At 40.2% G+C, this 126,644-nt stretch overlaps 2 protein-coding genes across 2 annotated transcripts; one reads left to right on the forward strand and one right to left on the reverse strand.

The window, feature by feature from the left end:
* Positions 1 to 61,774: 61,774 nt before the first annotated feature.
* hmbox1b (homeobox containing 1 b) lies at positions 61,775 to 79,012 on the forward strand (the record flags this gene model as incomplete). The annotated part of the gene is made up of 9 exons (XM_083898972.1): positions 61,775 to 62,454; positions 67,278 to 67,363; positions 70,063 to 70,173; positions 74,256 to 74,409; positions 74,696 to 74,778; positions 76,435 to 76,530; positions 76,997 to 77,091; positions 78,329 to 78,412; positions 78,563 to 79,012. 9 exons carry the CDS (start codon positions 61,775 to 61,777, stop codon positions 78,704 to 78,706), a joined length of 1,533 nt encoding a protein of 510 aa, XP_083755098.1. The 3' UTR covers positions 78,707 to 79,012.
* Positions 79,013 to 84,227: 5,215 nt separating this feature from the next.
* On the reverse strand, positions 84,228 to 115,761 carry LOC310935281 (kinesin-like protein KIF13B). The gene is made up of 36 exons (XM_083899141.1): positions 115,705 to 115,761; positions 114,785 to 114,877; positions 113,840 to 114,020; positions 113,081 to 113,168; positions 112,784 to 112,918; positions 111,999 to 112,111; positions 111,803 to 111,908; positions 111,087 to 111,299; positions 110,889 to 110,999; positions 110,086 to 110,220; positions 109,402 to 109,532; positions 108,761 to 108,847; positions 108,415 to 108,605; positions 107,799 to 107,994; positions 107,560 to 107,722; positions 107,287 to 107,433; positions 105,539 to 105,688; positions 103,744 to 103,878; positions 102,773 to 102,946; positions 102,537 to 102,694; positions 102,024 to 102,156; positions 101,772 to 101,918; positions 101,646 to 101,675; positions 101,422 to 101,521; positions 100,355 to 100,481; positions 100,094 to 100,149; positions 99,884 to 100,002; positions 99,573 to 99,749; positions 99,366 to 99,458; positions 97,252 to 97,404; positions 96,755 to 96,832; positions 94,535 to 94,640; positions 94,131 to 94,249; positions 89,038 to 89,103; positions 86,072 to 87,371; positions 84,228 to 85,545 (listed from the first exon to the last, which is right to left on the reverse strand). Exons 1-36 carry the CDS (start codon positions 115,733 to 115,735, stop codon positions 85,271 to 85,273), a joined length of 5,817 nt encoding a protein of 1,938 aa, XP_083755267.1. The 5' UTR covers positions 115,736 to 115,761; the 3' UTR covers positions 84,228 to 85,270.
* Positions 115,762 to 126,644: the final 10,883 nt, after the last annotated feature.

Genomic DNA, 126,644 nt, shown 5'->3' on the forward strand with positions numbered 1-126,644 from the left:
AAGACATTCCCTTCTATACCACATTTCCCTGCTCAGATTAAACATCCCAGGATCAGTCTGATTTCAACAACAATCTGTCTGTTTTCAAGTTCAACCACATTTTGTCCAAAACAAATCCCGTGAGGAATCTGATATGAATTGATCCAGTTTTCAAAACCCGTATATTTTAAACTTTAGTGCATACCTCTTGTATATAAACAAATGTCTGTTACATTACAAAATTACTGTCAAATGAGATGACACAATGTCGATTAAGGCAATCGCCGCTGAACACACAAATCTGTTACCCAGTAAAGCAGTGACATTCCTGTGCTGCACATACGAAGTGATACTTTTTATGTCTAGACACACAAAAACAACATCAAAATGTTGCTAGTAAAGCAAGAAAATGGCTCCAAAAACAGAGTTTGACTGAAAACACCCTTGAAAAGCTTCAGAAGTGAAGTTTACTGCGTTCAGCAGTTTAATGGGATTAAAGCAGGGCAATTTGATGAATTTGATTTGATGAATCAATTCAAATTAATGGTTTGGGACAATTTGATTTTTAAGAAATTCAATTTCCCTCCCCTAGTTCGGTGAGCTCAGGATTCTGTCTCTGCTTTTTGCGGATGATGTCGTCCTGTTTGCATCATCGGGCCGTGATTTCCAGCTCTCACTGGAGCGGTTCGCATCTGGGTGTGATGCGGCTGAGATGAGAAACAGCACCTCCAAATCTGAGACAATGGTCTTAAACTTGGAGGAGTTTAAGTATCTCAGGGTCTTGTTCACGAGCGACCGAAAAATGGAGCGAGAGATCGACAGACGGATTGGTGCGGCGTCTGCAGTAATGCGGACTCTGCTTCGGTCTGTCTTGGTGAAGAAGAAGCTGAGCCAAAAGGCGAAGCTCTCAATTTACCGGTCGATCTACGCTCCTATCCTCACCTATGGTCACGAGCTGCGGGTAGTGACCGAAAGAACAATATCGTGGATACAAGCGGCCGAAATGGGTTTCCTCCGCAGGGTGTCTGGGCTCTCCCTTAGAGATCGGGTGAGAAGCTTGGTCATCCGGGAGAGGCTCAGAGTAGAACCACTGCTCCTCCGACTTGAGAGAAGCCAGATGAGGTGGCTCAGGTACCTGGTAAGGATGCCTCCTGGATGCCTCCCTGGTGAGGTGTTCTGGGCACATCCCACTGGGAGGAGACCCCCAGGGAAGACCCAGGACTCGCTGGAGAGACTCTGTCTCTCGGTTGGCCTGGGAACGCCTCGGGATTCCCCCGGAAGAGCTGGACTAAGTAGCCGGGGAGAGGGAAGTCTGGGCCTCTCTGCTCAAGCTACTACCCCCTCGACGCGACCTCGGATAAGAGGTAGAAGATGGATGGATGGATAGTTCTGATTGGTACAGCATCAGGGTGTCCTGAAGGCGTCGACTCGTGACTGAGGATGTGGCCAACACCTACGACTTAAATCAAATGTGCTATCTTACTTGTGGAGGAAGAGAAGTCCTCCCAGACATTTAACAGTACAAGTCCTCTGCTTCTCCTCCCAGTTTTTTTTCTAGTCTAAATTAGGGATAGCATGATACCACTTTTGATACCATGATTTCAAGACATTTATTCTCCAATTGTGTAAAAAAATATTATTCTCCCATAAAGAAGAAACAAACAGCCCACAGCATGACTCAACATTTCTATGGGAATTTACAATTCCATCTCTACAATATCCATTCCAGCGATTTTGACTAGCATCGGGCCGATACCCATAGGGTGTATTTTCATCAGCTCATCCCCAGTTTCTGGGGAAATTCATTTCTGAGAAATACCTCAGCAATATTTGTGGTCACATGACTTTTGTTTTCCCATTTATTGTGCATTTGAAAGCTGCCTTTGTGAACGTACACTGAGCCAGACACTGCGTTGTCATATGATTTGGACCAATAAAGTTGCGATAGTCTTACTGTAGCTGAAATGCACAATGACGTAACCGCTAAGGATGACGGGCAAAAAAAGTGCTGGAGTTTGGCACGCTGCATCCTAAAACTACAATTTGTTGTGCTACACAGACGATGCTTTAAGTTTTTATGGTCGTCCCTCTCTCTCTCCGGGAACTGGGCAAGAACACTCTGCTGTGAGAACATAGCCCTTGGCAAGTCACCACCGCACTGCCTGAAACAAAGATACCGGTGCCAAGGCAAATGGAGTGACTTCATCGTGTGTCATCTCACTGAAGGACAAGTGGGCTCATGGAGGGCCCTGAGAGGGTTCACGGGGTGCAGAACTGAGCTGGAGCGAACGGAATTAGATTTACTAAAGGGGCTTTCTGGCTCCAGAATGCCTGTCTGTGTGTGTAAAAGAGACAAAGAGATATTTTTTTTATTCAGCACATATTGTTGTGCTACATCTTGACCCTTTAACCTATTGTTCCTGTGTGTTGTTGTAAGAACATTCATTCACACAGTTTTTTGCTGAACTAACTTAACTGAACATGATACAGCGGTGCCAAAATTACAAAAGAAGATAGGAAGTAAGGTAGAAAACAAGTAGGTGGGGACCACAGAGTGTATAGAGTCCATGTTATGTGGAGTATGTAAGCATGTGTGTGTGTGTGTGTGTGTGTGTGTGTGTGTGTGTGTGTGTGTGTGTGTGTGTGTGTGTGTGTGTGTGTGTGTGTGTGTGTGTGTGTGTGTGTGTGTGTGTGTGTGTGTGTGTGTGTGTGTCTGAGGGTTGTCTCCAGCTCTGGAGGCGGTCAGAGCTAAACTCAGGGCATGTGGAGCCCTTGTTGCTCCCTGTGGAGAGGTGTATGCCAGTGAAGAAGGGAACCAGGGCCTCTGCAGCAGCTGCTGCACACACACAAACGCACACACTTACACAACATTTACATCTCTCTCACTGCCTCGTCTCTATATCTCTGCATCTGTCACACACACGTTCTGCCCCGTCTCCTCTGTTCATTTTCTACAGTCTGAGATAAGCTGAGGTAAAAGAAAACAGGGGTTGTGTTGTGTGGCACGATGAATTAACTCTCAGAAACAAGAAAACAGAACACACTGTCAGTGATGTACTGCGTACAAAAACAACATGAAAGAACAAAGTGAAGTGAACTGATATAAAGAGAGTGGCACTGAGGTGCAAAGGCAGGTTTAAACATGAGCTCTTCACAGATGATCTGCATTGATGTGATTTTGACACACTGGCCTCACACACACACACACACACATAATTTAATGGAAAAGGTGAGTTGTAAAACTTCGACTGTAATCTTTAATTTCTATGAAAGCAACTTTCACTTGACTATATATGGTGGTTAAGCCCCCTCACAGTGCAAAACGTGTGCAAACAATTCAATAAATTAGTTACAGAACTCAGTTAGACTTTAACCAAACAATGTCACCTTGTCTTAAAATGTTTTGTAGGGTTAGTTTTCACTTTATCTCTTTTCTTCATTATGGAAACCAGAGTTCCGATTAAAAAAAACACCATTAAGTGACTGATGAAGTGATAACAAAGTGTTACAAGTCTTGTGTAATTATTCTCTAACAGCACTCCATTTCCTTTTATTATTTGCCACCAAACATCAGTTACAGACTACGCCTCGTTTTTTTCTTTCTTTCTTTTTTTTAAACAATTGTCAAGGGTTAAGAATTTTACACTTTAAAAGCCCAAAAAAATGAATCATCAAGGTTAAGCGCACATGACGGGTTAAAACAAATGTGATCATGACAGTTAATGGCAGTAATCTATAATGTCTATTGCAGTGATGTCATGTCATGATCATGTTACTTGTTCCAAGCAAACCTGGTCTTATTTCTCTCCTCATCTGAAGACTTTTTAGACGAAGAAGAGGTATTTGAACGTAAATCCAGGCTTCTGCCACTTCACACCGTGTTACAGCTTGTGTTTACTGTTGCATTCAAGTGGAATTTGTGAATTTGGAGTCACGACATACCAATGATGTACAGGACATATTGAACTCTGAGTTTGGACTTTACAGTAAACATGGTCTCAATGGCCCCCTTTACACCTGGCATTAAAATGTGTTTTCTGTGACTGGATTGCAATCGGATAGCACCCGACCACTTGTAAGTACAGGTGTAAATACACCCCCCAGACGCAATGAGGGTGAATAGTTATCCCATCTGCCAAAACACCTCAGGAGGTGGTCGGAGAGATACTGTGACCACATTGAACTCCACCTACAACAACAGCGGAAATAAGTAATCGAGCTTCTCTGAACACAACTAATGAGGAAGTGTTGACAAAACTGCACAGTTTCCTCTGCGGTTTTTCGCTTGTCGAAAACGACTTCTTCCTCTGCTTCAAAAAGCAAAGGTGTCCGTGCAATAGCACGACTTTGTGTGCAGCTTACGTAAGTATTTTTGCTGATATGGCTGCACACAAGATGTGACGCTGTACTCTGCTGCTGGAGGAGGGGGGAGATGACAGTGGTAAGGCAGGGATGACCATGATTGGATAGCAGTTAGATCTTGATGTGGACACTGGACATGCATGTAAATATCAGGTGTAAATGCATATGGTGAAGCGCTATCTGATGTTATCCAATCACAGAAAACGCATTCTAATGCCAGGTATAAAGGGGACCATGAAAATGAATAGAAACCATATGAATGGAGCATGTTCTGCCCTGTGTCAGTTGGGATTATCTCCAGCAACCCACATTCTCTATGTGGAGGATGAACCAGTCGACAGTGAATAAATGTTAGCATGTAGCATATTGACAAATTCTAGCATTTTCAATGGGTCCACAAATGCAACATGAGGACCCACTACTAAAAGCCAACAAAAGCCAACAAAACAGAGTGTGACGTCACTCTCTGCTCAATGTTATGATATATTATATATTATACATATAAAGTTCATATTTGTTTTATGTGACCTTTTGTAAGACTAAATGTGGCATATTGGGCCTTTAATTATTAAAGGCATCTCATATGATGAAAATACTTTCACAGTCAGGTCAGAGTCGCGATCATCTTACTGCTCTGCAGAGACAATGAGTTGCTCAAGGACACTGAAGCCGAGCAGATGCCTCTGTGGGGACAGCTGCCAACAGCCAGCCTGGCCTTCTGTTGGAGGAGCAGCTGAAGGATGCGATCAGAGTTCATGGCTCCGTTTCATGACACGTTACGCACAACAAGAATGGTAAAAAATAATCAGGCTGGAATCCAGCCTCATTACTTTAATACACTGCAGGGACTGAATACTGATGAAAGGGGACATGGGGAATTTATTGAGTTATTCTTCATTTTCAGGGATTATTTCAATTTTAACCTTTTATCTACTCTGCATAAAAAGCCAGCTACGGTGGGTGGGTGTGTTTGCATGCATTTTTGTGTAGGAGTTTGAGTGTGTGTGTGTGTGTGTGTGTATGACTAACCGTGTGTGTCGGTTCAGGTGTTGAATGTCTGAGTGAGTACCAGCAGAGCGTAATGGAGACATGGTGGGAAAGCAGCAGCTTTGACAACAGTGGGCTCCATGATAAATGTCTCCTTTGACAAATGGACCCTAGAAATAATCCTATGTGCACTACTACTTTCATGCACACACACACACACACACACACACACACACACACACACACACACACACACACACACACACACACACACACACACACACACACACACACACACACACACACACACACACACACACACACACACACACACACACACACACACACAGTTGGCTTTACAACAGTGGACAGAGTGCAGCACGGCATGTGTGTGCAGAGAGAGAATAGAATAGGGTGGAATCCAGGTCCAGCCCTCAGGATGTGTTTTTTGCTATCTATTGTTTTACTGTCATTTCCTGTTAGAATATACTTTGGGCCATCTTAAGTTGGTAATGAACACCCTGAACTCGGTGTGAGTGGGTCTCAAGGGAGCCAAAATGTCCCCTTTTGGAGGACATTATGTAATATAGATGCATAAAGAAATGCAGGTAATATGATTTTTGGTAGGAAGTATCCTGAAACAAAGGAGAAAGTTGCAAAATGAGAATTTGACATGTGCCACCTTTGTGTTATAAATTTCACATAAAAACTACCTATACTAACTATAACTAAAAACACACAAAAACCCGTCACAGTTAGTCAAATTATCTTCAAAGATGATAACTTTCCCCATTGTCGCCATGCATATAGGACATTTACCAAGATCATAAGCATAACATGACACTTGATGTGAGTGAAATCCTTCAATAAACTTCAAATCAGAAAACACAGAAACTATTGGAATGCTCTGTCACTTGCCTTCTAGATGAAAGGTAAGGTATAAAGGTTATTTCATGCGTCAAATAGATTCTTTCTTTAAACAGAAATGGGTGGAGCCTTATCTCCTAACCAACTACAAAAACATGACTAATATCACTAAAATAAATTGACTAAAAATATCTTACTAACAAGTACAAGATTTGTTTTGTGTGTTAATCATTCATTAAAAGGAAGCACATATTTCTATGCTTCAGAAAGAAACAATAACAAAGATGTGGCGACGGTGGGTCTTTCCTCTTTTCTACACCGGATGACACATCAAAGATGCCAACCTTTAAGAATAAACAAACTGTACTGAAACAATAATGGCGCCCCCTTTCTCCTCCTGACAGCTCGTCCACTTCACACAACATCTGACTCCTCTGTGGGCACCGAGCCTCGACAACCAAAAACAAATTTGACATCAAACAGAAAAGTGATACAGTAAAACAAGGGAAGAAAAAAGGGGGCCTACAGGTGTCGGTGTGTGTGTTAGTGTGTGTGTTAGTGTGTGTGTGTGTGATGGAGCACGCAAGGGAAACGCTGGATGAAAATGTGCGGGCATGTGCAGGTGTGTGTGTATTTCCCTCAGCCCGTCCATGCAGACATGAACGCATGAGAGGGTATGTTTGTCTCCAGCAGGCATGTAGATGCATATAGCACTTATGGGAGCGAGGGGCTGTTTTTCCCCTCATGTGAGAAAACAACTTGTTATTATTATTATGGCTCAAATGGTGGGTAGAGCTTTTTGGCACCAGAAAGCGGGGCGACAGAGAGGAACAGTAATGCTCAAAAAATGATAATAAGTGGAAAGTTGTCTAGTTCCCTTTCGCCAATGCTGACTTTATTAGCTGTCCATAAATGTCCATAAATATTTATAAACAGTGTAAAATTACTATAAAAGCAGACAAGGGGGAAAATAACTACACGCCCTGAAACTGATGGAGGCCCAGTCTGGATCTGGCATTACTTTCAGAGTCATTAAAAAGGAGGGGGAAATTATTAGTGACAAGCTTATGGAATTACATCATGCTTTAGGTCAATGGGCCTCCCCCCCCCCTAAATTCATAATAGTAGGACCAGAGGTTTCACCACTGATATCTGGAGCTTGGGGACTGGTGTTCACCTAAGCTCTGATATACAGTAAATAAAGTTAAACTGACATTAGAATTAGCGCTTTCATGGAAAATTGAGCATAGTTTCTAATTGGGCAGTGTCATTTGATATTATTCAGAATAATACCAGTATCAGGTATTACAATATACAAAGTTGTGACATCAGTGAAATGTTGATTTAACACCAAGACACAAGAATGGCTTGAAAACAAATGAGCCCACAGAAATCCAGAGTTGCTGGGCTGCTGCTGACTCATTTGATTTGTTTTACTTCAGCAACTACGAGCAAACGGTTTTCAGTCACAAAATAACACTTTTGCCCTTACTGTTTGAGGGAGCAGTGGATCATCAGCCTTAAACCCTATTTGGACGGGATTAGTTTGACATGGAGAGGTGGGGTGAAGTAATTATTCCCAAGAGCTTCTCAGTGATGTTAGTCCCCTCTGAATGCGCCATGTCAGTAATCATTATTGCACAGTGTCAGTAAAGATTACGGTGACTTTTACCTTAGGTAAAAATATTCAGAAAAATTACCCCAGGTAATACTAATCCCATGTGAATAGACCAGCAGTAAATAGGTGCGTAAATAATCTGTCATATCCTTATTACAAGTAGATTTTATCGCAGATTTTCAAACCTGGTGGTGGTGGTGCTTGAAGAAGCATTCTCTTTCCCACTACGCGGTTGGACAAGTCTGGCAAAGTCTGGTGTTTTTCAACCATTTTGAAACAAAAGACTGTTTGCTACTCTTCCCTTCCTCTCTTAACTTCTCCATCATCATTACTTCAAAAACCAGCAAGCCGGAATAATGAAAGGAACCCCCCCCCCCCCCGAAAACTTAGCACTAAACAGATCAAAAGTCCACTGCTGCAATTGAAATCATAAAATCATCCGCTCAATGTAAAAGTTAAAAGTATTGCCCTAATAATTGCTGCTGCCAGCAATCGGCAACTAAACATTGTTCAGGTTTTTTTTTTATTTTATTATATCGCCAAGAATCTTATTATCGCAAATTTCCCTGGAATGTTGTGAATTTTAAGCTTATATTGTTTTGCCCTATTGTTACAACCAGAATGAAATGAGGATAGTAGGAGTGGACTGATCCTCTCCAGACATCCTGACAAAGTCATTTAGAATAAAGCTTACAGTGCACCATTGCCTGCAGTGGGTTACCAAAATCATGTTTGTGCTTTTCACATGTGGGCTGTAGATGCATATTTCCGGTGGAGCTGTGCGATGCATTATTTCCACATTAAGTACACGGACACACTGTGACATCCAGATGAATCAATTCCAGCAGCTCTGGAATGAAATTGTGAACCTGATCTCTGAATGCACAAACATCTGCCAGGACTGTTGATGTTTTCCACATTGTACAGCTGCAGTTTCCGTGCTAATAGCAAACAATCTACATACATAGGTACCTTTGACAGGTTTTTTTTTTTTTAAGCGAATGGGGTTGTAATGACTTCTCACGCGTTCTCACCCGATTTATCATGTCTGTACCTCCACACACTCATTCCAGAATGATAAAAGACAGCACCTGGTACACAGAGGAGGTTTCCAGCACATCTTCTGGCATGAGGTAACGCATCCTCTCTCTGCATGGTATCAATGCAACTCTATACTCGTACATACAACGGCGTTTTAAAGAAATCTAACCACATGTACGTGCCAAAAAAAACACCAATAAAACTCTGGTTTTATTGGTCATGCGTCTCAAAATCAGTTTCCTGGCAGTCACCAGCCTCAAATCCAGCCAACCCTCTCCTCCCTCTGCTATTTCACATACTCTAACGTTTGTGTCCAACTGTGGATGCACGGATGGTGTCAATTAGCTGCTTACGTCCTTACATCTGATTTCTGATTTGATTGTGTATTATATCTACCCAAAATCAGTGTGCTTGTTTCATCACAGATGAGATCTAAGATATAGCAGCACAAATAAGTGGAAATTGCACTTTTTTGATGATTCCCCTGAAGTGTGACCACAGTTAACGTCGATTCAATATAGGATTTTCTGTGGCCGATACCACTTTTTAGAAATTAGGGGAACCAATGGGTGATAATTGATGCCGATTTTATGGGCAAATATATTTAGCCAATTGTTTTAAAATACTAAACTATTGAAAAGTATAACTATGCTCCTCAGCTTCTCCGGTTCTCCTGCTGCTGCCGCTGCCAGGTTCCAGGGACACCAACGGTGTAGTTTCTGGCTTTTTCAGCCATTTGCGAATGCCCATTCTGAATGAAAATATAGCTGGTAGCTTGTGCTTGAAAATCTGTGAGCTTTTTTTTTTTCTTGCGACAGGAAGACGCATTGACAACATAAAGTAAGACGTGAGATGGTTTCAAGGATAACTGGAAACTCGGAATTTGAATTTGCACAACTGTTCATTTGGGTCAGTGGAGTTTTTTCTGAGTTTTGGGTTGTTTTGAACACATCATAGGCTGAAAACAATATTTAAAAAATGAAAATACTACGTTTGATGCCCCCTCACGCCCCCTCTTGACACCTAACCCTTGAATGAAAAAATAAATAAATAAATAAAAACATCCCCTCATTTGGTTTTTTGACAAATCGCACCATGGTGACATTTACGGTTTGTACATGTTGAAGAGCCTAATTATCCCTCATGGTGTACATGTGTGCGAGCACCTGCTTGTAATACACTCATGTTAGTCATTTAAGCAGGTGTTTCCTTTTCAGAATATTGCACAACATTGTGTGATGAATATATTCAAGGAATGTCTCTTTAATCTCATTTCAGCTGCAAAGCTGCTGCTGCCAGAAGACATGTACGGGAATGCACATTGTTTTATATATATATATATATATTTCTCATCTTATTGTGAACAAAGACAAGTTTTAATCACATTACAGAACAAATAATGTTATTATGTTGGGTTGTTTACATGACAAATTCAGTACTTTTTTTTTCAGCTGATTCTCTTTGCAATTTAGAAAAACTGCACTGTGCCAAGGCAAAAACACTTACTGCCGCCATTTACTGCCATTTGCGATACAACAATGACGTTTCTGAGTATTTTCTACTACTTGGGGTTGTGATGGTCTGTATTTATATAGCGCTTTTCTAGTCTAGATGACCACTCAAAGCTGCTTTCCACTACAGTTTTGCCATTTACCCATTCACACACACTCTCTCATACAGCACATTTTCTATTGCACATCTTTAATACCCATTCACATGCTAACAGAGCAGCAATGTCAGATCAGAACACATCAGCATGTTGACTAGCGAGCGGGGAATCAAACCAACAAACTTCGAGTTAAAGGAGACTTGCTCTACCACTAGCTTGTGATATTATGATATAAATACACAAATTTCTCCACCTGCTGCACCTTGATGGCTATCAATTTGACTTCTTTAATTTATGTGAGGAAAACCCTGCACATAAGGAAAAACCCCAAAAAAACACTTCAATATTTTGCTTTTCAAAAACAAGGTGCGTACTGAACTGGGATTTCTGTTAAACCCCTACGAGATGCCATACCTCTGTGTCAGCATTGTGTCACTTGACACCCTCTTCAAAACTGGAAGTATCCTTTCACACTCGAAGCACCAGATGAAAATTCACATAAATCAGGAGGACTCCTCCTCTCAGGAATAACAATATATATCCTGAAGGCCATGAAACTTGAGAGCCATCCATCAAAACTGTTGTGATGACATTTGGTGGGGAAAAATAATCAAATGTCAACCACATAGAAAAGGTATGAAAACCTAATTGTTGTTGTGATGTTTCCGTCTGGAACAAAATGTTGGACCAACCATCCAACGAACACTGCTGTATCTGAAGCCATCCCAGTCCTGTGGCTATACAAAGATAAAATTATCAAATACCAAACAGTGCAATTCGAAGTCCTAACACTGTTTTTATAATTCAGGTTTAAGCTGACATTAATTTGAGACTACATTTGCATAATCTCCAGAGTAAACAAGCTTGATTGAATTTCTTACACACTCACCCAAGTCTTCGATTCAGCCTTCAGTAACAGAACAGGTCTAGCATTGTAACATAACCAGTAACTTTACTACTTGAAAATGAATCAGAGGCCCCAGTTTAATCTTCCAGCAGCTCATCCTCCGGCCCCGACAGACAAGTGTTGACTACAGGCCTCTCATGAGCTCTGGTCAAAGTCTTTCTCTCCTCCAAGCAGGCCATTGTTGTGAGGGCTGATAAATATTTACTCTTCCCAGCTTGGCAGGGAAATGAGTGGGAGGGGAGAGGGACCCATTGTGACAGAGGGATCAGAGATGCTGACAAGCCAGCAGGGTCTTTCCTTCCCCACTGGCACCTAAAACCCCAATACACTGTTAGGTCTGTTACTGGGACAGATCCACTGCCAGTCATGGTTAGAGCTGGGATGTTTCTGTGAGTGGGTTTGTAATGGAGATGGACAAACAGTACATTTCCACGCACAGTTTGCTCCTATGTTATTAGACTGCTACTGTCCTTGTCCCACTAAACAAGCACTAGTGAGGGAATTTATTTATTGTTTACAGTGTATCCGCCTCTGCTCTGCTTTCAGCTTGTTGGTATGAGGCAGTTTCCATATTAGTGCGCAGCTAGTTGTTAGCTTTTTCTGAGTCTTCTGGTGCGTTAGATTTGTAGTCAGGATGGATTGTCAGCAAAATACCAGCTTAGTTATGTACTGGTATTGCTATGATGGCGAGTCCTACATAAATGTTTTTTCCAAATTCTCAACTGGAAGGTAGAGAACTTAGGAGTGAGGAGTTCCGATGTAAATGGAACGCAGCGTTCCTAGAATGCACTACCTTAAAAATATCACAAACAAAAAATAACTGACTGTATTTCGCCATATTTTGGCGCTATTGTCTTGGTCTTTTGTGTGCTGACTGATGTCTTCAATTATCCCAGGGTGTTAGCAGGGGTGGGAACTGTGGTGCATGCCTCCTCATGGTCCATCTTTGAGAAATTCAATTTGATACAAATTAATTCAGACTAATGTGTATCTTAAGTCCAGGTTTAGTCAGACTAACACACACATTAGTTTGTTTTAAAGTCATGTAAATGTACTGACTGATTGGCAAAGAGAGAGAGTCAGGAAGGTGACCACAGAGAGATTCACAGGCCCAGACCAAAAAAAAACTTTTGACAAGGAGAGTGGAGAGGGTCCCCATCTGACCACCAGCAGAAGCCACAATACAATAGAGCAAAGAGGACCCACAATGCCAGACAATACAGAGAGAAAGAAAGAGGCACTGTTGTTATGAATACACACTTCCCTTCAGGCTTCATGTCTCCTCTCACCCACTCTCTGACAAAAGAAACCCAATAGTCTTTTTTCTCTTTTGTCTGAACTAAACAGGGATTTGCCGGCGAAAACCAAAGTCAAGCGGTCTTCATCAAAGTAACAAGAGTTGTTTAGTTACAGTTCTTTACAAAAATAACTCATCACAAATAATTGCTGTTGCCTATTGAGCAAGAAAGGACATAACAGTAATGGTGCATTACATTTATTGTCTACATTTTCACCAGCACTTCTTCGCACTTATGCCAGTTGTTTCAGGGTTTTTGTGTGCACAAAATACCATGAAGAGCGCTGTTTTCGACTGGTATTGTTCACCATGAACTAACTTCTTTATTGGCACATCGTGAACTTGGGGGTGAAATCACTCCCAGTTCCAATCTTCGAGTCCTGATATTAACAGAACACAAAGTCTTCAATCTGGTATGGGGAACATTTTCGATAATGGCCCTAGCAAGTTACTGAACACATATAGCACTAAAAATTTCATTTAAAAATAGGGTTCGTGATTTGTTTCCAAATACTTTTTATTTGTTGAAATCCTCTTCACGCCCTAATAGCCAACAATAAATAAAGCCTTGACCATACTGTAATAAACATCAATCACTGAATGACAGGCTGGTCTAACTCTCTGTCAGTTACCATCCTGCCCCACCTGCATGCAACATTCCTGTGCACTCGGAGCACATGAATGGAGTCTTCACACAAAGTCAAAGAGGCATATGCCACTGAAGCAGAGGTGATTCTAACTAATTCCAATTCTAACCAGAAGTTAGCGAGCAAATAACAAGAAATGGCAGAAAAAGTGCAGCCAACACCACTCCAACCAGAGTGGGTGGGATAGATTGGTTCTAAGTAGCCTGCTACTTTTTCCAGATTGTGGCTTTAAATATGATGTCAGATGAACGTAATGATGCTGCTGGTTTACCAGATTTGGTTTAGCTGGTTTAGACAGTGGAATCAAGCCTTCAATCCTGATTACAGGACCAGCATATGTCTGATTGAAATAGGATAATCCCAAACATGAGCCCTTCCTTTTGTTGATTTTACATGTGCGGAACCCTCTTACTGAACGCATGCAGGAGTTTTGCAAATTCACCAGTTTAATCAAATGCACGTCCGACACCGCTGCGCTGCACTTCCACTAAAACCTCCCTATTTCCTCAATGTCATCAACATGGCAGAGAAAGTATAAGAATAATGTTATTTAAATCACTGAGTGGTTGTCACTGGGAATGTATCTTCCATGCATGTCTTCCCAAAGACGGTCATTTTGAAACAAAACCTCAGGCACTACGACAAAATAACAGGGACTCATATTTGCACTGATGTGAAGCAGTGTGTCCGTGCCTTTTCTTCGTCTATCATTTCCTCTCCTGTCCCCTGTTATAAGATTGCTTTCCTGTTTGAGAGAGGATTGGAAATGAGCAGAGGGTCAGTGAGTTTAAAGCAAACATCTTCTCAGACTGGGGCTGAATTTTACATGAGACCGGTCAAACTACAAAGTGTGGATCTGTCACGGTCTAAGTCAGACATGCAACTAGAATTTACACTCTTGGTGACCTATGGTATTTGAGTGTCCACCAAAAGGACATTCGAAGAACATTAATATCTAGTGTGTAATAATTAGTGACATCTAATGGTGAGATTGCAGATTGCAACACAAGTAGGATGCCACCACTTACCCCTCACTTTACCATAAGCCTAAGGAGAATTATAGTGGCCTTCACGTACCCGAAAGTATGTCATTCTACTTAATTTCTGTAATAAGCTTATGCTTCAAGATGATAAACACAAAGTCTGGCTAGTTTGTTCCTTTTGGCTGCTGAACAAACTTTCATAAAACAAGACAATCTGTAAAAGCACATGTAAAAGGCTTATTCTCAGGCTATTTTTATTTTCAAGTAATTATACACTAAAAAACTTTTCAGTGCTATAGTCAATGGGCCCTTTGTAAGGCAGCCATTTTGACGTGTTTTAGCAGGGAGAACACACGTGCTACACAAGCACATTAACATAGTCTGGTTTAATAAATTATTATTTACACCTGTGATTTTCCTACTGTGACCACTCACATGCTGTGTTTCCTTCATGATAAGTTTGGATTAGTACAGTTTGGAATGGTAAGGGCGATGGCCACATCAGCCACCTTGGTACCGCAAGGGAAGGGTGACAAACATAGAATGGTTGGGGCTGGTTATTTTGGTGCGATTCCTCATGGAAACACAAAACAATTTGTACCATACTGTACCAACCTGAACCGTCCAACTCAATGGAAACATGGCTAAAATGGCCGCTATACAAAGGCTCCATTTGTGACAATGAGCACTCCAAAATCATACACACCTTAATCCATAAGGAGAATACTAAAACAGTTTAGATTTTTTTTTAAACTTGAAAAATTATGTCAAAAATGATTCAACTTGGAATATGTGGCTTTCATTTTCAGACCACGTACAAACTTGACTTGCAACGTGCCAATATTGAATAAAACAGGTTTACCATTTTCACCATGTATCACCTGCAGGATTCATCCTCTAGAGATGAGGAAAGGTATGAGAAGCCTTCAAGGAAATCCATTCAATAGTTGTTGAGGATAAGCTTTAATTCTGATCATGTACTGACAAGCGCCAACATTATAAAACCAAATGAAACCCTGATGTTAAAGGAACAATGGAAAGAACAGCAGTGGTATTCAGTGGAGGGATGTTGAGTTGGGAGAGGCCATGACACCTCTGTTACTGCGCCTTCACCCTGAGCACTGACACCACGTCTCAGAGAGACGAGCTTCACATTAACGATGCATTCGAAATTTGAATTATGCGTCATCTTTGCGCATAATAACCAACTGCAACAACACTGCTGGACACATTCAATAACACAACGAGCATCTGTGATGAGGACAGATGATTGAATGAGCTTCATTAAACTTCCACTGATCATACTCAGTATGTTTTTCCACCCATAACATCATAAGAGTCAAGCCAGATGGCTCATGTCTTGCATTTTTTTCATTTTATTATACAACATCCAGGAAATGCTATGATATGCTTGTAGTCCAGTAATTTGGGTTTGGTCCTTTTCCTTATTGCAATTACAGAACTGAGCTTTCTGAAGATGATTTCAGCCACATTCGATGCCTTGTGCCTGATAAGGCACAAATATGAAGCCATAATTTGTGGATTCAAACTGGCTAATAGTCTCATTATTGGCTGCTATACTCACCCAACCCCAATGGTAGTAAAGTACTTAAAATCAATTTAGCAAATCAAGACTGACATGTTTAAAAACATCTGTTATTGATAACCAACCAAGGCTCCAATGACAGATTTCAAAATGTTTCATCATTCCCAGTTTTTTTACACAGCACATTTATTATCCCTTGATATTACTATGATGTTTTATTAAACAGGGCAAATTTATTCATTAACCATGGATATGTTTCAAGCGTAATCATAAACCTTGGCTGCAGAGCCGCCTCAAACTCAGCTCATGCACTGAAGTAATTTCATGGCACCTGCGCCATTTATAAGAGCGGGGTCACATCAAAAAAAAAATACAACAGATTATTAAAATCAACAAATCATAAAATTTAATGAAGGCATCGTCCCGAACCATCACAGCTGAGGCTTCTAATGATGCAAAAAAAAAAAAAAAATATGTGACTGTCTGCCAACTGCCAACATGAGGTTATCTGACATGAAACGACTGCCAGAGGCATCTGGAGGCAGACGTACTGTAGCATAGATAAACATCACAAACCGCTCATGAGGCTAATAAAGTGGGGTGGATAACCTGAGGCAATGGATGATGATGCACCAGTCATTTACAGCTCTCCACCATCAAAGTAAAAAGCATGTGTGTGTGTGTGTGTGTGTTGGAAAGGGAGGCACAATGAGCTGGCCGCCAGGCTCCTCAGCCTAAATGTACACTCAACCCAGTAATCAAGGGTTCCCATGCAGGAGACAGTCAACACAGCTGCGGAGAACAGAGAGGGCGGATCAATCGCTGGTAACTGGCAGATCTGTTTGAGTCAGCAAGTTAAGAATCATTAGGGTAAATCACGAGAAGTTTTTTAACTTTCCCTCAAACCACCTTCCACTGTGGTTTTTCATTCAGTCGCCTGGTTGCATATATCTGGCCAGTCCATTGTCCAGTGATTAGATCAATCCATCTAAGACTGATTCAAGGAGGAGTTGCTCTACAACAAGGGCTGCAACTAACAATTATTTTAATAATGAACTGCTCTGTCAATTGTTTTATTTTTTTGATGTTTGCTCCATAAAATGTCAGAAAATGTTGAAAAATGTTGATTGGCGTCGAGAACAGGATGTTCTCAAATGTCTTGTTTTGTCCACAAACCGCAATGATTCAGTTTTAATGATTTCTTTGTTATTCAAAAGACACAAACCAGAAAATATTCCTACTTGAGAAGCTGAAAAAAAAAATCACAGAGTTTGCTGGAATTATTAAAAAAAGACAAATTAATCACTGCAGCCCTAAATACAACCTAAATGTATATATGCTGATCTATGTATTTTCTTTGATTCAATTGATTTGTTGGTTATTCATTGATAGAGTAAACCAATCTATTTTTTGGTTTGTGTTCAAAACAGGTTGACATTTTACACCATTTTTTGCATTTTATCGATGACAATGGCAACTGAAAAAATCAAGAAAATAACCCACGGCTGAATCAGTGACGAAAGTTTGTTCGACACTGATCATTACTATTCTCTTCATTAGAATGGGTTCATTAAAAAGATTTGTTCAACAAATCATTAAGTACTTCCTGCAAGACTGGAGCGCGGACTCTGACAGTCACTGTACGTTGAACCTCACCAGAGTAGGTACAAAACACCAGATACCAGGTACTATTCCTAATGGAAAAGCAAAAAAAACTAGAGTAGAATCGAGTAGTGCTTGAACTGTGTAATGGTAAAAGCACCTTTAAAAGATGATAAAAAAATTTATTTGAACCACAATAAAAGTAGGAGTTACCAATCCCGTCCAACGCTGTACTATATATAAATTGTGGCCATGTTTTTACAGAACAAACTTACTGCAAGTGCTCCCTCTGTCCACATTTGTCTTTCTTTGCCAGATGATGTGCTGCAAAAGCCTCTTGTAACATCTTAGTTTGGGGTTTGTTTTGAGCACAGAACTGTACTTTTATGACCCTCAGCTGTACTCTCTTTCTCTCTCTCTCTACTGTTTAACGACTGTTGCATAAGTAAATCATCATAAATCACAGATTTTGCTCAGCAGTGGCCTATAATGAGTCAGTTCTCACATGAGGGAAAAGTGAACTGCTTGAGAATTGTAAGTACACACACTGTTGAAACCATTTTGTGCCTGTGTGAATACAGTATGACGTTTTTTCAACTTGCACAAAAAGAAAATCAGATATCGAATTTCAAAAATAATCTTTACGAGGTGAAATGTTGACATGTGGATGAAAGATAAATGTAAATGGGTCAAATCGCATGGCTTAAAATGTCACTCCAGTTTAGGGATTTCACTGGAGAAATAGCGGAAATTGTGGACAAGAGGACGTAGAGAGGAAAAGACAACATTCCTCCAAGATTTTTAAATGTTACTGTGATAAAAATAGGATGTTAAATCACACATTTTGACACTCTTTTGTGTTGTTCTTACCCTTCGATAGTACCACCCACTGCTTATTGCTGCTGGGAATTTACTCCTAATATTTGCATAACATTAAAGGTGCAAATGTGCATTTCCTTTGATGAAATTTGTGAAATGTTGGTTAAAATTTGCTTGAAAGTAAATTAAGTTAATTAATAGTGCTGCTTTCCTCTGCCTGATATCAGTATAATTTGCTGATCACGTTTATTTTTAGCTCTTTTACCAACTACCTTAAATTACTTCCCTCATGTGACCACTGCCAAACTCATTGACTGTAATTTTGGTCAGCTTAATTATGACCACAATTTGCTAAATGAGGAGAACAGATGCAGAGGAAGATGACTCAAGTTCAGGTCATGCAAAGGAAAAAAAAAGTGACACATGGTCACCAAAAAAGCAAATCATTAAAGAATATGATTATTTGCAAATTTATTACATAATGCACCTTTAATGTCAAACTTGCTGTAAACTCCCTCTTCTTTGGCAAGGTAACTTTTGCCCAAGTTCCCCTCATTCATTTGAACAGCGCCGCCTCGAAGTAGTAAGTAACACCCAGCGAGAGAAACTGGCCAGGACTGTTAACGTAAGAGCCTCTTAATTTGTTGATAAAACAATGATATTTGCCCTGGTGCATTGATTATTGTGTTTTAAACAAGGAAAGACAACAGTATATCACCAAATTAATGTTTTGACCCACCTGTACTTGTGATAAAGAAGGTCACTGTCTACCTCTCTCTTGAAAGAGTTTTTTTCACAAGCCATGAAATCTACTGACAAGAGTCCGAGTTGCTGTAGAGGCAGCAGACGTTTGGCTGGGCAGCAGCGAAAGCTCCAGAACCAATACCAGACACTGTCCATGTTACAAAGCAGACACATACACGTACACACACATGTACACACAGACACACACACACTGATCAAACACAATGGAAACTGGAGCCAGGCACGCACACATTACGCAGTCCAATCTTTAACCATGTGTGTACACTCGCAAATCTATTCACAGTCATGTTGCCAACACTAAACTCTAACAACTAAAAAAGCCATTTTATGCATAGGCGCATGCAGACACACACACAGGCACAAGAGTTTGTTTTTCCTACATCTTTAAGTAATAATTCAGGGTCTTTAAGTGTGGTTGTTTGAGGGACTGGCAAATAGTCAGAAGCCACTTTATCCCATCATTAGACAGCTTTCTCTAATTGGGAACTGAAGTCTGTAATCTGCTCATTCGACCGCACCAAAGTCCATAGAGGAAAATCAGTGTTTCTAACTCCCATGAAGACAAGAGGTACTACTCAACTGTTTCCCCATTTGGTAAGTTTGTGTCACTTGGGTAAATTTTAAAAGATGGGTTTCAAACATTAAAGTCATAAAACAACATCGATGTGCTGAGTGAGTGAGTGATTCACAAAGGCAAGATTGAACATATTCTTTAAGGTCCCATATTATACCCTATTTCTCCAAGTTAAACTAGTTCCCTGGTGTCCTATTGAACATGTCTGTGACATGCTTGAGTCAAAATACCATAAAAATGAAGCACCACATTAGTTCAATCACTCTGCCAAAACAGCCCCATTCAGAACTCTCTGCTTAGTAGTATCTCTTTAAAAGAAAAACAAGTTTAAAACGAAACTTAATGGACAGGAAATGACATCAGCCACAGAGGCTAATGGGAGCTAACAGCAGTTAGCATTTGGAAAAGTGATCATTTGCAGGCAAAAGCAGGTACATTGCCGTCATATAACATGTATCCACTGGACAGATAAATCCTCTGAGGCTGGAAGTTTGTGTAGGACTCTGTGTTGCACTGTGGAGCCAAGAATAGAACTTTTCACAGACATGGTTTTTGGATACTGCCCTCACCAGCACTCTCGCATGCTGACCTGAAGCATTTCAGCAGGTCAGGGCACAACAAAACAAAGAGGTATTTGTTTGTGTTGGTGATACTGGTTGGTGAATTTCTGAAATAAGATATACATAAACTCAACACAAAGCTATGGGGCAACACAATCTAGTACAGATATAATTTTTATTTCTCCTAATTTAAGAATATTCAAACATAATGGGATGCAGCTCAAAATACAAACCATCCAACACAAGAAAATAGTGTCCATCCAACACAAGAAAAATTCAGTTTTTTAAAAAGTGACGAGGTCTAAATCACTTCCTTATAGAAACTACTACTTCCCACAATATAGATTCATCCTAAAAGGTCTGTGAGGGTTGTGGGGGTGCAGAGCAATGAGTTGATACGCTCAGTGCACTGACCCAGTTGTAGCGAGATGAAGAACAAACATCCTCACCCTTTTTACCAGAGGCTTGTCTGGACTCGCCACAGACAGACACGGGTGAAAGGAAGGAGAACCAACAATGAATGCTTTACTCTTTTATAGTTACAGATGTATTTTTATTCTTTGTTCGGCTGCTTTCGATTAAGACACAGATTTAGGGGAAAGTGACTTTTTCCACTCTGATGTTAGTTCATTCAATGCCAAGTCTGGGCAGGTTGTGTTGTTGAGAGAGAAAAAAAAAAGTCAAGGGAACACAAAAAATTCAAAACAGTGTGGGTTGGCCTTAATTTAAAACAAATCAGGTGCTCTGTTCGAGCCTTTGGTTACAGCTTTGTCCATGACTCACAAAAGCCAGGAAGACAGTTTCTATTACAACTGTTGAGTCACTAGTTCACTCATACAACAACTAGATAAAGATAGAGTCTAGGGCTGCAACAATTAAGCATTACTCGATTATTAATTTATTACTAAATAAAAAAAAATATTAAAACAAGCTAAGAAATCACTAAAACTGAACACTGTCATGTTTGGAAAACAACATTTTGTGATTATCAAAATAATAGTTTGCTGCAGCTGCAATAACATGTCACAGTAACTGTTGTGGGTTCAGTGGGCAGGTTGGTTCAGTGATGACACCTGACGTCACCACCATGCACAATAAGGCCGCTGTCAAATAATCTCTGAAGCTGAGACATCAGATGTTTCTGTTTCACACTCTAATCTGCACTTTATGATTTAATCATGCTCAAATTTCACAGTTTTCTTACTTTGAGAGTAGTTGAGTCATAATAGCATAGAGCATTGTCTCTCTCTTGTTGCACCGACAAGCAGGTTCATGCAGAAGATGATTACGGAGCTTTTTATTTTATGTCTACGTGTGCGATTTTGGTCATCTACACTGCAGATGCCTGTCATCAGGGAAAACGAGCTGTGGTCATGCAACGACATGCCAGGGAAACCCAGCTCAGCTGATATTATTTGTAGTGGACTCAGGTTCGGTGTCAGATACAAAACAGAAAGGCCAGGATTGTTCTTTATTGGACCAGAGCTTCGCTGTAGCTCATAGTCAGAGGCAAAGCAGAAGCTGTGCAGCCGCTGCATTTTCTCACCGGGGAGTTCACGTTTTCTCTTCAGGTACCAAAGTTGGGCACCATTTAACATGAAGAAGTATTCAGCAGTACCAATGTAATTCCTCAATAGTATCATAAAATATAAGGTTCAGTACCAAACCCTAGTCCTTAGGCACCACCTCTTATTCAGTGGGTTCATTCTGATTTAGCAGAGGCAAATGTTGTATCCCTTTTACTTTATTGTGTCAATATGCTAACATTTGCTAATAAGCATTAAACAAAGTGCAGCCGAGGCTGATGGGAACGTTGCTTTCCGATCATAAATATTTTGGACAAGACGATGGCATAAGATCAAAGTGATGTGATTGCCATAGTGTGGCTACACATCCCCTTGCATACTGATGATTAAAATGTGTTAATGTGTTGACAACATTAAGGAAAAAAGAGGCGACATGTCTTTGGTGGCATGTGGGCAAATGTATGAAGGTGGTAAAAACAACAAAATACTGCTCTGCTTTGCTCGGTCTGATCTGATATTTGTCTTACCTGTAGGACGACAATGGACCATGCTCTGCATCTATTCATGCGTTCACACTTGAAGTCTTCAAAGAAACAAGTCAATCTGTGGAATGAATAGGGGGTCACAATTAGGACCATGGTTATCCTATACAAGTGTATGTGCATCTGTACATCTAACATCTGTACATCTGTACTTTTCAGACTAATAAAGTACTAAAAGGCACAGTATGCAGCGTGTATTTTGGCGTTATAAATCAATATTCCCGTAACAACTTCTCAGATGAACGTAAATAAAGTCATCTTCTTTGTCAGTGACCTGATTTATAATCTGTGACTGTCCTTTTCTTGGTGACTCCTGGCGAGCTCCGTCAGCTGCAGTTTATATGGAGATGCTGAAGGGCAGGGCTGTGGCTAAAATGCCACTGTTTGAAATTCTCAGTAAGTCATATATAGATCCCTCTTTTATTACATAATACATAATTACAATTTTCATTATCAGGCAATTTCACTCATCTGTGACACATGTGTTTTTATTTAGGGATGTTATCAACTCACAAACATGGACACACCTAGGATTTTATATCATATGGTTTTAATATTTGCATCTTCTCTATTTCCTATATTTATCTGTCTCGCACTCTGAATACCAATGTATGTTTTTAAATGTTTCAGCAATTCTCCATAGTATCAAACGCATTCAAATCCTAAAATGACCCCCTGGATTATAAGGATTTTGTCTCTATGAGTCTCTGTGTGACTCTGTCTCCAGTTAGATTATTTTATTTTGGACATATTATTTCCCTCAATGTCATTGACCTTTTGCAGCTCAATCATGATTAAAAAAAAAAGAAATACTAATCATCAGGTCAAAGGTTCAGAAAGAGAAAGTGGACTCTAGCAAAAATACAGTTACACTGAAATTCTCCCCAAGCCAAGAGGCTCATTTCAAAGCACTTGTGCAGGGGTCTTAGAAAAGCCCAGCAATTTTCTAAAACATAACATTTCTTAAGTGGCAGGTCAGACTACTGTATAAACTCTCCTTTCTGTTCAAGCCTATATTAAATCAGTCACAGCTAATCTAGAGTTCTGAGGAAAGAGCCAGAGGCATTGAGATAGAAGTGTGTTTATAGAGAATTCAAAGATTTCCTTCTTCAGAAAAAGAAAATTGGAAAATGATTGCTGAAAACATGTGAAAAGATGGTGAACTCAATTGTGCCGATATAGCACTTAATATGGTTTTTCAGGCAGGTCATAAATAATGGCTAGCGGACAATAGGGCCACCTGACATAATTATCTGGTATCTCAGACTCCTGGTCTCCTATTTGCTTAGAATTTGGTTCTGGTAGTTCAAACATGTATGACCGTATAGTAGCAGTCATAGCATCCACTTATCAGTTCATAGTTGTCACTGACACAAAGGGCATAGTTTCGTTGCCTTTAACACAAAAGCCACAATTCTGAGCACAAAATACTGCTAAACCGAACTATAGATATATATAAATAGAACTTTTTGGATTATTCCAATCAAGTTTACACAATTCTCTTTGTCTTTCTCAGTATTAAGAAAGTAAACAGGTTGTGAGGTTGTGTCCCCCGGCGACACTCTTGCACTTCCCACAGGAAGTGATTATTTTATTTCACTGCATTAGTAAAGCCACACGGCGAAAACAAGATGGAGTACGACTGAAAACACGAGGTGTGTCCACAAAAAGGTTAAAAAGTGAAAATGTTCAACAGTTCATTGTGATAAAAAGCTTATTGATGCCGCTGAATACACACAAATGCACACAAAAATTCCTGATAGTGTTGCTTGACAGAGCCCATTTTCAGATGAAAAGTAGAATATACAACTAATGTTTATGTCTGTGAAAAAAAACTTTCAATCCAAGAACCAGGAAAAAATGTTCTTCAGTTTTATTCTTTTAGCTGGAAAAGTCTTCCATCAGTGTCAGAGACAAGAGAATATGATATTTTTTAATGTGACATCTAGTCACTCACTTGTAAATCTTTGCATTTGGTTTGCATGAAAATTGAAGTTGAAGTTTATTTAAATGATTGATTAATAAACTATTAGATTATTTAACAAGCTGGGGCTGCCAAGAGTCAGTTAATAAGGTCTGAGAAAGTCATTTAATGATGTAGATTACACAAACTGACAGAATGTCACCGAGTCACACATACTCAAGGTTGTAGGTGATGATTTGACGGTTAATAAGAGAAGATAAGAAGGTTTGACTGGTGAAAAGACTGGGAGACTGTATCGTTCGGCCTGTGGCGGCAGTCCAGGAAATAACAGGTAGCCTAATGAGAAGGTTATGCTATGTCCTTGAACTTAATGCCTTGCAGAAACAAGAGGCCATTCAATCCTAACATATGGTCCAGATCACCAATTACCAAGGTGTGCGTCGATAGGGAGAAGATGAAGAGAGTGGTAGCTGCAGAGGGAGTTCAAATGTAGACAGATGAGGAGAGGAGGAACTTTTAGCCAACTTAGAGGAACAACCTCAGGTCAGAAGGACTTCAATGCACCAGCACAATGGCTCAATGTTGCTCCCAAGCCTCCGTTTCACAAACAGTCAAAGTGTCACAATTAAATGAAACAATTTAACAGAATACAAGTGCTACAGAGATTTGCCTTGGGTGGAATGTTTGCCCCTTATCCTCACAATCTATAGTGCTTGGCAAAGAACACGTTAGCATGAAACGCAAACTTACACTGAAATGATATAGTTTAATAGTGTAAGATTGGGAAAAAACAAGTTCAACGACAACCGAATATTCACCTGTCAGCTGCTACTTCATTAACCTCTTCTTCACGGTTGCCCCCGGTACCGGAAACTTAACCATTTTTATCTTCACAAAACACAATTAAAACACCGACGGATCAAACCAGCAGGAGCGAAAAATAAACGCTACAGCGCACACATTGAAAAGCGGCACCAGAGCGTTAGTGTGATTATGTAAACAAAAAAACGACTTTCCAGCATGCTTTGGGAACAAATCCCGGTCTGATTGATCATTCCAGAGCGACATTAGATCGTTCTGATTAGAGAAGGGCGAATGTCCACACAAATGCGTCATATGCATTTATATCCTTTTGACTCGCTAATGAAGTGATTCTGATGCATTTGGAGACTGGGGTCTGATTCTACCGGTTTAGAGGTTTAAAATGAGCTGTCAATCACCCTAATTGACCAAGGTAAACCAGAGCTATGGTGCTGCGTAACTGAAGACGCTGCAGAGTCACAGAGTTGTTATTACGCACCGCACAGGGAGCGAGTTTTCATACTTTTTTTTTTTTTTTTTCAAAAAAAGGTCTTAGGGTTTTAATAATTTGGTACCTAAAATCTCAAATGGCACAGATGGTGCCAAACTGTTCAAAGAGAGAACGCATCTCTTTACTAAAACCTCTGTAATTTCACTCTGCTTCATTTCAGCAGCATCAGACTTTGCACAGCTCATGTCCACGTTGTTACATGACCTCCATGTGTTTTTAAGCTCCTAATGCATATTTTAAAGGTGATATTTGCTTTAAAATACAATATTTTTTAGGCGAGAGAAAAAAAATCCTTGTTATGCTGTGTTCCATGTACATTTACTCTGACAGAGTGGCATCTACAGTGAAACTTACACCTCTGGTCTATTTTGATACCAAGATAATCCACATAGATTTACTCTATTTAGTTTGGGCATGTCATTTTCGAGCAAGGACTCCAAAAGTTTGAAGAAGTGGTTAAAGACAACGGTTTGGTGTTTTTCTTTTAAAAGGGTTTGTATGTGGCAAAATAACAAATAAGAGGAAGGGATATATGGGGTGGATCTCAGAGATAATACATTTGAAAAAGGAAGAATAATATTTGTTTACAAGTTTAACAGCAATCTCGAGGTGATTTTCAGGATTGAGATATTTACTCAAACCACGTAAAAATGTGACAATAATGTATTGTAGAGGAAAAACAAAAGCATTCACGCTCATTTAGTGCCAGCAAGACCGAGACTGAGTCTAATTATTTGGCATACAATGATATGGTTAGACATGCATGCATGCATCGATTAATTCAATGGTTCAAATGACTGCATGATTTTCCAAACTAGTCAGTCAAATTCTGGAGAGGCAAGTAAAGGAATCTCCTTTCAAATGCCAAACTTCTTCCACAGGACAGAATCAAGTCCCTGGTTTTCACGAACAAACTACTCCCCAAATTCCTATCTTTCCACAATTCTGTAAAATGCTTTGAGCCTGTGAAGACACAAACAATCTGTTGATTCAGTGGCAGAATCCTTCTCCCTAAGCCGCTATTTGCTTTAGCGGCGATGACTCAAGGGGAGGAATTTGAGCAATGCCGGTGTAACACAGACTCATTTCCTCTGAGTGAGAGCCATCTCCAGACAGAGAAGGCATCCCTGAAGTCTGGTTTATTCCTAAGCCTCTGGCTCCACGTTAGCAAGTGTCCAGACATGTTATACACTGATGTCTCTGAGATGGGGCACTCTGTCGGCTCGTATGCATCCACTCACATACGCAGCCAGGCTAACCGTTCATTCTGTCGACAGACGGCTCATAACCAGTAGAAAGACATGTTATGACATGAAGCGTTCATAAACGGAAACACTTTGCATCAGTCATAAATTGTTTTTTTCCCAGTGACCTCATCAGACTCAACAAGGATGAAAGCCCTTCACTCATCGCTTATTTGTTTCGACTGAATAATACGTGGAAGCCAATCATTATCTATCAATCTTATATTCATCAGAAACCAACTCTCTTTGAGCTCCAAGTCACTCCTCTTATTATTTTCAGTTGTGCTTAAAAGAAAAAGACCATCTATAGAATTCCGTGAGCCTTACCGTGTCTTTCTGTACAAATAGAAATCTTTTCAAAAAAGTGAGGGATCAAAGACGCCTCCTGACTGTGCCACTTTCATGTAGCAAATGAAAAGTGGGAAAGGCAGGTTTGCAGTGGGATCTACACAGACTCGAGCAGCCTTGACAAAACTTGTTCAATAAGGGATCAATGCCAGGAAGTGTGGAGCTTTGGTTTTACCTCATATTTTCCAGTGGTGGGTCAATGATATGTCATGAATTTACATGCTAAGTGTAGTTTATAGAGAACTGAAGGACGCCCCTGTTTCTCAAGCACTCCAATGTCAAGGGAAAGACAAATGAAACAGACTGTGCAAGCAGATTAGTAATCTCTGTGCTCCCTGGATGTCGGCCAAGAAGTCTGTGCCCTTTCTCCATTTGTGACTCTTTTTTTTTTCAGATCTTCCATTTGATGCCAGATATGTTAAGTACACAGAAGCTCAATGAAGGGCAAGCCGATATTTAAAAGCCAAAAAAAAAACAAAGCCAATATCAGATGACATAGGGTTATCAACATGTGAGATCTCCAGTGATGAAAGCATTGGTGTACGGAGTAGGAGTCTGGAGAGGCAACAACAAGACCAACACAGGGTATGGTAATGTGGACTAAATAAATGAAATGATCGTGTGATGTAGGGGCCGGGGTTAAAAGGGATGAATGAACTCAAACAGTAACGTCAGCCCTCAAGAGTAAATTGGATGACAGACTCCTCCTCCTTTCATGGAATACTACACAAATGAATGATGTGGTGGTGTTCATCCACTCACATATGCACCTGTGCTGTGTGTTGTGTGGGGGAATAACTCTGCAGGAAACTGCTGCAAGTATATTTATGCTCATAGAGCAATTGGTAGAAGTAAAGATCACAAGACAGTTGGTTTGTTAAAAACTGGGCTATAGATCAGCTCGATAAGTCACCGACTTTAGCCACAAGGAAATGTGTCATCCAGTATTATCAATAAATTAATTATTAACATGCAGTTATTTGCCAAGTCAACACTAAATGACACATCAATTTCCAGATAGCGGTACAAGCCTCAGAATTTGCAAACACACATGTGAATTCCTGGACATTGTGCCCTTACACCTTGAGAGAATCAGTCATGGAGATCTGTCTTTTGTTTATATTTCAGTTTTCTTCCAGAGAAATGACAAATGGGCATTAGAGCAGGCCAGAGCACACAAGACGGGCGGCCTTGCAGCTGTTTCTGTGTGCCTTACTATCGTCAGTGTTTGTGTTCCCAGGAGAGGTGGACAAAGCGCTTCCAGGTCGCCCGCTAACCTGCCTTCTCATTACCAAAGGTCACCCCGCTGGAACACAATGCTGACCCCTCATGCCAAAGGTTACTTGGAGAAGAAGCACAGTGGAGAGGGAGGGAGGGATTAGGAGGGAAGAGAGGAGGGGAAGATGAGCAAGAGTTAAGATGACAAACAATCCTCCATATTAGGACTACTACTACTTCCAAGATCTAAAAACAACTAGACTCTTGAGGCAATTATTTCAGCCACAACAAGGAAATTATTAGATTCAAAATATGCAAATGAGACCCCTTTTAAGGCTCTAACGCAAGCTTTATTTCTATCACTCCCTCCTGTGTCCAGGTTAAGTGTTTAGCATTTGGCACAGGCTGGGGTGAATGCCTATAGATGGCATGACTCTTAGATCACAGCAAAGCTCATTAGCTCCGGCCCGCTGTTGCATTCACTCAAACCAGACCAAAGACTTGATCGGGTGGAAATTCAAAGAGTGCAGGAGGAGGGAGGGGGTGGAAGAACAGATATGTTTCCTTGGATAAGCCCGAGCCTAAAAATGACTTCCTGTATTTAGCCTGAAAAACAAAACAGAAAGGCGAGGCTGCGGACAATGGTGCAAAAGCAAGTACTATTCAAGAGGACGCCATGTAATCCATCATTATGGTTACATACAGTCGACACGAGGACGATGGGGTCGGGTGAATTGTCGGGGTTTACAACATCTGGATCTTATAATACATGCCTCTGGAGTTTCTGACAGTCTTCCTCTCGACTGAGCACCCCTCCCCCCTCGGGCCATCGATGCTGCTTCCTCCGCCCTCTTGTTTGCATCTTCCTCCCTCCCATTCCTTCCTCGTCCATACTTTACCCCTGTCCTTCAGGGTCATGTGAAAATTCCCAATTACCAGAAACACGAGAACTGCTAACAAATGTAGTCGGAATATGGAAAATGCAGACACTCGCACAGAAGGCCATGCGAAATGTGACTGAATGCGTCAGCAGGTCGTAAAAGCCAAGATCAATGTCATTATGAAAGTTTCACGTGGAGGACTTTCCGGACTGGGTAGCGACCGGCGACTGGAGTAGGAGGAGGAGGGTGCTGCCAGCATTATGTTCCGCCCAAAAGAGAGTACTTTTAACCCAACAAAACAAGCAAGGTCTCCCAGCTGCCTTCCATCAGCAGCTATAATAGACAAAGGAAAAGAAAGACAGGGCGAAAGAAAAGAGGTTTGTAACACCTGCAGCAGGGTGCCAGCAAACATTCCGCTTTCCTCCAGCCTCGTGATGCACTCTATAAATCCTTGTGATTAGCTACAGTAGCGGGCCCAAGTGCCACTTAAATCAAACCCACAGGGGAAGTTGCTGTGACCTCCAAGCTTAGAAAATGTAATTTAGACCCAAGTCATTTATGCAAAAACAGAGCTGGTTCTGTTTCTCTCATAATAGGGGATGTGACGGGACAGCAGGTTTCCACGCATTTTCGAAGGATTTGTGCAAAAGAAGGAGAATAAACTGTTGATTATTAGAGCTATGAAATTTCAATACAATTAAGTATTGTGGGAAAGAGGTCAACTGATTAATTGTAAGGTGGCCAATTTGCACTCCATTTTATGCTTTACTTCCGTCAGTCCAAAACGTTATCTCCGTCCATACCCTACATAAACTCCTTGCATCTTTTGCGTTTTGCGTCTTGTGGGGCAGTGATGAGTGCCAAGTAGCAGCCATAGATATGAATACAAGCAAATTTCGTACCAATGACCACTGAATGCAAGTCATCCCATTAATGGGGAATATTACTTGTAGTGTTGCCAATGATGGACATTGATGACAAGTGGCATTTTCAATATTTTCATTTGTCCAGAACCTTTGCCAGATACCCACTGCAATTAAACATGCCGTCTTCCACATTGGAAGTATGTAAATATACTTGAAAGGTATTTAATATTGTCATGAATACTGTTATTACAATTTTTCTTGGAATATATTTTTTCAGTTCTGATTTTATCCTTGGGGAATGGAAGGAGGAGGCCATCTGCTGATAACTCAGCTTTTCCAGCTTTTAAAGAGTTCAAGCTATCATTATTCTATCTCTTAAAAATCCCTTATCTGTCAAGCTCTATTGTGGGAGTACACAGATGTGTACACAGGAACAAAGCCAATGTTTTCATAAAGATCATGAGAAAACCGCCTTAGTGGTGTCTGCTTTTGCTCTGAAATCATAATCTGTGATAATCATTTTCACATTTTCACAAGTATCCCCCACTGGACAGTGTACCCTAAAAGTGGCAGCGAAGATGGGAATGGGAATTTACACTATAAGGCAGGCTGAGAGAACGTCACTTAAATAAATAGCCATTTGCATGACGTGCTGGGATAATAACAACATTAACCTGAACCACATTTACTCACTAAAATAGGAGGAGAGTGAACCCAGGCACAAAAACCTCCACAAATCACAATTAACTCCACTAAATGAAGCAGCAGGCCTGACACAAACACAGTCAACACAGGTCTATAAACCTGCTGCGCTTACGGTAACACAAGGGATGGCACAGCTCAGGTCAAAGCTGCCAGAGTATTGTTGACAGCTGATAGAGACCAGACCCAAGCCTACTGTGGAGCTTGGAAGAAAGCATGCAGTATTTCTACGTATAATCTGTCAGTATGACAACATTCCAGCATCATAAACGAAGCATTATATTTAAACCTCCTATATAATTTGCATTAACATTTTTGTAACCTTTTCCCTTGTAATTATAGACTTAAGAATACATATAAACAGAAATAGAGATTTGCCGATACGATATCAGTATTGGTGTGATACTTCACAGAGCCAAAATATTACAAATAAGTTTATCAATGTAAGTTAAACAGTTTGCAGGGTTCTTTGTCTATAGATACAATAAGTTGCTTGGTGTAAATATTGAAATAAAGAAGCGAGAAGAAAAACTGAGGATTTGCTTCAATTAAATGTGATGTTATATCAACAGAAATTTACCACGAGTTTACTACATTTATTATGAGAAATGGAAACACTGATCTCATATATAGTTATCTTTCGCTTCAATCATCAATCATAGATGCCATAGCGATTTAAAATACTATGATTTTCAAGTAACTTTTGAACTACAACAATACAGACAGGGTGTCAAAAAGTTAAATGTCTGGAGTAAATTACAAATATATGAATACGTCCCCCTGCAAGACGCAGGAAAGAAATACAAACGAATATCAGTACTTGTGAAATACAAGTATTTGTACAGGGTTTGGCAAATAATCCAAAAAGTGACATTTCTATTATTAGTCTGACCAGTAATTCTCATTGAAACTAGGGCTTCAACAAATTTTTACTCTCAATGAATTTGTGGATTTTTTTGAAGTGTAAACTAACTTAAACATCCTCAAATATTTTCTTTTCTCCAGAAACCAAAAAAAAGACAGACAAGAGCAAAGTAACCACCAAATATTCACATTTAAGAGGATGAAAAATCTGGGGATTTGTTTTCATCCAACATTCAACAACCAATGATCATGATTGTTGGCAATCAAATTAGCTATCAATTAATCGATGATCGCTAATTATTGTATGTTTTGGTGAAACAAGACAGCGATCAATGCACATACCCATTTCTCATATGACCATATAATAAGCTAAGTGCAGCCTCTACAATGCTTTATAATCCTCTCTTATATTAAGGATAATTTATTGATATATTCACTATTAGAAAGAAAAGGGACCAATCACTGGACCTTCATCTCAAACACACAAAAACATCACTGCAGAAGAGAAGGTATGCATTTAAACACAACAACTGCACAACCGCAACGAGAGGCACCAAGGACAGCTACACAAGTGTGCATACATTCACACACAAACACACACACACGCAGTCTGTAGTCTGTAGTCGACCACTGCAAAGTCAAATGCTCTGGAGTTGGCCTTGACAGCTGAGGACATCCTGTGAGAGGACTCATGCCTGTGCTGGCAGCCAGGGACGATCAAGAGTGGAGTACTTCAGGATGACGCAAGACTTGGACATCCTTGCCAAGAGTTGTGTGCATATATCTGCACATGTATGGACTGATGTGATGCTTTAAGAGGGAGGGAGCGATCTAGCTCCAAGCCCCCATGTCCATATAGGCCTTGGTATCTACAGATGTAAGGAAAACAACTGACTGGAGATGGTGGATGATAGCCTCACGGAGTTGGATTCACTTCAAACTGCAAATGTGCAACTGTTCTATGTATTATAAACATTGAACACCACTCTATTTTAAGGGATTACTTTGGATATAAACATGTTTTTTAATGTTCTCTGAATCCAAAGGGCACAGAAAAAATGCATAACCACGAAAATACAAAATTATACTTGTGATACATTTTTTTCTGGCAGATCTTTTTGTGTAAACACTCCAGCACAGAGGAAATTAGACTTTTTATTCATCCAATAATGGCAGAGAATTGGAAAAAACAGTATTTTCTGGGGATTTGTAGTGAAAATGCCTAATGCCAAATGTTAACATTTCTGTAAAAGAGAGTGTTGATAAAACTGGTGTGGTAATACAGTAACACATCATAACAAGAGTCCTTCTGCTTCAAATCCAAACATTGGCCTCAATATTCTCAGCAACATTCCCTGGCATTAATGAAGTCTCCCATATAATTTATAAAATCTGTAAATCCATATGCGGGCTCCTAATACAGTGCATTTTTTTGACTGATTGTTTTTGTCTTATATCAAAGTAATTGCAGATGGAATTTTATGGAATTAGATTTGTGTCAATATTTTCAAACAACACTTTTCACGAATCAAGCTACACTTTTTTAGAAGCAAAAAAATGATTCAATCATTCAAAAATATATTACTTTAATGTTTGAAAATACATTTGTTATTTGCGCTCTCTGATTTGTTCTTTCCTCTGTGGTTTTTGATTTGTGGGCAGGCCTTAGGAAACTGTCTGCTGATTGGCTACTGAGTTTTGAGTGACAGCTCAATGACTTACGAGATTAAATGTATAAACTAAGAAAATAAAGTCTATTACAGCAACTTTCAAAAACTTCCAAGGGCATAACATTTTTTATATTGCAAATTCACAAACTTTCAAGGATTTCAAGGACCCGTGGGAACCCTGGTGTGTGCACACACCATGGATGAAATTCTGTGGGAAACACTGTAATATAATCGAGGCTTAAGCTCATAATCCACTATAGATCTAAATGTAAAACAGGCAATAGGAGGATACATTTTATGGAGGCTGAAGCTCAGGCCTGTGTTTTTAAAGTAGCTCTAAACATCTAGCCTCTATACAATCATGCAGTGTGGACCACAGAGACCATATAGCAGGGACTGAGGGGTTGCCAACAACTCGAGTAAGTAAGTGCTACTAGAAACGGCAGACTGAAGCCAGCGCACCACAGCCGCACGGTCCAACACTGGCCACAGTCACAGTCAGGCGCTCAAAAACTCTACTCACAGAGCTGGAGCATCTACCAGGAAACCAAAACTAAGTACACTTCAGAGAAACTGTCCTAGAAACAGAGAGCTTTAAAGTGCTGTTATGGGTCTCTCTTCAATCTACACCCGCATAACGCTCCACAGGACGCCGCCAAGTAAATGCAAGCCAAATGTAGCTGTAGTCCATTTCTGTCGACATGTATGGGTGTGTAGATGTATGACTGTGTGTGTGTATGTATGAATGTATGTACCACATGTGAGCTGTTTGCATGCAGGTGTGTGTGCATATAACTTTATCAAAGAGGCACGCAGCCGAGCGAGCATGTTCTTTCCCGGCTGGAATCCACATGACAAAAGGGGAAAGTCATTGGCTGACAAAGAAGAAAAATCTGGTTCCTCGGTAGGAGGCTAAAATGTGAAAACATAAAACAAAAACAGAAATGAATCTTTATGTTAGCAACAGTTAACACGATGAAATTTTGATTTACAGCAAAGGTGGGGTGCATGCTGCTCCCTTAATGCGGAAGAGAAGGGGGGGGGAAAGAGTGCAATTCAAGATAATATGAAAATATAAAGGTTGACTAGAGGGAAAGAAAAGAAAGATATGAAGGATGAAGATTAAAACGGGGGAGGGAGGCGTTTTCACCAAAGCTGTGTTTCAGTTCATATTTATTTGCGTATCCATAAGGAATATTTCCAAAATAACCAGCCCCAACTGCAATCAGTGTTTCTTCAACAACAACCAAATCATACAAAGCTTGACATTTTCTCAAGAAAAAATCAAGCAGGTCTTGAACCATAACGAACCGTACCATGATGGAAACGCAGCACAAGTGGTACAGTTTGGTACAGTCTGGTTCAGTTTGGTAAGTAATCAGCACAGTAGCCTATTTCCTTAAATCAGAGGTCCCAAAGTTGCGGCCCTCCAATCAGTTTCATACTGCCACCACTTAATATCCATCTATTTTGAAGTTCTGTGAGATGATGTCACAAATATCGTTATTGTGACAATATCATTTTAAACTTATATCGCCTGTCTCTACTGTACAGTCTCTGTCTTGTTTTTTGTAGTTAACTTGATCGGCCCCCAACTGACCCAACAAGATTCTCAGTGGCTCCATTTGAGTTTGAAACCCCTGTCCTAAAGGGAGGAGCTAGACACACTGCAGGTGATTGGTCAACAGAGAATCGTCACTTCTGTGCAACAGTACAGAAAAAACAGCAACTGTTCTCTCAAACAAAGCTTGTTTTCTCCCTGTGGAAAACAGCCACATGACAAAGAAGAGAGAACACAAAATGTTGGATGTCCTCCAATGTTACTCTCCATTTTGTCACAGTCTTCTTCTTTGTCAAATTTATTGGCAGGTTACACCGTGTCATGCTGGTATCATGTCACGCTATTTTTCGTAAATGACGCAGCTCTTACCCTCACACACCCGGCAGTGCAAACACAAGCCAGATCAGGGTTTATCATTGCAAAATGTATGACTGGGTGCATGGTGAATCGCCAGTCATCAACAAGTGAAACAGAAAATATTAACTGGGCTTTTGTCAATTCTCTCTCACGCCATCTGTACATTTCTGTCCACCTCTGCACTCTGACCCCAACACCAAGCCCTCCAGGGTCAGCAAATGTCTTGGACCTGGGCCAAGATTGCTCTCTTTCTCCATCCCTGCCTTCCTCCGCTACTCCCTGGGAGTACCTCCCCACCAGCACAAACCCTCCCTGGTTTGTGTCAGTCTAATGAACAGCCTCCTGGCTGCTGTACGGCCAGAGAGCAGATGGAACTCTGAGCTGATTTACAGCACACAGCACATGGAGAGAGAAGATGAAGGAGGGAAGAGGGCAGTAATGTTGCAAGGGGGGGGGGGGGGGGGGGGGGGGTAAAAAAAACTCTAAAAATGTTCTGCTGGCCGGTAAACCCAAAATATGCCTCACATTTGCACATTTTTCCCATTTATCTCTTATTGAATTAAGGCCTCAGACTCCTGGACGCCTTTAGGGAGAAAATAGCAGAGGACGAAGAGTAGGACAAAGTGCGAGAGAGAGAGACAAAAAGCACTTAATCTGTGAGGATGATGGGTCATATACAGTGTAATGTTGGTATAATGGTTGCAGGGGTGTTGGGAGCACAGCCTGTTGTGAAGATGCAGTCCACTGAGGCAACCCATTGGATCATCATGCCACATACTACTTCCTATAGTTTCAGCTTCTTATGTGATTATTAGTTTTGGTCTCTTTTCAATTATGTGACAATAAACTAAGGCCCCGTCCCAATACCTCCCCCTTAAAATTTCCACTTGCCCTCAAACGCCACTACATGCAAATTAGCGTAGTGAACGTAACGAACGAACTAACCTACGTCACATGTTGACAATTCTACCGATGGAGCGTGCTACTATTTTCATTCAGGAAAAATGCAGCGGATCCAGCTGTCGTGTTGCCTGTTGCGTTGGCTATGTTTGTTGTTCTCCGTCCTCATTAACGCTGTATCACGAATGTGATTGAAATCCAGGGTATTCGTGTTCAAGTGAACGCTGTTACACAAATCCAAAACAAAAACTGACAAAAACTTCCCAGATGTAGCAGAGCTAGCTAGCGGCTATTTGCAGAGTGCTTCGAGAGAGTATGCCCCTCATGTAGAGCTACATGATGGGCGAACATTCTAGTTTGCTAGCTGCTTTCATAAATCGTCAGTTATTTTCATTGACATTAGTGTTCAAAGCTCAACGGTCCTGTAGATGTATATCAAACCAACATATTCCAACACATTTAGACATTGTAATGTGCTTATTTGCGACTTTTTGCCGATAATATCAGGAGTGCTTGAGCCGATAACCATCAATATATATGTATACATTTTTCCTTGTCATTTAGTCTCTACTGTAGTGAAACTACTCATATTTTCATTGAGCAAAATGAATAAATGTTTTTCATTTATTTATTTATTTTTAATCTTTGTAGAGGGTGCATCTTTTTGACATTTTATGGACCAAACAATCAACTGAAGATCAGTTGATATAGGTGATTGAACTGAAACTTAATCCGGGTAAACAAATTAGACAAGACAAATCTTGACAATGATCATAACTTATTAATCAATAAGGGCTGGATATCTCGACTGATTATCTGACTCAATTTGATTCTGATTCACAATCTTCTGATTAGATTCAGTTTAATTTCCGTTTTAACTTCCGTTTGATACTTTTTCAGAAATTTCTGTTTCCATATAAATTTTGCTTGGTTATTCAAGAGATTTTCAGAAAAACTATACTGCAAATGTACACCTGAAACTCTAACCTGGTGGATAATTGAAAATATTAATTTTTACATTAAAAATAGACCCAATGTAGTTACATAAATTGACTTTTCATTAAATATGACCACACACTGCAACTCTACAGTACAGTTGAAGGTGGTAATAAATATTACTTGAACCTGAAAAATATACAGCCTGGAAGTGCATCACACCTTTCAAAGTCATTTCAAGAAAGTTGTCCAGCAGAGGGCGCTATGAGCACAGCTTGACCTGAATCCATGCCCTCTTCGCTCATCAGAAGACGACAACAGTGATGTCATGTTGTTTCACTGTGACAGTGGACAAACTGAAGTGTCCTCTTGAGCGAACAATCACCAAGGGGAGCATGTGGAAATGGATCTGGTTCTACACTCAGCTGTTAACTTGGATGTTAGCATCAGTCCCACATGATTTGTGCAGAGGATACTGAAAACACCAACTATCAAAAGATCCAAGGACTTCATGAATCCATTGTTTTTCTACTGGAGATCACAGACATTTTCATTTGTTGCCTAATGGTCAAATCTTGCACATTAATTCTTGGAGATGTGACCAAGAAAAGCCATAAAGAAAGAAAGTGAAGCAGACCGAGTTCATGGCAAACCACAGGTCTACTGTACAAATGTTACTGGCAGTGGTAAAATAACCAGGAGGACGGAAAAACCTGTTTGCACTGTAGGGGTTAGTATAAGCCAGGTATCCAACTGTGATCATTAATGTCCAGTTTTCCATCCACGCTGCCTCTCATTCTCAGGTATTATAGGTCTCTACAGTGTCCACTAGTTGCCAAATTGAACAGGGGAGGGGGGGTCAAAGCAGAGGGTTTGACTCATAATGCAGACATTGTGTGAGGAGACGGGGTAAAAGAACAAACATTCATAGAGTAGAATGGGAAGTGACCTTTTATTTTATTTTATTTTTTTAGAATAGAAAGACTTGCAAGAAAAATATAAAGTTTTCCAAAATACCACTTCATCATGGCAGTTGGCCCAGTAAACTGAAAGGCTGCACTTTATTATTTTTATGTCCTTCGACATTTATCAGAGAATAAACCATTGTTATTCTCTGCTTGTCCATCTTGCTCTACAAGGCTTTAATATCAGTGAAAGTATAGAGTGGGTGGGGCCAGCTCAGTCAGGAGAATGTCAGAAATGATTAATGAGTGCATTGTAATCCAGTGTGAAGCAGTTTTGAACTTGTCCCGACCATCAGCTAAGAGAAGGTCAATGGTGTTAAAGTGCCTTCTAGCCTACAGTAAATTCCACCCTGTAATGGGATTACACAAAGCTTGGATGTACACAGTATTTCTCACCAGAATTCAAAGCGTCTGTCCACATTCTCGAGGTAAATTACACTAAAAGCTCATAAATGTGTTGTAAAAAGCCATTAAACAACACTCTTTCAGTGTGGACCACAAAAGAAAGAAAGGAGTATGGAGGCCGTGAACTCAGCAGATTATAGACAGGTTATTTTTCTGCTTCCTGCCCAAAGACAACAGATTAAAATTAGCTTGTAATTGACCATTTGTCATTTTCATGAATTTCATCACTCTGGTGCAACCACAGAGCTACAATAGTCCCTGTGTCAACTAAACAAGCAAATACATTTAAAACATGGGCTGTTGAACGGATAATCATTATTCGTGTCAGTCATTTGTTCTGTTTTTGATTCTTCGTGTCCCAATGAAAAAATTAAATACATACATGTAAAAAAAAGCTAGTCGTATGGAACAATACCACTTTTTCTTGTCTGATACCGACATCACAGACATATTGAATCGTCTTATCCCCACATATAATAGTTTTTGATGGCGTATGGTAATGTTCTATTGCATTTTAAATCTATTATACAGTGAGAATTAAACTGAACCTTGTTAAAAAAAAAAAAGTTGCATCCCAAATCAAAACACAATTGTTCAGCCCTAGCTTTCACTAGACCAAAAACCTACTAACACCCACTATCATCTGGCCTTTACTCCCGGGTCGAATGACTCTGCAGTGCAGACTTTTAATGGGTTCCCGCTTCATGTACTGTAAATGTGATACCCAGATGAAAGCTGTAATTTCACTAGTCGAGGAGTGGAGTGTACTTTCCCAGTGTTTCCCGCGTCAGATATGCACCATTCAAGCAGCGACCAACTGTTAAGTTGCTGCTAAGTTTCAAAGAGGGACTGAAGTCAAAGATACAACCACTACTAAACCATACATACAAGCATCTATGCATTACCAAACAAACAGTAGAGGACATACTGGAAAAGACAATGAAAAGAAAAGCAGCAATATGATTGTATAAAGCTGAAAGGCAGAATTAACAAATAGTGCACCATCACTGTGACTGTTCAGTGAGCAACTAAGGAAAACTCCAACCACTAACAAGCAGCAATCAGAATCCTTATTTATTTCACTTACAACTCCACAATGAGAAAACAGTTTCCTACCATACTTGCACAAGCAGATAGAGAGATGATCAGACATGGTAAGATAATGACGCTGATCCGACTATGCCAGCCAGGGTTAACTTAACTTTTAATGAAGAAAGTAAAACCTGTCAAAACTTGATTTTTGTCAGGGTTCAGAGAAGTGAGAGTAAATTCTATGCGACAGTCTTTCTTGTTTTTTTGCAGGGCATCCTGCAACATCTGAACTGTGCCAACTGGACGAGAACAGAGCTCTTAAGGTGATTGATTTGCACGGTGTTTTCCAGTTTGTCCAACAGGAAATTACTTTCCTCATAAAGAGAACGAAACCTGGTTAAATAAATGTCCTGAACTTGGTCATTTTTGGGGAGGAGATTTGTGCTACGTAATGCAACTGCAGACAAAGTCTGCTGGAAATCAGAGGTTAGGTGTTGAAGAGTCCTTGAGACTCAGTGGCAAGTTACATATTCCATATGTCCAGTGTTACTCAACGCTGGCTCACAGAGGTTCCTGTGGGAGCGACCCTTTTAACTGTTCCACACTAATGGGCTGAAAAAGAGCAAGACTTCAGGTTACCTTCGCTACATCCTCTCTGTGCTGTGAGAAACAGGAAGGTGGTGGGAGTCAAGGCAAGAGGTAGACATGGAAGGAGGAGACAGGAGAGCAGAACAGAGCTGCTGGAGACGGTCAACAGAAACCTCTGTTCCTCCGTTACCTGACTATGAATAATACAACAAAGGGGTTATGCACATGCAACGTCTTTTGCATTATCAAATACAATATTATCAAAAGAGACACGCATCAATCATCAGACACCAGGTTTGATTCCAGGTTTTGAGTCCCGCTCATCACTGCATAGTATTTAATACAATACAGACTAAGATGTTTATATTCACAATTAAATTCACACCTTATGATCATAATATCAGCCCTTTATGTTGCCTCAACAAGCTTCTGCTCACTTTTGCATAAAGGCCTCAGTGAGAGGAGCATAAGTTTGGCCCCCGGGGTAACCAAGCCCCTGACAGAGAGGCATATGAGCCAAATGTGATTCGACAAGGCCCAGAGCTCCAGGGTCACACCGCAGCACGGAACATGTGTCCCTGGGAGGGAAAGGCCTTTCTGCTCCTTCAACATTCTCCGGTTTGTGCAACAAATCCTAATGAGGCTGTTCTCTGAGGGGGGATCCAGGCAGTCTGTCTGTGAGGATTTGTCTGCGGAGCTAAACAACCAAGGAAAGATGCAGTGAAGCGACCTGCTCGCTCACACTCACTGTACTGCATGCAGGAACCAAGACTAATGAGGTGAGTGAGGCCAAACTGTATTCTGCAGGCCAGTGCGAGGTGAGGATTTAAAATGTGCTCAGGCAAAGAAGCGAGACACAAAATATGAAGCAGCAAATTGCAGATATGCGAGCGATGTACCATGACAAAATACTGTACATATTTGGTTAAGCTGCTGGCAGTGTAGACTCAATCCCTGCTGTACGGTCGTACTGTAGAGTGAACAGTCTCAGTGTTGGAATTTATGTTCAGTTCATGTATCCATTGGACTTTAAAGCTCTGACAACAGTTGTTTGGAAGTGCCTGCACACCAGGCACATTTCTGTGCAATTTATTTGCACATTAATTATATCTTTCAAACCTGCATACAATCAATGAGGCCTTTACATCACAGCCTCGGATTCTTGCTTAAATTTCTATTCCATTGAGGACACATTCGCCAATCAGAATGCATGTTACTAGACAACGTGAAATTAAAGATACTCAAATTAGCAAAACAGTACCTTTCGTGAAAGCATAAAATAGTCTGAAATACATCATAAAATCGGAACGATGCAGGCTTGTGACCCAAAAAAGATCAAGGCGAGCAATAGCGTTATTTCAGACACTCATCACGGCATAGCCGGCAAAGTACTGTCCGAGGAAGCGGGAAAGAGGAAATGACGGCCTGTCTGACCGAGTGAGGGGCCACACACGAGTAAACGTCGAAGTAGCAAGACCTGAAGAACACAAAAGCATGCAAAATGAACACCCTGGACATGTTTTCACTGGCACTGACAATGGATGGATGGATGGACGTTAATGGTGGTATTGTAAAAATGTATACTCCAAAACTGTAGGGGGAGCTCTGTAGAGAAAAAGGCAAACAAAGTTCCGCTTTAAAGTGGTAAAGTTAAAGCTCTTGATCCAAGAAAAGTTTATTTTCTCGTTCAGAGTTGGCTGTATTCAAAGATGTATTTTCTTTTTATTGAGTGAAATGAGAAAGCACCTGCTCATCATCACACAATGTGAACTCCATCGTTTTCTTCCCATGATGCAATTTACTTTCTCCTATTTTGTTCACTTATTCATGTCAAGTTTGATATGAATATGGAGGGTACGTCAACATTCGCCTACAAATAATTGCCAATTTCAAGCCGTTTATTTGTGTCAAAGATAATCTAGTACCAGGATCGTTCAAGAAATGATCAAACAGGACTCAGGAACACAAATCATCCTTGAAAAATATATGAGACATAAATGTCAAAGCCAAATATGAAAAAAGTTTCCATGTGTAGTTGATATTCCTGCAAATTCAGTACAGATCAATGAGAGTTAGTGACAGGAGACAGCAGGACAGAAAGGGGTCGTTGTTCAAAGACATTCCCGTGTTTCTGATCTGTCTAGTTTGGGTCAGTCCACCTGAACCACATTATTTCATTTTCCTTTTTCTGTGCCTCTTCCTTTTTGCTTCAGAAGACAGTAAAGGTAATGCTTTGTAGCAAAGCTCACTTTAAATGTCAGATCACCGCATGTTACTTTGATAAACTCTGACAACTCTATTGACCACAGTTTTTTTCCAGAGGGGTGCAGAATAAAATAGTGGCACTAATATGCAACACCTGTTCCCGTTTGGCATCCGTCACTATATCAAATATACAAACAATGACAGCTGTGGTGATGTGGCCAGGCTCTGGGCTGGGGCGATGCAAAGGACAGAGGCGGGGGTTGTTTCGGGGGTGGAGAGACCCTCTCTGGGTCAGATAGCTGAGAGCAGAGTGCAGTAGCCAGAGCCTGTAATATTTCACATATGCCTTCTGAGGTGCAGCAGGCGCTATCGATTACTTTAATCTTAAGCCGGGGAACCATAAGGAAAAGGGCCTATAGGGCGGCCTGCTTTCAATTACGAGGCCCATAAAGACGTTGAGATAGGAGCTGATGTGATGGATGGTCGCTGAGTTGCCATGATAGGGTCCATGCTTGTGTCTGCTGAAACTCAGGTTTGCTTGTCAGGATCATCATCATCATACAGAGCTTTTAAATCTATGAATGTTATCAAAAAAAAGGGAAAGTGGCTCTTCACAGCAGAGTGGTATTCTCTCTGATAAAATCAACAACCAAAAACTGTGACACTGAAAAACTGAACTATCCCTTCAACACTGTCATGTATTTAGGACAACGCTGATTGAAAACATGGCTACCAACAAAAAAATGTTTTTGCCACATAATAAAAGGCTCACCAAGTACAATCTATAAAGTCTACACTTTGCAAAGAGTAGGTTTTACCACTTAAAACCGCCAACTAAAGTTCTTACACAGCTCACTCTCTCCAAGGATGGGCATTTCAGGCAAAAAAATTACCCAACGATTATTCATGGTCACCAACAGCCTGCCACTCATCGTGAACCTGTTAACAGAGCTACGAAACACTGCTGTTGTGGTGACATCATGCTGTGTTTTATTACTTTGACCTGTCTGTGCTGTAAAATCAAAGGTTTAATAGTGTATGAAAATGTGAACCTACATTGTGGCTCCATACATCCTGATGCACTCAATCCCAGCTCTGCCAGCTCAAAGAATTAAACATTTAACGTTTATGGATGGATGGAAGGAAGACTCAAAAATGGTGCTCAATAACGGGACAAAACCTGAAACCACCGAACACTAACACTTAAAGAGGCATAATGGCAACCTAGCGTAGCAGAGGTGGACACACTTCATTCAGTAAATCAACGTAGCGGCAGCTGTGGCCTTCATAAAAGGGGGAGGAGGCTGGGAAAATAAGCTCGACTCTGGTTGGACAAGAGAGTGATGAAAGCTTGTCAGCCAATGGCAACATCTGAACGTTGCTGGTGTTTGACCAGACCGGCAGTCGATACGCCAATTTTTATCATATTTGCAATACTTTCAACTAAACTGTAAAGATTTGCATCTGGATCAGCAAATAACATTACGAGACATCCATATACACTCGTTTACACCTGATAAAGGTGGTTTAGGGATGTAGTTGCACTTTGCATGGAAACAAGTGATAGCATGCCTCATGCTGGTTCTTAGCGCCAGGGCCGTGCACAGTACATTTAGCTCCGACTGTGTGTCACGCTTCAAAAAACCTGAACTATCACTTTTGGAGGTAAACAGGAACAAGAAAAGACAAGAACAAGAACAAGGGGGGACCTGTGGCTCTTCATCTGATGAAAGGATTAATTCTGGAGGGGTAAAAAAGAAAAAAAAAGGGTGTGGCAACTGAAGCCTGCATTACTGAACTTCACCTCAATTATTTCCACGAAATTGCACAGCATGCATGTGTGAGTCCGTGAGTCACAACAGATTTTAAGAAGTCCTCTGGGGGCACAGGAACAAAAACATCAACTCATACGCCAATTTGTCTGTTAGTCATTCTTGTGTTTGTCTTCTCTATCTCCCGGGATTCAAGACAAGCCCACAAAGCAAAGGACACTTGAAGTACAAGATCAGCTCATTCTCTCTTCCTTCTGGATTTACCGTTTCTGGCAAACTCCCGTTGCTGATCCTTCACTTGCTGACTGGGGGATTTAATTCAAGACGGGGCACGCTGCAATGAATCTGAACTGCAATAACATAAAAAATTTACTTAGGTTTTATTCCTCGCGCCATTAAATTTCAGCGTGCTGGTCATTACACTGACTGGATGTATTTTACCGTAACATTAATGACCTATATTTTATGTGCTCTGAACATCAAAGTTAAGTAAGCATCTAAAAGTATGGTTTACATGTTGTTATACGTCACAATGAATTCTTCATTTAATCTTACATGGGGTGATGAATATGTGACTGTATTATATATAAGGTCGTCACAGTTGCATTAATAAACTGAGGAAATCATATTTATTTATAGTGACAGTTAACAACCTCCATATATGTCATTCATCGTTTTAAATCAATGCTTCACTACATCTTTGGGCAAATTCATTATTTCGCTAATGGTCTGAAATAAATTGAACCTTGCATTATTTTAACTATATAATAACTCATATATAAATACTGTAAAAACAGAGTGAAAAGTTGTTCAAACTTTCTTGTTGCAAGTGAACTATCAGACTAACTTTTTATCATCTTCACAATAGAACCAATCTGGGTCCAACTTTTTTGAATGTTTGCTTGCGTTTAAAAATATATATATTATTATTATTATTATTATTTCTCTGATTTCAGCCTATTTTATGAATACAATATTTTGAGACTATTTTGAGAATACAATAAAACTCAGCGTTCTCAGCAGAGGCTGAACTGTTAGTTTAGAAATGTTAGGGCTTCATAAACAAGGTAATGGTGCAGATACACACCAAAAACAGCGTTAACTGGAACTTCCAGTCTATGGGAGCTTTAATCTAATTTGACTGCAGCAGTGACTGAAGTATATGTGAGGAAGAGGAGGATAATGAGAGAGCAAATTATCTGACTGGGAATAAATCTGCCTCGAGTGAAAAGTCTGTAGTTGACATTGCTCGCAGTCTTTGTTCGGCCTAATTACACCACTGTATTTTAACATTGACAATAATGGTGCTACTTCAAGAGCTCAATAGTTTTCACAGATGGTACTTGGTATAACATGTTTAAGACCCACTGCTATACACCATAACAGCTGAAGCTGATGCAACACCCTTGCTGTTCTGCCTACCTAACCTTTTCCAGTATGAACAAAAGATATATAAGAGTTAAAAACCATCAAGAGTTACAACTAACTGTTTAATGCCAGTTCAATAAGTCTATTCTATCTTTGTTATTGTTGGTTATTTGTGATATTGTCTTAATTGACACACACTTGACAGATGAATGATTCAAAGCTTTAAAAACACTGGAGGTGTACCTTAGAGCAATGTGTTGGTCAACAGATAAAGACAGTTAAATTACTATTTAATACATTTTTTTTTTGTTTGTTTGTTTTTTAAATACAACAAAATGTGTAGAATAATATTCGGCATGAACACTGATCTGGTAACAGTTTTCTTTAGCAGTAAATCTGCTTACAGAGTCAGGCCAGAACAAAAACTTTGAAATCTGAGTCCTGGATTGGATTTCATCCCTATTGAAAGAAAAATATTTATCTGAGACTGATCTAAATCCAAGTTTCTGACAAGCCAGAGAGTGAAAGGCTTTGTCTCCACAGAGCTCGGAGGACATCCCCCTCTCTCTTTCTCCCGCAGTGGCTCTGGACCTGTCAGCACCAAAAAGACACAAATCCATCCTGAGTCGCAATTTGAAGTCTCTACAAAGACAGACAGAGATTAGGCACACTGGTGCCAGGGTGCATGAGATCCACCAGTGTCTCAACATCAAAGAGCACCGAGCAACAGTTTGAATTATAGACAACAAATGTGCAGTCATGCCTTCAGTGGCAACCAAGTCCCGGGCCGATTAACCTCGGTGCCACCCCGAGGAGACATGGAGCAGAGGATCCAGCTCGTAGCAGGGAATGATGGATTACAGCACCAACAACTGCACATCAACAACCGGAACAAAGGTCACACAGGTCCTGCAGCCAGTTGTCATCTCAATACTTCAACTGCAATTCCAGCAAAGGTTACACTAGTTTAAATATCTGCCAGTCTATTCTATCGATTAAAAGTTCAAATTCAAATGTAAATTATTATTATTATTATTATTATTATTGTTTTTAAGTATACAAAAAATGTTCCACTGTGATATTAAATCAAATCGTCAACCTGATAATCAAATCAAATCCAATGAAGGCCAATGAAGGTGCACACCTGTAGGAGGAATTAGTGGGTTCACATCTTATTTTTTAAACTTCTCATCTATGAAGTTGAGTAGATCAATATCTAATGTCCTGCGAGTACAAATGCAGATAGGTCATGCGGGGCTCAAGAAAGCAACCACAAATCTTTTGAGCGCGACTTCATTTTCTCTTTGGGCGCTGGTGCATCTAACATATTGTATGTCTGCACCTTGGACTGTCATCTTCCCTAATGTCTATCTGCAAAGCCTGTGTTTTCCATCCACATTTTCCCAAAGTCTTTGCCTCCGATTGCCTCAAATCCAAACATTATTGTACCCTGCTCCCTGTATGTGTACAGCAGTCATGAGAACAGTGACAAATGAGAAGCAAAAGATGGTAATTCAAGATGGAGAGAAATAGGCCCATAGCGGTGGTGTAGTCTAAGGGTGCAGTCCTTCTTAATTGAAACCTAGTTTGTTTGCTCAGAAAGTCCAGTTCATTTGGGGAGGTGTGAATGCACAACCGAACTCTGATGCGCATCAAAGAAGCAAACTCGTCTCCTTCAGTTAGTCTTGATGTAGCGCTGCCTCAGGCGAGGGGAATACGTTATTCAAATGGTTTGGTCTGAGTCTGGCGGACCTTTAGGTGTGAAAACGACCTAAATGACAAAAGAGACAGGATTTCCGTATACCTACCAAAAAATGCACATCGGTATGAATCTACATAGTTTTTTGCAAACAAAAAGGTAAGGACTTTGGTCATAGAAAACGAGTTTAACATTATTTTTGTAGGTGTTTGCACTGGTTGTCTGGCAACCCATGCCACATGGAGTATGTGCATCTTTTAAATGTGACTAGGGTAGAGTGGGCTGGGATAGACAAGGTTGACTGTGGTACTTAACTAGCACTGCATGCTAAATTACAAGTTCGGTAGATCCAGGCACAGTGTAAACATCATCTCCCTGCATGTTGATAAGGAAACAGAATTAAATGAATTTGTTTTCTTTATCATTTTGAAAAAGTTTTCTGTAAACACGGCATTAAAGCTCACATAGAGTGGTCCTGTTGCACATATATGTTAGTTATGGAGATCTACTTGCATACATTAACTTGTTATTATTGTCAAAACAAGGTAATCAAGCAGATACACACAAAAAAACAGCGTTGATTGGAACTTCCGGTCTAGGTCCGCTTTAAGGATATGTATTCATCCACACTGAACCTTCCCACACTGCTTCTCCAAAACTGGAGAAGATGACACCGAGCATGCACATACGCCATGTGTGCTGTGTACAAACCTTTTTCTAAATAAAATGTATCAAAATATATACACATTACAATGTATTCCATCACAGAAACGAGAGACAGAGTTAACTAAGCCAGGGCGACTGAGGAAAGAAAATAAAATAAATCATAATGTGAACAGACCAAAAACAAGAGGAGGAAGATGACAATAGCGAATGTGAGGGCAAGAGAGTGGTGGGATTATGAGACCATCATTTTCCGAAAGTAACATATTGGTCGTCTACACAAAAACGCAAAGGTGCCATTTTGATTTTCCATTTTGAGTGTTTCAGTGCTCCCACGACACTGTTTATGTGTGGATAAAACACCTCACGATAAAAAGTGTTTCCACCAAGTAGAATAGTTTGGTTTGATACAGTATGGTATGCATCTTTTAGCGTTTCCATCAGAAATAGTAGCAAAGTAACCATCCCCAAACATTCTATTCTTTGGCAGCTGATAAATGTCCCTTCCTCTTTTTTTATAGTTGTCTTTCTCAACAGCCGCAGTCCATTCTCTTACAAATCTTGACGCCTTGTCGAGAAAAACAGCAACAAATTGAGGAGAAAAAAAAGAGCTGCTGGATGACCTACATTGTTCACTGTTGTGTTGTGCTCGATGTCGTCGTTCATTGCGGATGCAGAATCACAGCACATACCCTGCCTACCAAGTAAAGGTACTGTAACGCAAGCCTGAAACAGAGCTTTACCATTCCAAACTGTACTGTACTGTACTGTACTGTACCAAACTGAACTGCACACAACAACACAACATTGTGTTTTTGTGTGTCCTTTGGGGGCACCAGTGCAACCAATGCAAAAAAAAAAAAAGCCCTGTTATAATTTATCACCTTTTTCCATCCAACACAAAAATTTAATTTCATATACTGTTCTTGCATTACCTCACTTTCCTTTGCCACTTAGTGCTCGGGGAACATTTCCCTCAGCTTAACACCAGCAGTTCCAATCAGAGAGGAGTACAGCATATTATCAGCAGATGGACAAAAGACAATTCAGATCAGGGTTATGGCGCAGATGACACATGGGTTTCATTCTGAAGCAGTCGAAATGAATGGACTGATGTCGTCAGCAGAAGGCAATACAGCATTAAAAAAAAACAAAGAAACAATAGATGTTGACATGGAAAATAGAATTTCTGTTAGCTGTTGCTTTCTTCCGAGAGGCTGCATGCTACTGAAGGAAGCTATTGTTTTAGACTGACCGAGGCCACCAGAGCGTCCTAAAAACTTTAAACATCACGAAAACACTGGGTTTCTGTTACTTAAATACTTTGTGTTGCATGGTGACACAAAGATAGCATAGAGACTGATATAGAAACAAAATGACCAGCTAACAAAAGGACAGCTCTATGGGAAAGCTTGTCCAGCTGGAGATGGGCCAAAAAATGAGATGGCAGGCAGCTGTTGAAGCCAGCTGTGTGGAGCCAGTTGTTCATAAGAGCAGGGAGGCCAGGATGGAGGGATTCAGAGACATATGGGATGGAAGGAGGAGGGCACAGATATAACAAGCAGATAAAAATGGTAAGGGGTTGACAAGGAGGGGAAGAAAAATAGAAAAATGTGTGTTAAAAGCAAATGTAAGTGTTCGCTGGGACACAATCAAGGCAGTGGATTTTAGAGTGCAACACATTTATCAGTCTAAATCAGCAGGCCAGACTTGGCTTCGGTCTACGGTGCAGAAAGTGGACAAATGACTGCTCTGTTAAAAAATGGCTCCACTTCCTCACTGCTGCATTTAAAAACAACAACAAATCACACAGCAGATCAATTTTACATTAATAACTGAACCATTTCCTTGAAAAGAATTTGAATAATTGCGTTGCTGAAATGGTATGTTGTACAAGCCATTTGGTATCTAAGCAATAACACTCTCATGGCTAAAAGACCAATATAGTTTGTTGATTTATTTGATAACACGCTTTTTTTTCCCTTTTAAGTCTGTTTAAGTATCTCACTGAGTATTCACTGTGCTAATTGCTGTGTGAAAGCACTCCAGTGGCCCATTAGTGATCAGGGCTTTAATGCTGCTGGTGCATGGCAGCATCATAATTAGGCACATCACCATCCTTGCTTCCTTTCTTTGCTGTAATCACAGTCTAAAAACTAGAGAAAGCACTTCTCCACTAAGGCCGCTCAGTTTCCAACATACACAATTTTATAAATTCTGCCTACATTCCCGGAACATTTCATCAAAATCTTTTTGAGTGTCAAAACAGACAGCGATAAAATGCAACCCTGCAAGAGATTTAAAGATGTAGTTAAAACATTTAACTTTTACATTTAAACCATTGTCAAATGAGCACACTAGTGATTAAGTCTATGAACTACACACAAATCACTCTGTTCACTCTCTTCTCAGTAGTGACGGGAAAATATTTGTGGTGAATTTCGATTAACGTGATAATCCTGAATGGAGAAAAACATGAATATTTCATGTGAATGACTTAAAAACTCTCCAACATACAGTCCTTGTGATTTATTTATTTAATGTGCCACAATAAGAAGCTGCATCTTTCATCATGACTTATGATTTTAGGGAAATTACTTTTCCCTAAAAAATATACATCCTATATGCAATGTTTCAGTACTTAGGGTTTCAAATAGGAAATATACGGCAGCTCAGTGGTAGAGCATGTAGCCTTTTAGTTGGAAGGTTGTGGATTTGATTCCCAGCTCTATATAAATAAAGATAGTTTTTCAGTCATCACAATACTATAGTGAGCCGCAATCATTTTGGTCAGAATAACCGTGGTTGGAAAACTATATAACGTCTTATGATTATTTCTCAGTAAAGCCGTGTTCAGATTTCGTGTTGCCCGGCAACATAACTGCACTGCACTTTGTTTTATGCCAAGATAGACAGAAGCAACAGCAACATAATATTAGTAAAGTGGAATAAACACAAATAGGCTGGAGTTTGACTGAAAACACAAATAAAGTTTCAAAATTTAACTTCACTGCTCAAAACACCCAGTTTAACCAAATAAACGCAACCAGAATCAAACAAACGCTCAGTCAGGTCTGATAGTTTTGCTAAGCAGAGCCTGTTTTCAAATAAAGGACACCGCATACAACAAATGTTACATCATTTCTGTTCATAAGGACCAAACAGAGGCAGAATAATAACATCAACAACAACAATCACCAAACGGTACATACTGCAGCTTTAAATTCACGGCTAATGTTCATAGTACAAAAACACAAAGTCCAAAATAGGGCTGCAATGATTAATTGAATTATTATTATTATTATTATTAATTAAACTATTTTGATGCTCTGGTTTCTTTGTTTGCTCCATTTTACAAAGAAATTTAATAATTTTGGTTTGTTGACAAAACAAGGTATTTGAGAAGATCATCATTTTAACATTTGGGAAACGATAAATTGAGAAAATAGTCACAAGATTAATAGATTATGAAAATAATCATGAGTTGCAGCTCTGGTCCAAAATAGATCTAAGAATATCAGCATTAAAAAGCTAAATGTCCAGTAATCCTGTCCAATATCCAGTGTACTACTGTCACAGGGAGAATAAGACATCCAGCATGACATCTTAACAGGGCATCTCACAGGAAAGCCTATAAACGTGCAGATGACCACAAAGCCTATGTTGGGGCAGCTAAAGAGTGCCCCCTGGTGGCCTCAACTGAAAGAGACATGCAACTTCAAGATGATTCAGACAGAGTCAGAGGCAAAGCCCAGCAGCAGCTATACAAAACAAATACATGCAACTGTTTGTCACTACTAATTTGTCATAACCGCACATTCATCTAACCCTGCTGCTTCCAGCACATGGCTAAAACTGGTAAGTGTGTAATTTGTCTGTGTGTGTTGCTCCAACTCTTGTACACTTCTTTTAGAAACTGATGTGGGAAGCATCCTTTGTGGTCATGGGTGTGTGTTTCTCTGTGTGTCGCATATTAACTTGAGACATGGGTGGATGTGACTGTGGGAAATGTTTGTTCTGGATACTCACTGTAAATTCTTGAGATGAGTTCCAGACGACGATGTGTTTCCAGACAATGATGATGAAGACACCTGTCGGCCTCCGAGAAGTGCTGATAAGAAAGAAACATTGAGAAATAATGTTAAGCAGAGTATCCAATAACAGGCTTCAATTCTCTCATGAAAGTGTGGATGAACAGAGACTTGTTGACAAGTTATTTGTTTTATCCGAGGCCTACATTAAAGAAACAGAACACGATTTGTGGACTTGGCTTGTGGAGTTTCAGAATAAAACAAACACAAAGAGATTTCCACTTGTTTTTAAATAAACAGATTCCTAAAACTGAAGGAATATTGTTGCACTGGCATCTTTATTGAGGAAGCTGCAAGAGAGTTAAAAAAAAAAAAAAAATTCAACCATCGTTAATATTAACAATTCCATGTAAGAGAAAAATTGTGACCCACATATTTAAGCTGTGTTTTCATTTCATTTTACAACGTATTCCTAAAGACTTTTTTTTACCTCGAGACCTTCTGGTCACGTTCATATGATGTTGAGAAGCTATAAGCAGAGGATTAAGTTTGCTAATGCTCCTGAGAGAAACATGTAAACAACAAAGTATCAACACAAAGTCCAAACACATGGCTGGGGAATTTAAGTGCTACTTCTTTCCATGAATACTATATTGCTCCATTTCTGTAAAACCTCTTAATCTACTTTGACTGACATTGCAGTATTTTAATATGCCGTTTGCAGTGACAGAATGTGTAAACGATCAATCAATTCATATCACAAAACTGACTTCATTACTGGCAATGAGGTATACTTGGAAGCTATGAACAAATATTAGGCACTACTGTTAGTGTTAAATCTCTTAGATTCAAGAGTGTTTGGAGACAAACTGGACAATTTGTATGGAGACTGGATTAACTGATGAGAATAAGGTGAGGTAATGAAAATATAATTACAAAAATGATTGAGGGGGAATCATAGTCGAGATTTTCTTTTAGAGACTGGGAGGACCAAAACACATTAATAATTAAACGCTATGGGTTTGATTAAGCTAATATTATTATTTTATTAGTTCTTTAATACTTTTTATTTCTATTTACTGCTTGCAATTTATGGACAAGATGGTGAACTCTTGAACTGTATATAAAACTGGGTCACAAAATAAGTTTGCTGAAATTGTTTAAGCCTTTAACTTAAGATGTATTCAATAAATATTGTAATTAATCACATATACATGTTTATCTATTGGTAGTGGCTGATTTACCAAATCAGAATTATAAAACATGGCAGTGATAGTAGGCACAAATGTTATGTTATGTTATATTATGAACCAATTTGATCTGCTGTCGTGATTTACATTGTGAATTGGGACGCAATGGTTTGTCATGTTTAAAAAGTGGGTCCCCATATAAAAAGGATGGATAACACTGGTGTATGCCGATGAGATGTCTTTATATAAATTTAACTGCAAACAGATATTTACAGTAATAAACACTGAAGTGAATTATTAGCTGGTAAGTGTTGTACAGATCACTGCTTCAGTATTAGTGATTTATCAGAGACTCCCTGATGGACACAGCTCCCACTGCCACAAACACTTTTTTTCTTTCTTTTAAATCCAGGTACATAACATTTATTTTCTCAATTGTGTTTTATATCTAATGCTGCCACGATCATATTTTGTTTCTTTTTTTATCTAACTTTTTGTTATATTTCTCTCTTTTTATGATTCTGTGTCTGTTATTTTGGTGTTCACATACATTGAATTGCCCTTGTATGTGTATGAAATGTGCTATACAAATAAATACATAAAACTGCCTTTAAACATCAATATGTAAAAACACATCAATCAAAAATTATCAAATTAAACAAAATACAATTAAAAACAATGGGTGTAATTAATATAAAAATGTAGAAGTATGAGAACAACAACAACAACATCACAATACAATAGAACAAAGGTTACTCTATAATTAAACAATGGTAGCAATACATTTAAGTCATATTAACAGGGGTAAGTTTAAAAAAAATCCCAGCATACATTAATTGGTGTCCTGCTGAAGTTTGCCTTACAATAGTTGTGACAACCTAACAACACAAAACGGACAAACACTCATTAATTGTACACGTTGTATTTACTCGCACGAAGCTAAATAACGGAGTTGTGTCAGTTTGAAGGAAAAACGCCTGAAGCACAAACAGCGAAAGATGGCGTTATCGTTCCTGCTTCGGCCTTATGTCACATCACAGCTGACCCTATCAATACACGAGCTCCGGGAGGATGTGTGAAGCCGCACAGCGTCTGCGAGACGACGCTGCTTTCTGGCCGCAGGCGCTGAAAACAAACTGCTGAGATTTTTAGCTTCCATTTTCCGCTTTTTTAAAAAAAAAACACAAACCGAGGCTGCTGTTTGCTCTCGCTCGGCTAGCTAAGTTCACGTTAGCTGCTGCACTGGCGTACGCTGCCGCTGTTAGCCAGCAGCTAACCTCCCTGACCAAAACAGCTGGCTAAACAACAGCACTCGCTCACTTTGTTTCTATGTTGTCCTTTTGTTTGTTTGTTTGTTTGTTTTTTTACAAACAAGCTGCTGCACACATACACACATGAGCGACACACTATACCGGCGTGAAGGCAATAGCACACAGTGAACACTTACTGGGTTAAAGAGAAGTCTCCCTGCTCTTCTACTATAGTTTCTGGCTGCTGCTGGTACATTCACTACACAAGCATCACACCATGTTGAGTGGGCAGCTGCGCACTGACGACGTGTTTGCACTCCACAGTACGCACGCACACACGCGCGCGCACACACACACGCGCGCGCACACACACAAACACACAAACACACTGAGAATCTAGTCTGGTCAAAAAAAAGTCCCATTTTTACAAAAAAAACAACAGTTCAGTAGAGGTGGGCGATGTGATCTTAAAATGATATTGATGATATTCCATCATGATATCACAATAATAATTATTTCGTCATTACATTTTCTCTGATTTTCGAATATAATATCACAGTAAATCTATTAATTAATAGCAAAAACATTACAGAAATAAGTAATTATATCTTGATATTAAGTGGCTGGCTGCATGAAATTGAGGGTCCACAAGTTTAAGACCTCTAATTTAGAATGCACAATATAATAAAGGTTAGAGTAATTTTTTTTTTTTTTATTAAATGTAATATATGCAATAACAGTTAATAACAAATAATACCGCACACACAATGAATGAGTTTATAATAAGAGTAGAGTAGCAAACCAAAGGAAGTCGTATAATCTATGTCTACATATATTTTGTTGAACTGCAACTTTTTCGATTAATTTGTCCATTATTGCTATTTTGCTTATTAGATTAGCGGTTTGAGTCATAAAATGGTGGAGAAATATGGATTAGTGTTTCCCAAATGGAAAGGGAACAAACAAAGCAGCAACTATTCACAATTAATAGGATGAACAAAACAAAAAAATACACTCAAACTCATTACTTTATCAAAATACTGTAGTTGGAGTTTAATAATTGATTAGTAATCAATTATTACTTTGCCGCCCTAATGTTCTGTCCTTAAATGAGTTAAATGTAAGTTAATGTATGGTAAAATTCAATACTGAGAAATGCTGACACATATATAAAGCCTTGTGTACCACGGGCTGCAGTGTTTTCAGAATGTTTACCAATTATTCCTTGAAATCTATCAGATTTGAATGAACTAGGATGTAGGCATGAATTCCCTTGTTAATAACATGGTTTTTTTCTTGTCTGTATAGAGTTACTGTGTTCACCATGAAACAGTGTACTACAAACTCACATTCTGTGACCTATATCTGTTTTGCATCAGGCTGTGAACGCGTGTAACTCAAATATAGGTCCACTATAAAATGTATTCACACTCCACAGAGACAGCACTCTATAATGCTGCGTATGTGTATGTGTGTGTATCCAGTCATCATAGTTTACTGTGTAACACTCTGTATTCCTGTGAGAATCCACAGCCTCAAGGCCCAAAGAAGAAAATAAAGAGATAATATATCACACTGCAGCAACAATGTTTGCATTGATGAAGCCGTATAAAAGCTTTGGATGCAGCTCAAGTTCAATGAATAGACAATGACGTTAATTTTAAATGTATTATCTCCCTGCAGGCCAACAAGACGAAGAAATTACAAAAACTCCTTTATTTGCAGTATTCCTTATTATTTTTTTTCTCTGCTTCTTAATAAATTATTACTCTTGCAAACCTATACCCACAACCAGGGGGAGAAATATAAACCACCAACTTTTCATATAATATTGGTAGCAATTTAAGCATCCAGTGCGGATCTAGATATTATTATTATTATTATTATAAATATGCAATCATTTCTTCACAATAATTGTTTTGAATTGAAAGCACAGCCCTAACATTAGCATTTATCACTGTGAGCAATGGAAAAAAGGTGTAAACACTTGTTTGTTTACTGTGTCTAAAGGCCTTTGAATATAAATATATAACTGTGCTGCTGTCCTACACACTCATTACACTGACTTATGCTGATTTAACTGTCAAAATCCATATTAAATGTATGTAATGAATGAGTCCAGACAGGACAGACAAACACGAGATCACAAGCATGTCGAGTCCAAATCCTGGATGAATTGTCAGGGACGATAGTCGTCACATGGGGGCAGTGTGACTGCTACTGCTGTACAGTGAATTGCACAGATTCTGCATAGCAGCATTCACACGTCATCTACAGAAGTGTGTGGTGCTCCATTCTAAGTGGACGCTATAGTGCATCTCGGGTGGCAGACTGTAAATATGGCATCATTAGCACCTTTTTTGAGCACTGTGAGTCCACAATGCATTATGCATGACTGTGAGGTCGCAGACGCCTGCTTTAACAGCATTAATATTAATCAGATTCTGCTGTGCAGTACCAATGCTTTTTTTTGCTTTTTTTTTAAACAGGTCTCACCACTGACAGTCTGTTGTTCAAAAGCTCTTTGTCTGTAGTTATAGGAGAGCAGAGCATTTGTCCCTTACTTTTGTCCTGCTTTTCTCAGCATCAGGGGCGGCCCAAGCGGGCCCGAGGCTGAATTTGATTCAGGGCTCCCCTCTCACCACCTAGGAGTCGACTATTACTGGTAGAAATTCATTCATTAAGTACAATCACATGGCCTTGTTTTAATTTGCACTTTCATATTCAAAGGGAAACACTAAGTGTGGTGATACTGGACACAAATTTTAAAAAAAGTATGATGAACACTATTCAGAAATATAAATGTACCTAAAGATATCTTGAACTATTCTTCTTCTTTTTAATATTAGTATGCTTATGCCTCAGGCCGGCTCTGCCCTGCATCACCTTTGACATTTCTCAGAAAAACATTTATTTAATTCAGATTTACCTGGCCCAAAATAAGCCTTTTAGCTCAATTAGTATAAATATTGTGTTTAAAAATAACAGACAGTTTAGAGACAAAATGGGCAACAGCAAGTCTCTGGTGTAATAATATTTACAGCACCTTTGCAGAGGCAAAGCAGGTGTGCGCTGAAATGAAGCAAAAACAGCACAGCATAACAAGTATTAATGGTGAACTTACATGGGCTGTGGTTTTCAGTTGTTGTGCATGCTAAACAAGACACATGCACCCATTTATGCTCCAGAATAAAGCCTTCTCTAAGCTCTCCTTGTGGCTGTGCGTCATCTTTCACACAGCTGAGCTCATAGCCTGGTCCAGCAAAACTGAGAAGAAAAAAAATCACAAATGTATTGGTGACTTATGTCCCTACCCTTCATTCCGTGGGTAAATGAATTGATTTAGTTTCAGGTTTAATTAATTAAATGACAAAATAGTGATAATAATAATAATGAGCTTTACTAAGAATGTTCACATATACCTATATGATGATACATATTCATTATTCATTATTCATTATCTCCCTAAAAAGAGCTGAGAATGATAGACTTAGTTCTGTGAAACTTTGTTTTCACTCAACACAACAACAAGCAAAACAAACAGAATTTGGATTGAACAGTTAATGACATTGTGGTTACTGATGTATGTGTCTTACATCATAGACAGTCCTGTTCCTTGTCATAGCTCAGGGGTTCTCAAAGTTTTGATACCTGAAGGCCAATTTAGGAACCCAACATTGGACTGAGGGTCGCCAAAGGGAAAAAACCAGAAAGAAATCCCATTTGTAATAATTTTAATGACCAGATTGCCGTTCTACAGTTTAGCGTTAAGTAATATAAGTGTTACCATAATGTAATTTAAGCATGAATATAATAACGCTTTATAATTTACAGGGTAATTACCCAGTAATTTGGCCATTGTTCTTACCTTCCAATTACAGGTTTATACCAAGTAACACATTTCGGTTACCATATATTTACTGGGTAAATAGCTAGTAATTAGGGGCTGTAGCTATCTGCTTATTACCAGTTTATAACCCAATAATAAACTAAAATTCACCATATAGAAACCAGGTAAATACCCGGTATTTTTGTTTACACTTATTGGTCTGTACCCAGTAATGTCCAATAAACATTTAACAAGCTTAGTAGCTCCTGAATTAAAACTATCAACTGTAATTCATTGCGGGCCACCAGAAATGTTTCTGCGGACCGCCATTGGCCCCCGGGCCGCACTTTGAGAACCAATGTCATAGCTGAATGACTTTACTTTTTTATTTGCGTGTATGAGTGTATTTATGTACATTCACTGTAGTTTCGTGTGCCTCTTATTGACAACAGAGAAAAAAAAAGAAAACTTGCAGCGATGAGAACGCCAGGGCTGCAGCGGCAGGACCAGCGGCAGGACCAGCGGCAGAGGCAGCGGCGGCAGCAGCAGCTGTATCATGGAGAGGAGCAGTCAGCCCACGGCGCTGTGGCCACATTAAAAACTGCATCGCCTTTTGAGACAACTGTAGCTCTGAGAGCCGTCGGCTCATCCTCGCACTGCTCTGTGGGACTTGTAGTTGTCGGCGTGTAGAGCGCCGCCGCGTGGAGGAGGCCGTTGTGGGAGTGAAACTACAGTTCCCTCAGAGCTACTCGGAGGTGTTAGTTGTCAATATGGCTGTTGTCAGACAGACAAAGCGGAGAGGCAAATAATTCGCCTCTGATTAGAAAACCTTGGTGAAGGGTCGGACAGGACAGCGTTCCTCCAATTGCCTCGCTGTTCGGCTGCAGCAGAAGACACAGCGACTCTTTGCTCGAGTTGCAAAGTTAAATGGTTGAGCGGACGATTTGAACCGAGGTAAGTTCTGTACTTAGCACTCTCCCGCGCCGAAAGTGATGTTATTAATATCAAACGCTCGCTAGCCAGCGACGACGGCTAACGACAGCTACTATCAAGCGTCGGAACGGCTAGCATGTTATGCTAATCACCCAACGCTAACCATAATAGCCCGTGTGAAGTTAATAGCCGTCCTGTCTGTGACACCAACGGATTGTTGTCAGTGTAAAGTCAGCAGCAGCGGTGCTGAGGCAGATGAGGATACTGTTCCATGTTCGAGGAGGGATGTTAAGTGGCTGCTTTGACAATACACTGGGCATTGTCCGTCTGCCACAGTGACGCTAACATTAGCTTCGCGGGCAAAGGGCGTGATAGGTTGGCATCACCAGCAGCGCTTCGCCCGCAGCGCGGACGCGTTTTGTGGTGCTCTCTGTCTGCAGGCCCTGCAGTCAGCAGTACAACACAGACACATGGAACACATTTACCAAGCATCACGGTCAATTTTAGGACCAAGGGAATACAGTCAAATCTGGTGTAAGGTGATAGCCCAGAGTTGGAAGATGAAGAATGCAAGGTATACTTTATTACGCAGTACTTGTAACAGCAGTTTCGCTTATGACACCAACAGTGTCTGCAAACTACTCTGAACAATTCTTTCAGCAGTGAAGCTAAGAACTGTACCGTTGTTGGCATGTATCAAATAACATGTACTATGACAAAAGCACAAAGTAAGTACAGCAATAAAGCATGCTGGTAAACTCCGCCCACATTCTCCCTGATGTGTGCGTGCATGCTGTGTTTCATCTTTTTTTGCCTGCATGGAGAACAATCCAACTCTGCAGGTGAATGTATTCCTCTGAGGTCTTTGAACACGTTTGGACTATTTTGAAGTCGCAATCAAACATGCTGAGGATTTGCTTCCTTTGCTATTGTTTTTATTTATATAGAAAACGAAGGATTTAAACCCCTCTTCATCTTGGTTCCACCACTGTCCAGCCTGTGTTATTATCAGTCTATAACATGTCTTTATGTCAGAGGTTAACCCCTCAACTCCCGCTTTGTGTTTCAACCAGTTAAACAACCCCAAGTGAATAGTTAACTTGGTAAATAGCGAAACTAGGTGGGTAATGATTTATTTGCTGCATAGTTTAGCAGCTAACACATAATCTACATAGTCTACATACTGGACAATGCACAATGTTATTAGGCATTGTGATAAAAAGCATATTCAATAAGTTGGTTGCGCTTGATTTACCTTATCGGGATGATTGTGCTAGGGAAAAGTCATGTATGTTTTGCGTTAGTGACTAACATGGTTGAGTCTGCACCTCTGCAGTTATTCCAGGATTTAATAATTAAAGCTGATTCCTATCTAGAGCTTGTTGTTCACTTTTATGTTAATGTTATTTATAAAAATGTATCCTTTGTGGCATGTGTTTGAAAATATTCTAACTCTAACATTAGTAACACGAGTTAATTACTAAATATCTGAAAGCATATTAAGGTAGATTACAGACAGAAGGCCCCGCCCTTTTACTTTCAGAAAATTCTCAAAACAATACTAAATATCTTTCTTTGAACAATATTGCAAGAATTGCACACAATTGACAATAACGTAATATATGAAAACAATTCCATTGACATGCTTGGTGCATTTGCAGTGTGTTCAAGTCAGTAATGCGAACCAAGAGATGCAGTGATGTGTGGCTGATCTCTATCTCTGGCATGCGACACAAAGCTTTGTGGTCTTAACTGGGCTTGATAATCATTTACAGCTACGGTAGTGTTCCATAAGAATTTGTAATGACAGCTTAAGAGACAAGTTAATGTTCACCTTTGTTACAAAGTAAACTTGTGGTATGAAAGTGATGTATTTCAGTGCTGACCTAAAGTGACTTTTCTCTGTAACTGTCTGAAATATGGGTAATTGTCCATCTTTTGAAGGCAGGCGATACAGATCTGTAAAGGCTGATGCACCACATTCATATTGCTTTCCTTTAAAATAACCTTAAAACAGTTTATACACACAACTCTTTTTTTGGTTCCACCTGTCCTTCGCACAGTTTTGAACACAAATGTATAAGGAATGCGGATGACCCTTTCAATCCATTTATCATATCAGCATAGGTCGGGCAGGCACAGACGATGGAAAATCTGCCGCAGTCTGATTCCAGTTGCATTGATTTTGAGCACAGCAAATTGCTTATGAAAAACATACAGCGTGGGTGGTGTGCTGAGCCGGGGATGTATTGTAGCTCTTAAAGAACAGCAGTCAGAATGTTAAGATAGCATCAGCTGTCAAGGTGACTCTGGCACTCTGCGTGTGTTGCCTGCTGGTTCCCAAAAATAGCAGATTTTTATATCCTGCCCCTCCCTCCCTTTTTCTTTCACACTTCTATCTCTTGCTCTTGTCTTCCTTTTCTTATCTGCTGCCTCTTTATTTTCCTTCTTGCAGTTTTTCCTCCTTTCCCGCCCGTCTCCTTCGACTTCACCCCTCAAACTCTCCTCCACTGCTTCTCTCTGCCTCACTCTTCCTCTCCTATCATTCTCATTTTCTCCCCCTCTGCAACTGTTCCTTCTCTCTCTTTCCTACTTAATCCCCTCATTTCCTCTTTGACTCCGCCATCCCTTCATCTGTCTAATTTCTGCCCGACTTTCCTCTTTGCTCCTCCTTTTCTCCATCCCTCTTTCTTCTCCTGTTTTCCTCTCCAGATCCTGAACATCAACTTCCTTTCCACAACTTCTGCCTGCATTTCCTGTTTCCTTTATCCTCCTCTTATTCATCCTCTGTCTCACAACCTGTCTGTCTTGTGTCTCATCCAGCAGCAGGATGTCTGAGTTTAGCGAGGAGCCGCGCTTCACTATCGAGCAGATAGATCTGCTGCAGCGGCTGCGTCGCTCCGGCATGACCAAGCAGGAGATCCTGCATGCACTTGACACTCTGGACCGGCTGGACCGGGAGCATGGCGACAAGTTTGGCCGCCGCACCTCTTCTTCCTCCTCCTCCTCCTCCTCTTTTGGAGTAGGCGGAGCAAGCAGCTGCACCAACAACTCTGCCTCTAATGCAAATACAGCAGCATTCAACAATAACAACACAGCCTCGGCAACCACCACCTCTTCCACAACATGCAACGGCAACAACAATGCCATCAACAGCGTCGAGGGGAGTGCTGGCGATCACTCGGCAGCCGCCGCCACATCCACAACCTCCAAAATCTCCACCGCCACGCAGACGCAGTACGGTAGCGGCGGAGGACTCTCGCCATCTCCTAGCAACAGCTACGACACCTCCCCGCCTCCAGGGCCGCCACCACCCTCTGCAATCCTGCCATCGCCAGTCAGCTTGGTGGCGCTGTCACAGAACGGGCGTGATAGCTTAGCTGCCACGCCCAACGGGAAGCTTTCTCCTCCACGATATCCAGTGAACAGTGCGGCTGCAGCTCGGGCTTTTGGCTTTGAAGCCACAGAAGAAGACCTGGATATAGATGACAAGGTGGAGGAACTGATGAGGTCAGTAGTGTCAAGAAAACACTAGCTTGTTGAACATAGTAGCACATGAGACTGTGTCATCTGTCATTTTGGTTACCTAGTAGTATCATTGCAGCTACATTCCTACATCTCTGCAATGCTACATTTGTTGTCCTTTGTTGTCCCCAAATGCTATAAAGTACACATCAGTTTTCAGGTTCCTTGTAAAAGCATCATTGACAGCTACACTCCTCTCCAAAAGATATATGGTTATTTGGAAGAGCATGAAAGTTGCAGTGGAGTCGGTGAGTCTTCTTTGTTGGCAGTAATGCCCACATTGTGGAGACAAGAAAGCACTGTTTCTGTCAAGCTTAATTAAATAGTGCCAACTGGAAGTTCCACTGCACCTCCATTGTGTGCTGCTGCTGTTGGAACACAGACATTTATAAAGAAAACCGACATTCAAAGTTCATTCTTGAATTTGGAACCAGCCTTTCCACAAAGTATTTCACTTCTGCAGCTTTTGATTATGACATGAACTTCATGAGTGGATGGGGTTTTCCCATCTGTTGTGGAATTGTTGATGGTGATTCAGTTTTATTTTTCTTGGCCCATTTTTATCAATGTTGGCTTAAAAGTAGGATCAGAGTTCACAGTTGATCTTAAAAACAGCAGTTGAGAAAACAGTCTGAGCATAGACTTTAGCAGCTGATCTGAAGCCTTCAAGTTAAAAATAAACATGTTAAATGTAAAAAAAAAGCTCAAGACTCAAGCTTAAGATGTTGCAGGTTGGATTACTTATAATTGCATTTAACTTAATTTTAGTGATTGCAGATTACGTTCAATTTGTGGCTTTGCCATCAGTTTTATTATTCATTAACACATTTTCACTGGTGGTGGTAAGCTACGTCTGTAGCCACAGCTGCACTGGAGCAGACTGACGGAAGCGTGGCTGCCAATGTGTGCGCCAAACGACCCCTCTGACCAACACCATGATCGTTCATACACATATAGAGACGAACAACCATTCAACCCTCACTCTCACGCCTATAGTCAATTTAGAGTGTCCAATTTACCTAATCCCCATAATCCACATATTACATGGTTTTTTTTAACTTTACATACAAACAGTTACTATGCTAAAATGAAATGGTCATTGGCGCATTGCCTTCCATTATTGTTTGTTGATGCCACTAATGCTAATGCAGCTGAGTGGAGTTTGAGAATTGATGTCACCTTGGGGAGGGAGGTTACCTTTAAGGGTTGCAGTGTTGTTAAATTTTGATTATCCCTGTGGCATTTCAGTAAAACAGTGGTTTGAGAGAGAGAGTGTATTCGCTGGATAGCAAAAGCCGGATTTTTTCCAGGTGTGGAACGAATGTTGTTTGACTAACTCTTTGTTGTCTTCACGCATAACACACTCTTGGAAATGGGAACAGTTCAAGCTAATCAGTCACAGTTTTTATGGGCTCCATGTAACACTGATATGCAGCTGTATTTTATTTATGTGATTGGGACAATGAAGTTTAACATAGTTCCAAGACAGAGCATGAAACTGATGTACTGTGCAGAGTTTAAAGCTATTGCTAATTTGCAACTCCAGTCCCTTGCTGGGCTTTTACTGTAAAGGTAAAATACATTATGAAAACTGCAAATACTCGACAGTGCGACATCATAAAATACATATATCACAGCACACATACATAGTTTTAGCTAAAATGGGGTCAGGAATTGGAGCTACAGAGAAACTCATCAGAGCTGGTCCTCGAAGGCCTCTCTCCATTCTTTCCACACATTTACATGCCCAGAGTTCTGTTCATTCTAGAATGAAGGTCTATGTCAGTTTATCTTTTCAAAGCATGCACACTTTAATCCTACATTCATTTGAATATATTGTATTACCTGGAGCGTGTACAGCTGAAGTCCACATAGGCATCTGTGCGTAGAGAACATTTACATTACAAAGACCACAGCAGACCTCGGATCACTGGCAGAGACAGAAGCCTTTGCATTTGCAGTCCGCTGCATCACACCTTCACTATTGAGTTTTTAGTCACGGCGAGCCTTGATGATTTGTCTTTTTTGATTATTTTCTCTGTGGATCAAGAGTTTCTTTTAAACATATCAAATGGTGAAGGATGCCCATTTAATTCTTCCTAACGCCTCAAATGAACAAGGCAAAACCCCAGAGATATTCATAATTATTAACAAATTAGCTGCGCAATTAAGAAAAGCAGCGGGTTCTCACACTTCACTCACACTCCGACCCTTATTCATACCATGCCTTCTACACCCTACCCACGCCCACACCATTTGTTTAGTTTGTATGGAGGTTCAGTGACATGAAGTGTCACAGCCAAACCTTCCAAACAGCGAGTCACAGACACTTATGTTCATCTAAGATTGGACACATGGTCATTTGATTGTAAGGTGCAGTAAAAGCAAAACAGCTCATTAAGATCTGAGTTAAAAGCTAAAATATTTTTCTTTTTTATATATATTAAATGTGAGCATGTTTTTTTTTTTAGGAATCAATCAGTCCTGCCACTGTTTTTGTGGCATCCTAATGGAGGGTGCCTCAGGTGTCACAGAGTGGGAGTGGACAGGTACCACTGAAGAAACAGCCTGAGTCTAACTTGTAAAACAGTTCCTAATTAACTCTGTTGTTGATTGACTAATTGATTCATCAGAAATCATTATAGTTGGACTTAATGCAGATTGAGTGTTTATTGCAGTTTAATAGTTAGAAGTGTTTTTTTTTGGAACTGTGCAGAAATTTAAAGGTGCACAGTTGGAGAAAATAAAGAAAAGCTGACTGGGATTCCACTTGTTTAGCTGCTCAGCAGCACCACATGACAGCTGAGATTAGCACATTTGTCTCGGAACAGCGTGTACTACATAAAGATGTACATCCTGTAATGGAGTATCAAAATAACAGACGGCCATAAAGGCGTTGAGATTGTTGAGATTACGTGTTCAGCCAGGAAAGATGTGGATGCATAAAAAGCGAGGTGTCGTGTGGGAAACATTTGTAAAAGCCTCCGGGGCGCAGGATGACATTTCCTAAGAGGAGAGGAAGAAACAGCGTTTCAGTTGAAGGAAAGATTCCATGAAATTACATACAGCAACATCCAGTGACATTTACTGTACAGTAACTACCGATGTTTGAGATCATGTTGGTAGTTACAGCTCATTACTCTGATAGCTCCAGAGTTCACACTCCATTGGTCCACATGTTATTCACCTCCTCTCTCCTCTGTAGCACTTAAAACATTTGTCCTCCTCTCCAGCTGCTGTGGGCTCCTGCTGCCTTCCAGCTGCCCAGTCAGAATATGAATTGATATTTAGAGCTCAGGCGCAATCCTCAGCGCTGCACTAGCCGTCCTGCTGCTCGTTCACGCTGCCTCTGCATTAAATTACATGTCCTCTTTAGACAGCACAGGAAGTTAAGAAGCATTCAAAAGCCCTCACCGCCTCCGCCTTCAGGACTCTCCAGCGTCTTCACTCGGCAGGGCTGCGGGGGTGTGACATGAAGTTTCAGCTTGTCAACAATCCCACTGTGCCAGTCCTGACTTTTCTCACTTTTAAGTGCACATTTTAGTCTCTGCAGGGATTTGGCCTTTGAGTTGGCACCACCCCCGCCCCCCACCCCCTTCTCCTCGACCCTCGCCATCTCCCTCCTCCACTTACCACTCTGTACAGCAGCTTGTGCTACATTGATTTGCTGGTGTCGATACAAGCAGCGTTTTTGAGCTCTAATTTTAGCTGCACCGCAAGAGGCTGGCGTGGAGGATATTGATGCTGGATGTCAAGAGTCGTGACGCATTTTCATTTCAGAAATATGGAGCTCTCAGGACTTTGATGCGTTCTCCATTTTGAGTGTGCAAGTCTGGGACACTGACTAGTTCAAAGGATGCTGTGACTGCTGGTTTGAGCAGCAGTGCTGTTAAAGTTGTGTGGAACTGCCTTTGCTCCTACTGACAAAAAAGAACTTTTAGTAAGGATAAGACATGTGCTCACAATCTGTATCAGGATGAGGAGTCAAGCCAAGATGTTTCACAAGCTTTTGGTGTGTGTGTGCGTGCGTGCGTGTGTTTGTGCGCTGTATGCGTGTGCAATTGTGTATGTACACTATGTATAGGGGAGGGGATTGGGCTTAAAGCCAGAAAGCAGGGTTGGGTACACTGTGACTGCACATGTTCACTCACCACTCTCCAATCCTGCAAGTCTCTGCATGTTTTCCTTCTTCCGCACCGAGGGCTGATAGTGGGAGTGTGTCCGCCCCATACATTTGGAAAATATAGATTCCCTAATTGTGACACAGTTAATTTGAAATCACAGAGCCTTTGCCTTTGTGTCTCTCTGAAATGCTACGTTAATTATTAGGGAGCCATAAAAACAAAGGACACCACAGCGATAATGCTGTCAGATTATAACTGAGTCTGGGTTTAATAGTTCTCCCATAAATAGGTACAACACAACACACATTTGATTATCTGACATGAAAAAAGGCATCAGTCATTGTAGCGTCAACAAAGGAGCTCAGCTAAGTCAGATGTAAAACGTCAACAGCAATAGAGCAGCGGCAGCATTTACCATTAATGATGATGATACAGCAGCTTGCACCATAATTAAACATGTAAATCCCCTTAAACAAAGGAGAAACAAAGACATTCTTTCCAGTCCTCAAGACATTTTTATCTCTGATGTACATCTTATTGATATCCGTCTGTCATTTAGGTTTTACCGCACTGCACTAAATGAGTTCTTTGTATGCCTGCCCCCGTAAAACTGAACACATTCACTCAAGCTGTTAGCTGCTGTCTGTTTGTGAAAAGGCTTTGCTGTGTTTTGTGTGTTTGCAGGAGGGACAGCAGCATGGTGAAGGAGGAGATCAAAGCGTTCCTGGGGAACAGGAGGATCTCTCAGGCAGTAGTGGCACAAGTTACCGGTGAGTAGCAGGCATACTGTCGACACACTCTTTTCTGTTGCCTTCCATGTGCACTGATGTGAAATATCTTATTTTCAAACTTTGTCATTGTACATAGAGCAAAGAGCAAAGCAGATATCAACAGGCTATTACGTTTTATGAAAACTAGACTTAAGCCCAATTTATACTCCTGCGTAAAGTGCTCTGCGTAGGTTACGCAGAGACTCTGCGTCGAAACAGAGCCTGTCGAAGAGACTCTGCGTCGTCTCCGACTGCACGAAATATTTTGTAGTGTCCGTCAAGGGACAACGGAGACGGCAAGAGCTGCGATTGGTCCTCAGGACAGGCCGAGCGAAGCTGCTCTGTGCCGGCTCACAGTGCGCACCGAGCGTCCACAGACGCGGAGCTCATCCCCGCCGACAACGTCGCTGCCAAACTATAAATACGTCATATCTTAATACACAAACCACATGTTTAGACTCTAAATGGCCAATTTATCGCCTCAAATTATCTTAAAACTGCGTTCCGTGACACAGAAATGTGAGAAACGGCCACTGTTTCAACAACAACAGTCTTTCTCTCTCTTTCTCTCTCAACGCCATTGCTCACTGTAGCCAGAAGCACAACAACCTTGCGCAGCGACCCCTACTGATCGGGCGGGAAATTGCAGCACGTATCCGTCGTCTCCGTGGTGACGCAGTCGGATAACGCATATGCAGTCGGAGAAGTATAATGTGGCCTTTAGGCCATATCTACACGGAAACAGAAGTTTACCTATTTTAAAACATTTTCTGTAAATACGGCATTGGTAAAAAAAAGTCTTCATGCATATAAAACCCCCACGACTCTGAACGCTGTATATGTCAGGGTTTTTTTCTAGAAAAAAGAAGAGTATGAGGGCAACACTGATGACGAGGGAGCAAAGGGACAGTCACAGGTTACAGGCCGTGAGTCTTGTCATAAGTCACATCATCCTGTTAATAAGGATATGAAACCTTGCGCATTGCGTCGGGCTGCCCCGACTAAGGATTTTCTTGGTCCACCAGTGGTCGTCATGAGGCCATTCGTCAACTACTCGTCAGCACGTTCAAGATTTGAATGTAAATGTTAAAATATTGATTTTGCGAGGCAACAAAAAAGTTTGTGTTCCATGCCTGAGAAAGGATGTTATAAGGGTGCTTTCACACCTACAGCATTTGGTGCGCACCAAACGTGTTTGGTCCCTTGGCTCGGTTTGTTTGCGTTTGTGTGAATGTCATCTCGGTACTTTGGTGCACACCAAATCAACCGGTCCGAGACCTGCCTGAAGGGGCAACATTTTGGCAAATTCTCTGACACTCATTCTCACGTGTACAGACCCTGACAATGACCCGACACTAAACTAACTGTCGTGTAGTGGACAAAGTGAAGAGTGACCAATTGAAGGGCAGAGCAGCACAGCTTGGATCTGTGGTCTGGTTTTAATGTTCTCTGCTCCAGGGATGAATGAAAAGAAAAATATGGCTAAACTACTGTAGAACCAGATGGTGACATTAACCTCCAATAATCAGCTGACAGTTACGAGACATGCAATTTTTTTTTATTATTTCTGTGTAGAAATCTGATGTTTACAATCAAGGATTCATTAATTCATCTTCTACTGCTTTATCCTCCACATGGGGGTCACAGGGTTGCTGGTGCCAATCCCAGCTGACATAGGGCAAAAGGCGTGGTACACCCTGGACAGCTCACCAGTCTATTGCAGGGCAACAACCATCCACTCTCACACTCAGTCACATTAAAACCTAGGTCAATATAGTGTCCAGTTTGACTAATCCCCAAATCTGCATGTTTTTGGACTGTGGGAGGAAACTGAAGAACCCAGAGGAAACCCACAGGGAGAAGAGTGTAGTGAGAGAAAATGTAAGTGTAATTACTCACATATTCTTATAACCAGATCAATATTAACAGCCATAACTTGGGATAAGACAGAAACTAGACGGCCTTCAAGGTTCCCTCCCTAGATACCAAGGCGCCAGGCATCTGGACTGGATACACTATCTCAAGTTTTACTCGATATATGTATCAGACCTGGCACGCTGCTCGCCAGAATCTGCAATGATGCCTGACTGTTCAGATGTCAGGCATTGTCTCAGTTCTCCTCAAATCTGAGCTGTCTACAATAAAATATTTCAGCTTGAGTCATCACTGACTCCAGAGGTTCCTCATTGGTCATCCCGTAAACAAGTGCTTTTTTCTAGAAAAACCCCTGACATAATAACTCTCATGTCATGGGGGTTTCATGTATTTGAAGTTTTAACCACAGGCGCATGACAAATGAGACAACTTATAACAAAAGGAATGTTGTGCAACCCAATTATGCATCAACAGGTGCATCACTGATGAGCCTTTGATATTTTTTTACATTGTGAATAAAATGATCTGAATACATTTTCCAAGATTACTAAAAACTAGTTCAAGTAATGTTTCAGCATTGTAAGTTGTAAGCACAAACAAGTGTAGGTGCTCGCCTGCCCGGCAAAGACGTCTTTGGCTGCAGCTTATGTGACAGACAAGTGATGGGAGTAGAAATAAAGTTGGAGCTAAGGAGAGGGCAAACACTTTTCTCCTCCAGTGTTCCACCACTCTGTCTCTCTTGACTTTCTCTAAGGGTTGTCCAGAGACTGTGCCAGGACTTTATGCAAAACACTGTTGTAATTCAATGTCTGGCTGCTTTCCAGGCATCAGCCAGAGCAGGATCTCCCATTGGCTGCTGCAGCATGGCTCCGACCTGAGTGAGCAGAAGAAGAGGGCCTTCTACCGCTGGTACACACTGGAGAAAACAACACCAGGTACCTTTTGATCACTCAGTCAGGATGTTTACATGACATGAGAAAAAAATCTTTGTCAGACTGAATCACATTGTCTGGGTGTTGGTGTCAAATTACTATTGTGTGTTGAAGTTTGACCAGACCTGAGTTGGCCTAGGTGCTCTGCACATGTTCCACAGTTACCATCCCACAGATTTGATCCGGTAATAATGGAAGAAGTCAATACGCAGAATAATAAGTCAGCAGGAACAAAAACATATCAAAATCCAGAGCAGTGCATTTATTTATGCTCCGTCAGATTAAAGAATTAAATATTTTTAAGTTAAAGGATAGTAGAAAGACAGAAAATTACACTTGACATGCTACCAACTAGCTCCGAGCTAAAGTTTTTTGTCTTTGATGCAATAGGTTAACTGGAAAACATCGAACACTGTTAAGATGAAAGGGGGTATAACACCACCTTGCAAAGTGGAGACAGGCACACACTTCATTCATTCAATAAATTGATTCCCTATTGTTCTTGTACACTGGGACAAAGACAGTACTTCAGGTTAACTGTGGATGGAAAAAACTGCATGTGGAAATGTTGTATCAACCTATATCCAGGCAGCAGATGGTGGTTATAAAGCAAACTGAAGGTGTTTTTTCATTTGAACAGCCTAAACAAAGCCTTATCCCTTCACCAAACCAATAACCATAGTTAATGCCTAACGTTCATCTAACCACAATTCAAATCTTAGCCTTCTAATCCAATCCAACTTTATTTATAAAGCACTTTAAAGACAACAACAGCTGAAACAAAGTGTTGTACATCAGAGATAGCCTTAAATTTAACCAGTTCTTCACAAATGAGGTTCTGCTTCATTAGGACCAGGTTTTGGTCTACTGGTCCCGACAAGGTCAGTGTTTATCCTCGAAAAGGATTTAGAGGTAACGAATACAAGAATATAAACACACCCGATATACAGTTCATCAAGTTACGGCACAAGATGAAGGTGTGAATCTGTGAGGCAAAACATTACCAGCACCGTCAGTGTCATCACCAAGGTCATAAAAGAGACTCGTTTTTATGGAGTCAGTGTGAGGTAGCAGGGAAACAGCTCCATAGGAACAAAGCACAGCAGGAAAACACTCTGCTTCACAGCAGTTTTCCCTGAGACTGTTAATGATGTAAGTAGAAATAGTTAGCATCCTGTGGTATATACAATGTATACAATGGCCTATTTCCATGCGATATCTTATACGTCAGCACATCTACAGTTGTGTAATAAAGTGGAGGCTGATGGGGACAAAGGAGGGCGAGACTGTAACAACTGCAGTCTGTAGAAGCTGACTGAAGCTGTTTTCAGACAAGAACTCCAGATAATGCTCTGATAATTGGGTCTGGACATTGTGCGGAGTTTGACGTTTACATATGATGAACGCAGCGGGAGATTGTCTGAGTCAGACACGTTCACAATAGTAAGAGAATCCCCAGGCGAGGCGGTGAAGTCTGGCTCGATCACGTACGAAGCAAAACACCTGCGCATTCACTAACTGTAAAATGATCCAGGGTTTCTCATGCTCTGTTTTTACGTGAGCTCACTTGGACATGATACAGAAATGTGACTAGGCAGCTGGTAGAAGCATTTCTGAAAAAAATGTCTGTTGCAACTTTTTCAGCATTTTCCATCATGGTAAAGATCAGTTTGGAATGGTTAAGCCCTGGGTCAGGCTTGTGTATTGACTGAGTACCAGTTACTTGGTAGTTGGGGTGTTGGCTGTGCCTGATGGCTGTGTCGGCGAGATACGTAGCATGGTTGCTGGCATCTTCTTCTTTGTCATAAAGTGCTATTTAAAATTGCCTCGACCTCCATGGGATATTGTACACTGGTCGCAAGGGAGTGACGTTTTTCTGTTGTGGCTGGAGCCGGTTGAGCTCCACCCTGACCTTGCTGTAGTTAACTCTGGTATCCCAAGGAAAGGGTGCCAAAATAATATCATTTGGGGCTGTTTAATTTGGTACTTTTCCTAATGGAAATGCAAAAACATACTTACTGTACTGTATCAAACTGAACTGTTCAACTTGATGGAAAAAAGGCTATAGAGCTCCTCTGAACTCTCTCCTTAGAATATCTGCACTTCAGTACTTGCCTGAAAGCAGCTTTGCAGTGCCGTTGTGCTATTGGTGGTGTAAGAGATACCATCAGCGTTGAACTCCAGCATGAGGACATGAGAGGATGTAGTGTAATGGCAAGAGAGCAGCACCCTGGGAAATCAACCATTTATCAAAAACATGAGAATTGCTTTTAACAAATGGTTTCAGGACTGCTGCATGAAGGTGAACACATTTTATCAAACACGAGTCAAGACTGGAAATGGACTCTCGACATCTGTGCTTATGAGATTTCTTTGTCCAAACGTATGCATTACCTATCAGTATATTGGATTTTTTTTTCAGTTTCACGGTTGTCACTGTATAGTTACTGCACTTTGCTTCTGCAGGGCAGAATAATCCTGCTTGCTATAAACTGTAGACGAGCTGTTTAATGTTGAAACAATCAGACTATAAGGCAAAATCTGAGCAACAAATAAAACGCTTTCAGGGACATAATCCAATATTTCTATTTATTTGAAAAATTGGTTTCTGGTACTAATGAGGGGTACTACATCACAAGCAGTATTATGTAGATTTAAAAGAAGAAGAAATTAGAACTCAGTTTTTAGTCTTGCCGATCCAACACATTTTGAGGAGACTGTTTAGACAAAAGACTGTGGAACAGTGAAGATGACAGTTATAATTCATCAGCACAAGTGACTCTGCTCCAAAAAATTATCCCTTCTCTAATACAAAACTAGCATTAGAAGGTGGGGCAGAGTACAAAAGACTGTGGATGAAAAGATCATAGATAGATGTAAGCTTTAACACTTACTTGAAACATGCATTTGCTTTCCTTTTCCTCAGAGTCGCTGATGTGTCATATTAAACACCCTTGATTGTAGATATCGAGCGGACGCTGCTCTCTGCAGTGTTTTGGACACAGAATAATCCAGTTCCTTTGTGCTGGAAATTGATTTGCAGTTTTTCCCCAAAAACTCTGTCTTGGTTGGCAGGAGAAGACATAGTGAAAGTAAGGCTTAGAGGAGATCAATATCAACATGGATGCTGTTGATTTTCTATCATCATTACACTGTGCAGTCAGTTTTAACACCGCAAAGTTTAAGCCAAAAAACCCTCTGTGTTCAACTTAAACTCAATCCTCAGAGAGACATATGCTAATTTCCCGTTTTAGTGACATAAAGACATTATTTCAACAAGAAAGTGCGCTGTAAATGGCAACATTAAAAACAACAGGCTTCTTCTTGGCTTTGAATCCTGACTGTGCACAAACGTTTGAGTGTGTATACGTAGAAAATGCTGTATCAACCTATAGGCAGGGAGCAGACATCCCACGCCTTGTCCTCTGCGGCATGTTCCTCAGTGGAACCCTGCCAACACCGTCAGCACTGGAAACTGCTTTATGCTATTTATGGCCAGACCGAGCCCGGCTCAGCCCAGCCTGGCTCAGCTCAGCCCAGCCCTGCGCACACACACACACGTCTCTGCGCACGTCTCTGTCGCTGCTGCAGAGGATAGACATGCCCCATTCAAGCCAGTCCCGATAACCTGGACTATTGCAGGGTGACCCATTTAGGCAAAATGTCCGTGTGTGTGTGTGGTAAGGTCATATTAAAGCGGGTGATTTATCCAAGCTTTTAGCCTTTATGTTGCCAGTTTTACGAGATGGAGTGCAAATCAAGCCTTTTGTGCAGTTGTCCTCACCGCTGTGGTCATGATTTGAGATGAGGCAGCACAGTCTTTGTCAGCACTACTCACTCCAGATTATAATCAGAATATATTGTGAGATTTGCATAAAGCGACGTGTGCTCTCGCACAAATTTTCATGAGGGATGGGCTTCGCTGACTGTTATCTGTTGGGCTCTGATCTGTCTAAACAACCAATACATAGATTCTACTAAAAAACGCACCTGCAGTGACGGTCCCTTACTGAGGCTGTGGCTCCACTCAGATGCACCGTCTTCCATTGTGTCTCACCAGTGACTCTGCTGTGTCCTTCCTCCAGGTGCCACCCTCAACATGCGGCCGGCTCCGTTGCCCCTTGAGGAGATGGAGTGGAGACAAACCCCTCCCCCCCTCACCACCACCCCTGGTACCTTCCGGCTGCGTCGTGGTAGTCGCTTCACTTGGAGGAAAGAGTGTCTGGCTGTGATGGAGAGGTGAGCAGAGGAAGGAAGGAAGGAAGGAAGCAAAAACAATAGATTAAAAATGATAAATGAAGGGAGTTTGTTTCATAACCTGCGTCTTATTTCCATGTGGATTTGAGGAAACATTGCGGCCTGTTCTGGAAAATGACACGACAAAAACAACTCTTGTCATACACTCTGTTTATTGGCTGAGTTGTACTTCACACAATCAGCGACAACACCGCAGTAACTCCAGTTTGTTGACTTTGCCCTTGTAGGAAAATGAATTTAATCAGTGTGGCTCTTCTTCTATTTATAGCTACTTCAACGACAACCAGTACCCAGACGAGGCCAAGCGGGAGGAGATTGCAAACGCCTGCAATGCTGTGATTCAGAAACCAGGTAAATCACACACGTGTTTAAAAACTACTAAACACAGTAAACCTGTTACATCTGACAAGTTGTTTGTGGCTCAGAAACATAAGGAAATACTAACAAAACATCTGCTTTAGGTCTGCTAGTAATCTTGCACTGTGCACTGATAAACAGTATAATTGCATATATACATATTATTAAGTATCAGTGCAATTACATATTATCATTAACGGTATTATAGAGCAATATTATATTCATTTTAAAGGCTGAGATAGAATGAGAAATTACATCATGCTCTTTAACACAAATTCCAACTCCGTTATCAATTACAGAGACAAACCATGAACTGCTCCTTTAATTATAAATCCTGTGACTCCATCATGTTGATACTGGCGCCAAGCTGTCTCCACAGCGCTCGAATTAACAACTGTTAGCAGTAGCCAAGTATGAACATGTGGCTGCACAACATCCAAACCATCCACTCATCCATCAGCTGCAGACCGACAACACAGGAATAACAACAACACCAAAATGAGGGATTATCAGTCTCATGTAACACAGTCCAGGACTGTGTGGAAAATATTGTATTGTATTGGAAAATAGCCTCTTGTGCTGGGAAGTCTGATTTATACTCCATTGTTGATCACTTTTAAATTTGTCAAGAGACAGGACTGGACAGAGGAATGCGTTGCTCCACACTTTCCTTTCATATTACATTTATTACACTCATATTTTGTCATGATTTGCAGTAGAGCTGCAACTAACAACTGTTCTCACAATCGAGTAATCCGTCGATTATTTTCTTGATTTATCAGTTAAACATTAAAATGTCAGAACATTTTGGAAACTGTTGTTTTCTAAACCTGAACTGATGATGATGGCAAATGTCTTGTTTTGTCCACACTCTAAAAATAATTCAGTTTTAACAATGGCAAAGAAACTGGAAAGCATTTACATTTAAGAAGCTGAAAAATCAGAAAATACCTGTTTTAATTATGAAAAAAATAAAAGTTGCAGATGAATAAAGGAATTGATCATGAGCAGCCATATTCGGTCTTTTGTGTTTTTCAACCAACCATCTTTATGTCTTAGACTTTAGTTTCTGTTGTCAGCAAAATCGGATAAAAAAAATAATTTGTTGTCCTCATCTTCATCAAATCCTTGCATTATCAAAACAAATAAAAAGTACCACAAATATAGACAGAGAAAAAAAAGAAGAAGAAGGTGACAGATGGATCCACCATCAGGGTGAGACAGTTGGAGGTGTGTGCACCATGGAGAAGACTGAAAAGAAATTGTGCGACTCTTCACGTGGTAATTAATGTGAGATTGCTTGCGCCAGATTATAAATCAGACTTAAGTCCTATTCTCTCAGATCCTGGTGTCTGCGACCGGTTTTCAGATCTATCGTCATTTGGACCCGGGTCTGAATTAACCGTCCAAACATCTGTGCCACATCTGCTGTACGATTTGCTCCTTGTGCAGCGGAATCAAGTCATTTCCTTTCAGCACTTCTTTAACCACCATCTTAATCAAAGTACAATTCCAGACCAGCTTGTGGGAGCAGATAGATATAAATAAAAACAGACTCCGGCCATCATTGTTGAGGAGCAGGAAATTAAAATTGGGACTGATAGGAGATTAACAGAGTGCTGAGACTGATGATTTTCTGTTTTGTCTCAGGGAAGAAGCTGTCAGATCTGGAGAGGGTCACCTCGCTGAAAGTTTACAACTGGTTCGCCAATCGTCGCAAAGAGATCAAGAGACGGGCTAACATTGGTAATGTGGCTTTGTGGTTTGTTTAATCACTCTTTATATTGAATATTTTCCATTATAATGTTTTCTTAGCTGTTGAATGGCTAACCATAAATTGATTCCATTATAATAAGAACCTGACCTTGATCTGATATTGACCTCTGGTCATTTAAAGTAAAAACTAGATTAAACTAGATGCCAACACAAACTTCAGTTACTGATCAAAGTGCTAAATATTTAAGCCAATAACCTGTCAATGTCAGCAGAATATTGTCAGGTTTTTAAGTACTGTTATTTTCATATCTTAATTACAACGTTTTTCTACTCACTTAAGCTGTTCCACCCCCCTTTGAGCCTCTGTTAACTACACACCTACCTGTGGGGTACAATTAAAGTCTCCCATGTTCTGAATCAATACTCACAGTTTGTAGTGCAGCATGTTATCAGCGGTGCGTCGCAGAAATCTAACGTTCCATCCTCTTCCTCCAAGAAGCCACAATCCTGGAGAGTCATGGGATAGACGTCCAGAGTCCTGGAGGACACTCTAACAGCGACGACATTGATGGGAATGACTTCTCAGAGCAGGTACAGAGGTTAAACATCCCATAAATGTTTACACTTCATACTGTAGGGCTGCGAATTACAACACTGGTTATTGAAACCATTCATCAAAAAACAGAATAACCCTTTCATGGTAAAAATATATACAACCTAGAAGTGCACAGACTTTTAAGTAATTGCCATGTTGTTCAGTGTGAGCACAGCTTGGCCTGCACTCATCAGAGGTCAACGGTCATGTTTGCTGTAAAAATGGGCTCAAAGAAGACGGAAAGAAAAGGACACAAAGGAGTTTTAACTGTCGTGACAGCAAAGCATCTGAAAATCAGCATGTGAAAGTATTTCTGGTTCTGCACCACAGGTGGCAAACAAGTCTGCATTGTAAGCTTCGCTGTTAACGTTGGAGTCGAGCCGAGTTAGCGGTGCCAACAGTCAGACTTTTGTCCCATTTACACAATGATGTAAACAATTATTGACAACTGAATTCATCGACAACTATTTTTGTCATTGATTTTTGTTGACAATGACTAGTCATCGCAGTAACAGGCAGTCATGTAAAGCACAGGTCTGAGCTCATATACTTTATGATTAGGACTCATAATCCTGCTAAACATCTACATCCTTCCTGGAGGAAAAGGCTTCTTTAAAAGAAAAGATAAGAAACGCAATTAATGCTTCCATTGACTGAACTGATCAGTTTCCCTCACGTGATGTTCAATTAAACAAGATTTACTAAAAAAAAAACTCTTCTCTAAATCTACCAAGCACATAAAGTTATAAGCTCTCTCCATTCTCAACTTTCCCCCTGTAGCCAGTGGAAAGTAAACTGTCGCAATGGAAAGAAGCAACATTCTGTGTTAAGACAGTTAAAGTCTGAGCTCTCCAGCTGCATGCAAACCAGTGCAACAGATGATGAAATCTTGTCAAGCAGCCAGCACTACAAAGTATTCTAAACTACCTTAAACGACATCCACACTTATCGGTTTTCATTTGAAAACACATCAGCTCTGCCTTCCACACTTCTAACCCTCTGTGTGTGGAAACGCTGCTGGCTCTGCTTTAGTTTGACAAATCTGGGGCTGTGTTTTAATCTGGATTGGCAAAAGCTGAGACCTTTGAAAGACCTGACATGGTCAGGTCAGGTGACATACAGGTACATTTACAGATATGTTAGTGTGGAGCTGGAACTCTTTGTCGTGATAGTTGAACTGTACTTGTTTGGGTTTACCCTTACAGTTATTCTGTTTGTTGTAACATCTTCCAGGCCTGTGACCTTCCCTATTTTGACAAGAGACCTCTCAGCCGACCATTTGGCCTTTACCGACTGGAGCCCACCTCCCCAACACAGGTACTGTATTGTACATGTTCATAATTACAGACCTCTACATTTTCTTCACGTTTTAAAAACCCATAATCATTTCTCATGTTTCAACGTAACCATAAAAAAAAAAAAAACACACCACAGCAGATAACATCTCGACCTGCCGTACGTTTTCAGGACGACGGCGCGGCACACAGCGAGCACCAGGACCCCATCTCTCTCGCCGTAGAAATGGCCGCCGTCAACCACTCCATCCTGGCCCTGTCCAGAGCCGGCGGAGTCCCCAACGACATCAAGACGGAGTCCCTGGAGGACGAATGAACTGCACAGGAAGTGGGACGGAGGAAGCGGCGGAGAAAGTGGCAGAGTGGAGAGAAAAAAAAAAAGGGAAGGTGGTGTTGAGAATGTGGGGCTTCAAAAAAAAGACACGGAAATAATGCTACTTAGTAAACCTTCTGAATCCGCCCCTCTGCCAACCCCCCCAATAACTGGCTTCCCTCCTCCACTTCCCTCCTTCCCCCTTAATCCATGTAAACAGTAATTATCCCTCTACACCTCACCCCGCCCAATATATTGACACAGCTTGCTGAAAAAAGGGCCTCTATCTGTCCTCTGATCTCTGTGAAAGTGTCCCATGGAAAGGAGAAAGGGTGACAATCCAGGCCTTAAATCCCTGAAACGGCGACTTTCATGTGGGATTGTGTCACCCAGGACGTCCCGTCTTCTGTCCCTCAGTAAACACTCTTCCTAACAGGATACCTCTTCTCTTCCTCCCCGCCCTCCCTCTCCAGCCTGGTCGTCTGAGCCAATCCTCAGTCTATCTCACCTCAACGTCAACCTCAGTAAAATATTGTGTACTGTATATATAATATAACATATATATATATATCTATATATATATGGTTCTTATGGATCTCAGTCACACTCAACTCATGTTGTAGAACCTACCTACCTGCGTATCCCTCACAATTCACCTTCTTCATTGTGCAATTCATGGAAAGAGCAGCCTCCAGCCATCGTCTTGGGAAAGATGGATGGAGAGTGTTTTCCTCGTCTCCCTCTCTGACACTGAGGCTGTCAGACAGGATCATATCAGCAGACAAGAACTGTCCCGTCACTCAGTGTCCTCACCCTGTAGAGTTAACATTCCTCTGTGGAATGGCCTTTTTTGTTTGCCTACAGTGGAGCTGCTGCTGGATGAAAACCTCTGACAAATGTAGCCTTAATATCATACCGACAGCCAAATCTTTACGTTTTTGCCATAAACTGCAGGTTTTTGAAGTTTATTTCCTGATAAGGAAGACAAATAAACTTTTTTATGCATAACTACCAGAAGTAATAATAAGGGATAATTGAGGTTCTTGGAGGCGTGGTTGTATTCTGTATTGGACGTATAGTCAGTGCTGCCCCCTGCTGGCCATCGGCACCTGGAATTAGCAGCTCCGATAATCCAAGTGTGTTTGAGTCAAGAATATTTGCTGCTGTAATTTTCGAGCCTTTTTTTTTTTTTTTTGCACCAAAGTTCATGGAGAAAAGCAGTGATTTAAAATCACAGCACACAGGAGCTGTTGAACGACGGCCGCCTCCATCACTCAGTTAAAATGTGTTATTTTGTGACTTTGGCGTTTGAAATCTTGTTTGCATTGACACAAGTGACACAAACTGACCAAATGAGGCAGCAGCAAACCAGCAGCTCCTGTTTCTCTGCAAGCTAAAAACACAGATTTTCTCTGTTGACTTTGGTGCAGGAGAGTGAGAGGTGAACAAAGTTAAATGTCTGGTTAGAAAAGGCAGTTTCATGGTGAGTTAAAGCAACAAACATTCAGATATCAACGACTTAAGCAAGTGTAGATATTATGAGCTGAGATGGAGCTTCTGTGTCTCATTGCTGACATGATACAACCACACTTTAAACATCTGCAATGATCCCTTTTAAGGTTTCTATCCAGCAGCAGCAGTTTGACCTGTTTTTAGCCCAGTTTTAGCCTGACTGAATATACAGTCGTTTTTGCCTTGGTATTTAGTTTCCCAGTGACACTATTGTTAAATACTTGAGGCTTTGAGAATCAATTTAGGCTCAATGTGATAATCGAGCAAACGTAAGCTGTCTAAGAAGAGGAGTCGTGCTTTGTTTTAAATGCCAAAGTAAAAGATGCTTGGAGTAAAAAAAAAAAAGAAGAAGAAGAAAAAGCTAAGAGGTTAAGCTAAGACTAAACAGAAAACGGTGTTCACATTTATCCAAAGCGATTTCTTGACTAACTCTGGTGTGTGTAGTGTTCTCATGCTGAGTGAAGCCTCTGGAGCCAGTGACTCTGCAGTCGGCCTGTGTCAGTAAAGATGGGTATTTTTATTATTATTGTTATTATTATTATTATTAGCAGCCACTCATACGTCAACGAAATACCCCTAAGCTATTTACTACTACTACTACGTTCTGTGACGCTGCCTCTTTATAATAGCCTACAGAAATGTGCTTTGACAAGATTTATTTTTTATTTTTCTTCATATCAGTGGTATCAAATTAGACTCTATTCACACTGGAAACAGTTTTAGAGAACATCAGAACAACATCTGATGGTTTTTTTATTTATTTTTTTTAATTATTTGTTTTTATTACATCTGTGAAGCCTCAACGTTCAAAGCACCACTTTGAAGGGACTCGGAATCAAAGACGCTTTAAGTGGTGATGCGGGAAATAATCATCCGCCATTTCCTCTTCTCGCACTGCCTGGACCTTCTCCAAAACCATCTATGACTCAAGGTCACTGCAAGGCCACGAGCAGAGATTACAAAGTGTTTTCCTTTGTCGGTGCACGATTGAACAATAGTTGGATTGTTTTGGGAAATTATTTTTGGACAAGAAACTAAACGGTAACTTAAGGTGAAACTAGAGCTAAGAGGTTGTTCGACTGCAGACGGAGAGGAAACGGCTAAATAAATGCTACAGTGACAATAGAACAGGCAATGAAAACTTGTTTTGTTGCTCAATAATTAGGTGTAAATGTAGAGGTGGTGTTAAGTGACCTTTGATTCAGATGAGCTCTTTTCCCCTTAGCTTCCACTAACAGCCTCCTGGTGTTAGCTTCACATTTAGTGTACCGATGAGAGTTTTACTGATTTGGAAAAATGGAAGAAAAAAAAAGCACATTTCCCAAAATGTCAACTGTTTCTTTAAAAGGAAGTTGTTTTCCTGATGGTTTTGGAGAACTGTGAAAATATTCGACACAGCGGGATTAAACGAAACATGCATTAAACGACGTAAGAGATAATCTGGTCCGTATATCCTGCTGGTAGAATACGTTCCAATCCCGCGCTCTAGTCTAGTTAACGCTATTTAATTCTACTTCTTCCGGACATAAGAAGCTGTGCTGCAGTGACTCAGTACTGGGACCTTTGTTTTCCAAAAGAAAAGGTTAAAAGATAAAAACGATATGTATTTATACTCAGTTTTTTTTTTTGTAATGTACAAAAAAAAAAAGAATTATGTTTTAAGATGCTTTTATTGTTAATCACACTTATTTTTCTATCATCATTTAAGATGCTTTATTTGTTTCTCGTGTGTCATCCTTGAGTTGACTGAACAACAGTCGCCCCCCGTTTGTGTCTGAGCTCGTGAGAGATTTTACAGAAAGATGAAAATGATGCACCTTATGACGATCGAGTATCGCTGCTCGACGAAGCTAGAAATATAAATTAGGACGTCGCGTATACGGTGTACGGCTGGTGTGAATAAAGACTTTAAATACAGCTGCTTCCGACACCAGATCTCATCACAGATAGACTCCAGTATATTAAGTGTCACACCAAACCTCAGAGAAAAATCAGCCATTTTAATAGTAACTTCCTGTGTGTAATTTGTACAATGTCAGAAATAGCTATTTTGATGACGACAACTACACTCAGGATTAATTTAGTCCTTTATTTAATCCATTGGGAACAAAAAAAAACTGTTCGGATTTGAGTTAAAGCTGCGGTCAGTGATTTCTCCTCCACACGTCGCATCTTGAAAGTGCTAATTGAGGGGACGGAGCTTTTATTTACCGACAAACAGACTAACCTCACAAGCAGAGATTAACGTACAGTTAATGGTAACTGATCGATTTTATTCGAAAATGCAGTTTCTGAATGAATGGCGTAGACAGAAGTTTCTCTGCGTTTGTTAACGTTTACCACAAATGCGGCATTGTTTCAAAGAAAAACAAACCCCCCATAATTACTCTCAACAATGATGCTAAGAAATACAGCGAAAAAACTGAAGAAAACGTCGAGCACGTGCATCGAAAGCTTGTCTCCAAGTTGAATAATGATGTTTTAAAGGTGCATTATGTAATAAATCTAAATCAACTGGCCATAAAATCCTCCCAATATGTCACAGAGACTCAGGAATAATGTTCATATAACAAACTGAACTCAACAACAGTACATACACAATATTTGCATTCATGTTTATGTTTTGAAATAATGTTTTGGCATGTGGCGCCACCTACCGCCGTCTACCAATCATTGCAGTCAGTAGAGTCTCAGCTGCCGAGCAACCACGGGTTGCCAGTTACGTCAGAAAACGAAACCTAAAAGACCTCGATATTTTGAATTTGAATGTAGTAACTGTTTTTGACCACATTCTTACATATGGCACCTTTAATGCTCCAAAAAAAGTCAGTTCCGTGTGGACAAAAAGCCGATACGATATGAAGCTTTTGCGTCGTCTTTTAAACTTGTTATTTTGCACAGATTTGAACCGAAGAGTTTCACTGACAGCAGCTTTAAAAGAGCACTCAATCTGAGACTTTTAGCCACCAACACTAAAATTTAATTATGAGGCTATCTTCACATGGCTCACAGAGTGAGTTTGGACAAAAGACTATTTTCTACTTGAAGTATTAGGTTTTTCTTTGGAGTTTGGTGTGACGGCCGCCTACAAAACCTAAAGATTATTGTGTGTTAGAATAGTGCGTGGAAGGGAAAAGAAACCCAGAGTGCGTTCAGAGATTACTCTCTCAGTTAAAAGACACTTGTGAGTGAACTGCCTTCGTGTTTGAGAGACAGTGCCGTGGCCCAATTAGCAATTACAAGTTATAATCCAGCAGTGTTTTATCAGAGAGAAGTCGAGCGTGACAGAAACATTCAGGAGCTGGAAGAAAGAAGCGTCAGTCAGGTGCTCAGGAAGTGAAAATTCTGTGTTTTTGCAAAAGGGGAAAAAAAGTGGTGACAGAATGAAAACAAATGGACTGAAACGTGCTTACAGGCTTTCCTCCGTTGGTGGTGCTTACTCCGATGGGGCGCCTTCTTGTGGTGTGTCAGGGTCAACGCGTCTACATGTCCGTCCGTGTCCCCAGTGAAACACCATCCACTTCATCCTGATAAAGCTCTGAGAAAGAGGACTGAATGCTGTTGTATCAATCTTCAATCGACTTAAGTTCACAATTACTGTATTGCCCATTTCAGAATTTAGTGCCTTTTTTGGACAGTAGACTGTTCTGTAATTAAGATGTAGTATATATACATTTTTTTGTACAGTTTCTTTGTTCATTTTTTTATCTTGTGTTTATTTTAGTATGATATATAAAATGTACAAGAAAATAAAGCTATATCAATGACACTGTTTCTTGGTTACTGTTGTTCTAATCTATATCCACATAAATATAACATAACAGGAGCAGAACGACATTTATCATTCATTACTTTTATTCATTTAAACATCAATTAAAAAAAAAAAAGTTGATAATTTTTCTTCTCATAATCAATGCATTGTACAGATATATAATAAATAAGCATTCAGCTGCTCACAATGAGAAACTCAAATGCAGATACATAAAACAACCGTCTTTATCATGTTCACGTCACAAGGCTCCCAAACTAGAAATCACCAGGAAAAAAATAAACAAGATCTCACTCACACACACACACTTCTCTTTAAAATGACATCACTCTCCATCTTCACACACATTCTGTAGGATGAAGGTGATTTTTATTTAAAATGTCTGTCACGTCTGTCAAGTGTCAAAATAAACAGTAAAGTAGACAGGATTACTTTGGTGTGATTGATCAATAATTGCATAAAAACCCTTTAACATTTTGTCATTCCAGTGTTTTTGTTTCAAACCTTTTATGCTCCTATTGGCTGTTTCACCTCAACTTCTTATCACACAGTTTTCTGTTGTTGGACATATGGCTAATCCAGCACCAGCAACAACATCCTATGCGACACAGAAAAAAACACACTAAAAAAAAAAAGTAAATAGAATTGGACAATAAAACGCGTCAGTATATCTGCAGGGATGGTTTAGCCGATTAAAATCCACAATCACCCTTTTTTCCTCTCAATCCTGCCTACTGCAGCTTTAACAGTCACTGCTCAACCTGCCAACATAATGGTGCTGTTGTCATAGTAAGGCACATGTGCTCTGTAGTGGTCGTACTATTGTAAGGCACCAAAATAAAAGTCATTACAAATATAAACACCTGCATAGCTTCCTTTCAACAGTGTATTTTTCTGGCAGAAAAAAAAGAAGAAATGTGGTGATCTTGAGGCAGTGCTTTCATTGCTCTGTCGTAGCGCTCAAATAAATACATCACAACGTGATACATCCACTGTTAAAACTGACATCGAATACAGAGGAAAAGGATAATTGCGTGTATAAACCTAAAACATTCACATTCTCCAAAAAGATATTGAAACGTTCTCTGAAGTCTTTTTTTTAAATCACTGGGTTCGTCAGGTAGTAAAAATAATAATGAACTTCTGATGAATTTCATCTTCCAAAAGAGCAGCGTGGGCTGACTCACTTTGTGTCTTCTGGAGTAAAACTGCCTTTATAAAAACACTGTTCTGTCAAACTTACCCTATCATCATCATCATCATCATCATCATCATCATCAACAACATCAAGTGTTCCAGGACTTCCTGTTCTCTCCTCTGCTGCGGCCGCTGCTCGCTGCTGCTGCTGCTGCTGCTGCTGCTCCTCCAGCGTCACCTTTAGCCAGAGCAGTCAGGGCTGCCAGGTTTGGGCTGGATCCGGAAAGGTTGGCACTGCGGCGCTTCTGCTGCTGGCGACGGCGTTTGGCACCGCTGCGGGTCACTCTGTTGGGCCGCACCAGCACGCCATAGCCTGGGTTACAGTGGAAGTAGTGCTTACCGCCCACAGAGCCGTCGTTCTTTCCTAGAGGAAGATCAAGAAGTTTGTTCAAAGATACAACTGTGTGGTTGATTTGTGTCACTTTGTCAACTGTTCTCTCCCGGCACCAAATTCCTTAGAAAATAATCGGTTTTACATCACAGAGCACAAGAGATGTTGATCTACTGCTGCCTCGATTAGTGAGTTCAAATGTGTTCATTTGTGACTTTTGTTTGAAATCCTTTAATTGGATTTACACGAGCGACACAAACTCACTAAATGAGACAGCAGTAAACTGGCAACTCCTGTGTCCCCATGAACCAAAAACACACATTTCTCGCAGTTGACAAACTTCAGTTCCCAGTCAGAAAAGGCCGTTTAACACCAAGAAAAAGCAGTGAACATTCTCTGAATATATTGTAGACTTAAGCTGATGTAGATTCTCTTAGGGGAGGCTTTTGTTAAGTGTCTAAAACCTGTATTTTGCACAGCTAAGGCAGTGCTGACTGTGTCCTACACTATACCTTGAAGACAAGTCAAATGTTGTTGAAGAATGACCTGAAAGACTCACCTGCTGGTACCTCCAGTTCTACTCCCACCCAGGTACCTGCAGCAAAGTCAGTGGGTCCCACATATCGCACAGTCCCGCTCTTATTGGCCCCCACAGTTACAAACTCCCCTTCTTTCAGCCAGTCGGGAAGAACAGCAGATGCATCTCCTTCCTCAGAGTCAGAGATGATTTCCAGGCCTTCCACAGGCACAGAGAGGTTGAGGCTGCTGGCCTGATCCATGTCCCCGGGGTCCTCCTCGTCCAGCATACGATGGAAGGACTTGAGGTCTTTAGACTTTACCTTCTGGATTTTGAAGGGGTTGTTGACTGCTGAGGCTGGAGGTAAGGGAGGCTGACAGCTGGGAGCCATGGTGACCTCTGGGGATGCAGTGGCAGGTTCTTCCTGTTGAACCTCACCTGTTGCTTCAGATGAGATTGTGTCGTTTGGATCCGAGACCTCAGAAGTTGGCTGTTCCTCTGGAGGTGGAGGAGCGGAGTCTTCAGATGGTTCTGGAGCAGGATCTGTGTCTGGATCTTGAAAACTGTCAAAGACTTCTGAGTCTTGTTTGAGTTCCTCAGACTCTGAGGTTATTGAGTCCAGCTGAGTTGGACCTTCTTGTTCAGGTGGTTGTGTTTCATCAGAGAGTGATGTTTCAGCTTCTGTCTCATGTGTGGCAGTGGGTTTGAGCTCTTCTGTCACTGGAGTTTCTGATTCCGACTCATGTCTTTGTGGTAACTCCACCGGTTTGCTTTCATTCTCCTGCAATTCCACTGATTCGTCTAATATCTCCAAATTGTCTAATCCACTCTGGTCCGTTGTGGACTCTTGTTTTTGTTCATCTTGGCCTGGTGCGACTGACTCTGCAGCTGAATCAGGCTCCTCCAACAGGACTGACAGAGACTGATTTGGTTCTTGCTGACTCAGAGTTAAATCTGATGGAGCGTCACATTTATTGGGAAGTGGTGACTCGACTTGCTCTGCAGCCGGCTCGTCGTTTAAAATCAGCGATGACTCCTGAGGATCTGATTGGTTCGCAGGTAAAAATGGACGATAAGTGTCAGCGTACGTCACTTTGGCATCTTCTTCCTCTTCTTCATCTGGCACCATGTCAAAGCCCGATGACTGAGGCAGGTCCCAGCTCAGTGTGTACACGTCAGACAGTGTTGCTGTGGAAATGCTGGTGGACATGTATCCACTGGAGTCTTCGCTCACTGGGCTGGGCATAGATTCCTCTGTTTCTGGGATGATGGGCGGTGGGAGAGGAACAGATCTGGGGATTTCTGTCTCCATGTCGGCAGGAATAATTTCCTCAATGGGAACCTAAAAGATGACAGATGTATTAGTTAGCAAAAGACAGTTTACATTTCACCAACTATTTATTCCAACACCAATACTAAAAAAGTAGTAAAAGTAGACTCGAGCTTATCTCACTATCACATGTCCAAAATTCATTATCTTCAGTTATCAGTTCAATCCAGTTATTTTACACCTTTAAACTAGAGAACTAAAGCACACATTCATGTGCTGATGCATTTACCACCTACAGCCATTTCAAGCTGTGGCAGTGAGTCATAATTCTAATAATTAAATACATTTGTACAGTCTAGTATAGTGAGGCATGTGATGAATAGACAGATTTTGAATACCTTTCCGATATCTGATCCATGGATCATGATCATGTTTCACGAGCGACGGTGTCTTCTGACTCTGGGTCTGACTCCGGGTCAAAGTCATAAAAGGGACTGCGGCGGGGAGTCGTGAAGAAGCTATTTTTAAACATTGTTAAAACAATGTTTTGATAATGAGTAGCAGTGCATCCACCGTTCCAGAGGGGGGAGCTGCGCTTCTGAGAGCGGGTGTGCTGAATATGTCACTTCCGGGTACTGGCCAATCGCAAGACAGTTGGGAAGGCTCTACGCTGGCTGGCCAATCACAACACACTCTGTCTTCTGGGGGTGAGATTTATGTCTGAAATATCGCGGCTCAGCACAGCGTCAGAAAATAAGGATTTGTATCGGCTCGTTTACAGCAACTAGGAGGTTTTTGACCATAAAAAACAAGTTAATGTATGTAAATAGACCTCCATAACTAACATATGCAACAGGACCACTCTATGGGAGCTTTAATGAATGTCGTGAAGATCTAAAGTGACAAACACTTTGATGGTGCACGGGATAACTGTGAGAGCAGAAAGTTCGACCACCAAACCAAACCTAGAGCGTTTTACTGTGATGTTTTCATGTTTAATATCATTTTTTGTGAAAGCATATTTCATTAAATTGGTTTTGCAAAAAGAACAGATTAGGAAGTGATATTGAAGTCCTACGATACTATATTGAACATTTTCAATCATGATCAATCCTGCACAACTGTAGCTTTACAATGACTTACTGGCTGCTGTTGTTTATTGTGATACAGTGTTCGGTTTATTTCTATTATTAATTACAACAAGAGTCAGAAGAGCGGTCACAATATCCAAATAAGTATAGAAGTAGAAACATTTTTCAGTTACAATGCCCAATTCTCCTTAACCAGAATAAAACCCATCTAGAATAAAAGGAGATGATAAATAAAACCATTACCTGAGAAAATTACAGCTATTCTTCAGCAGCTGTGTAAAAACATTACCAGGCTGTAGGATTTCTGTTCTTGAAACAAGCTCTGAATGAATTATAGTTAGAGGTGTTTGTCAAGTGTGAGGATTTTTCCAAACAAATCTATGTTCATTCACAAAGCAGCAACTCCCTCGAGGAAAATTTACATTTTCAAGAACCAACTGTGATCGACAAAATGTGGGTTTTTTCTATAGCTGATTTTTGGAAATCAGCTCAGTCGATAGCCGATAATTGATGCAGATTTTTCTGGCCTAACTTCTTTGTTTCCTCCATCCAATGGTTTAGATAACAACAGAGAGCGAGACTGTGTGTGAACAAGTAGTGGCCACACAGTCAGTACATAACAGACACGTGGGGGTTGGAGAACTTACTGGTTGTTGGTGTTTGTTCATGTCCTCCTCAACACTGGCCGACTGCACCACGATACGCGGCAAGATCTGCGTCAGGGGGAGAGTTTAAAAGAAATCAACGTCATTTCAGGTCAAACAGTGTTTGCACCAAGAGGCGGTGAAGCAGATTTCAATATGTAATCAGGAGAAGGTTGGTATCATAACACAAGCCTGTAGATTTAGACAGGATGTGTGTAACTGTATGTGTTGCCTTTTCGGGACCTTTCCTGGCATAAACACAGTCCTCATGGAGAGCAAAACCTAGTCCTATCGAGGCAGAACCTAATTTCTAAGAAAGTGGTTAAAGGTGCATTATGTAATAAATCTAAATCAACTGGCCATAAAATCCTCCTAATATGTCACAGAGACTCAGGAATAATGTTCATATAACAAACTGAACTCACCAACAACAACAGTACAGACAAAATATTTGCATTAAAAAAAATATTTTGCAGACTGCAAATCATGTTTATGTTTTAAAATCATGTTTTGGCATGTGGTGCCACCTACCACCATCTACCAATCATTGCAGTCAGTAGAGTCTCAGCTGCCGAGCAACCACGGGTTGCCAGTTAGGTCAGAAAACGAAACCTAAAAGACCTCGGTATTTTGAATCTGAATGTAGTAACTGTTTTTGGCCACATTCTTACATATGGCACCTTTTAGTTTCCAGCTAAGATTTGAACTGTGGTTAGGTTAGGTTAGGTTAGGTTAAGCTTAGAGATAAGGCTTTGTTTAGGTTGTCCAAATGGAGATGCAGCGGAATGTCCTGGACAAACCTGTGTGTGTGTGTGTGGTGATGATTAGCTGCTGTAAGGAAATTAAGATTCTCAGACATCAGTGACAGCAGAGCAGAAGTAGAACACGTGAAAGAGAGGGACTTAATCTGCTATAAGACACTAAGAAGGCGGTTTTACTGTATTACAAATGCACAGATTATGTTTCATAATTGTGAATAATCGTTTAAGTAAAACAAAGCGCTGAAAATGAATTAAAAGTAGGTTGATTTACTTTAGTAATCAGCAGTCAAGATGTTGATATGAGATGCAGAAAGTGTAATAAAAATATTTGCTCATCAGATCACTGAGACAGATAATCACCATGAACTGGTAAAACAATCAAGATAATTGCAGCGTAATTATAATTGCACCCATTATCATTTATCTCTATTCAAACCTTCCAGTTACCTCTTTCACACTCAATATGATCCGACAGCTGATTAAATATTGTGCGATTCTGCATCTCAACAGTTTTTTAAAAGTTTTTGAAGAGGGTAATAGAAGGAAAACAAACTGAAAAAATGTGTAATAAATTACAACAATTGTTTGACTGTGTGGCGGAATATTAATCAGGGCGAGTGTTTCACTCTGGTGTGTCACACGCTGTGGGGATTAACGCTTCATTCTCCAGACAGTGCTCATCCAATTTGAAAAGTTTGATTCATGTCATGCTTTGGCTCTGATCGTGACGACAACGCACACGGACGGCAGGTTTGATGTTAGAGAGCAGGTCAAACACGTCGACCTTAACCGTCTGTGGCTCAGGGTGATGCACCTGTAAGTCAGCAACAACACAGCAGACGCACAAGGAAGTCAGACTCCTCTACATCGGACAAGATTATCCATCCACCCATCTTCTACCACTTTATCTTTCATTTTTGCTCCTTTGTGAAAGGTTAAGTAACAAAATGGCTGCTGTGCAAAGGGCCCACTGTGTGAAGTATAAATTTGTATTTGTTGCACTTTATATTACAGTCCTATACAAACATGGTAATCATTTTTTAATAGTAATATTATGGGAACGTAATCTTACTTCTACAAAGTAATAGCTTGGCAATAAGACAGAAAACAGTAAAATGTGTGTTATATAACTGTAATATAATCTCCTTATTACAATGTTATTATCAAAAATGAAAAGAGGAATAAGATGGTGATGCCATAATGCAACTAAAAGTGCTTTTTACTCTTATATAAATAACATCTGCTACAGTGCTAATTCTTTTTTAAATATGAGATATAAACATGAATAGTTTTATTGTGTGACACTTAAAGTACAGAAGGGAATTCTGAACCTGAGCTTCAATCAGTTTTGAAATCAGGTCTGAATCTGGCTACAGTAACAACTGTAACCATTTACAAACACAATAGAGCAGGTCTTTTGTTTTCTTAGCAAACATAAACAAGTGGGTAGTACAGCGCACAAATGAGGGCGATGACCTCGAACAGTGTACCAACAAGGAGCTGACGGCTTTTTTTTTTCCCCAATCGCAGCCAAACACCACAGCACATGGTTTCCCAAATTAGCTTCTCTCCACGACTCGCGGTGCTAATCAGCCAAATCAGACTCTGTAAGTGTTTGGCTAAGACGAAAAAGCTGCAGACTCCACAGTCACAGTGGCACATGATTGGAGCTCAGCGGACGAGGAGGCGGTGAGGGAGCGTCGAGGTTCACCTGCTCCTAATTAACCCTCCTCTACACACAGTGTGCTCCTGCCACGGTGGGGGGTGTTTGTGTGCGAGTGTCTGCGCTCTTCACAAACATTACACTTACACACACACACACGCACGCATGCATCAATCACTCACAAAACTGGCGCTGATTCATCAATTGTCAAGTGACGACTTAACAGTCAAGTTTTTTTTCTAGATACTTTAACTTTCATGACTTACATTTCACTTCAGCAACATCTCGGCTCTAAAAAACCACCTCATCACCCCAATATTTACTGTGTCCATGCATACGTATGATATTCCAATGTCATAAGGATCTGACCTCCTCAATTCTGACAAAGAACAGCAACAAAATATTCAGTTTGTTATTTTTAAACCGTCTTTGCTTTTACTGTGAAACCTTTGAGAGATTCATCTTCATGTTTGTTATTTTAAGGAAATCCCTCTTTAAAGCTCACATAGAGTGGTCCTGTTGCACATATGTTAGTTATGGAGGTCTACTTACATACATTAATTTGTTTTTATGCTCAAAAACCTCCTAGTTGCTGTAAACGAGCCGATAGAAATCCTCTTTTCTGAAGGTGTTTCCCAGCCGCGAGATTTGAGACTCAACTCTCTCACACAGAAGACAGACTGTGTTGTGATTGGCCAGTACCCAGAAGTGACATAATCAGCACACCCGCTCTCAGAAGAGCAGCTCCCCCCTCTGGAACGGTGGATGCACTGCTACTCATTATCAAAACATTGTTTTAACAATGTTTAAAAATAGCTTCTTCACGACTCCCCGTCACAGTCCCTTTGAGGACCTTTGACCCGGAGTCAGACCCAGAGTCAGAAGACACTGTTGCTCGTGAAACACCTCCACAACGGATGTTATTCTTCTTCTGCGGTTCAATGTACGCAACCGGATGTGCCCGGACTAGTGCCCGGAGCAGGACGATCTGCTGTTCCGAAGAACCGGTGTTTACGTAACTGGACCGGGTTTTTTCAGAGATCTCACTGAGCCTGAGATTACAATAAAACACAGTGTTCTCAGCAGTGGCTGAACTGTTTGTTTAGAACCTTCAGGGCTTCTTCATCAAGGTAATGACGCAGATACACACTAAAAAACAGCGTTAATTGGAACTTCCGGTCTAGGTCCACTTTAACATCTGAAAGGATGAGTCACCTCAGCTATAGGTCAAAGATGTGGAAAACTATTAGTTTCCTCTTTAATGTCATAGGCTTTCTCACAGGCAGATTTCAATCACCAAATTAAAAAAAAATCCATTAGGCATGATGGAAGTATGTTCTAAATGAATGTAAACATAATTAATACTGACCTAAATGTAAGTAAGTTGTACATAATCTTATTTATTTGCAACATTTTAAGGCCAAACATTCAGATGATTAAATTAAGGCCTTTAAAATCCCACAGAAATGCTGAGAGAAGATAAATGAAGTTCAGTTTTGCAGACTGTATTGTGTTGTACTAATAAAAAAGGATAAACATGACACTTTGCTCCTCAAACCTGACAACTCTATGGTCACTCCTGCAATAGTCTGATCTGTTGACCACTGTGATAATAATAAGTGTGGAGGAGGAAGCAGGACTCTTTCTTGAGTTTGACCAGAACCTGACAAAAAGGGTCAAAGTCAAGGACCAACAACATTACGGTCCCTCTTAAAAGAGATTTAACGGCATCTTCTGCTCAGACAGGGGGGAAAAGATGCTGCCATCTCAGCAGCACTCCAACAATCAGGCCTTAATGGTTGAGTAGCAAGAAAAGAAAAAAAGCCACTTTAAGTAAAAGCAATATGACAGCCTGATTAGAGTTTGCAAAACGAAAGCACAATGAGTGCACGAAGAGAGAAACCAGAAGAAGAATATTAATTTTTGGGCAGATATCCAAACACTGTGAACATCAGTCACTGCTCATCACACGGATAACACCAGTCATACAGTGAAGCGTGATGGTGGCAGCAGTGGGGGTGGGACTGGGAAATTTACTGGAGTGATTTTGGGACAGCCAAAGCCCGCATAAAACCTCTGGATCAGGATCTGCCTTGAAGAAATACACATCGAGGCACTGAGAGACCCAACAAGACTAAAAGCTTAAATTGCTGCCAATGCAACTGTATGAGAAATGCCTTTTTTTCCTCTTAATTCAACATAATGAAAATGTTTTCTTGTGTTGGTAAGGGTCAGAGAATGCAGACGAATGGGTAATTGTGCTCATTTATAATGAAATACACAACATATTACAGTGTACAAAAATAGAAGCGGACTGTACATTTAATGAAGCCATTGAATAAAAATGTACTTGAAAGAAAATAGTTCTGCCATAAAAGGTTGACCTAAAAGCACACTTTTCCATTTCTCCTTTATCATCTCTGTTTTTTTGCAAATGTCTGAAAACCACTTATCTTGGGCGCAGAGACATTTACACACTTTATCTGTTTATCATTTGCGTTTGCATCTATATGAGCTCGGTTTCCATAGCGACAGAAGAAATGAAAGAAACTCGCTGCTGATGAGTACAGAGTATATTTAGATTCAGGCTGCAGTGATGCACATAAACTTTGAAGCACTGATAAGAGAGCAGACTGAATTCAAGCACAAATGAAATGAAAGAATGGATGTACCTGCTGAGGGACAGCTGTCTGGGCTTGACTATCTTCCTTCCCACCAGGAAGCAGCGACTTGAGCAGCTTAGGCACGGCCTTGACTGGAGAGAGATAAGATGTAGCAAAGCCTGAGTGCACTGAGAGAGGAGGAGGTTCAAGGGGGAGAAGTGAAAGAAGTGGAGAAAACAAGAACAGAGGGAAGAAGGAGCAGAAAAACACATAAAAGACAGGGAGGAATGAGTTAGCAAAGAGGAAGACAAGTGACAAACTAAGATTCAGAGCAAAGGAACAGATACAGTTGGCCATACGGTAAATCATTAAATATGGAGCTAAAGAGGCATTAAAGACAGAGGAAATGGGGGGAAAAAAGATCCAAAGACAGGACAACAAAGTTAGAAGATGAAGGTTTTTATTGGTCATACCTGTCTCTGGGTTCAGACTCTGGGATATAGAACTGGGCAGTGTTCGTCTGGACGGAGGAGGAGGAGGAGGAGGCACCACACACAGGTCCTGGTGACTCTTCCAGCTCTGCACACACCGGAGGACAGACAAAGATGAACACACACACAAGCATATTTAATAACGCAACATTTAAGTATAACCTTTGACCTTGAGCAGACTCTGTTGGTTCCAGAAAGAATACGGCAAGGTACTGAACCATTTATCCGTTACTTTCAACTATTTAACTTGAGACTATTAGTATAATTAATACTATTGTGATGTGCAGCTTGAATATCAAATGTCACTTCGCTGCTGAACATGATAAAGTGATATATGTATGTCATAATTATTTGATTTAATATTTTCTGGTTATTACAGTTTATACTTGTACTATAATCATAAGCTAATGCTCATTTCTTGGAGTTTAGATGCAGGTAACTGAACATGCAAGCTTTGCAGCTTAAAGCTACAAAGATCTGAATGACTGAGAACCTTCACAGTTTTATCCAACTGGTTGGCATTATAATATATACACACATGTATAAAGACAATGCTGGTATTTACTGTTTTTTCTTTGTTTTTCTCTGGGTTGGGGCGTTTTTGGGTGGCAACATAACGCCATAACAGCGAGAGAGAGGCTGGACAATCAAATTACAGCTGGGTAGGTATCAGACGCTGCGGTAATAGCGTATGCAGCACCTAAGAATTGAAATCCAGGATCGTGAACCAGAGCAGGTCTGAGTTTGGTCTTCATGTGTTGTTCGTATCAGCATCGACTACAACAAAGGCAACGTTTCAACAACAGTGTAGTCTACAGTGTACGTAGTGTAGTAACTCTAGATTCTGACAAACCTTTGAGGTCTGCCGTGCTGAGCTGAGCAGTGAATCATACGAGCCACCACCACTATGTGACTGACCTGATCTGTTTAAATATCTGTTAATAAAAACTGTTCCAGAGGAGGGGCTGACTTTACCTCTGCCTTAAGTCCCGTACTGTAAAAAATATATTTTAAATAAATTATATACAATCATAATTGGAAGTTAGAAGATTAGTTGACATGACTCACATTCAAGTCATTGAGCTGATGAGAAGAGGAGTAGAGATCCAGACTGCTGGCTGTCAGCTGGTTAAAGAGTTAGGGGTTCAGAGCTGAAGTGTTAGTGAGACACGTTAGCAGCACTGAGACAACACTGAGACAAGTGAACTGAAGTGAGACAAGTAAATAACAGAGAGACGGGTTGAATAGCAGTGACACTGGTTAATAGCAGTGAGACAAGTTAACAGCAGTGAGACAAGTTAATAACAGTGAGACGGGTTGAATAGCAGTGACATTGGTTAATAGCAGTGAGACAAGTTAACAGCAGTGAGACAAGTTATCCCCAGAACAAAAACAAGCCCCCGGTGAGTTACTGATGCTGTGGTTTGCAGTCGTGAAAAGATTTACAAGGCTGTTGTGTCAGAGCCTGTTCCCCCATCAATTTATGTTTATTTTTATTCCTTCCTGTAACCAGACCAATATTTTCCCTGTAGTCCTAAATGTCAGGCCAACCCAACCCTTCCTTAATCACATGGTTACAGTATCTCTGTGATGCTGCAACATCTACAACAGCATGTAGAAAAACAATAACAACATACGTGATGCATGTGGCTTGATATCACTCTTTGTGTGTCCGATAATGATACTGATCAGGTAACTTAAAAAACTTCAATTAAAAGTTTGTGTTTTTTTTAGGAAAACTACTAAGCTGTTTGAGCCAAATACCAAGCCATAACAAAGTTCCAACAGTGTAACACTTATTCTGCTTCCAAAGTTCACAGATGAGATCTGACTTTCATACATTTTGCTTTTTCCAATATCTGATCCAGTGATTTTGATCAGTGCCAACCGATACTGCTACAGGGTCTCGTATAAACTCATCCTAATGCACAAGAGTGAGACTGTTTTTATCCTTGTTGGCAAGCAACCATCAGATCTACGAAACAATCAAACAGTCACATAACCCAGAAAAATATGAAAAAGACAAACACGAAAAAAAACAAAAAACTAAAACTGTCCTTTCGAGCATCTCACTTGACTGATTAACCGTTTCATTTGTTCATTTTGGTTTCTGTCAGACCACATGTCGGTTTATGACATGTTCAGTGACAAGGAGCCCTTCACATTTTAAAGCCGGATCGTTGAAGTCCAAAACAAACTTACCTGGTTGATATTTGGAGTGCTCAGGCAGCGTTGGGGAGGTTTCCCTTTGACCCCCAGCTGTTCCCTCACAGCCACCTCCTACACACACACACACAGACACACACACATAGACACACACACAGGATCACGTAAGCAGTCCAGAATTATGATCACAATCATTGAATACAAATGTTACATCAAAACGTCCATGCTCCTGTGACATTAGCAGTAAATTATATGATTAATTAAATGTGCTTTCACTCAGAACCTTTGTATTCCTCAGACTCATTTTCTCCTTTGCTTCTTTTTTGGCAGTCAGGGAAAAAACATGCTGGGATGACATTTTACAAACTGCACAAAGACTGGAAAAGACAATGAGGTTTTAATGTGCTGATGCTCGACAGGAGCAGTGGCTTGTGACAATCTTGGTTTGCTAAAACAAACTCAAATATGATGATTTTATAAAAAAAAAGTCTCTTTAAAACCATGTCAGGTGTTGAAGATGTTTTTTCCCTGACCTGTCTGAGCCGGTCCAGAGTGAGGATGTTCTCCACAGCCAGGATGCTGCGCAGGTATTTCTCTATGGCTGCTTCACTGTCGGCTGACTGGTCGTCCTCAGCGCTGGCAGCGAGCCTGGCCAACATCTCTCTGTCCTCTGGGCCGTGGATGTCCTGTGAAGCAGGGACACAGAAAGTGTTGATTCACTGGCTTATTGACTTTTACATTAAATAATTTCAGCCATGGGCACTTACCTCAATATTAACAGCTCTTAGAAAAGTAGATTAAATGCTCCATTACAAAATGTGTACAAACCACTCTCTATTAATGACTTAAGTTTGTGTCTTTGAGCTGTTATAGTAGCATCAAGCCCCTAACCCAGTGATTCCCAAACCCTGGGTTGGGACCCTCAGATGGGCACTGAGAGATTATTTTTGGTTCCTCAAACTAATTTGCAGATTTGTGTGTTTCAAACTAGCCTACACTGTCGGGGGCCGACAGCAAGGGGTATATCCGCGAACTTGTCCAATCCTCAACTTTCCAATATACCCAAAGTATACGCACTCACACCTGCCACTAACTGTTTTAATTAATTATTAATAAATTCAACAAAATAACTGTTAAATATTATGATATAATGCTGAGTACACTTTATACATGTTCAAAGTATCCATATGAACTCGATATTGAACACAGAAAACCTGAACTCATAAATTTCTCTCTAGTTTTTCATAAAACTAGTTAACCTATTATACCTTGTTAAATATTATGAATATTAAAATGCTAACCACACCTGCCATATCTTCAAAGTGTCCAAATGTCTTGAATGTTTATTAAATTTCATGAAAAAGCATACACTATGTTCAAACTTTCCATTCAATGCATTAATAAAGAAATGGAGGCTTAACTATTTTTTATATGATAATGAATAAATTTATATTATAATGTAATAAATATTATGAATAAGTGCTAAATAAACCCATGATATCTTCAATGTGTCCAAATGAGCTCAATAATAAAGAAAAAATGCCTTAACTATTTTTTCTGTGTTCACTAATAAGTTAACCAGTTAACGTATTATGTAACTATTACCAATCATAGCCAAAGTAATAATGATTGTACTTGTAGATAGTTGTTACATGAATCATTGTACAACATTTGAAGATAAAGCTGAAAATGTGTTTTTAGCATAATACATTAATTAATTTTTTATATGTATAAAGTGTCTTATGTGTTTTATTCTGCTTCCATCTTCACACCAATTAAGATTTGACATGTTTTTACTCAATGAAATATAGTTGTGGGAAAATAAAGTTTGTGTTGACCTAATAGCACATGAAAATATTGAGGATGAATAGAAAACAACATAAACATATGAACAATCTCCAGCTTATTCCTCATCTTACATCTTGCACCAACTGTGGTAGAAAATAAATACATTTGCTCAAGTACTGTACTTAAATCCAATTATACTCAATGCAGGCTATTTCTACTTAAGTGGAAAATGTACTTTGGATGCATCTTGACCTTCTTCCCCACCACTTCATGGGAGATTTTCTACTTTCTACTTCATCATATTTGCTTCGACTTCTGATGCTGTATAGTCTGCTCACATCTCAGACGTCTGAGCCGTTGGCAGCTTCACCAAATGTGATTTCTCACATGATTAAACCTTAAAACAGCCTTGTTTATGTGAACTCTTATTTCCTCTCCCATTAATCATCTCACAAGCACTTACATTCCCAACTTATCTGCCATTCTTGTCGATAAAACTGTGTATAATATACTTCACCTTTATTTTGCTGCAAATACTTTTGTGTTTTATTTGGGCAGGATTATTTCACACAAGACCTTTACCTGTAATATTATATATATAGTATTTACCTTTCTATATTGGTGCAGTGTTGCAATTTAACTATGTCTGTGTTAGTAAGTTGGAGCAATGACACTAGTTGAGTGACTGATGACATTAAAATAATAATTATTTGACTTAGTTTGTCAATCAAACACGTTACAGTAACCTCTGTATGTGTCACTGTGCATCTCAACAGAGCTACTTTTCAACAAATCAAGCGTTTACTGTTTCATAATTTAAAAAAACCAAAAAAACTAAACACAATTGTGTCGTTCTTACCCCTGGGATGTTGGAGACTATTTCAAATGTGACCCCACAGCCGGGGATGGTGCTGCGCTGAGACATCCTCTTCAGCAGACTCTGGGCAAAACCCTGCCACACAACAACAAAAACAACAAAATATCATATCTACTCATGTCATTACTGCACATGGGATAATGAAAGGGAGACAGTCATGTCAGCAGTAAAGTCTCTGGAGTGGTCCACCTGTTTCCCGATGAGGTTGACACAGATGCGTTTCCTGAGGACCAGCTGCATGTGAGCTGGGTGACTCAGCTGAACCACAGTGCGAACCGTCAGGTAAACCCTCTGGTCGCCCGACGCCACACGACTCAGCTGAGGGCACTCGTGGACTGTGGAGTCCCAAGAAGCCTCCACCTTCACCTGGACACATTAAGAATCATGAGAAATTAAAACAGTTAAGATTTCTTTCCACCTACTGTCAAGAAGATCTATTTGAAGTGGAAAATGGCGACAGGATAATAAAAAAAAACAATTGTGCTTTACAGTCTCAGTACCTCTGGATTGTATTGTTTAACAATATGAAGGTCAAAGAATTCGTCCTCATTCTCCCCACTGAGTAACGCGTCCAGTCCCCCAGCCAATGAAGATGAAAGACTGGACTGGAAATCATCAGCTGGAGAAAGAAGAAAGACATAATATTTATGGCCTTGTTGGTTCCAAGAACAGAGGATCTGACTGAATTAGGACAAAAACAAACAACACACCACTGAGATCCAGAAACAGGACAGGAATGTGTGTTTCCATTCCAGACACGGGAACCCTGCAGAGAAAGAGCAACATCATTACACTGATGAAAAACCTTGTCCATGACACAAAGAGGCTTCACAGCTTCTCCAGCTGATCCTGAGCAGCACAGTAACAAAACAACTGTCCCTGAGCGACGCCATGCAATTCATGTCCAACTAAGTGGATGAAAACACTGTGTAGATATTACATAAAATGTTAGCTAATAAAATTTGAGCTACCTTTCTGCTGGTGCTCCAGGGATCCCGCTGCCAGTTGATGGCACCAGGACAGCGTTTCTTTCTTCTGTGAGAGTCAGACGACACTCCAGCAGCTGGGACTCTCTTTCAACATCATCCTCTGACTTATCTAGAGTGCACACACACAATGGTTAAAAAACAAAAAAGGGTATGCTTCATGAAAACATCAACAATGGCAACAACAAAAACAGATCTTTAAGCAATCAAGTATCAAATACAAACAATGTAATGCTAATAAATGGTGTTATAAATGTTCTGCACTAGACCAGAGTGATAAACATTTATTAACAATTATTCTATTCATATTTTGTTGTCCACAAAATAATCTGAATATGTTGTCACCACAGCTGCAACAATTACTTGATTATCAAGTGATTACTAAATGTATCCCCTATTATTTTGATAATTGATGAATTGGTTTGTTTTATCCAACAAAGGTTTTGTGAATTCAGCTTCTTAAGCGTTAATATGTTCAGTTTTTATTATTTCTCTATCAACATTTTTGGTTTATGTACAAAAGAAAACATTTGAGGACACTGTCATTTTACAGCATTTTCTACATTTTATGGACAAAATAACAAATTGATCAATCAAGGAAAACAATCAACAGATTAATCAATTAAAACAAGCTTAGCGCTATCCTATTTGTCCCATATGTGATACACTACATCAACATCATACATGATAACATGATATGGAATACATATTGATTATTCACAGGACAGAAACGGTCTACTACTAACTACAACATGGGGCTCACAACTGAGGAAAATAGTCCATTCTAAAGGGTAAATAATAACTTGCTGTAACAGCTGCGATGTGGGAGACGAAACATGTACATCATAAATTTTCAAAAAATAGGAGAAGGTAAAATTCAGTCTATCATTAAAACTGAAGCACACTGTGTCACGGTGCAAATGAGATGTATCTATAAAAAGTGGATACAGACTAGAAAATAGATGACTGGAGATGTTGCTGCTGTCGCATTAATTTCCATATGAGAGCTGGTGATCATAAATGTGACTGCCGAGTGTGATTCACAGCGTTACCTGGTTTGGAAACTATCTTCTGTAGCTGCTGGTCCAAATACTCCTGCCTCTGAGTGAGTGTGACCATCCACTGTTCCCTCATCCTCTCCAGGTCCGCCTCCTAATGAACGCACAGAGGCAGAAACACACATTCAGACCTTTTGATGTGACAGTTCTCACAGGAGAAACAAAAGTCACAAGCTTTTTATATGCCCATTATAAAGCCATTCTTTTTTTTTACTTACTTGATAACTGTCCATGTCTTCATCGCCACCCTGAAATGTTATCAGAGAAACATTTAAAAGAGTCACAGTCAGAAAATGTACAATTTCGAATGTCACACACAGCAGCAGACTTTTTTCCTCGCTCACCCAGTGTAATTCACTGCCTCTAGAGAGACGTGTCTGTCGGACCTTGACGTCTCCAATGGACACAGAGAGGACGGAGGCAGCAATGAGGGGCATGGTGCCCGAGTCGGACACGGGCCTCACCTCCACCCGGACCCGACGAGACTGACCCTGAGGGAGCAGATTTACATTTTGCATTCAACATAAACCCAGTCTATCTTTTTTTTAAGTCAGTAGGGCTAGTGTTGTGAATGTCGATGACGACGATGATGATACCTGTCTAAGCTGGAAGATTCCTCCTGTACGTATGTCTTTGGCAGGCAGAACCTCCACAGCTGTGAACTCTCCGGCCTCATTCAGCTCCATCAGCTGCACCCACAACTCCAGCCGACGAGTCACCTCACTCCACCTGCAGGCGAGAAACACAACACCGTCAGAAGACAAAAATGTAACTAACTAAGATGAATGTTTTTAAAATGTTTTTAAAATTAGATTTCAAATAACATCTAAAAAATGATTTGTTCAGTAATTATTTAATTATTTCTTTTTGGATTCTCAAAGATGTAAGTCAGTTTTTGATGTATGTGTGAGAAAGATGTATCTTACATTATTTAAATAACAGGGAAATCTGGAATGTGTGACCAGAGTGTGAACAGCAATGTCAGTTTGATACCAGTTTGCTGGACTCCCTCTCCTACTAATTTCAGTGATCCTATGTAATGTTTTAATTGAAAAAAAAAAAAAGTGTTGCTTCTGGATGGATTTGACTGAGTGATAGTGATACTCCACCTCTCTCTGAGGGATCTGGTCTTGGCTTGAATCACCCCGAGGTCCCAAAGTGCCAGGTTTCTGCGATGGATTTCTTGTTTGTGACCAAACACTTCAATGGCCAAAGCCCCTTCAGCCAAAAACTCCACAAAGTCTTCTGACACTGGCACAGACAACTCCTGCACAGACACAAAAAGAGTCGATGAAATTGAAATGTTCCGTCTTTTCTTTATTGACATTGCTTTTCAAGTGTTTACCTTGGCACTGTCAAAGACCACACTGCACTGAGGGTCTCTGATGTCAGATGAAGAAGTGGATGGCGCCATCTCTGGAGCGATGAACACAGGCTCTTCTTCTCCCCAGAAGTGGTACTGGCAGAAGACAAAGTTGGAAAGATGGCGAGGAAGACCAGTAGCCTGGAGGATTTTCACCTGGAAGAGAGAGAGGATGAGGACATTTTGTTATACATGCAGCAACAGAGAAATCTCACTTTTTATGCAGTTGGTTTGGGCCAGGTCAGACAGGTGAGAGGCCGTATTCCTGTAAAACATGTGGAAAGAGTTTTGGACACGGATTGTATTTGAGACGCCATGAAAGAATTCACACAGATGAGAAGCCGTATTCCTGTAAAATGTGTGGATAGAGTTTTTTGAAGTTCTGTCTCAGGAACTCAGCCATTAATAGCATTTCCAAGTATAACATGCCAAAATAAGACTGCATTAGTAATGTATTGTTAAAGTCTTATTATTTGGATCAAACAACCCTTTTAGTCAGTTTCCAAGAAAACAAAGTCAACAGATAACTATGATATTCAGTCGACTGAGTTAATTAAAATTGTCACATTTCACAGCACAGTGAGCTGGAGAAAGTCATGATAGAGAGAAGACACAACAATCCGTCTGCCTGCCAGATCCATAATTCATTTCTGACTGCAGAATTTTCCCACGGGCAGTACTTCAGATTGAAGTTGGACTCACTTCCACTAAATGGTATCTGGAAACATACAGTACATATACAGAAATACAGTACATACATAAGACACTTTCACTTGAATGTTTTGTTAAGTCTGTCTGTGAGTAACTGTTGTTGCACAGTACGTACGTGTCAAAACATGTCTCTCTTGTAAATGAGACCCTGGGTCTCAGTGAGATCACGTCTTCCTAGCTTTAACTGAATTAGCCATGAATACATATGAGAGTCTGCATTGTTAATGAAGCCATATTCTCACCACACAGTCCAGTTTACGTTCCACTGAATCTCCCTCCGTGTTGTGGATCTCCTGAATGTCAGACTTTACTGGACCCCCCTCTTCTTCAGAGCCTTCTGTCCCTTGCCACAGCTCCACATGCAGACGTCCAGCCACCTGACACGCACACACACACACGCACACACACACACACACACACACACGCACACACCACAGAAAGAACATACAGGTGATGATAGATTTGTCTTTTTTAAGGTTTAGTTGTGATTGCACATTCATTATTCTGTGATCACAGAAGTTTATCACTTACTCAGACGTATACCATTGTATTATTGAAGATCACATATTCAAAATAATTATTAAAAAAAAGTATATATACGTGTAGATATATATATATATATCTACACGTATATATACTTTTTTTTAATAATATATATATATATATATATATATATATATAAAAGTCATTTACAAAAATGTACAACATTACAAAATACTGTAAAAATAAAGGCTTAGTTTTTTGTTCATTTAGAGCAACATTAGCATCCATTTACATTCATGTAAGTGGCCACCTTATGTAATGTATGAATGTAAGTACAATGTTCATTCCTCTTTTCTTCTTCATTTTCAGAAGAACTCCTCAGGTAAATATTTGACAAATATTCTTCTCCATTATGTTCACCAGCTAAAATAATATGAATTACAAACCTTGTATAACAGCATGGCCTCAAAAATACCAATCTCAAATCAGGCATGTAGCTTCCCTATAGAATCAGGCAGCAGCCTGTCCACTGGCATTATTGTTGCATATCAAAAATATACAATTCTTAGTTTTGACAGCTTTACCAAATTCCAAATAGCACATTCCTGAAATGAGTGTCTAAATGTGTGAAATGAACAATAGCTAGAATAAACTCTTACTGCAGCACATCGGCTTCATCCTCTGTCTTAGTATAATGTTGAATTGCATAATCTTTATCAAATAAATACATAAATAATAACTTGGTGCCATTGGGTACTAGCATTTTCACAGTAAACAGCTGTGGTTAAAAACAAACATAGTGAGAGCAGTGAGATGACAATTAGAAAACAAAACAACCGTTAACCGCAAAGATCTGAGGGAAACTGTTATGATATGAGTGATAATTCTCTGTGGGTTTGGTATTATGAGTCACAGTAATTAAAATGTTTTTACATTAGGCAGGACTTCTTCCATGATAACAATTATATAATAACTTTTCAGCATAATGTAAATCAAGTCAGCTGAGAGGGAAAACAACACTCTTCTTCTGTGCCGTCAGGGGGTTTTGACCAATCACAGCACAGTTTAGAAAGACAAAGTGGGGGAAAGACTAGTAAAAAAAAAAAGGAAACAAGTTGTATATTAAACACAATAAAACATTTGTCAAGATCAGCAGAGGGTTTCGGAGATGATAGATTAGTCTCTGCTGTCTATGAAAAAATTGAATCTGTCCCTGCTCATCTGATGAGGAGCTCAGACGACCAAGCTAAAACATGAGTACTTTTCTGTTCCGCGGATTAAAACAGAAATCCACTAACTTTCCAGCTCACCTGCCAACCGCAGCTTTGAATCAATGGTTACACACATTAAATATTGATTAGTGCAGCTGTAATTAATTCATCATCAAAACGAATGCCAAATGGATCGACAAAATTAATCCGTTTGGTGTCATCTGTAACCTGAGATGATTCAAAGAACAGATCTAAGTCTGATCGGCCATCGGCCACAGCCATCGTCACCTAAGACTGTTCTACACGACACAAGTCACAAAGTCACAAAGTCACACATTCTTACCTCTCCCTTCTGGTTGATGATGGGCACTGCATACTGCAGCTTGACGTCATAGAACAGGCAGGCCAGGAAAACGTTGGCCACGCCGATCAGACTGTGATTCTCCTGCTCGTCGAAGAACGGGTCAGCACGTTTGAAATAAGACCGCATCACCTGGTTCAGGGTAAAAGCAGAGCAGTAAGAATGGTGTGAGACTGGTGAATTAACCTGAAATTAAACAGTCATTCTTCTGGACTTCCTCCATATGGATTCTAAGCTGTAAATAAATGTTTAACTTTTTGATGTCTATGTGTCAATTTATTTACTTTTAGGAATCTGGGTAAAAGTTATTTAAACAATAGATGGGATGTAAAAAGTGGAAGTAGTCTTCTGGTTTTCCAGCTGAACTAATCAGGAAGTAAGGATATAGACTCCAATGGTTGCAAAATTAACTACCTTTAAATTTCAGTCTGTGGGAAAATTAACCTACTCACAAACAGCAGAGCCTTAGCTCATCACTGTACGCTGTACTCAAGAGTAAACTGGCCTTCTCTTTTTATGCAACGACTTAGTCATTGGTATGTTTTTATCTACAAGGCAATTTTAGGTAAAATCCCTTGTTATTTTTCATTGTATACGTCTCGAAAATGTGTCCCCCATGCGTTAAGGTCTCGGGATATGGTGCTTATGATTGTTCCTCAAGCTCGTACAGAGCTGGGTAAAACAGCTTTTAAGTTTTTTGCGCCGTCTTTGTGGGAATAAGCTGCCGAAGCAGCTCAAGCTTCAGGATCTAGTAACTCTTAATGAATTTAAGGCTGTTGAGTTTGAAGTCGGACTCCATCGGAAATTGTCAATGTTTTTAGTCAATAATATATAATAATAATTAAGTGCAGTTTTACTACTGCACTTAATATTGAACGTGTATTTTGTATTGTGTTTTATGTGTAACTGTGTTCTGCTGCCCATCTTGACCAGGTCTCTCTTGTAAAAGAGATTTTAATCTCAATGAGACTAACCTGGATAAATAAAAAATGAAGGACTATCAAGACCACAGAGGAGTTTGGTGTAGAAGAACTTGACTGGCTCTCAACCCCATCGAGCATCTTTGGGATGAACTGGAACGGAGATTGAAAGCCAGACCTTCTCGTGACTGACCTCATAAATGCTCTTCAGAATGAATGAACACAAATTCCCACAGAAACACTTAAACACATTGGGGAAAGTCTTCCAAAAAGCATGGAAGTTGTTATACTGTAACTGCAAAAGGGGAACCAACTCCATATTAAAGTACTGTACATGTATTTGAATATGTCATTACAGTCCCTGTTAGTGTAAAAGTCAGGACCATGAGTACTTTTGTCCATATGTATGAGTGGACACCAGTGTGATTGTTAGGATTTTCCAAGAGGAGCCTGGTTTCTGGGTGACATCTGTGAACATCTGGTTGCAGAAAATCAATAATAGCACTGACCGAATTGTGAATGTCGAGGTTTCAAACAGAGTTCAGATTTTTATCAGTGATGTCACGACCGGTTGCTACTTGGTTTTCCCTGTGCATAATTATCTCTGCTTATTCTGCATCCCAGCTTCTTAGCATTTACATCAGTTGAGGGTGTAAAAGTCAAAATGTCAAAATAATAAATTCTGGCGGCTATCGACTGACATCGTACAGCCGGCACTAAATGACACCTCTCTGCACCTACAGGGGTGAAAAACTGTGCCAATAAAATATAAATCACCAATCCACCAGGTTGTCATCACTCTTGACTCACAGGATTGTCTTCATCAAAATCCTTCCACTCCTGGTAGAGCTCTCTCATGTCCACCAGCCTGTTCTCCATCTTCTCCAGAGCCCAGATCTGTGTCCCTTTACCTTTACGACGGACCTGAATGGCCGGCTCACTTAACACCAGATCACGCTATGAAAAAAGATGGGGTAGAAAATACACTAGACTTTCATGTTGGCCACAAACACATGGTCAGAAAATGAAAGCCTGGTGTGAAGGGATTTTGAAAGCACACTCATATAAATATAGATCCCCTACCTTCCTGTTGGCGTCCAGATTAGAAGCAGGAATCTGAAGAGTGACCAGGTACTCTGTTCTCTTGTTAAGTTCCTCTGCGATGAAGCTGGCCTCTTGAGCCAGCAGGTTGGCCCGTACTATCTGCTCCCTGAGGCGCCGCAGGCTGCGAGTCATCATTGCCTCTCTGCACCACAACCAACACATGCAGGTTTTAATCTGAATATGCTCTCCTATGTGCAGAAGAAACTGCCTCGCCTCACCTGTCCTCACTCCACCGCCGCAGACGTTTGTGGGAGCCAGGTGATGCAGCAGCATTGACTGGGAGACCTGACACATCCAGTTTCTGACGGAGCTGCTGCAGCTCCTGCTCATACATCTGCCTCTGCCGCTCCAAGGCACAGCGTTTTTCCTCCTCATGCTGCCTCTCCAGGGTCTGTAGCACTGACTGTAAGGGGTCTGAGGTCAAGTGGGATGAAATAAGGAAGAGGTGTAAAGTTAGGAAGACTAAATGTGCAGTTTATATACTTGTATATAAAATTAGCAACTATAGCTTTCTTGTCATGTCAGAAGAATACGAGTACTGAGAACTGTGGCCATATTAAAAATAAAATGCTGTCATCCATCCTTCTTTGGTTATATATTTTATAGATTACAATAAACTTCAATCTCAATCTCCAATCTTGCAAACCAATAAGCATTAACCTGTGAAGCATTCTGAATAAAACAGAAACACTTTTTATCTGCCTATTGCGAACATGCTCTGATCTTCTTGGCTAAAACTTATCAGTTTGTGTTTTTATGAAACACAGTTTTATAAAAGAAGCTTTGTTTATTCTGCGTCGATCTTTTTCTATTCCCCTGTTCAGTCCGACTCACCATTGCTGCCCATGCCTTTCATCATGACCTCAGTCTGGGCAAACTCGTAACTGAAGCTCCGCTCACTCGACACGTCGCTGTATGTGTCCATTTCTGACTCCAGTAGCTCTGTGCTCAAACAAGTCTTCATCACAGCACTGTCCACTTCATCATCACCCCCTACATGAACCATATGTCTGGGCAAGTTGATCCTGTGTGTTTACATGTGGGAGGTAGTGGTTGTGTATCAAGAATGAGAAGGAACCACATGAAAAACAGGAAGAGGTGAAATGAGTTTCAGATCACATTGGTAAATAAATGCCACGCTACATGAGTTCCAACTAAACACTGAGCAGCTGAGACACACCTGAAGAAATGGTTGTTCCCCCACAGGATTCTGTCACCGTGATGCAGCTGCACTGGACTAGTGATGGCAGCACCATTTACACATGTGCTAAAGAGACACAACAAACATTACACATCACACAATTTCTGATAACAAGATAACAAAAGAAATAGACTATACCCACACTCTACAAGCTGAAAATGTCATTCATAACTACAGGCAAGTTGACAGTGTATTGCTTTGCAAATTCCACTTCTTAACATGTACACATAGATTATTTCTATACTCACCATCACATAATGTTGCTGTATTAATCAAAACTGAAATCTGAATTTTAAAGCATTTCCATGTTATTTAAGCCCTGGTCGATTACTTCCTCTTTTGAAAATAATGATCACATTTCGGTGAAGCAAAATCATTTGAGGGTTAATTGAGGAAACGAGGCCCTATTTATGCTTAAGTTAAAAAAAGTTGAAAAATAATTTAGTAAAGTATCCTAACATCCAATCTTAGACCAAGACCATTTCTCCCTTGGGTAATAACACATCCACTGACAATATTATGATCAACCTTGTGAACTATTTGAATGTTCACATTCCTCTAAAGGCCATGTGATATCACTGAACTTGTGACTTTCCTTATTTCTTTCGTTGAAGACATACCGAGCGTTACGGTGAGGAGTGAGCACCACATTGTTATTTTCAGCGATGTCGATGACGCAGTGCTCAGTTTGGATGGCCATTCCACACAGCTGGATGTCCTGTGAGTTGGCCGAGCCCACACGAGTGTGTTCCTGGACACGAGAAGACAATGTAGGAATATACAGTATATATATACATAAATATACACACTGTATATCTGTGCCACAGACAGCCTTCACATCCACAGCACAGAAAAGAGCACCAGACTGTGTGTGTGTGTGTGTGTGTGTGTGTGTGTGTGTGTGTGTGTGTGTGTGTGTGTGTGTGTGTGTGTGTGTGCATGTACACGTCTGTATTAGGCTAAGAAGACACATTATGATTAAGAAGTATGCTTGTGCGAACATTTCAGCAGGTTCTCACAACTTGTTTTTGATGGTTACAATTAGGATTAAGGTAAAGGTTAGGGATGGTTAAGATTAGGGTAACGGGCTAGGAAGCATTTTGATTGTTCCAGGTTTCACTCATGTTGTGGGGATCTCATTTTGGGGGCTTGTCTTCCTTATGGGGACAAAAAGCAAGTCCCCATAACATAAAAATATTAAGGCGAAGACATGTTCGAGAAAGTCTCCATAAAATAAATGGAAGTCAATGTGATATCCTCTGAAGTAATGGAAACCAGACTGTGTGTGTGTGTGCATACACTACCTTGAGGTAATAGACTAGCAGCTCGTTGAGAGCAGGGTCAGCATTAAGGTTGACAAGGAAGCACTTGTCTTCCACCACTCTGATCCCAGAAGACTGCAGAGAAATTCCCAGGCTTTCCAGCTGCTTCTGACGCTCCTAAAGATAAAACATAATCAATATCTAAAACAGGAATTGATACATTCATCAGGTAACTATTGTAGGATGTGGCTGGTGATTTAGTGTGTCTACCGAAGAAAAATAAAGAATATGACACACTTTCCTTTTATTATTTACAGAGTATAAGCATGTTTGTGTGTATGTGTATGAGTATGTAGCTGTGTTTCAATCCAGGGTATGGATCCTACCAAGTGAGGACAAGGAGACAGGAGTCATGTGTTGTGTGAAATTCCCTTCTTCTTCTCCTAATAGAATCTGGCAGGCTGTACACCGAGAGGTTAAACGCTGCCCTCCACGGTTCAAAGGCTTCTGCCTCTCAATGTCTGACTGCTGATTTAAGCCTTAATTATTCAAAACATCACAAACATCTATTTAAACTAATCTGATATATATATATATATAAATATAAATATCTAAAATATAACATTTTCAGTATTTTTTTTTAAGTTGATGATAGTTTTGTGTTGCACCAGTTTTATTAGTTTTGTGATTATTTATTAGTATTGATGGTGTTTTTTGGGACAGTCTATGTCGTGGTGTGACACATTTGGACAACATCCAGACGATGAATACACGCTTAGGAGTATCCAGACCCTGGATTGAGACACAGCTTTGTGTGTATGTGTGCGTGTGTGTGTGTGTTTCACCTGTGCAACAGCCTCGGTCTTCCTGAGTTTGTCCTCCCAGGTCACCATCATTTCTTGGATCAGTTTCTCAGACTCCTCCAGCCGCTCCTTCAGGTCTGGAGCCTTCATGGACTGACAGAGACACAAAGGGTTATTAAGTGATAGTCACAGTGTTGAATGTTCACAATACGAGCCAAGAATATCTGAAGTGATGTGAACCTCAGCTTCTGTGAGCTGCTCTCTCAGTTTTTCCACTTCCTCCCGCAGTTCTCGGATGATCCTGGCATTAGGATCTTCGTTGACGACGGCATGGTTGACTATGTTCTTTGCTCTGTCGGCGTAACGCAGGGTAGACAGCGTCTCGTCGTAGTTGTCTGCTGAAGGACTGATAGTGGCGACCATGGCCGTGCGGCTGTTCCCTCCCAGGCTGTCCTGCAGGCACAAACACAAATTTAACTACTGTGAAAGCCCCTAAATGTCAAGGATTATATTTTGGATTAATTTGAAATAAGGAAAATCCACTGTTTTAATTTGGTGAAACACTAATTGAATATGTAAAAGGCATATGATTTATGAGCACAGGGACTTAGATAAATACCATGCTGTCTGGAACAAACTGTAAGATTAATTTAAAAACAAAACAAAATTTGCCTTTTTTTTCAACTAAGCAGATCTAATTATAATAAACAGCAAAGCTCAGAAGTAAATGGGGAAAATGAATTAAAACCACATCAGACAAAGGATTTGAAAAGTTCATATAGCAGCCTTTTGTGTATGTAGTGTAGAAAGATTGTTTTGTGAAAATGTCCAGTTCAGGATAAATTTGGGAAAATATGCAAAACTGAAGAGGATACATTGATCACTGGTCCAACAATAAGACATTTACTTGTGATGGAATCTGTGGTGAAGTTCTGTTACTTATTTTCTCTGTGTACCTTGAGCAGCCAGGTGAGGACAGAGTCCCTGTAAGGGACAAACTTGGTCTTCCCTGCTCCCTGGTCAGCCAAGGCAGAGATAACCAAACCAAGAGTACTGAGAGATCTGGAGGAAGGGGCACAGAGAGAGGAATACAAGGTGGGGATTAAAGAGGGGAGTAAATAGTGGGGGCAGGGAAGGATGATGTTGACTTACTTGTTGATATTGCTGCCTTCTTTCAGTCTTTCCCCGGCTGCTCCGGTCTTCGCCGCTCGCTCGCTGCCCGCCAAGTCCACCAGACTCAGTTTGCTCACTTTCTCACCACTGGTCTGAAGCAAAAACCCAGACACATCCATGTTTATTATAATCACATTCAAATACCTCTAAAACCCCTGTCCATCTTTTCTAGTCTGGGTAGCATCACTGATACAATGAACTTCTACATTGTCTGACATGAGAAGTTACACTTTTATCTGAACTAAAAACTAATATTTTTTTTCCATAATTAAATATTTTCTCATTTACTCAAATCCATTATATGTTTGGTCTATAAAATGTCAGAAATTGTTGAAAACCTGTCTTGTTTTGTCCACAAACCAAAAGTATTCAGTTTTAATGATAACTTTGTTACATGGAGCAAAGAAACCAGAAAACATTCACACACAAAATCTGAGAGCTTGGTTATTTATTGGTTGTTTAATTACAAAAAAAAAGAAAGACTCAATCGGTTAAATTGATTCTCATAATAGATTAATTTCAATCAATTAATAAGGAATTAGTTGTTGTCTTTCCAAAATACTGAGCTTTTAGATCACGTTTTAAATAAGACAATGTGTAATACAAAAGAGTTCTCACCAGATCTGTGAATTATACTTTTGAGTGTTTATTTTTAGCAATCACGCCTTGATTTGACGCCTAAACTTTTCTTCTACCAACAGACTATTAATAGCATAATCATTTTGCTTCCATTTGGTGTGTGTGTGTGTGTGTGTGCTTCCTACCCCAGACTGCAGGTCCATGAGTGTGTGTGTGAGGATGATGTTGAACACAGCATGTGATCTGCTGCTCTCTTCGTTCATGTTTGTTGCCGCCACTGTGCGAGATTTATTTCCCTCTGACATGAGGGATTCGATGTCCTGGTCAGACAACAAACAAACAAAGTCTATGTCTGTATCCATCCATATGAAATCACATTTACTCTTTTGACATTTCAAAGTAATAAAAGCAAAAAGTAAACAGACCAAAAATAACATTATCAAGTAGCTCGCAATATGTTTCCCAACAAACGCCTACATTACCTTATAGCTGGCCACAGCAAGGCGGGAAAGACCGTCGACATAAGGCCCAAAAACTTTGTGCTCTCTCACTCTCAGTGCTTGTCGACTTCTACAGAGAGGAAAAGAAAAAAGCAAAAGAGAGAAAAATATATTTTTATCCTACATTTCCATTGTGTTACTCAAATAAAAAAGGAGTAAATAAACTGTGAAACTGTGTTTCCTCTCTTCCTGCAAGAACAAATCCCATGATGGGGCAAATATGCATTATGTATTATTAATCATCAGAGTAATTGATCAGGAAAATAATCAAATGTTGCAGCCTATGTAAAGCTATTGAAGACCTGCAGCTGTGCACATATTATGTTATGTGTTGACAGTAAACTTAAAGCATGAATGAAGTTGACCACATGGATTTGCTGAAACAGAGGATTTAAAGTTGGGCTGCAATTATTAAATGATTACTAAATTAATTGGCAATAATTATAATAATTATTAATTTTAATAATTAATAATTATAATAATTATTAATTTTAATAATTGTTTGATTATGCTTTTTTTCCTCTTAATTGTTAAATATTTTCTGGTTTCTTTAATTTTCTCTATTTTTGGTTTGTGGACAAAACAAGTCATTTGAGCAAATCATCATTTTGAGGTTTGGAAAACAGTGATTTTAGCATTTTATGCACCAAACAACTGCTTGCTTGATCAAGCCTTAGTCCCCCACTTAAAAAAAAAATCTCACAATTTTTATGTCAACTCAACCAAAAAGAGTTTCCTCACCCTTTTGGGTCGAGCAGGTCTCTGACCTTCTCGTTGTAAATCTCCATGAAAGAGACTTCTACAGTGAAGCTTTCTCCCTCTCTGGCCTCCTGCACAGTCCTGCTGAAGAGGGAGCTGCAGAGTCGAGGGATCAAACCAGGCTGCTCTGCTGAGCCCATCATGGTGTAGGACTTCCCAGAGCCTGGAGACACACAGTATTACTCCAAATTATAAAAGTACTAAATAAGCAAATCAGCATTAAAAACATAACTGCGTCATCATGAAATTATGATAGTGATGTTTTTTTTTTTAGGAATGGTGATAGTAGGACGGTATGATCAACATTCAGTTTTACAGGCTGTGTAAATCTGTAGAGTTTTGGAAAATCAATAAAGCTTTTTATAAACTAATTAAATTGTTTGTTGGGTTGTTGGTTGGAGACTTGACACACTTTTTATAAGATGTGCAGCATTAAAAGCAAGTGGCATTTAAAAAGGCCAAATGGTGATTTAAAATAGATTTGAAGAGTAGGGCTAAGGACAGCAGGAAAAAGGAAAAAAAAACTGTACGTGACTCTAAAGAACAGATGCAAAACACTTCTTAAGCTCTTATGTATTTCAATGAGAAAAAATAACACTCCAAAATAAGAAAAATTAGGCAAAGATTAAGAGAACTCAGATGGATCAAAATAAGACAAAACCTTTGAATAAAAGCCGATGAAATGGCTTGTTGGGACAAAAGTCAGAACCAAAGCCCAAACACATACAAACAGTATACACACAGACCAGGTTTTTTGCTACATGTGGCGAGCTATTTGGTCACTGAGAGAAGTTTTGTTACTTGGAACAAGGCTGGGTGACCAAAAAAAATGTCAATATGATAAAACGTTCTACAATGCCGCAAAACAAATGCCTAATAACTTCTTTCAGCGTTAAGGACCGATCCCAAACAGGAGATTGAACATACCTGTCTGACCGTAAGCAAAGATGCAAGCGTTGTAGCCCATAAAGGCATTGTCCAGCAGACTCTGTCCAAGGCACTGGAACACAACATCCTGACCTGCACACAGACCAACACACTCTGTAATGTCTGCAAGTACACACTGTGACAAGATGAAAGTATGAACTATATATTATATTACAACATAACTTCAATGAGGCAAAGAAAAGGCACCGAATATAAAGACAAATGGCTGCTCAATTATCAATACACATAAACAGAGGCTGATGCCTATTTGTAGATTTGTTGGCCCATATATATATGTGTGTATTTTTTTTCCTTCAACTAATATAATTGCTTAACAAACCATGCAAACTATTACTTAACGTCAGTCACCAGTTATAGAACAATGCAAATGGTCTGTCTCTCCAATCTATGTATCATAACTGCTGCAGTGCAATTATATACAGTATTATATACAGTAAATGTTTAATACATGAAACAGGCCATTAGAAAATTAACCAAAAATATTTTTGGAGGAACAATGGTTTTAGTGATTTTGCAACATTTATCAAACTTCTATCAAGCAAATATCAGCCGTGAATGAGTATACCTCTACAAACACTTAAAGTGGGATATGAAGAAAATACACTTCCATACAGGTTCAAAAGTCAAAGAAACAATGGACATGGTGGCTGCTCAATGATCAATTGTTAAGAAACTCCCAGGCAATTGTTGTTGATGTTCCAACACATTAGAATACACAACTCTAAAACACTAGAAGAGAGGTAACTGGTGTGTAACTCAATCCTCCATCATCCTGGCGTCTTCAGTTTCAATAAATAGTAATGAATATCAGGAAACATTCTGTCAGGAGATAAGTTTGAGAAATGACTCAGCAGAGAGCATGTCATCAAGCAGCACACTATGAAACACAGTGTACAAACCTGCAAATTTGTCTTTCTGAGATTCATCCATGGACCAGAAACAGTAGTCGTACGCAAAAGCCTGAGGATAATAAAAGCAAGTGATACAAGAGTCTGCATCTTCACACAAATGGAACATTATGAGGCAGAAAATTCAAAAGAATCACCACAATATTCAACCCAAATCAAAGTTTAATTTAACACGTACCTTTGGCTGACTCCTGAAGACACAAGAGAGAGAAAAAGAAAACATCACACTTAATAATTGGTGTTAAAAATAAACACAAACTCGGCTATTTGAAATGTTAGTGTGACTCTATCACAGCCGTGTGGATTTACACAGCAGAGGAAACACCAGGAGACCTTGCCAAGGCAAGAGCATGTGAAAATAATAATTAAACAGCATTAATAATAAAAACAAACACTGACACTGTGGTCCAGGTGAGATGCATTTTACATGATTCTGAACAAAGCAAAGAAAAGCCTTGATTTAGCAAAAAAATGTCTTTAGTTTAAACTGGGGTCCACATATGCACAGATGGAAACTTGTGGCATGTAGCAGATCCCGACAACAGTGAGAGCGTCTTATTTCTTTATTCCATTTTCTCCAAAAGTCTGCAAAAACTTAAAATACTGACCTTTATGTCACATGACTGCCTCTATAACCTGTCTGTTAGAGGAGTCTCAAGTGGGATCACGGCACGACTTTGTGGTATTGCAACTAAGAACGATTTCCATAATTGGAAAAAAAATGCATCACTTTGAGTAACAGTTTTGTACAGAATTGTGTCCATAACACACATTTAATATCTTGGTTCAAATGTCACAAAGTCAAAAACAGAGAAATGAATTCAGATTGTTTATGTTTATTGGGCCATTTTTCATCTGTAATATTTATTCTGCCTCAAGGCAAACTCATATGATTAGTTTAATGACGTAAATAAAATGGAGAAAAACTGGTGGAGCCATGGATCACTCTGCTTATGAGGCATGTCATTAGGGCTGTGAGAAGGCTTTTACTTTTAAAATCACGTACTAAACCAAAACAATAAAATCTAGTTTTGAATGTAGCTCTTAGCTTCATTATTGCCAGGGGCTTTAATGGTTTTTAATCTGCTTGTGTGTGTGTTACCTCTTTAGGACCTTTTCTGGCTTAAACACTGACCTTGTGGGGACCAGTAGTCAAGGAGTTCAGGGCTAAGATTTGAATTGTGGTTAGGTTAAGGTTAGGTATCAACTGGTTATAGTAACACTTGGTTTGGGCTGTAGGTTTAGTCATGTGTGCGCTAGTTGCGAGGGTTCCTATTTAGCCTTCAACATCGCTGCAGTCTGTTCAAACACAACGCGTCTCTCAGGACAGGGACCCCCATTCAAGTCAGTTTTTAAGCAGATACTCAAATCAATGTGCACTAGTCCTGTGTGGCAGTTCACAGCAGTAGAAGAGCAGCAGAAAACCATAGGTAAAAAGAGCAGCATGAGCAAAAAAAAAGCCTGATGCAACTCCGGGTCAAAGTCTGCAGAGTAAGAAGGGAGAGTTTCCTGGATAAGGAATCAAAGGTGTTTTAAAACTGAAGTGAAGCCTGGAAATCTGTTGAGTGACTCATCCTCTTTGCTCGACTGTGAATCTAACAGGAAGGGCGTCCTTGAGCAGCATGAAGAACCTCACAGTCTCTCGATGTCATTGACTCAAATCATAAGGCATAAACCTCTTTAAAATACACTCGTCACAATGTTTTTAGGTCGATTCCAGAGCAGACCACTATAATAGCCCAGGCGTCAGCAAATGGAGCCCAGCATTCCAGCAAGCAAATGTCAAATTTAATTATCAAACGCGCACTAAGCTCATATGGTGCTATCCATCATATGGAGCATTTAAATTAAGGCAGCAGCCGAACATGAAAGTTCAAGTCCACTTTAGCACATGAAACCCTGCATTATGTTTTATTCTGTTGTAAATGTTGACTGATGACTTGCATCGGGTATACCGAACAAATAGTAAATCATTGATTCAACACAGACCAAACCTGAACTCGTCGCTGTGAGATAGTAAAGTGTGAAGTAGATATATAATTGGTTTTATATTGACAACGTATCATATGACTACTTGTATGTGGAACATGGCTGCAGGAGATTGAACACAGCGTGAGAGTGCAGGTTGCCTCACCATTCCCGTTGTCCAGCCCTCAGCTTCACTGCACAAATCAATAACAAAAATGATCACAACATAATTTCCTTTGATGGTGGGATTCTTTACTCTGTTTATTATGTTTTTGTTGTCGTTTTCTGCCCAATGGTTTACAACTACATCTATTTATTCAGCTTTCACTCAGGAGCAAAATTCAGTGTTATCGCAGGTGCAATTAATAATAATCTAAAAGGTGTATAGAACTGTCACACAGTCCTCACTTAGATTAACTGAAAAGAGCCAGTGTTAAAGCTCACATAGAGTGGTCAAAAACCTCCTAGTTGCTGTAAACGAGCCGATAGAAATCCTCTTTTCTGACGGTGTTTCCCAGCCACGAGATTTGAGACTCAACTCTCTCACCCAGAAGACAGTGTCTTGTGATTGGCCAGTACCCGGAAGTGACATATTCAGCACACCCGCTCTCAGAAACGCAGCTCCCCCCTTTGGAACGGTGGATGCACTGCTACTCATTATCAAAACATTGTTTTAACAATGTTTAAAAATAGTCCCTTTTATGACTTTGACCCGGAATCAGAAGACACTGTCGCTCGTGAAACACCTCCACAACGGACGTTATTCTTCTTCTGCGGTTCAATGTACGCAACCGGATGTGCCCGGACTAGTGCCTGGAGCAGGACAATCTGCTGTTCCGGAGAACTGCCGTTTACGTAACCGGACCGGGTTTTTTCAGAGATCTCGCTGAGCCAGAGATTACAATGAAACACAGCGTTCTCAGCAGTGGCTGAAATGTTTGTTTAGAACCTTCAGTGCTTCTTAAACAAGGTAAGGACGCAGATACACACTAAAAAACAGCCTTAATTGGAACTTCTGGTCTAGGTCCGCTTTAATATCAGCAGCATCTGTGCTTTTCATTCGAAAACATTTCAAATATCTGCTGTGAAAAATAAACGTATTGTGCTATTATCAATATCAACTGATTTTAAATGTTTAATCATGTTATCACTTTTTGTGATTACAGCTTTACTTCTCTCTTTATCAGTCTTTTAAAACTATTAATCATCCCTGACATCTCCATCTCACCATTTCTCCTCTTTCCTTTCACATGTACTACAAAACAAAACAAAACTGTGTACTAAAAAAACAAAACAAACTTGCTCTTTCTCCCTCACTCCTTTGTTGAAGAACATCGTTGCCGACCAGTTAAGTTACCTTGTGGACAAGGTGGAGCATTAGCAACTCAAAAGTCAGACATTAAGAGAGTAAATATTGAACTTGTACAATTGCCACATGCAACGTGACGCCGTATGAATGAAGCTATGTCTATGATGTGTAAAAGTAGTACATTTTTGTTTACATGTGTGTCATATAAACTTAAAGATGAAATGTGAGTATTACAGAACATTTCTGTTGCCCCCAAGTGGTCAGAAAAATACTTACAGCAGCTCCAAGTCTGAATCTGGCTATGGAAGACCATATAGATGGACAGATAAATAGATACTTTATTAATCCCTAGGGAAGTTAAAGTAAAGTAAATGCAGAGTTTCTCCTCTTCACACTTTATATTCTGTAGATTAGAAAAGAGTGGCTGAGAATACGTGGGGAAAAAACAATTACTATGGAGTCAATACTTTCTCTCCAGTCTTCTGTTCGGGGGTTATTTTTAAAAGGAGTGTCTATAGTTAGTTAGTGCCATAATTAAACACTGTAACATAGAAACCCTGTCCTGCTTGTCCCAGCACAAGAACACCTAACCTTCTTGATATACTGTCAGAAGGCTGCTCCACAGAAGCATTACAAACACAGCATCAGTGAAGGAAACTGATTAAAAATGTCAGAGGTTGCATTGTTTGTCTCATGCTGGGAAGTAAATGTAGTGGTCACCCACTGAGCAGGTGAGGATTTAAACTGCACACATTACCAACAAAGAAACAATTCTGACCAAGGTACTCAGTCTACAGGGAAGTCCAGGACACCATGACACAAGATAGGCTTTACTCAAGCAAGAATATCAGTTTAGGGTTAAAAAAAAAAAAAGAGAGAGAGAGACAGCAAATTTAGTAAAGGCCACACACATGAGGGGGCTGTCCTGAAACAAGGCCTCCCTCTGTGACTGGGCTGGTGCATGAAAGAACAACATTAAGTCCTGTCCTTTCCTCGACAGGCAAGGGCATTCCTGAGATAACTGGCAGAGCCACGCAGCTCCAAGGAGTCACTACGGCAGAGGGAGGAGGACGGTAGGTCACAGAGTCTGTGTCCAACAACAACACACAGGCCTACAAAACTTTACCAGCCTCCCAGATTAGAGTGGCTCGATAACGCACATCCCTTTTGGGTGGATATTACAAATACCAGATTCCCCTGAGTCAGGATCTGAAACAAGCAAACACTTGTGATGCTATAAACAGATAAAAAATATAACTCTTTAAAGTAGGGTTCTTATCTAAGCAAAGCCCAGATAACAAAGGCGCATCATTTCAGCTACATTTTCTAAAATTGTTCTGATAAACATTCCTGCAACAATTCCATGTCTATTTGCATTAGGGGGAGCAATATAGCTTATAAATAATATCTCAATATTTTTAGGCTATGACCGAGTACATGAGATAGATCTCGATATATCTCTGGACACAGTGTTTCACTGAGCATATGAAAACATCTGTTAGAGGTCGGTGCTTCTCACAGGACAGTGACACTACCTTCTAAATACTGCATACAAAAACTAAAGAAAATATCTGCCGTAGAATGATCTGTATTACACTGTACTGAAAATATATATAAAATACACAGTTACCTTTAATTTTAGGTGAAACCTGGTGTATTTCTTTGACTTTTAAATGTTTATTAAAAGGATATTTACATGCCAAAGAAACCAGGCCTATGGCCAAGTGGAAAGGGAACTTGTAACCCGAGGGTTGCTGGTTCGGTTATCGTGCCTAGCCGCATCAGCATGTGTTCTAAAATGGCATTGATGAAAACATGGTTTTAACTTGATGTGTTACAGGTTTGCCAACTATTGGTGAGCTTTCACGTTATGAAAGCAGCAGCAAGACCTCATTAATCTCCAGCACAGAGGGTCTGACAGTCCCCCGCTGTATTTCTGTTTGCAGGTACTAGTGGTGCTGTAGTATATTAACACCCCCTGAGGCTCACTTCAGCAATTCAGAGAAACTAGCCAAGCATTGAAGCTGACTTAAGCAAAATGCGAGGAGCAGTGTTTTTCGTCAGTAACTCCCCCGGCAAACAAAGCTGGCACATAATAGAAAGTAGTCCACTGGGAAACTCATAAAGAGGGCCTTGATATAGAAAACAATGTGTTCCACTTCAAATAATGGTTGTCCAAAATGACTTTATATCCTCCTTTTATACTATATATCTTCTAGTTGTGCAAGTGCTTGTATGTGTTGCACTGAGCCTGTAAAACCTGTTCATCACTGGCCCTATTGGAGAAACATACCGCAGTAGAAGCGTGTCAGGACAGAAGAGACACTCACCGATACATTCATTCGGAAAAAAAAAAAAAAAACATATGAAAAGACTAAGTGTGAAATATGAGCCAATCTCTACCCACAAAGACACAGATTCATACTGTCAAGTGAGCAGTGGATTACTTAAAGACATTTTTACTGAACAAGGTAATGTGAGAAAGGGCCAAACCCTCGGGGAGCATGTACCTGCACTGCTCTGACTCACTGCTACAACAGGAGGAGGAGAAGAAGCCTGAGCATCAACAACATAACATATAAGGAAGCATGCAATACAACCAATGCACACAACTAGTTCTGCAACTACAAATTACTTTCATAACAGATTAATATTTTCTTTATATTGTAAATTAAACGTTAGTTAATGTTATTTGTGCCTTAAAAAGTCATGAAATGGTCAATGTGTCCCAGACAACATCCAAACAGGGCAAGTGATCATCAACATAACTATCACTATATTTAATAATAATCAGCCCTACACATATACTGTATTGCTTAACTGTGACTGTGTGTGATATAATATTACAGGAAAAACAAAGTGCTTCCAGTTTGGCTCGATGCATGTGTTAAACTGTGTTAAATTCTGAATCCTAATATTTGTCCTCCTCTCCTCTGTTCTTACAGCTCATCTGCCTGAGCAGGACTGAGCTGGAACAGACACGCCCTTTGTAAAGAGAGGAATGATGCAGGAACGAGAGAGAGAGGGAGGAATGAAAGAATGGAAAGGAGTCATAGGAGGTCGAGTGGGGAATGAGTTTGATCTGAGCCTCTTACAAAACAACTTGGTACTACAAACGACTAGTGCCGGTCTTCTTCAGGAGTTATTTCCTGAGGGAAATAAGTTGACGTAATTTAAATGCCGTATAATTGAGCAGGGAAAAACGGAGCTCCTGAGAGTGGTACTTCATTGTTGTGGCAAAATAGGGGCACCGTTTATTTATTGCATAGAGGTTTCCAACTTCTGTGAGGAAGCACAATTTACTAGGGTATTATTTTGTTTTATTAACATCTCACTAATGACTGTTTCTAATCCACACAGTAGGTTTTCACTTACAATTAAGTCAACTGCACTGTTCAATTGGACTATTGTCTTTGTCCCAGTATAAAAAGAATTAGTGGGACCTCCTTCACTCCACTCTGCCCCCTTTCCATTTGATGGAATTAAGCAGCGTGCGGCTACTTGTTAGTCTGTCAAGCAGCATTCTGAATTTTCCTACATTGAATTAAAAATATCAAATTATTAAAGCTGATCAAGAATACAATTGGCCTCCTCATCAGAACAAAAAAAAAGTAAATTTTTGTCTCTGTTGCCTTTTTCTTCTGTGTACCCACTTCTTGTATTATTTCCGGGTTTTAGCCTGGGGTGGGAAATGCGGCACATGCACAGAACACCAAGACCAGCTTAGGCCGAACTCTGGTTCGTCTCTTTTTACAGTAGTTGGACGAACACAATAATTCAGTTTTATCTAATGTCATGTAAACACACTGACTGTTTTGAAGGCATCACATTAAGGCTCAGGTAATGACATCCAAGTCCTGATAGAAGTCCCAAGTCTGAGGTATTTTAAATTGTGTTACTTTTGATCCTGTATTCCGTTTCATGACACAAGGCCAAAAGCCAAGCCCAACACCTCTCCAGTAATCACTTACAAAAGTCTCATTAATTCAAAGAAAAGGGTAAACATATGAGATCTCACTGCGGGTAGCTGCAATAAAAGCTTGGCTTTTCATCTGAACTAAGGATCAAGGACCAAAAGGTGAAAAATGCAGACTAAAAATTGAAAATAAACCACTTAAACCTGGAAAAAGTAAATTCAGCATCTTACCGAGGGTCTCCTTGGTTCAGGTGGGTGATGGCTGGATGCAGAACTGTCTGATTCCCCTCCATATCCACCACAGATTTAGTTTTTAGGTCTTTTTCTGAATCAAAACAGAAGGCAAGAAAAAAGAATGTTGTTTACTATTTTCCAATAATCAGTTCAACTAATAAAATGCTGACAGGCTGGATGTAATGTAGCAATTTTTGACCTGAAAACAAATATGCAATTAAAAATGGAGCAGGATGTTTAAAACAAACACAACATGTAAGATTATTATATTATGGATATTTATGGACAAAAACAGAAAACAGAATTTTTTTTTTTTTTTTTAAACTGAGATTTTAAAAATTCAAAGTAAATGTATTTGTTATATCACAAGGTGTATTTGCAAACTGCATTGATATATACTGAACCTGTGTTATACTGTATAGAGGAAAATGATATTGCAAAAAAATGCGCAATTAAATGTTATTAAATAAATCTAATCATCAAGGCAGACTTAAACAGCATGTATGTGTCATCATGGCTTTCTGAAGCAGTGACAGTGCAGAATAACAGGTGGCATACAGTACACCATGTGTGTGCCAGTTCCTCATCTATGTAACACAAGCAGACCAACATGGAGAGGCAGGAAATAGATTTATTAATGATGATTCATCCAGGACACGACTCGCCTGTGCAAACATTACTACAAGTTTACTACTCCCTCAGCAGACAGTAAGGAAAAGCAGGGTCACACCTTCTCTTCCTCATTCCTACCTGCAGAGGAAGATTTAAAATGCGAGGACGGCACTGAAATGTCCAATCACGGCTGGAAAATACAGCAGGGCACATGTGACATGGGCTATAAACCTTGGTAAAGGTGATAAAGGCGTGAATTCAGAGGTTCCCAAGGGATATTTACTGCTGCTCAGCAACACAACAATGTGTCTGCTGACATCTGAGTCATGCTTAGCTGTTGTCAAAGGTTTTTTGGGCAAGTAGTGAAAGCGTCCTTGTGTGTGCATTTTCGCCCGTTTTCTGTCAGGATGTGATGTCAGCATCTTGTCAAAATTTCCTATTTCCATTCCCACAGCCCTCCTGCCAAAACTTACCCAAAAGAGGTACAAAATAAAACTTTAAATAAAGAGCTCAGTGAAGGAGAAATTCACAGAGTTAAACACACAAATTGAGCCTCTATTGTTTCTTCAAAACGATATATTAGCAGGAGCTTTACCAAACCAAAAGCAAACACCAAAACAAATATGGAAAGAGAGGAGGAGGGTGTTTGTAACTATATTTGCCTCATGAAAACACTTACAGTACTGTGCACGTTTTAGGAATGCTATAATGACTATATATAATTATTTGTCAATCTCTTTTTTACAATACAACCATAACATATAGGATATACGTAAGAAATATGTCAGTGTTTAGTGTGATGTTCCCCTACACTTGAACAATAGCAGGACTCCGGCTCTCCTCAAGTGGAGTGGAACCCTAATTAATGTTATCAGTAACACCTGTGCTTCTGAGAGCTGGGGTGCTGATTACGCCACTTCCAGGTATTGGCCAATCGCAAGACAGTTGGGAAAGCTCTCGCTGGCTGGCCAATCAAAACACAGTATGTCTTCTGGGTGTGAGAGTTGAGTCTGAAATATCGCGGCTGGGGAACAGCGTCAGAAAAGACGATTTCTATCGATTCGTTTACAGTAACTAGGAGGTTTTTAACCATAAAAACAAGTTAATGTATGCAAGTAGACCTCCATAACTAACATATATATGCAACAGGACCACTCTATGTGACCTTTAACTCAAAGATCAAAGATTTTGACAGTGTCACAGGGTTTCTGTCACTATATTACACTCACCTCTCCTGTTCATTGGCCGTACACGAACAGCCACCTTCACATTGGAGTCACTGAGGCCGTTGTCGTCCATGGTGCAAATGTACCTGCGGTAAATGAATGAAAGGACTTAATTAAATGCATATTCAACTACTGCATGTATACACCAAATCTCTAAGTGGTGGTTTTAATATGGGGGTCCAGGGACACCTGGCGATCCATGGCACACTGCTCGGGATCAATGGAAAGTTTCCAGATTTATCTATTTAAGTTCCAGTGTGTAAAGTGACATCTAATGGTAATAATGCAGACTGTAACAAATTGACAAATCCTCCACTCACTTCTTCCTTTTCAAGCAAATCACAGAAGTATGGTGGCGTTTGTGTCGTAAGCTTCTGCTTGACAAACTGCACATCCTGGCTGGTTTGATCATTTGGGTTACTGTACTCCTCTTTTCTTTGGAAACACTGGAACTGATGTCTGTTTGTTATTATCTTATCTATTTTATGGACCCTCGAGTCCTAAGAAAAGTGAATTGAAACGTGGTGGCACAAGATGGCAGCCTCAGTAAAGTAAGGCCCTTGCCTAAAATATATATAAGCATACTTCTAAGGCTACAAAACCCAAATAATTTTCTTAATTAAAAAGTATACACTTAAAAAAAACAAACACTATTTAGTTTCTTCCAATAAACTCCACTAAACCTTTACAAATCTTATTATATAGGCCTATATTCTTACTCGTTAGTATAAAATTTAAATGTATTGCAGTAATTAAGGTGGCGGTTAAGGTTAAAATGTCAGATAATTAAAGTTCAGGTTTTGGAGTTAAACAACTGTGGTTTTAAACTGAGGAAGCATTTGTTAAACATTCCTTTCACAAATCTGAGACAAGAATTATTTGTCACATGTGCTTGCACATGCAGGGCATAAACATCTAAACAAACTTTTGTCATCTAAACAAACAGTTGTCATACTGATATTACCCGGAAATATATCATAATACAGTGATTGAATAATGTACATATTCTGCATCTGAAATAGTACACGCATTATTACTATTCATATTATTTATTGTCAAATTATTCCAATACAGGAGGCGTTCTAAAAATGCATGTTTTATCTTGCGGAGAGTAATTTTTTTTTAAAAAACGTCTTCTTACAGCACAGTGACACACATTAATTTCATTGAATTACACCTGAACACATCTTTTTTTATTTTTTTTGCCATAGCAGCTTCACTGTGTATACAGCGCCTCTATTAATAAACACAGCAAGCTACAGACTCCTTTACGCTGTTACAACGTGAACATTTAGGGACAACTTCAAAACGCCACGTAAATACGAGGTAAAGAAGAATTTCTGTCGTTGAGAGCAGTTTAAACACTGACCGTGTTCAAGAGTGCGCAGTTGTTCCTTCAGGCACCTTGAAGTGCACACGGGGCAGTAGTAGTAGTTAGCCTGAGCCGCTAAAGAAAGCTGGAGAACAGGAGCAAACAAACACACACTGCTGCTCTAATTCATTTACAGTGACTGCTGGTACATGTTACATGACTCCCCCCCATACGGCGTCTGTCTTTGTGAATGTATTAAAAAGAAAGAACTTACAGAAGTCCGCCACTCATCGCCTCGACCCGTCCACCTGTTGCATTTCCTGAAACTTCCCACAGAGACCAGTCAAGCCATGA

Source organism: Microchirus variegatus (genome assembly GCF_963457635.1).
Source record: "Microchirus variegatus genome assembly, chromosome: 12".
Taxonomy (NCBI): domain Eukaryota; kingdom Metazoa; phylum Chordata; class Actinopteri; order Pleuronectiformes; family Soleidae; genus Microchirus; species Microchirus variegatus.

Coding starts and splice junctions, on each gene's coding strand:
- LOC310935281 (XM_083899141.1), bottom strand. CDS start 115,735: ATGGATGAATCTCAGAAAGACAAATTTGCAG. Junction 99,459..99,572: donor TCAACCTCATCGGGAAACAG/GTGGACCACTCC, acceptor GTTGTGTGGCAG/GGTTTTGCCCAGAGTCTGCT. Junction 94,250..94,534: donor GAGTCTGAACCCAGAGACAG/GTATGACCAATA, acceptor CTCCTCTCTCAG/TGCACTCAGGCTTTGCTACA.